Below are 144,179 nucleotides of genomic sequence, written 5' to 3' on the forward strand. Positions count from 1 at the left end.
TAATGACATAGAATTTGTCCTGTGTACAATTGCAGCAGTTTCCATCTGACGGTTCATCTGAGAGAATTGGGCCTAATAAGGAGGGCAGAGGTTCTCAGCTAATGAGCAAGTCAAGGTTCTGATCTATTAGGTTAGATAGAAACTACCCTGTCTTTGAGACTTAAAATAATACCAGGGCTTTGGCCTTGTTTTCAAACATTATTAATCGTCAGTGACTTAATCCTGCAGGACTATTCACCTGAAATCAGTGGAACTATTCACAGGAGTAAAAGATGTACTATTGGGCCATAGAAGTACAGTACATTCCCCATGACATCATAAGTGTTCCTCAACCTCTCAGCCCCTCTTCCTCGACATGCCGGCTCATTGTCATCCAGAGAAGATGAGTTTGTTTAGTCATGCTTAGCCCTTGCATAGTCTGCAAGAAATGTACTAATTGAAGAGTGATTCTTTATAATCTGAATTCTTGACTAGTAGAAAAACAACTTTTATATTTTCTTTCTCAAAAAGTTCTGTTCTTATTAAAGTCATAGCTAAACATGCTTAGATGAATCTTTTTTTTTGCCAAAAATGTCAATATTATAATTTCTGTTTACAGAAAATATTAATGAAAATGTCTGTGAATATTATTATTTTCATGGGAGAGCAAATAAGTTCAGAGAGGAAAAAACTCCAGAAAGTATATTTTGCAGATTTCAGTCACCATGTAAAAAAACAAAAATAGTAAATTAAAACTGCAGAAAAATTTGACCCAGTTAAATAGTGACTAACAGAGTTTGGGCACTGTGCTGCAATGATGTTATCCTGGAGCTGCTTTGGTCACTGCTAGTTTGTGTCATGACTGTGTCATGACTCATTTCATAATGTATATTGGCCATGAGAAAACCATGCTAAAATCTCACAGGCACTTATCTCCACCTGACCTCTGAAATGCAGCCACCAAAACAATAACTGTTGATGTGAGTACCAGACTTTTTGTTACTAGTTTTTTGAATGAGACTTGGTAACTTATTCTTATCATCAGGTACTCTCTTAGAGAGGTGGTTGAGGTTTGGTATACTTTGGATGTTGTAATACTTTGAAGTCATTAGTATTTTAGAAGGAAGAGTGAAAAGAGGAAAATTAACTGAAGCTGCACACATGTAAGTGGTAGTAATTGACAGAGTGCTGATAGGCCCACTGTAATGAAAGACTCCAAAATTACAAGTTGAACTGAGGACACAGACATTGTGGTTAGAAGGGCCTTTACAGACATCTCTTTTGTGAGTCAGGCCTAGGAGGATTGATGTGAGGTATAGTGTTTGGTAGGTCACATGTAACTGCTTGCCCATTATTGAACAATGCCTGAACCTCCATTGATTGCACTATTGTAATGAGCTCTTCAGTTAAGGGGGCACAATGAGATATTAGTTTTGCCACAGGTAGCAGATGTTCCCTGTATGAAATTATAGTAATATGATCTGTAGTTCTTTTAAAAAATGGATGCAAAAAAATACAGCATTTTTTTTTCTCACTAATTCTCATGCATTTGCATATAGTGTACATAGCCCTGTGCAGAAAGTAACCATTCAACTGCATTATCTTCCATTGCCAGCATTGATCTTCAAGGTACGCTCCTTCAAGTGGACATCCTTTGCCCTTAATCTAAGACCTAGTTGTGCTAGAAATGTCTGGCTGCCAGAATGATACAGGCATAGTTTCCTGATACAAGTACAATTTCCATCTCCAGAAAGTGTTTTGTCTGGATGGTTCATGCTGATAGAATAAGGTATACTACAAGGACTATGCCACATTTTGTCAGTGTAACCATCTAATTAAAGTATTTGATAGATAAAAAATGTTGTTACAGAATCAAACTAAAAGTTTTGAGTGTCAGCCTAGTTTAAGAGAGTTAGTTCCTGCTGGCCTGACTTAATATTTACCATTAATAAATACTGTGTCAGACTGGTCTGTTAAAGGTAAAGTGTCACCAACTCCTGTATCCCTTGGATGGCACATGCTGAAGACTAGCCCACCTTACAGATATGTACTCAGGCCAAATAAAGATATCTAATGTAGTGACAAAAGATTGGTTTTATTTTCTGTTGCACAGCTTGAATTCTTCCCCGTTCAGTGTGTGACAAAAAAACCCCTATTTTGTGGCTACTAAGTCCAAGCAGTACAAATTCTGTTTTCACTTAATTTATTAAGCAACTGTGGTTTTACAGTGTAAGACAATATTCCAGATTGTACTAATATAGATAACTTTGTTGCTACTCTATACAAAATACTATGTATTTTTTATCTTGTTGTCTTTACAAAAGTGTAAGAAATTATTTTCAATGCTAGATCATACAGAGCCTTTTTCCAGAACCTGCTGACTGATAGTTCTCTGACATCAACAGCAGCTTTGCTAAGGCAAAGTAAATGTCATAAAATGTTTTGTTCTACTGCAGACACTGGCAAATAATTGGCATCTGTTTTCTGTTGTCTAGCTGCCATTCTGTTTTCTGAAACAGAAGCTTCCATTTCTCATCTAATTCCTTGATGAATTCAGTCTCTTATGGGGTTGAATTGTTAGGAAAAATTGTTAGGAAAAAAATGCAGAACATTCTGGTAAAGGAAACGTAAAAAGCTTCATAGTGATTTCCATGTAATTAATTGTTCAGACTGGTTGGGACTTAAAATAATCCAAATAAAAACTCAAGAATGTTTATCTTGACAACTGGAAAATTCTTCAGCTGAATAATATAATTGCTTCTGGTTTTGTCTGGATATTCTTAATAGATTTCAGTAGAATTCAGTTACTTTTGTCATCAGCTTTACTATTTTAACAAATACAGCATAAGTTCTCTGTGTAGAGTAGGTAGATTTTTCAATTGTGTCCAACTATTGGCTAACAGGATATAAAATATTTATCAATATACATATTCGAGTCCTTATTACTAATGCTTTAAAGCAGATAAAATAGCATTCTAACTTCAGGAATTCTTTTGGCTAAGCATATGATATTAATACTCATTAACATGCTTTCAAATATATTGCCAGAGTGGTAATAAAATCAACACCTTCTAATTTTTGTATTGAAACTAAGCCAAAGTGCATTTGGTCTTGTCACTACATAGTAGTGTGCATGATACTTAAGATATCAACATAAACACTGAATAAAAACATAATTTCTATATTAAGTGAAAACTTGCTGCAATTTTATCATAAACGGGTATTGTTCAACTACATAAGCAAAATGCATGGTAAAGGACTAAGAGTCAGGCAAGAGGGTAAGAGATGAGATCAGCTTTTGTTTTCACACTTAAATGTTTTCATAGTTTCACTGTTAGATACCAAATAACACCCAGAAAGCTAATTCCAGTGCTTATACTTACTGCTTGCCATTTAGATAAAGTCTCAAATACTCATTTAAGTTTATGGGCAATATTTGCCTAGAGTAATGCATAATCAGATACATTTTCTCTGTTATTTCAGATCAGACCAACATACGTACATTAACAGTGGAATCTGCTCACAGCACACTTCATTTCAGTAAAATTCAAATTCTACAGCCTTATAAAATGAGTTGCAAATTTCATCACTGCTGTGAAACGAAGAAGATACAGTTTTAGATAATGTGAATCTGTGTTTATTTATAAGCAGTATCACTAAACATTTTGAAGATAAAAATACATAAATGTAGACAGATATTTGCTTCCAGAGCTCTGAATCTGTAAGATTATATATCTGGGATAAGCTAAAATTTATTGTGAGATCATTGTCTTTTCATGTACAGTACATGTGAGACATATTTCTATCTCAATCCTATCTTGTGGCCTTGTGTGAATTACTTTTTTCTTTTTTTTTTCCTGTCTAGTCCCTAGCAGATTTAAAATCCAAATCACTGCAGATCTTTATCAGATATGTTACTGCAATTTCACAATTGTGGTCCAGGACTTATACAGCAATGACATGTAGGAAAAAAGCACAGTTACTTTCTCAGGCAGAGAGCTTTGATGTCAGCAGGAAAATGTGGAGAAGTTTTGTTTTGTAGAGCCCTTATTAACTACACCATTTATGAGACAAAATGGCAATAATTTCATTTACAGAATTGTGAATCTGTATCATTGAAATAATGAGGTCTCACTGAAGTAATTCTCTCTCTCCCAAACCTTGCTGTTTTGGTTTTGGTCAAGAATAATTGGCTGAGGCTTCATTTTAACTTTACAGTTAGTTACCCAGCATCCTCAGATTTGACCTTTTTCATCAGTCTCAGTTACTGCTCCTAGTTTTACTGTATGCTTACCTCTCTCATTCTGTTTTACTTCCTCCTCCTTTAAAACTTCCATTACAAAATCATTATAGTCTGTGCCAAGTAAATTCTTGGTAAAATACTTTCTATAATGCTTTCAACTCTTCTAATATCAGAACATGGACTGCAGCATTTCAAACTGATTTGATATTTTAATAACTTTCCTATGTTTTGTTATTCTAGTTCAATATTAAGAAGAATAAAGAAAAAGAGCAAAACCTGTGTTATGAAGGAAGAACAAGTGCTTCTATTTTTTATAGAAATTTTTGGTATATTATGCCTTGCTGCTTCTGTTTGACACCTGAAGAAGAGTTGGTCTTCAAAGCTTTTCTGTATTTTTTTTTTTAACTTTACAAGCTGATCTAATAAAAACAATTTTAACGACCTTTTCTTTTAGCCCTCATGGCTGCTGCAACACTATCACTGTGTTAGTGGTATTCACTTTTCTACTGTGATTTATAGCAAGCAGTTTTTGAACTCTTATCAAAATGTAAACATAGTGTTACCATTTTCTCCATCACGGAAACAGCTACATAAAAAAGTTTACCCTGTAGCAGAATCTTATTCTGTGTGAACACTCTGGCCAATTGAAGTTTGCACATTTTTCTATGAAGTGCAAATCATGCAAGGAAATTGTTGGTATCCTATGTCTCGATAACCATTAAGCTGCAGTATACACTTAAAGACATATAGTGGCATAGCATAATTCAGTGAAAAGACAAAAGGTTGAGTAGTTTGGATTTCTCAGTTTATTGTAGCAGAATTGGTTCTAATAAATTTTGGGGTGTTGTCACCTGAATTTTACTTCGTGAACAGTTTTAGGAAAGTTATTGTCATAATACAGAACCTAAAACTTGTTGAATTTTTTATTCTGGAATATTAGTCAGATGTATACTGCAGCTTTTCTGGTATTCACTTTTTCCCACTGAAAATGTTACAGTCCTACATTATCTAAGAAATTAATTAATTCCCCTAAAATTCCTTTTTTGAATTGATTAAATGGAACTGTTATATAGCATGGTACATTGATTTAGAAGGTGCAGTTTATTCATCCACCTTCACTCCTTTCAGGATGGGGTATAAGCCATCTAAATCTCTCATAAGACTTATGGCCATATTTCTTCCTGAGTAGTAGGTTTATCTGTGGTATCTGTGGCATTCATATGAAATAGTACGTTCATTCAGGATCAAGAACTAGAATTTCTATGAGAAGCGTGCAGCTGTGATGAAATGTATCTTTAATGTTTAAATAATTCAAAGCAAAGCATTTTTGGTGATTTGGACAAATTTGGAGAAAAAAAAAAATTCTACACTTTCATTCCCCAAAATTAAACTGAACGGTTTTATTTTTGAGGTTTATTCATTGCATTTTGGTTGTTTTGACTTATTATTATTTTATTATTTGACTCATTATTATTTCCTTCCACCATCTGAAATGACTGATTTCTGTCCCCAGGTAAATTGCTTCCTTTTCTGATGGCTGTCTTTTTCTTGTAGATCAGAGTTCCAATATGGCCATGTTCTTGAAAGGGAAGCACTGAATACACAGCTCATTTATCAAGGCAGAAGTGTTTAACTATGACCTTAAGCACATGCTGCTGCTTGTTAGTTTAACTGAAGCTACACAAACACGATAAAAGGTAACTGACCTTTATTCTGTGCTCTAGGTATCTGTTTGATGATGATCTCACTTTGTCCAGAGGTTTAACAAGTGTTTACTTTTTAACTAACTCTCTGATTACATGATCCTCTTTTCCCCTACTCTCTTCCTTCATCATATGATACAGCTTTTTCTTAAGTCTCTGACATTTCAAGTGAGGGTCACTGTATTTATGCAGTGCCAAGAACTAGGAACAATCTTATGTGCTGAGTGTGCTCTTCCCCATTGTTCTGCAAATTAGTCAACATGAAACTAAATAGTGATAATGTGTTGTTATGATTAAGGTTAATAAGCTACTGATTATCTCCATAGACTAAGTACCAGACACATTATTTAAATGGATTGCTTTGTTGAACTAGTTGATAAAAGATCCAAATTTCCCTTTGTTGTGATAAAAGATGTTATAAGCCTTTAGAGGGATAGGGAAGCATTACACAACAGGAACAGTTTACTCTGTCCAATACATTACAGATTTGTCTTATAGTGATTATAGCACACTATAGCTCCAGAATATATTGTCTGGTAACAAAAAGATGCTGCTCTATGTCTCTGAGACTAAGCCATCTGAAAAAAAAAATCAAACTGTCTTAAGCAACCAAATATTACCTTTTTGGTGCATGCAACAAATTTAACAAATGTTCAATTAACCTTGCTTTCTAAACTTGATAAACATGCAAGGCCACTATTTGTATGTAATCTGGTCTTTACCAGCAGTGATCTAAACATGAATTCAGTAGCTCAAGTCAACTATCTTTCAATAAAACCACTGAAGAGAGGGCAATTTATAAACTTAAAACAAACAAACAAAAACAAACAAAAAACCCCCATATTATTTTAAATTATAATTTTTTGGCCAAATAGTAGTTTTACAACTCATTTCAGATCATCTGCAATTTTGAAAACATTGACCAGAATACCTTATTCTTCTCTAGCTCTGGAAAAGGATAATTTCCTTTGAAATTCACAGTCAAATCTAGATTTCTCCTAATGACAGTGCTTCTTGCTATATTTTTCACTAGTTCCAGGAAAAAAAACAATCACAAGAACTTGGAAACACTTTCTCTGACTTTTTAGCCAAGAGTTCTGAGTGCTACCAACTGGGTCATTACTGACAAGCTTGTATTTTTACGCTTTATCATGCTGGTTGACACATACCCCAAAGAAGAGTAGCTGAACATTGAGTTAAGAAAGGGCACTTGTTCTGCCGAAAAAGCAAGGTGCATTGTGCAAAAGTGCTTTGACAATCAATTATTAAGAATCCAGAGATGACAACTCATATACATGTATGTAAGTCAATAACCTTTGGGCACTTAAGCCCCAGGGATCACAGCAGACAGTGGCAGAAAGGATCAAGGTCAGTGATAATGAAGTCAAAGTAAGTTTAGCCCTAAGAAAGAAAAGTTTGCAGTGGCTTCATTAAACTAGGTAGTGTACCATATAACACCACATGAAAAAAGGTAAGTTAAATTTTCAACTTCCCCTCTTGCATTTGTTTTGAGAAGTACTTCTTGCTTCTGTTCAACTTTTCATTACAAAGCATGTACCTCAATTACTAAATTCTCAAGTTCCAATCATTTCTGTTCAAATCTCTCTTGCTTACTTTATTCTTCCATAACCACATAAGACATAAATATGAAGTCATTCAAAAAAACAGGAAAAAATGGAAGCCTGGTACTTGGTTGTACGTATTTTTTAAGCATACAGGAAAATGCAGGTTGCATACGTATATCACAGGGTGTTTGCATGAGAGAGAAGTAGCAAGATAGTTACTTCTCTTCTTGTGTATTTTTAAAGTGGTGTAAAAATTTTCTTTTTCACGAGTGAATTTGAAATAAAATATTTCACTGTTAGGAGAATGCAAAATTAAAATTTAAGAGCTCGTGCTGAAAATATTCAATTTTGCATGTGTAAGATAGGCACTTCAATAAATAATATGACAATATATGTCTCAGCATGTCTCTCCTACTTAGGTAATTTATTAAATCTATATATATCTACCTATGTAGAATAATTAGCTCAACAACACACTGATCACCGAAATGTTCACTATTACAGTTAGAATGAAGAAATAACCTTTCTAAAATATCAATCCAAAATTCATAGGAGAAAACCAGGGCTACAAAATTCACTTGTTGACAAGAATTCTGGAAATTATATACCAGGTGTACATAAGTTGTGTTTTTATTTGCAGTACTTTAAAAACTGTAGCCCATTACACTTTCACAAGCTAGATTAGGAGTAAAATCAGGTCTTAAAATATGTTAGACAGATATAAGCAAGTGATCTATCTTTTTCATTACGATAATTCTCTCTTTCATTTCCTCTGAAAAAAAGAATTTCATAGAACAAATCTGAAACTTGTTTAAAACCTCAAATGAAAAGGGTAAAGGAGAGAGAGTTCTGGCTCTTTTGTCATTCAGAAAATACAAAGAAACCACATTATTTAAAAAGAGCCAAGAAGTGTGGTGTCACTGCGAGAAGATTAAAGAAGACACTCCGTGTTTATTGTGTGTCCTGTGTTATTATAGCGTTGGAGTATTCTACCATGTGAGACAAGTCATGGGTGTTCTGTATATGTGCAACACACCATGGGCCATTAAATATAAAGGCATGAACTCTAAATCAGAGCCTTCTATAAATTGCTACAGTCTGGGAGAATAATTTGGAGAAGTATCATAACATGCTTGCCATGTTTTTACACTTTTTCTAACTGGCAGCCACTATTAGTCACTGACAAAGTTGGGACGTTGGACTAAATGGTTCCCTTCGAGTTCTTGATTGACTACAGCCTATTTATAGGACTTCTGTTGTCACAGTGCTTAGACAGTACAAATGGGACTTGGAGACACTGAGGCATCAGTTTTGTTTGCATTGGCAGATTCTGAGTGTAGTTGTGGTGGGAATAGAAGGGCCTCCTCCTTTGCCAGCCCTCTTTCTGTAACGAGTGGAAAGAGAATGGAAAAAGACAAGCCTACTGCTTGGGCACACTGGGGATATAAACTTCTCCTAAAGTATTTCAGACCTGCTCCCTGGAACAAAAGGGGAGCAGGGAAAGGATGTCTCTTGGGAGTCATAATTCATGTTCCAGTCTGCTTATTGAATGGGGCAGCTCCTTGAAAGATTCATAGATTTTAAGGTCATTTATGATTGTCTTGCCTGACTTGTGTGACACACGCCATAGAATTTTATCCCTTCAGTGTTGCTTTCCAACTCATTAGGATTATATATTACCTGAAATATATATGTACTTAATGATTCTCCAGTAATAAAAGAAATAAAAAATTAATGGCCATAAACACAGCAACTTGTCTGGTGCTACTAAAGTCCAGGGAGCACAGTATTGCTTGTCAAGTTTGAAGTAATTTCAGAGGAAAAATGAATAATCTCAAAATACTTTGAATGCTCCTGATAGGTTTTCTTTGTGTAAATTGAAGGTGGTGACGGGAAACAAAGCAGTCTGTCCTATTATCTTTGTATTTGGGGGAACAGTATCCATTCCCCCATCTGTGCTGGCAGTGCCCTTTGCTGAGTTACTGCCACAGATGTAAGCAAAGGGGCACAGAGAAGAAGCAGAAGTGGCAGTATTATCATTGTAGAAGATGAATGTAGTGGCACTTCTAATTTATTTAGTATTCAGGATTTCGACTTTAATTAGGATTCTTTTGTCACATCATTCATCAAATGCACTTGAAAGAAATGGAAATTAACACCAAAGTTTCTGTTGCCTCAGGCATGCTTTTAGTACTTCTACTCGTTTTGGTTTATTGTTGTTCAGTTCAGTGAAATAGTTTACTTGTGATAGTTCACTTAGCTGTAACTGAATTTCAAAAGGGGTAGAATGAACACATGCTCTTTAAAAGTGCTGTTTTTGTGAAGCCCCTGTAGCTACTAACACCTCTTTTATCAAAAAACAATTCTTTTTCTCTGGGTTGGTTTTTTTTGGGTTTTTTTTGATTGACTTCTGTGTTGTATAATGTAACATAGTATACCAGAAGTCATTATCAAGCTAGCTAGCAGAGGAAGACTTTGTGACTGCTGGAATGCTAGTAAGTCACAGACTATCTATTACTTATAAATTGCACTTGTGTTTAGATGAAATAATGTAACTTATTTGCTGAAATCATTCCTGTTTAAGTTGAATCTCAATATATCTACAATAATACTGTCTACATGGGGAAAAGTTCCTACATTAATTATTACTCCAACTCCATGACTGGCATTGTAAAATTTACACTGTCCTGGCATAATGGCAGCTGTGTTGATAAATGGTACTCCTTATATCCAGGGCTTCCAGCTCATATAGCAGAGGTCCAGTCAGACATTTGAGCAGAAAGAATGTGAACCAATATTACAGCCTGAGATTACACATCTTATCATCAAGGCTACTAGTGTCAGCACAAAAATCAGTAGCTGGTGTCCAAAACTCATGCTCAGTTTAAAATCAAAAGGTTTATTAAGCAAGTATTTCTGAGACCTCTGCGATTAATGAAGCCTGGTTTGTGGTGCTTGTGGAGATGAATTGCAGAGTCTAAGCAAGTGCAAATTCTGACTTCAGGTTTTCCTGCAGTTTTGGAATTTGAGGGTTTCTTCCTCCTGAATTCTCTGGTGTCCAATGGAATATGTAATTTTATGTAGCTTTTCCATAAGTAGCATCTCTTTCTTTCTTTCTTTCCCTCTTTTTTGTGTTTTCTGGTTGCTGATTTTCAAAAAATCAATAGTGAAGTTCAAAGAAACTTTGCTCTTTCATGCCATCTTCTCATATGTACCTGAAAGTTAAATGGATGAAGTAGAAACATTTTAAAATATCCACTCCCATATAATTTTTCATAGGAATGCTGCTAATACCCAATGGTAATATTTTGAGGTATTTAAAACTTGCATTTACCAAACCTTTTAAATAGGTCTAGGATATCTCTTCAGCTTTTCATCTACTGGAGATAGAAATTACACTTCAAAAAGGCAGACATTCTCTTAGAAAACATTTGATGCTGCAGGTTGGATGTGCACTGAAAAATTGTAAGTATCACAAGCCTACAACACAGCCAGCGCTTTGAAATTGAAGATAGGTTTCTGCTCCACAAAGTGTTTAGCACACTTTTCAAGGGAGCCATAAAATGATAAATAAGAATCATTTGAGAAAACAAGAATTAAGTACAAGCTCATCTACATCCTGGCTGAATCAACTAAACATTTAAACTAACATAAGTGGGAACAAGACCAAACTCCTTACAGGTTTTTGAACACTACCAAAGAAACAAGACACTTTGTACACCATCATTCAAATATGAGAAATTAATGTGTTTCAGGACCCTTTCTTTGCACTGACTGACTTCTGCAGTATATTAATTCTCAAGTATAATACAGTATTTCTAAGAACTCAAAATATACATCTTAAGTATAACGCACATACAAATATTGGAGTCTATACATTTAAGTAAATTCAGCTAGTTATAGATTGTTTCAAATAACTGGTACGCTGAAACACAAGTATATTGGTGAAATTATTATGGAGATCAATTTAATCTTAAGTAAAAACCCTGGCAGCAGAAATTGTGGTGGTGGCTAAAAGATGTCTCTTATAATAGGACATCATGAATGCAGATTTTGTGGGTGCCTAAAGCCAGTTCTAAGTATAAATAAATTTTAGCTCTGAGAATATTATCTATGCCTTGTACTTCGTAGCTGTCAGTCAGTATTTTTGATCATTAGCCATCTGTGATTATTTTAATTTTTGCCAGCAGGAGAAGGAACTCTTTTCCACCAGGGAGCTCTGTTATTACAATATAATTTATATGTAAAGAGCTCATTTCATTAGAGGAAAAAAAAAACACCAAACTTTTTACATAGGGGTTTTTTTTAAATTTAAAAGAAACTTGTAGCATTAAAATATTTATTTCACATTCTTTTTGTATTGATATCCTTGGTGTGGTCCATGTAAAAGCAATTAACATCTTACTGGTAGGTTAACAATAATTCTGTCTTTAGCTCAGTTTTTGTTTAGCATCCAGTATGGAAGATCTAGAAACTGAGTCAATGATGGACCCGAAGTATTTAACTAGAGAAATCACTATTTTTCAGTTCCACTTAAAATTACTGCATTTTAGACCGTAGCTATGTCTTTACCACATGCTAGTTAAAATCCTTACAGCGTCATTTTAGATCTGCCTCCCATCAGTCTGTTGAAAGAATGACTTTGGTTTTACTAGGAAAGACTTGCTGAAACAAAAATGTTGCATCTCCCTGATTTACTAAAATGAAACTGCCCAATGTTATAGTACAAAGCTTTATTTTTAATGGCATTGTAAATGCTGACATTATAAACCAAGTAGGTTAAACTGGTTCGTAAGAATACTGACATAAATTACTTTATAAACTTTACTTAGCTAATTCTAACTTTTTTTAAAAACTATCCCTATTTGTCAATGGTGCCAAGTACCTGTTGCCACTATTTTCAGTCTCAGGTCTTGGAGGTTTTAATATTTGAAAGTATACAGGTGAATGTAAAAATAATATCCACATCAGTATGTCTGTCTACACACAATGCTTGTGTTTAATATCCTCAAAAGGCAATGGAGTTCTGTGTATACTTAGAATAGTTCCTATGCTTTTATATGTGTATTCTGTTTCATGTGCCATAACTATGGTACAGATAATGTCTGTATTTTTAGCTCTTTCACAGATCTGCAAGAATCCAGTTCTAAAAGCAATGAAAATTAACTACTGCAGTTGAATTGCCTTTTCTTGGTATAACTAAACTTTGAGGCTGTAATTACATTAAGTTCTGAAAGTAACTTACATTACATATTTGACTTTTGAATTTGAATCTATTCCACCATGTAACATGTAATGTCAGATGAACATTCATTGTCAATTTAACACATACTTCAGCATTTACAGAGCATTTCTGTTTTACCTTACCTGATCATATGGATTTATGACGTACAGATATGCTGCACAAAATAGCTCTTCCTACATCTTTAATCAGTAGGATGAGGTAAATTTTAGTAAGCACTGTGAGAATTAGTTATAAAAGCTCTCTAATTAAAGGGAAAATACATTGTGAGGACATATAATTTTTTCTCTGTAGTTACATTATAAGGCAAACAGCAAGAAGGAAAAAGATACATTTAAATAGAAAGAAAATTTTAATGTAATAATTAGTTACTTGTACTAGCAATTACAATTGGACTCAATGTTCAAGTCTTGCATTTCCAGGTACCTTGGGTTTGTACATACATACCACCTTACTATTTATTGTGCAAAGTGATTCTTCACAAGGAAATTCCTAAGCAATAGTATTACTGGAAAAGATTTCTTTTCTCCCCCTCCTCACTCTCTTTTTTGATGCCTAGTGAGGGATTTGTTTTTTAGCATTTTCAATGCTGTGCAATACAAGGTTCTCTCTTGTAGTCTAGTAACTTACACTATTAGTGCAACTCAGTAAGAGTACATATGTAAGGCAAAAGACCTGTCTTGAGAATCGGATGACCACACTACAAATAATGGAGTGGTATGTAGGGAGATCAGTTACCTCAGGTTAGGTGATGACCAGTCTCATGAATTGAGAGCTCTGGACTTCCATGTCTGAGTCCATTTTGTTCAGAAGCCAAATCTATTATGTGACTCACAGCAAAGTAAAGAGGAACAGCTGGGACATTCACTTCAGAAGTGCAGGGATGGTCTAATATAAAACACTAACGTAGACACACCTGCAACTCCCCTGAGATCTCTGCTTCTCTGTCATATTCACTGAACTTGGCCAATGAGTATGTTGGTGTAAGGATAGGAATAAGTCATACACACTTACATATCACAGAATCACAGAATCATCTAGGTTGGAAAGGACCTTGAAGATCATCTAGTCCAACCGTTAGTCCAACATCTAGTCCAACATCACAAATACATAACCCACCTTCTTAACAAATAGCCTAAAAAGTGACAGTTAAAAGGTTTAATGAAGATAACGTTCCACAAGAACCTCTGAATGTATGTTAAGTTTTGGATAAAATAACTTTTGAAAATTGTAATAACTTGCAATTTGTATAGTAAATGAAGAAACAGAAAAACTGATCAGTACAGGGTTTTTTTCATTTTTGACAAAACTGCCTTCATAAACTATCCTGGTTCTGCTAAACAAATATATCCTTGGGACAAGCTGAAAGTAATTCACTTTTTACCACTTTATTGCTAAATTTGATTTGATTTGATTGAATCTATATTTATCCTCATGTGGCTCCTGGAGCACTCACGAACTTTCATAATTCCAGTCTATCAGGGCAAATCTGCAAGTAAAAAAACTCACTTTTATCAGCAGGTATTCAACGAATGGCAGGTGGCAAATAAAGCACTTAGTGAATTGTTTTAATTGCGTTTCTCTCCCATCTCCCAGAACTTGAGAAAGTTTTAGAAAGCTGGAGAGGAGCAGGATGGATTTATTTGCTGCTTTCATTTTGTTCCAACACTGCTTGCTTTCAGAAAGACTTGCTGATATAATTTCACTGCCTTTCATGTATGGATGGCATTTAAACTGGTACAACAAAGGGTATATTGTAGTGCAGCAGAGATGTACATCACAACAAATATGAAAGCAAAGAGCTAAATTTGCTGCACCTACTCAAGAATATAAAGAAGCTTTTAACCTGAGTCAGCTGACATGAAGTGCAGAATAAAATCTTTTTCTCCTGGGAATTAAATAGAAATTAAGGTTAACAAGTTTAGCTGTAGTTATGTTTTCTGCCATTGGTTCATTTCATAGAGTTATGTTAATACAGTTCTACAAGAAAATCATTAACTGGAAAGTTCAGTGTTCAGCTCAAAAACTTTTTTGACTTACGCTGTTGTTCTTACTATTTTTCCTTGTTCCATGCAACAAAGAGAACAAAGAAGATAGCACATACTCCATACTAATGAGTATTTGAGGTTGGGCTGAAGATTCTTGAACATTCCTCAGTGAATGAAACTGTTGAAGTTCCCTACACATAATCTTTGTCTATGGCTGCAGCAATTTTAAAAAAACACTTAATTTCAAAATAATCATGTTTAATTTCTTTATTTTCATGGCTTTTGACTGGGATCTCTAGATTTGGTAAATTTAGCCTGTGAAATAGCAACCTTATTTATGTGAACTTGTGAAGGAACCTTTTGGTGTATAGCTATGACAAGAAACTTTATCCTATAGTAATCTCATACTGCTGAAGTATCTCCATAGAGCCATAAAGAGTTAGTGTAATCTGTAGATATGAGCAGGCTGAGGATCAAGGGATGGTAATTATGCACCATTCTTGTTTGATCTTCTTTGCAAAGTGAGGTGAGTGATACCTGCTTGTTCCTAAGAAAACCATGCAAAACCTTATGTGGTAAGATTAATTATGATAAAGGATAATTAAAGGAAAATATATGGATAAAGGGATCAATTAAAAAAAGGTGAAACTAGAACTTGATTTCTCTTTGTTGCTCAGAATTCACATGGAGACAGTGTGTCTGAGACCTGTTTCATTTTTTGAGTTTTAATTGTCCAATATTGCACAGCATGAATTTCTGCAACACGCAGTTGGCTTTAGATGGCATTTGAGAGAGCTTGAAAGGGTAATCAAGTGCTCTCTGCAAAGGATGTCATCCGAAACAAAAAAAAATAAAAATCTGAGAATACTCCTTTTCTAAAGTCAGGATTGAACCAGCATTTCAAGGCCAAGCCAACACTTCAGGGTAGATGCCTCAACTTGGAGGTTTTCCATTACAATTAAGAATGGTCGTAGTTCTATTCTTTTATACTTTTTACTTCCCCCTTTCCCCACCCTGGATTTGCAGCTCTTCTCTATGTCTCTTACTTTATGGAACATGTAGCTATACTATGTTTTCTATCAGGGGAAATAGCACATTTGAGTTTTTCTGAAGTGATGTTAATATTTTATACAATTGTCTGAGATGTAACTGTTACATTTTCTAGCCTTTAGACTTTAGAAAGAAATAAAAACGCTTAGAAAAATGCTTTTGCTACAACTTAGCTTGTCCACCCAATGTTTGTTTGCTTCATATGTGTGTGTTAACTGTCAGGTACCTTGGAAAGACCTGGGCTTCCATAGCCTGCAGAAAGGCCAGAAGAGAGAATTTCCTTGTGAAGATTGATGGAGTCCTCTTGCTCAGGTTCTGGGGGAGGTGTATGATGTGTGAAGAGATGAGGACTAATATGTTTTCCTTTCCATTTTCAATTAAAGGTATAATCTACTGAAGGTGGTGGTGTTCTCCTCCTGTGGTTCAAATGATAACCTCAAATGCTAAGTCAGAAGAGAAGGGTTCAATATTCTGCTGTGCTACAGCCTTCTTGAGCAAGCAATCTGATGTTTCATTTCCCCAACTTTGAAAAAGGCATCTATTCACATATATTTTAGGGATTTTATTTGAGTCAATGTATGTAAATATTAATGTTCTTAAGAGGATTACATATATAAGAATTTCCCAAGATGTCTCTATACTTAATACCTTTAGCTAAAGACTGTACCCTATAGTCAAATCTGAGTTTACAGTTTACTATATTAGGAATTTTGCTTGACTGAGAATGAAAAAATGAGTTATTACTCTGAAACTTAACAAGATACTTTTATTCCTACTTTATGGTAAAGTAGGAAGTTTAGCTCCAAGGCCAGCAGCAACCAAATATATTATTTAAAAAGGAAACAAAATACAGCCTGCTGGGCATTCATTTGCTTAAAGGAGTTCTTTGTATTTACAGTTCTACAAAAAAAAATTTCCTTGTAAGATATTCAGTAAACACTTAAAGCATACAACATTCCTGCTTACTGAAGGGAGGCAGCAGCTTGATTACTCAAAGGAAAACTGAAACAAGAAATAATAAGTTATAATGGAGAAAATTCCTGCTATTGTAGTTCAAGAGGAAAGGCAGTCACCTTCAAAAGATAATTAAGAACTCTGGGGGACTGAAATCACCTTCAAGGGACACTCTGGGACATTTGGTTTCTGAATTTGTGTATCTCAGTTTGGTATCTAAAGTTAGGTAATTATGAGTTTACTCATTTCCCTCTCACCCCTGTTTTTTCTACTATTTCTTGAAAAAGGTATCCAGTGTGATATAATTCCATTAGCTGTGATTCTCTTTGATCCCCAAAATCACCATACTTTTCTTCTCCAAGTTTGTTACTGATAGTTTCACCAATGGATTGCTGTGAAATCATTTCACAGAGATGTACTCTGAAATGCTCAGAATACTCAAGAGCAGGACAATTATATGGCATTGTGGGAAGTTTTTAAAGGATTTAAATTATTTCTTACTTCTGTCTTTTCATTACCATAATGAGAAAAAAAGAAAGAAAAAACCCCCAAACAAACCAAAACAAACACAACTAAAATAACCACTCTGTCCCACATCCACTCTTTCAATGTCTACTCAGCAAACTACAATTCTCCAGAGCTGATTTTCCTAATAAAGTCCTCCCTGACTATGTTGGACAAATGTCATGTCCCCTGGCTCTCTCCGTCTTGTAATGAAAATAGACCTATTGCCAGCTACACCTTGCTGATTGCTTCCTACCTGCTGCTAAGGATAATTTGTGCAGTGTAAATGAAGACTTCAGTAGCTGCTGTAGGAAAAAAAGCTTCAAGGGACTGCTATTCAGCATTCACATAAGACAGCCAATAAAGAAACAGTTCTGATTAGCTGAAAATGTGTAAAGTGTATAAAAGATCTTTTGAGTTTTCACAATCTTAATTATACCAGACATATAAATAAGTGTTTCAACCTGAAAAACTAATCACATACGTTTACATCTTTTCATTTGCTGAATCCCCTACCAAGAATTCATGTGTATTTGTTTTCTTTTTTGTTCTGGCAAATACTTCTTACTGGATTGTTTTTTATTGTTTGAAAGTAAGTAGTAAAGGAAGTTGCCATTGTTACTCTGCAGAATATTGTTTTCATTTGGAATGCCGATGTTCATATTTGTTAACTTCCCCCAAATACACTTTCATATAATCTCTTACCTCTGGAAGAATAGAGACAACAACATATTACATGTGAATTACAGACAAGGCTGGGTTGGAGTGGGAGGTTGAAATAGTGGCAGTTTCAGACAGCAAAGCTATCTCCTGTATACAGCTTCAGATCCCCCCGGTTTGCCCCATCCCTGCTATGCAACAGGTCATACTGCCTTCTGTTTGTCTCATGCTATGAGAACAATATGACACACATGTGGGAGCAAGAGCATTTATCATGTACTTTTCCCCATTCACTGTGTGTAGATAAAGGAAAACATATTATTTCTAGCAACTGAAGGACTGCTGTTTTATTTTACCTCCATTTTCTTGGCACAGCCTGGGATTTAATTGGAAGGTACAGGGAGTAGAGGTGGAAACAGTCACTAAGAAACTAACTACCACTAAAGAAATACATTGTCCTTGTACTGAAGAACCAGCTGACAAATCCTAGATGAGACATTCAGTGCATTTTCTAGACTAGCAATTCAAGTATGTTTGGATAATTACCTAACCTTTTACCTGCAGACTACACACACACATCTTTCATTTCTGTCTTCTGCAAAGAGAAAAGCAAAAGAACTGCATCAATAATCAGTGTATTTTATACTGTGTCACTCAATCCCTTTCTTAGTCTCATGGATTAGGATCCTCTCCACACACACACACATTTTCCTTTTGTCTGTTCTGAGTAATATTTGAAGCATCTGCTAACGCTAGTTTAAAATACTTTCTGCAGTTTGACAGCTAGTTTTTCATCTTGATCCTCTCTAATTATCCTTCCAAATTTGTCTCTTTTCACACTTCTTACCAGCCTCCTCAACAAATTTTTTAGACATTGTAAAATGCTGGTCCTGCTTCCAAGTGATATTGCTCTTTAACATGCCTAGACACTCTCTCTCCTGCGATTGCTTTAGCTCTTTTCACCTCTAAAGACTTAATAATCTATTTCATAATGTTTTTCTGAGGCTCAAAAAAAGACCTGTTTACATATACTACCAAACAAACTGTAAACCTTTTATTCACCTGAGTGCTTGAAAAACAGCAGCAGCTCACCAAAATGAAAACAGATCCACAAGTCGGTCTGAAGTGCCCAAAGCCTTAAAACATACAGCTGCAGTCTGCAGAAAGAGAAATGAAGCAAATGCTCCACGTTATAACCACAGAAGGTTCTGCTGAGCTCCCAGAGGACCTGAAAGGTCCTAAAAGATCTGAAAGGCTGCAGCCTGCTTTGGGAATCAATAGACTTGCTCTCTTTTCAGGCTTCAGCCCACTCAGCCAATAACACTGAAAGACTTGTAAGATAATGAGACTCAGCTCCATCCTTCATCCATACTGCAGTAAGCCAAGCTGTGTTTGCGGGTTTTACCAGTTAACTCTTGACTTTTCAAGATGTCAGAACTCCTCAAAAGTTATGGAAGGATTTTGTTTTATCAGAATAAGGGAACTTTTTACATTTGTTGTTCGGTGTTTATTGTTGTTCATTGTTCGGTGTTTTCAGTTGTTGTTCATTGTTGTTCAGTGTTTTACAGGCTGGAGCGATGGGCTAAGGCCAACTGTAGGAGTTTCAATAAGGCCAAATGCCGGGTGCTGCACTTCAGCCACAACAACCCCCAGCAGCGCTACAGGCTTGGGGAGGAGTGGCTGGAGAGCTGCCAGTCAGAGAGGGACCTGGGGGTGTTGATTGACAGCCGGCTGAACATGAGCCAGCAGTGTGCCCAGGTGGCTTGTATCAGAAATAGCGTGGCCAGCAGGGACAGGGAAGTGATCTTACCCCTGTACTTGACACTGGTGAGGCCACACCTCGATTCCTGTGTTCAGTTTTGGACCCCTCACTACAAAAAGGACATTGAATTACTCAAGCGTGTCCAAAGAAGGGCAACGAAGCTGGTGAAGGGTCTGGAGCACATGTCGTACGAGGAGTGGCTGAGGGAACTGGGGTTGTTTAGTCTGGAGAAGAGGAGGCTGAGGGGAGACCTCATCGCCCTCTACAACTACATGAAAGGAGGTTGCAGAGAGCTGGGGTTGAGTCTCTTTAACCAAGTAATGAATGATAAGACAAGAGGTAATGGCCTCAAGTTGCGCCAGGGAAGGCTTAGACTGGATATTAGGAAGTATTTCTTTACAGAATGCGTTGTTAGGCGTTGGAATGGGCTGCCCAGGGAGGTGGTGGAGTCCCCATCCCTGGAGGTGTTTAAGAGGCGGGTCGACATAGCACTTAGGGATATGGTGTAGTTGGGAACTGTCAGTGTTAGGTTAATGGTTGGACTAGATGATCTTCAAGGTCCTTTCCAACCTAGGTGATTCTGTTCTGTTCTGTTCTGTGTTTGCTGAGTTCTGGAAGGGGAACAAAGAACAGTTTGATTTGTTTCGTGTCTCTTCCCATGAGCAGTACCCAGGAAGGACATAATTTCTGAAGCAGAGCTGTCAGTAGCATCACTCCTTCCCTAAATGGTTTTGAGGTTCTTTTGGGGTTCCCATGGTCCAGAAGGCTTGGCGTGTCATTTCAGTGCACTGGATGTCATTTTTGTTCAGTTGTAATCATAGTTCTCGGAACCTCTGGACCCCACTGGAGAGGGATTGTGCTTCTATTCAAAGCCATCTTCACTGATAACAAGATTGTTGTTTATCTGCTGGTGGTGGAATGAAACCAGCCCAAATGCTTCAGAGCATTAGTTGTTTTTCTTTTGGATTTACAGCAGTTTTTATATATCTTTTGAAGATGATTTTGGGGATACTTCGTTCAAAAGTAATAATAATAATAATGAAATCAAGCCAGTGAATTTTGCATGCATTGAGAGAAAAAGAACAGCAGCTGTCACTGCTGTTAAGAATAATTTATATATTGTCTGATTTATCCTTCTGGGGTTATAAATGTTGATAAGTTAACATCAGGGCAAAGGTAGATCAGGCTGTCAAGTTTCTATTTTCTGCTTCTTGCTCTTCCACAAAGTGCTACAGAGATTGATTGATTTGATTTTAAAGAGTTCAGTTACATCACAGTGACACAGTCTTCAATATGAATTAAAAGAGTAAAATTGTTTGTTTAACTTGTTTTCATGTTGACAGGATCTTTGCACTCCAGGCAATCACTTTGTTTTTCTTACAGCTTTGCTCTTTAGCCAGCCAAATGTGGAATGTCACTCAACCTTGTCATATGTTTTTCTTTGATGTTTCCTATTAGTCCCCACCACACTTTTCAGCAATCTAACAAATGTGGATACCCTTTTGTCAGTCAGTTGTTCTGGTGGATTGCCATTTTAAGCTTCCTCTCCTGATGCTATATTAAGGGAATTTCTTAGTGGACATCAACTTTACTTTGTAAGATATCAGCTAAGCCTTTGAGAGAGAAGTTACCACCAGTATGATCATTTAATTACCATAGACATCCAAAATGAAAATTACATATTTGAACTGTCACACAGAGTTTAATTTCAAATCAGGTCCAAACTTTTTGAGGGAATCAGGAAGTGATAATCCCATGAGGGGTCTCGCTGAGTATGAACTCTTTCTGAAAATGAGATTTAAATGTTTTCAGAATAAAATTTAGATAATCATCCAAAATTCTGAACTTCTTTTACACACTGAACTGTCCTGTTGAACCTTTTCAATCTCATGTCTTTCACAAGCATTTTTAATCTCTGTTTTACTCCATCGTCTATACTCATTTTAGTATGACATTTAAATTCATATGTGCATCAGCTGTTACTTTTATATATACAAAGAACTGAGATGAAATTATTAAAAGGAATGCACAAATAAAAGGATATAATCCAGCATTGAAGGCATCAGAAACCAAAAGTTTTCAGGCAAATTATGTATGATACAGGAAGGCTCTGACATGATGTGATGACCTAGATTAGATTTCTGTAAAAAAGTCAGGGCAAAGTTGTGTGGAACAAAAATTATAGGGTTACTTGGAAAAGGAAATTTTAAGCAAGTGATGCTGGTTTTTTTTCTTGAACTTAATGGCTCATCATGTGAAAAACTTGAAAATGGATTGTGAAGTCATCACAACTAAAAAGACATAAAAAACTGTTGTGTATATATAGGCCCCTATGAAATTATTTAACTCTGTTTAAATCTCAATGCTGTGAGTGAGTTTTAGCAAGTACTTAAGCATTAAAATAGTGTAGACTGATTAGTAGTAGAAATACAGAGTTCATCATTGTCTTTTCTCAAAAATGGGGCCTTAAAAGGTTAGGCTCTTTCAAAGCTACATAGTTGGAAAGAAATTTTCATCCTAGCAAAGTTCTAGTCTTTGCAGCTGCATTTTTGCTGATTCTCAGAAGTCAGAGTTAATTGATAGACAATTTGGCCTGTGGACTTTAAATAACATACTGAAAATCTCTGTTTTGGGGAGAGGCGGGTTTAAAGTTAATTATTCCCCAAAATGACTTTTTCAAACCGACTACTAGAGCCGGCAAAAATATTGCCATTGAATAAGACTTTATTTCTGTGGATTTTTTTTTTTTTTTTTTGGTCTGGTGTCTAAGACACAGAAAGTTAAAGGCCTTTTCCTGAGATAGGATACAGTTATTGGCCATAATGAAATACAAGTCACTGATCAGTTCATCCTTTTTATTTTGGCTACCTGAGATTCTCTAGTTCACTTTTCAAAGACACATTAGAAATCTGGGTTAAGTAGGCACAATTCCTAAATAGGAATAGCTAATTATGAGATTCTGGTTTTGATCCCAGACTTTTTAGGCTCTTCAGCATTTCTGATCTGTAGTTTTATCTTTGAGTGTAAACAGCTTTTTTATCCTTCAGGACTGCAAATCTCTTTTCTCTACTTTAAACCAGACTCCCTCTGAGCTGAAAGGGAGGTTTCATTGAACACCTGAGACCCTCTACTCTGGCCTTCTAGTTAACTAAGTGATCTTTTCATGATTTTTCCCCATAGTGTCAGCATTTATCTCTGACAGCTTGCATTTTGCCTATTTCTTTTGTTTTTCTGACTTTTGTTTTTAATAATTCAATAATATCATGAACCAGATTAGAATCTTTTTTGTTCATGCATTTGCTTCTTATGGTAAATTATTTCCATATTTCTCAGTAACAGCTGCTTCTCGCTTCAAGGCAAGATTCAATTTCTATGGCAAATACCACAGCTTCCTGGAATGTTTTTTGCCATTTTTTTCCACTGAGCTTAAACTAGAAATCCACGTCAGTTGTTAGATATGCCTGAAAATAAATCTCTGTAAATTTTCTTTTAGTTCATCTGAGGTTCCCTCTTTTCCCCCTCAACTGTCTGATGAGAAAGGAATAAATTCTGCAACACACATAGATATATGTTTTCTCTGGGTTGTTAAAACCTTAGTGTCTGAATTTTTGCCATTTATTTGGCCTATGAAGTTATATTGGTGTTTCATTTGCTTTAAAATTAAGTGGAAATTTACAAATAGATGTTTCATGTGGCTCTCTTAAATGAAGGGTAGTGGTTAAACCTACACACGTCAAGATGCTTTAACAGAAGTTAAATATTAATTATCTAGTCTCTAATTTAGTCTGGTGATGACATAGCCCTAAATTTAAAAGATGCACCTATTGAAATATGTATGGATCTACTGAAATATGCTTAGTGTTGTAATATAAAATGGGAACAATTAATTAGATAATTCACATGTCAGAAGTTTAGAGGTAACAGTTAGCTATCCTACTTACCTATCATAATTTTGTTCAAATTACAAGGCATAAATATTAACTCTTGAAGGAATGGTACACTATTATTTTCTAATTTTTTTTTTGGTTTCTGTCTTTATATAGGTTTTTTATTTATATATTACAAAACATATATATTAACTTTTGGCTATTGATTGAATGCATTAAATTACAACTTTTAAAAGTGAGGATTTGTAGTAAAATGATTAGATGGTTGTTTTTACTTCTATTCACAGGGAGGGAAAAACACTCAATCAATAGCTTTACTGATAGCTTCCAAAGAAGTCAACATTATCATTTTCAAAGTCAATAAGCTGTATTTTCTTTGTGCACCCATTTCTCAAAACAGGGGGAAAGTCCAATACTTGTCTGGAGCAGTTTTGATTTCAGTATTTATTAAAAAGTAGCAGTTCTAAATTGAGGCTATGTTCTGAGTGTGTTTACCAACAGAAATCATGTAAACAACTTAAGGACATGAGTTTTACATTTCATATTTGGACATCCCCAAATTTTTTGTAGTTTTGAGCCAGTGTAGATAATATAAGGCCTGACCTGTGAGCTCTCATCTCCCAGTGAGCCTGGGTTTTCCAAATCGGGTCCATGTTTGGTAGAAAAATGCACATTTTGTTTTTCTTGTTTGCATTCATTTGCATCATATTTGCAATTTGTAATTAATTTTGTAGTCTATTTTTTCCTGAAGTACTTCTCAGTTTATTATTATTATTATTATTTAATATAGCCTGTGGAACACTGAACACTGATTAAGTGTTGTATGCTTTCTGTTATCTCTGAAGCATAACCGATGAAGCATTGTGAATTTGGCACTGTGTAATGTAACATTTTGCTTGCTGTGCAGCACTAACAAACAACACATCAGTAGTCATGCCTGTCTCTCATTTAAATGCAACCTCAGAGTCACACTGCATGTTACAAATATCTGGGAGCTGTGTGATTAGTTAACATCTTGTGCATAACCCTTAAAATTATAGCAAATTCTCAGGAGATAATTAGCTTTCTGGATACCTCTGGTGAAATGAACTATGGCTTAGCAATGGTAGCTACTGTGTGTTCTAAGACTCCAAGGAATGGTGGCATAAAAATGTCTTTAAAAAACAGCTTAAGTGTCTTCTACATTAAAAATAAATAAATAAATGAGAGAGAGAAGTCCTTTATTTATTCCTTGTTATCAGGATTGCCTTTGCTTCCTATCTTCTAATTTTATGTTCTTTCCTCTTTTGGCAGTTATTCTGGTGTAAATAAAGGGTGTTCAGCAGGCACCAGCCTCCCTTACTGAAGTCTGTTCACCTCTGCCCCAGAGTTCATGTCTCATATGCTATGTGTGAGTAAATAGACAAAATGCATCACAACTGAATAATCAGGAGAATATGACAGTAATTTTTCCTTAGCAAATGCTTGAGCCTTCAATTCTTTGTATAGATTTATGGAAAGCAATGTTTTCCAAACATTTTCCAAATGTTTTTTGTTTCATGAAATAATTTCCCAGCCATAACCATGTGCAACTTTTTAAAGCTTTTGATCCTGCTTTGAAAAAGCTATTCTAAGCCTTCAATGTTCACAATATTCTCTTCTAGCACTGGAAGTATCTGTATAATAACCTCAAAATTAAAATATTTTGGAAGCTTCTAAATATAAGTTATAGATGCAGCTGTCAGGAAACAGCATTTTGACAAAATAGAACTTTTTAAAGGAAAGTATCAGTTTTGATTAAATTTGCTTGAAAGGTGTTTTCTAATTTAAAACAAATCATTTCAATAGCCTCACAGCATTCTCAACATTTTTTGGAGTACAATGTTGCTGTTTGTTTCAAAATTATTTTTCATTTTCAGGTTCACTGGTAACTATGATATAATCCACACTCAAGAACTGAAGTATTTTTAAACATTTGCATATTATTTGTATTGAACTTTAAATGCTTTTCTCTCCCCAAAAATTGTCTTGTAAGAAACTTTAAATTTTATTTTTAATCTATTTGGTCAAAATTTTTTCTGAAAAGCCAACATTTTCTATGCAATTCCAGATTTAATCAATTATCTTAATTTTTCTGAAACATGAACAGTTGGTCTAGCTGCACTGATTGTGCAAAAATGTAAGCCTGCACATATCTTTAACTGTGTCGATCAAATTGAAAAGCTCCCACCAATTCAGTGGATTTTTGTCCAGTTATCACTTCCAGTGGTCATATTGCCCATCAAACTTTAGTTTTATTAGCCACCATCCCTCAAAAGGAAGAAGGCTTGATTAGATTTCTGAAGGGTGTTAGTGATGAAAAAACAGGCATACAGACAGGTCAAAAGAGCACCAAAAGCTCGAGATATGCCATGGAAGAAGGCCTGAAGACATGGCCTATGAGTGATGAAGGGCTGGGAGAAATGACACATAATCGATTTCTTACACAGAGAGAGAGAGTAATAAACAATACTCCAATGAATAGTCTACTTTTCTGAAACAAGCAAACAGAAGGGAGTTGCTTATTAATATCCAGATGTTTGACTGAGGATCCTACAGGCATTCCAAGGATCAGTCTGTTGTAGCGGTTGTTTTTCCCAAGGAATAGAGCTTTTCAAAGTTTCCCACTCTCTACAAATAACCATAAAGCAGGTTACTGAATTATCTTGAAAAGCAGAAGACTGAGGATTTTGGCCACTATTTTGCCTTTTTACCCACTGGTGACATCTAGTATGGCATGAAGCCAAATATGCCTCCTGATGGCAGAATCCCTGGTTAGACAGCCAGGCTCCTTCCCCAGGGTATAGGGGAAGTCAGACACCTCAGAAAGTGAAATAAAACATAAGATGTGTGAGACTACCTGCAGCTGTAGAATTAATGAATGGACAGGACAAGCCTCCAAATTTTATGAAGCTTCAGGAGGGCACATCTGCTGTGTTCTCCTGAGGCTCAAAATTCTCTCTTGTTTTGAGGTACCTGATATGTGTTCACTTATGCCTGTTAAACTGCAACAAGAGGGTGAAGAGCAGCATTGCCTTGTGCCTATGTAATTCTCAAGTGAATAGTTGTCAATTGAATTGTGAACAGAAGACCTGCCTGAGGACTTCCAAGATCACCTCACCCAGGTCCTAGCTTGGTACTCTAACCACAGTCTTCTTCAGATCACTTTCAAATGCTCCTCATAAACATCAAATGCTTTGCAGAAGACAGTTGAAGATTTGCTGAGCATGAACGAAAGGGAAGCAGAGGAGATTTAACTCTGTAGCTGAGCACTGGCTTGTAAGGGGGAAAATATGGTGTCAAGCCTTTTCCCTCAAGACTGTTTCTGTGTTTTGTAGGAGAGTGAGATAGATAGTCCTGTTAATGGGAACTGAAATTCAGAAGTCTTTTTCTGTCACTGCCACTTCCTTTCTGCATTTCTGTAGCCTACAGAAATTATATATTAATCTGGTTGTTACAAAAAAACCCTACTTTGAATTAAATTGAACCAGCTAGAACATATTAGACTTGTTAAATCATTCCCCATAGCACTTAGAAACTTTTAATTTAAAGAACTATAAATAAATAAATAAATAAACAAACCACAAGCAGTAATACAGGAGGAGACAGAATAGTTTGATGCTCTTCAGGACTGAATGGGAGCTTCCAGCTTAATAGCTTTGCAGTGAAGCAGGTAAATTCTGCATAAATCCCATTTTTAATGCTTAAATATCTACTGGGTCTGAACCTGAGGGTCAGCTATCTCAAGTTTTCTGATTCTTGTCAAAATCACTGTGTTGACCACCTCTACTTTTTAGAAACACAAACATTTACCTCTTCTGCCTTACGTTCTTGTGTGTAAAATAGAAATAAAGGAATGCCTTTTCCTTTCTAGAGAGCTGGAGTTCATTAACTGTGGTAATGGAAAGTACCTAAAATCATTTTACTCATATTCTACTCATATTCTTCACAGATGTCAGTAAACAAGTACTAAGTGCCAAAATAATTCTCTGCTCTCCAAGATGGAGCTGATTTGCTAAGCTGAATGACACACTCTCTAGTCCATTACCCTGTCCTCCATATTTTACATTTTTGTCAATAAAAAATAATGTACAGCTAGAGTGTGAAATATTCTTCTGTATGAAGGGCCAACAAAAGTCCCATGCCTCACCAGCCTTCCAGAAGAGAATGACACCCTAACAGACCAGTCAGTGTTAATGGTAAAAAAATGAGACATTCAGAGCCTATGTGTCAAATATATAGGGCCAAATTCTTGACTCTGACTGACAGTCTTGCCTGGCTGAAAAGGGCACATAGGGCAGAAAGATGCTTTTGGCTGAGGCAGCCAAAGATAAATTCACCTTGGAGAGATGGCAGAGTTGATAAAGTGATTGTTTACTCAGCCTGAAGTACCTTCCACCAAGATATTGAGATACTGTGATTTTCTTCTTTTTTTTTTTTTTTTTTTTTTTTTTTTACCTTCAAGGTATCCTTCTCCATGCAGCATGCTTTCAAATTCTCTTGAATAGAAGTTAAGTCATTCAGTGCCTTGACCATAAAATAGGTTCTAATGTTTCACTATATAAACCAGACACACAACAAGCCTCATTTGTGTTCCCATGGAGTACTCCACAATATATGGTTACTCAGAAATTATTTTTTCAAACAGTTTGTAAGTAAGATGATCACAAAATAGTATAGTTTTTCAGTTGTCCTCTTCATTCCTTAAGGTCAAATTTTTTACCATTTTCAGTGAGAGGGAAGCAGAAAAAGTCTTCCGCTGGGGGTATAGCACTTGTATAGGACATTTCTGGCTGCGACTGGACAAGTAAAGCTCATTCATATAATGCCTTTCATCCTAATTCTTAAGACAAGAGAAAAAAGTAATCAGCAAAAATAGCTTGATACAGATGTTTTACTTTAATACTCAGAGTATCCTAAAGATCCTTCAGGTAGCTGTTACAGTTTATAGTTTAGTTTCCTTGTTGCTTGAACAGCATTTCTGCTTAGAAAATGGAGTTAGCTGGTGATGAAGTTTTGTGAGTTTGCCTGTGTGAAATGCCATACAAGTAGACTTTCTCGGAGATTTTAAAATAGTTGGCCCTTCTTCATCTTAAGTTTATTTTCTGTAGTAGGTGTTAGGCAGAATTTGCATAGGGGTGAGTCAGGTCTCTAATTTATGTTAGATTCACAGACGAGCAATACCACCATGCGTTAAGCTGGAACATGAGGGAGTTTCTTTGGAATAGTTATGACTGCAACAGGGTGTCCTGTCTTGCAGCAAAAACAGTAGTGTCCCATGTAGTCTAACCTGGTCACCAACTGCTCTTCCTGAATAGCACTTCTGCGGTTGCAATGGAGATGTTTTGGCCACTTGTGGAGGAGATGATTCACTGCAAAATGCCATTTGTGGCTAATGATCACCTGCAGTGTTACAGGGTTTTCACAAAGGTAAAGCAAAGAGAAAAGAGCCACTGCTGAATTAAAATCCCCCCCATTTTTGCTCTTAAATCTGTATTTCTATTGTTTGTTTTTTGTTAAATGATCTGACAGTTTAAAAAGTCACAATTAGTTCAAGTTGCTGAAGGAGTTTTTTAACGGAATGCCTTGAGTTTTGTAACTGATCTTCTCCTTGCAGATCTCAGCTGTTTGAGAATTGGGCCTTAAGTTGTCTTTTCACAATGATCTTGTTTTTGTAAATTAATGATCTAAGTGATTTATTATTCAGTTCTCCCACTGCTGCTTTATTTCTGTTGATCTTTGTTTTTCTGCTTAATTTCTATAAAGTACTGTACAGTTTCCCATAAGGTATAATTAAGCAGAATTGCTAAAGTTTTAATTATTGTGTATTATAGATGTTGAAAGCAACATTAGCACTTAGCTTTTAAAAATGCGATAGTATATTTATAAGAGAGCATTTATAAACACATTTACATATAGTTAAGATGAAAAAGGTATTGGAATTGTAGTCATTAGCATTTCTTCAAACATATGGCATACCAGCAGAGGCCATGGGCCATGCCTTCATTAACTGAACACTGTTTCATCAGTATCTCAGCTTCCTGCTGTGCCACCCTGTGGCGTACCCTTCTGTCCCTGAGGTTTCAGTGACAAGGGACAATATGTCCCCAAGGTGAAAATCTGGGAAATAACGCAGATTAGCCCTTAGAGGAGTTCTTATGATTATTTAATCATACTTAGGAAATAAGTACACTGTACCACAAAAGAAAAACATTAAAAATCCTACTAGCCTACTATTTTCCATGTTGCAGGGTATGATGGTCTCTTCAGTGCACCATCAACATAACTACAGTGGAACATGACAGCTTTATGCTGCCTATTATAAGGCCAGCCTGTTTCAAATTTATTCATATAATGGGCAAAGCCTACATTGGTACTAATAGGTATCATGGGTCAATTATCATTTATTGGCCATAATGTTCAGGTGATGGATCAAGATTTAGCTTCCTTTAACCATGGCACATGTAGACATTTAATTTTATTTCCTAATAAAAAATGGAAAAGGAATAAAAGTATTCATATAAATGTCATGGTCATTTGTACATTTCTCAGGTATATAAAGATAGGTTAATATGACAGGCAGATATTTGTCTTAAGTCATTAAGTTCTCTCATACTCTACCTGTTATATTCTTTGCTAAAAAAACATATATTTTGAGAAGCTCTTAGTAGAAATTTAAAAACATATTTTGTTTGACAAGATGACACTTTTGAAAGTAAACTTAGTTTTGTGGGGTTTTTTTCTGGGGGGTTGGTCTTTTTGTTTCTTAAGATGTATCTTTTCAATATCTTCCAGCCTCGCCTTCCTTCTCATTGTGACATAGAGTAGGAAAAAGCATTGAAGTAGGAAATAGTGTTATGGACACTGGTCATCTACTTTCTTGCATTTATATCTATTTTCTTCAAGAAGAATTGGAGCTTTATGGATGTTAGTGAATGCCCTCTGTCTTTGGAATCCAGACAGTAAAGCCTGGATTAAGAGGGGGCAGATATCAACCAGAGTTGACATAGCTAAACTCTATTTAAACATATTTAAACTCTAATTATCAAATAAGCTATTGCAAGAATCCTTTTTCTAATATTAAAACATAAATTATACTATAATCTGTCCTATTCTTCTACTTACAGAGGAAGCTACTCTTCAACATGTGTTTAGGTAGAGGAATAAAATCTATTACAATTTAGCCAAGTGCAGGTGGAGAAAGTGTGGATTTATAAAGGAAGCTTTAATTTATATCATTACAAGCATCTGATACAATTTATATATTTTTATATACTTTCTTACAGATTTTGTCAGACCTAGATGTAATTATGACAGAAGGTTGAGAAACATTTTGGTACGTAGTCAAAGTAAAATGTTTAAATTGGCATCAGTCCATTTTTACCTTCACTGTTTTTATATGGGAGGAATGTGAAAATCTCTCTCTACAGTATCCAACATTAATCAATGGCGCAATGGAAAGCTCTCATTAACTTTAACCCTCCGACCCTGACATTAGTCTACTCATCACAGCAATCATTAACAAAATGAAAAAACAATCAAACAGAGTATCTACATTCTAATAATATTAATGCTTTCACTCTATTACACACAAATGTCAAATGTGACAAAAATCACTGAACTTCAAATATATACATAACAGATTTCAATATATATATAAAGCACCAGTTTTTGTTATTCTCACTCAACAGCAAAATTAAAGATACAGTGCCAAGGGGGCCCATACCATTTGCAATCTGTAGCATTTCCAATGTATTTTCAACAATATTGTAAATATTTATGGAGTTTTATAAAGACTCTATGCTTCCTTCTGTTTGTGATGCATCAACAAGACGCAGTAGGATATCATAGGCAGATATTTACTTCTGGGAATTCCCTTTTGGACTCTTTTTGGTTGAAAACCGCTTCATGACATACAGTACCGCAAATCCCCAGAAATGTACCATGCTATTATTGCCAGCTGAGTTCTTCCAAGTAAAGATGACATCAGCCATCTGTCATGTTATACTAATCCTAGGAAAGAAAGCCAACTGAAGAGAAAATAAATACCTTTCATATCTATTAGCCAAATATTTGTATTAAAAAATTAAATGGTTAAAATCTTGTTAGCAGAGCTAATTATTGTAAGTGAATATTCCTTTCTGAGTAAACTACATACCTAAAATGTACTTGTCTTTTTACCTACCTATAGTAAATTATGTCATGAACATATGTTTGAAATGTTGGTCTCTTGCTACATATTGGTAGATAAGGAAATATGCCTCCAGGTAGTGATTTTCCTCCAGACCTGCTAGCTGAACTCTGCCAGGTACCACATAGCTGCGTGAATGTTCTGTACTGCTCTGCTGAGGTAAATGGAAGTTTCCCAGGATCTAGCAGAGAAGAAATTACATTCTCCATCACAAGCAATGCTGCCAATCAGTAAGGACAGTGTCTAAATTAACAATAATATCATAATAAAATGTTTTAAAAGCCTAAACTGCATCAGGTACCTGCTTCCCCACAGAGTAGGGGATGTGTCAATGAGGAATCCTTTGTGATAATCTGTACAACTAATTTACATGGAGACTAATTCTCTGGGTTTATGCCTTATTTCTTTGCCATGGGCAGTTACTCAATAGCACATACTCAAAGTTTAAACTGTTGTGGTGCTCATGAGATCTCATCATAATATAATTAAGGATAGAACAATAAATCTGAAGAAATAAAAAAATGAACAGCCAGCTAACCCATTCCCTGATAAGAGTGTAGTATGTTACTGTCACAGAAAGTGATCCTAAAGCACATCTATGATTAGTTTAGTGGTAGAGGCATTAATGCTTTTAGCACTGTAAAAGTTCTTTTTGCTCTTTGAGAGTTGTGGAAGAAGCAGCACAGAACTAAGCATTCACACATAGGAGTACAAAAAATGCCTATAATATTTCCCATCTCCCCACATCCTCTTGTCTGTTTTTTTTTTTCCCCATTTTTACCACCTAACATTGCAAGGTTTTCTTTTTAAACCAAAAATGCATTTGGGGATATGAATTCATAAAAACTGGAAAATTAAAACAATGGGAGTTTCAGAACTAAAGACATTTATTTATTGGGCTGTTAACCCTTTAACTTGTTTATAATTTAGAATAATACAGTAGATGTAATGAAATATTTTCTTAGATAATTTATTAATACAGAACTAAGGATCAGTAAAAAAAGGATTTTGTTAAAAGTTCTTCTTTCTGAGCTATTCGATTCGTTGGCTCTTCTAATGGTTCCAGCTGGTTTCTAATACACCTATTTGTAGCCCTTGAAAACTGATTGGGGACGTATGACTGCTTTGTCACTTTCTTTGATTTTTGGCTTGGAAGATTGTTTTGGCATAATTCCTTCAACCAAAGGTTTGTATTTTGTCATCCATATATGTTGCTTGGAATTTATGAAGGATGATTGAGTTTTGCAAAGCTTAGTAACAATATTGCCTTTCAGTATGTCCTACTCACTATAACAAATTACAACATCTTATCCATTCTGGAATCTGATAGTGTATTCAAATAACTGTCATCACTTTCGACACATGCTTGAAAATATACATAGCAAACTATTTATGCTAAACCAGACAGATCTAAACATTTCAGACTGTGCAAACCCATCAACATCAACTCAGAATTAAACCTGGCTGGGATACTTCTGGTGAACAATCTTTCTTCAACTAATATTTGTCAAAATCAATACTTTTAATTGAATGTACGAATACCACTAAGAGATTTGGAGAAGTCTGTTCAGTGCCAAGATAACATTTTTTAATGAATAGTGGGAGAAGAATAAAAACTTGTGTCACAATTATACAGTAGTTTGGTAGCTGATGTCAGATCTCAGAAATCCATGTTCAAATCTGGTTTTCTGATATTGCTAAGATGACCCTAAACACTGCATGTCTAGACTATCTAGAATAACTTTGTTTTATTTTCTTTGTAGAAATAATTTAATATTTCAAAGAAGAGGACGTCGTCTGGGGCTCCCACTGCAGGTGAATGATGGAAACCTTAGTTATCAGTTTGCTTCATTCTCTTTCACCTGTGTTAATGACATCTTTTTATGTGTGTAGCATATTGGTTATCTCCAACAGATAAAACAAAAAGTTGTAAGTGCACTTGTGTTATTAGTAAATAATACAAAGGAAAATTTACAAAGCAGAACTTATTTTAATTTTGGAGCAAAGGTTGAATGTAGCCACCTGAAGGATAGTATAACTTGTAGTTTCTGAGTAAGACAAAGCCTGAAGTTGGGTCAAAGGTAAAAGTTGTGATTGATCTTGTGATGTAATGACTAGAAGAAAACTACACCTTCAGGAATTATTTCTTCACATTGTCTAAAGATATGAATGTCTGAGTATTTGCTTTCAAGTAACAGTAGTTTTGAGATGATGTTGAATATCTGAGAAGTTTACATGTGTGAAAATAAGTAGTTGTTTCAGAGTGTGGTGGTTTTTTGTTTTTCAACTATATGAAATTAAAAAGCTTCCCTGAGACAGATGTAACTTGCAGACTTCTTTTTCGAGTAGTTTGGATGTGTAACTTGCGTAGGAAAGCTTGGGATCTGAGTCAGAACTCCAAGACAGGGAAACACCTGGAGTCAGAATCTGCTGCTATCAAATTCAAATTTTTCCAGGATGCCTTGTTTATTTATTTTTGTGATTTAAAATCAAAAAAACCTTAGGTTTGCCTTGATGCAAAAATGGGAGGTTTTTTTAATTTGTAGCTGCTTATATAAAACTGAGGCAGTTAAAAATTTTACTTTCAAATAGTAAATCAATGCTAAAATTCCAGCTACCCAATCAAATATTTAAACACCTTCTATGTCTCTAAAAGAACTAAGATTTCTACTTTTCAATAGATTCTAGTCCCATGTCTAATACTGACTGTGAGACAGTATTTTTTTCAAGGGGCAATTAACACTATAAAGTTCAATTTCATATGTTCAGCCTGTGTTTCTCTAACATAAGTTGCCTTTATGTTTGCTTCAAATGTGCCTTTAATTTCAGTGCCAGGAAAACAAATGATACTAACTTTAAAAAATGAGTCTCTGCATTTATTGTATTGTTGTAGTAAATGACCCTCTATTTGGGCAGGGTTCCAAAGGCATTTCTCCTGAGTGGACTCCCTGAATGCTGTTATGGAATACCATGGGGCTGAAATTTTGTACCTCCATGTCTCTCCCTCAGTTGAAATTAAGTCTAAAACAATTTCCATTTGCTTCTGCTGCTATAGAAATCCTTACCTTCTCCTAATTTTTAGTAAAAATGATCCAAGAGGATCAAAGTGTGATTTTTTTTGCTCACCTTATTTGGATGAGGGGAGGGAAGCCTAGTTCAAGGTACTCATTAAGATGTCCATTCTGGAGACATCTGATTGAACTAGAATACTTTTTTTTTTTTTTTTTCCTGGTTTGCATTTTGCTTTATTACTTAGCTAAAAAAAAAAAAAAAATCCCATCGAAAAAGTATTGAAAATAATTTCTTAAAAAGTATGACTCAGTTTCACAGTCTGCAGCAAAACAAATATGGCCTTACAGAAGCACTGGGAGATGCTTATTGTCTCATGAAACAGTAACATGATTACACCTACAAAATCCTGAACCAGAAAGAAATTCTGAGAGACTGAAAATGGAAATTATAGTGAGTCATGTCTAGCTGATTCTTCCAAGCAAATATATATTGGCTTCAGGAGGAGCATATAAGCACACATCAGCTGATAACCCAATTTGATTTTTTTCTCCAGGAGCAGGAAATGGGGAGAGAAAAGAAACTTGCTGCACTGCCACCCTCTTCCCCTTTCCTCTTCTGTTCCCAGAGTATGCAGGGGAGAGAGGACAGGGTAACATGGAGGTATATGCAGAGGTGCTGATTATTTTAAGCCAGTGAATTTCTTGCCTTTTTGCAGGTTAAGAAATTACTTAGTAAACAGTAACAGCATGACTGGTTTTTGATTTCTTTATTCTTTCTAAAATATTCAAGTGGAAGAAGGGGAGGAAGGAACTGAAGAGAGTTACTTTGTTCTGAATATTTCCTCAAGATCTTAAAATCAGAAAAGGATCTTCTGATCTTGGGAGGCAAGAGGTGTTTCAGAAACAAAAACAACCCAAAAATTGAATACACAGATTACATATATCCCTTGACACTCAAAAAGACAAAGCAGTCTTTCATGTCCTATGCAGAAAACAAGGGCAAGCTAAAATTCTGTATGTCAGTCATAGTAAAAGAAATTACATTTCTTTTGAAGTGACTACTTCAGCTAACTCCTTTTTTGGAGGATGAATATCAACATGGATTACCACCATTCTATCTCCAAAGACAACTCCATTGAAAAACAAGATGTGATTTTTAAAATAACATTTTTGTGACTTCAGTTTATTTACAGAATCAAGAAATCTAGAATTTCTTAGTCATCACCTGTCACAATAAGAAAATATCTGTCTGCTTTACAACTCTCTAAGAGCTGAAAAAAGGGTTTATTATCTCACATTATAAGACTTCATTATCAATAAACCATTTCTGAACTCAGAAGACCTTTAAGACTGTCTCCTGCAATGTAATGACTCTTTAGTGAATGCAGAAACTGGGAGAGAAGCTGAACTTTTATTAAAGATAAATCACAAGAAATAAGATTTTTGATTCTTTGATTTAAAAAAAAATATGCCATATTTTAAGTAAAAAGTTTCAGATGAAAAGAAATTATATTTTCTTTACATTTTTATTTTAGGTATTTCCATTTATTAATGAGAAAAAGGTAAAAAATGGAATTTCATTGTTCCCTTCCTTCTGGGAGGTTAAATAAAAAGGAAGGAGCAACAGCTTGAAATTTAAGCAGGGGTAAAAGAAAGACTTTTTTTTTTTTTTCCTGAAAGAAAATAATAACAAAATAAAGAAAATACTTGACCAGGCCAGAGACTGAATGAATTAGTTCAGTCATTCCCTGAAAATCAGGATTTGAGGATAGACTCGTTGTTTCTATGTGCTTACTCATGTCTGGAACACCATAAGGCTTGAGCTGATTTTTAAATCGTCATGGTGAGGTCTCTCACAGTAACTTTAGGAGGCTGCAGCCTCAGAATATCTGCCCAATCTTAATGCCCCAGGAAAACCTCAGTCTTCATCTGGTGCAATTACCTCTTACTAAATAGTTCCATATCTGCCTGAAATTATTGTTCAGCTGAAGATAGCTGTTGAAGCTGTTCTCAAAAAAGATAAAATGTGGTATGCTTAGAAAGACTGTCATACTTTGATTATTTTAAAATTTTCTCCCATTAGTTCAGCACAATTATTTATATCCTAGGAGTCTGCCTGGATTCTGTGCTGCTGCTACATGTTCAAATTGGTGTGAGTAGAAATAGCTAATGGTCTTCTGTGGCTGGCTAGAAGGCAATTTCCAGACTGTTCAGATAACCCATTCAGCTAACTTGGGCACTGTGATCTTTACTTTCTGGCTTTCAGTTGGCCTGTTACAGTTTCAGCTATTTCAGGAGAAAAATGCAAAAGTCTAGTTTGTGCAGAGAGCAACAACTATTCGAAGAAGCCTATTGGTATAGGAATTTTAAACCATCATAGATATGACTATTTTCAAAATGGAAGAAAAAGTTTATTTCTGATTTATTTTTTACAGTTCCCTAGAAAGTAACTAAAACTAAGAGTAATGGGGTAAGAAGCATGAACAAGTGGATTTATTTAGAAAAAGAGTTGAGAAAGAGTTGTTGGGTAAATACAGAAAGAAGGAAAAGAAAAGAAGGTTAAATCCACTGAGAGAAAGTAGAAGGAAAGATATACTGCCATCCTAGTGTGATTTTGGCTATTTACTCATGAGGAGGCACTCGTATACTAAAAAGGCTTACTAGACAGATAAATAGCAATGTGCAAATACACACTGCTGCATAAATTTAAGAGGGAAAAGGACATTACTGAAACCTGAATTTCTTTATTGAATAATTTACTTTGTCATCATAAATGTAATGCTATATTGCCTTACAGTGTAACTACTGGAGAGATGTGTTGGTAAAGCCCAGTCCCAAGAGGGATGGCTGAAGAATGATCAAAAGCTTGGATTAATTTTTTTTTTTTTTTTTTGCTTAGGTTGTTTTTATCATTTTTGTTTTGGTTCCTGGAATTTCTTATTAATTTTACAAAGACTGTCATAGACTGTTTTTTGGACTTTCTTCCTGCTCATTTAGTTTAATGGATGAATAAAACTTCTACACAGAAATTATAGTAGTAGGAAAAGTTTGTAAGACCATAACCAGAAGACTGAAAATATCCATTCCTGTAATGGGTCTGTGATAAATTCTGATATTTGTGGGGTATCTAATGCAGAAGTCATCTGATGCTCTTATCTTGTATTGCGAATGTTTCATGTAGGTAATTCTTGACTGCCAAGGCTCTGTTTGATGGTGTCAAACTGTGCACTTATTAACTGAAGCATAGAGAGTTCACTGGAGAAAAGGTGTCTGGGGAAAAATCAGACTCCTTTGAGTTTGGTGAACTTCCAGAACTCAGTGTTACACATGGCTAGTTCTTCCTGCTGTGTTGTTATTCAGCTCACAAAAAAATGAATATTATGCTTACTAATTTTCCTAAGTGGTAAGATTTTAATGGTGACTGTACTCTACTTGGGCCAGTTTAAGGAAAATTAAGGCCACACTCAGTTCCCACACTCCAGAGAAAAAGTCTAAGAATGCAGGACTGTTCTTGGTAACTAACCCATATTTCAGCAAAATGCGATGACTTTTAGTAATATGAGGATAGCACATGCATCATGATGCAAAGATATGATCTCAAAGGATAAAGTTTAAAAAGCTGTAGCTCTGGTCCAAAGTTTTCCCACAATTAGCCCAGTTTAAATTCATCATAATTGAGGTCAGACTAAAGCACATATTATGAACCGGTTTTGGAGTATTTTTTCTCAAATTGGCAGAAATGAAGATTACTGGCTCACAGAAAAACTGGGATTTAAGCCTAAATGTATTTCCTCACCCTAATTTGCATGCCAGTCCCTTTGCTAACATGGATAATTGACTAACTCCACATGATGTCTCTTTTGTATGCCAATGTGAATATGTTATTTTATAGTCAAATACTGGTATATACACATAGAAGAACAAAAATATTATCTCTGAGTTTCAAAAAGGACAACAATTTTCAGGTAGAAATGGCAGTCCACTAAAATTCACCACAACCCAAGTGCAAAGCATCCCACAACAGACTGACTGTACAGGTGATCTGCAGGAAACTGTTAAAGACTTTAAAATTTGTGTGAGTGGAGGATCACATTATGGTTACTCTTGCAGAGATGCCAATTACTGCTTTTTTTGTGTTGGATTGCTTTCCAGACATCTAACATTTCATCATGTATGAAAGTGGACTCTGATCAAACACCTCAAATTTCTGGGCTGTTGGGATGAAAACTGCAAGCAGGGTTATCCTATTTGAAGTGACAGAGAAGATTTAACCAGCATACTTTTCTTGATTGTAAACAAAGCATTATACTAAATATGAGAGGAGTCATTTTCCAAAACCTTTACCCCAAACTTGTATTCATTGGTTTCTCTCAGCTGAAATCATATTAGATACAATAATATTGCACAGTTATGTGTAAAATATGTTTTAATTTTCCCAAATGAAAGAAAAATTGATGAGAATTTCTTTTGATAAATGCAGCATATTTATATTTTGTAAAATAAAACATGCTTCTTTGTATAGAATCATATAACAGCATATATTAAAAAGTGTATTTCTTGAGAACAGAGGAAAAAACCCTGAACATCTGCATATTTTAATAAAGAGATAGAGGTGTTCCTATTTTCTTTCAGCATCTGAGGGAGCTATCTTCATGAAGATCATTCTTCTGTAAGAATTTTTAAAAAAATATCTTTTTACATCTTGCATGCATGAACAAGAGGTTTTAAATATGTAATGCAGCTTTAAGGTAGGGAGTCATATAAGAAGTGGGTTTGTAATTGAGTACTGTAGGACAGTGCAATAACCATTACAGATAACATTTCAAAAGTGCTTTCATTCTAATCTTCAGTTTTCACTCCTAACTTTCTGAAGTCTTTAAGGAGATGTTTTTAGATGTGGTTTCCCTACATCTTTGCTATTTACTTTCTGTTTAGCATTTTGTTTTAATTTTGCTGTTGTGTGTATTTGATTTTAGTATTTTTTGGTTGGGACAGTTAGAGAGGAAAATCACTGTCTTTAGAGATATAAAATAATCATGTAGCATTGTTTTTCTAAGCATGGAAAACTGCTAGTGACAGAAATTGAAATGCATTATGTTGTTGTAAAAAGAAGCACCTTGGAGTGGTCTGATGAGAACTGATGTTGATTTGACAGAGTTCTCAGCTATTCAGAGATGCTTTCCCCATCTGAACAGTGGGTTTGTTTTTTTTTTTTACAAGAGCATTCAGCTTTTTTCATACTTTCTTTGCAATGGAAATTTAATTGCACCTATTTCAGTTGGGATAACACTGGGTTAGCACTGAGCATTTTGGAAAGAACTTCAGTGTAAGAGTAGGTTATAGAGATGCACGCTACACGGGTGTCTGGAGTTATCAGCAGGCAGTGCCTTTTGCCTGCTAATAACGTGCCTTTCCTATGTGTCCCTGCCAGGATTTGTTTTTTTCAGTGAAACAAATATTCAGAGAAGTTGATGTCTGCTCCAAGAACCAGGTGAACCCTTCCAGGGCTGACTTATCATAGGTGAGATTGCTTGAGAGTGTGAGTAAACTGAATGTGTTTATATTTGATATCTATTCCCAAATAGTGCTATAGAGTAAAAATAAGCAGGCCAGGGGCATTGCAATAGAGGTTGTAATTAAGACCAACCCTCTGTATAATTAGACTGTGCAACTGTGTGGGAAAATCTACTATAGAGAGGAGATAGAACTTAAATATAGGGCCAAAAACATAAGCATTTTAGGAAAAGGTCTGAGGAAGAGTCTGCTGCTCTTTTATGTTACTCTGGTTTACTAATAGCATACACTAACTAAATAGCTGGTGAGCCTCCTAATGGTTCTCCCTTTCATGCTGCTGAAACAATTAAACCCTGACAAGAATCTGAGTGCATCTTCAGTGAAACCTTACAAAACTAGTAAGCACACTTTGAGGATTTCTTGTCCACTCCCAGCTAGTTTGATCTCTAGAGACTGAAAAGAATAGCAACTAAAAATCATCTTCCTTTTATTTCCTTGTGTACAAGCAGTTTTAAATAAAGACTGTCAGAACTGAGAACTATTGTATGAAAATTTGGCAAGCTTGTTTGGAACACTTACTATATCCTGTTTCTGAAGAAAATCAAGTCTTTGTGCATATCTGTTGTGAACTTCAACATATTATCAACAGAATGACATCATTTCAAAGCAACAATGTAGTGTCAATTATTTTCAAAAACAAAAAAATAGGCCTTTATTTCAATATACCTTTCTTTGTAAAGTAGCGTCATGCACCATTTGAAATTGTGTTGCAGTTTTAAGTGTGAACTACAATGGTATATCAAATATGTTCTTTGTTTCTCTGTTCCATTTTCACTACAGTTGACCAGATGCTTCAAATAATTATATGTCTGACACAGACAAGAAACACTGATAAACAGGTGATCCTATCTCTTTTTAATTCTAAAGGATTTTCAGGACATTAGTCAATAGATTGAAGCTGAATTTGAAAAAAAAATATTTAAAATCCTGTCCTGTGTAATTTATGAACCAGGACATTTGGTATTAATCTGCCTTTGCAAAATGAACCAATCCCAACTTTTGGGAAGATGTCCACATTAAACAGAGATACTCTATGGACGCCACAGTACATAGTTACAGCCAACTTGGGTTCAAGTCCAAATGTTAAAATGTTCTTTATCCAGCTAAAAGGGAGACTTTTTAATAAATTCTGGAACATTTTCCTGCAATAATCTCCACATGTACTTTTTATAAATGTAAACATTAGCTGTTGCTATGCCCTGATTTTATTTTAACCTGAACTCTATTTACTATACCTAAGGATAATTCACATGGAGCAAAGAGCCCTAATATTTGTATTTTAGAATAAATATTATGAAAATCTCTCTCAGGGGAAGAAAATGTTTAGATAACCTGCCTTTCACACAGAAAGCTGGCTGCTGAACCTTCAAGCCAGCAGTTCTTCCCTGTCTTTCTAACTGAGAGACAGTACTACATATGAAAATTCAGTGCCTCCTGGCCATACTTAAGCAACCCTATTTCTTTGTGAAAGAGGGAGAACGTATGGAAGCTGTAAATAAATTATGATTGCCAAAGATCAGAGGAATTTTTACACAAGACCGAAGCAACTTAAGCTCATTCTTTGACACAAACCTTTAATAATTCAGCACAGTGGTAATTTTGGTATTGCTAGAATTCCTAACAATTGAACTGATCTCCAGGTTGTTAGCAGATGATTAAGAATTAAGTTATTAGTAGCTGACCTCTGCAGAAGTCATACAATTCAATGTTTAATTTAAGCAGTAGGTATGACTTTCTTTCTAAGAAGCCCTGGAAATCTCCATGAAAACACCAAATACTCATTTGATGACAACACACTGTTCAGTTCTTTAATAAATATTTCTTGCTCAAATAGCAAAAGCAATCACTCTGAGCTACTCTTATGCAAGTAATTTGAAGGATGTTTTAAAATATAATGCCTTTATGAAATAGCATGTTGGATATCAGAAAGAAGAATCAGCAAATCTTCTGCTTCCTTCTGCTTCCTTTCCAACAGGAATATCTAGAATAAATGCATACTCACCAAGGAACGCTCATCCCCGTTCAAAACACAAATTTCAATCCTATATTAGTGGGGACTCAGAGTTCTACTTCAAACAAATATAGGTTATGAAACATGGACACTGATTTCTCCTTTGCAGGAAGACTATTTTTCTATACATCAATCTGTCAAGTGTCAGGCATTCTGAGTTGGACCTGCTGGAGAGGATCCTTCTCCCACTCATGCCTGCACCTCACACATTTGCAGGGCAGCACACCAGTGCCCGACCCCCAGTAGTGCCCATGTCAGCACACAGAACACAGCTGACACCTTGTCCATGAAGTAGGAGGGAAGCATGTTGAATTTCACAAAAAAAAGGAACATGTGCTTCCTAATGAGGTACAGAGACCAGGAAGCATCCTTCATCCTACCCTTTCACTCCCTCTTTTAGTGATTTAAATCCACAGCCCTTCCTCTGTGATGGGCCTCACCCATGAGATAAGGTAAACCTCACCACCATTCTCAGGCAATCATCCTGCCACATGTGTGTCCTTGTCTTCAGACCAGAGAAGGGGTGCCTTGCATATCAGAAGCCAGGAACTCTGACAGGTCCATGCATGTGGGGTGAGTAAACAATATGAAATGATCAAGCTTTCACATAGTAACATAACAACAATAATTCAGTGTTATTAAGGCAAAATATTGAACCAGGAAAGTCAGCAAAACTGATCAGTTCCTGTTAACAACCAAATCTTGCTTATTGTAGATAGTGTTCTTTTACTGCGCTTTTTCCTCAGCTGATGTAAACAAATTAGCTCCATTGAAGAGAGTGGAGTACTTAATTCTTACCAGCTGAAGATTTGGCCCCACAGAATAGCATGCTTCCCTTCCAAAATACTTTCTTTTCTTTTTTCTTTTATTCACCTAATCCTAATAATAGTCTGCAATTTTTGAATAAGTAGTGTGTAGGCAAATGCACTTTTAAAAACAAGCAAAATATTCAGATTCAAACTGCTTGGTTTAAAAAAAGAAAAGAGAGAAAGAAAGAGAAAGAAAGAGAGAAAGAGAGAGAGAAAGAAAGCAAGCAAGCAAGCAAGCATAAACAGTAGTGAGGTGGCAAGCCAGTGAACTTCCAGATGTGCATTAGTTTATTTTCAGGCAGGGTCAGTTATCATATTTCTGTTCTGGCATGTGCATTCATCTTCTGAACAGGGTGGAAATTCAACATAATGAGCACCTGATCATCCATTACTAATGAGCCAGATATGCCCTGTTATTTAATTTGTTCTTTCATAATTTCATACACTATATATTGCTTAACACTATACCGGTCAGTTTAATGGAGAAAGCTTGTCTTCATCCTTTTCACTCTCCCTGCTAGTAAATGGATTTAGAAAAAGGAATGTAGTCTATTATTCAAAGATGGTTTCTAAGATGGTTCACAACAGGTTAATGAATGATATCTAATACTCATATTAGACCAATCATATTAATAACAGAGAAGAGCACATGAGGGTCATAGTGCTAATTGCATAGGAGGTCCAGCCAGAAGGCATCTTTATCTTAGAATTCAAGATGCACCAAGTTTGACTAATCACCCACAGTGTGTTTGCAATTAAAATAACACTGTATTAACCCTGCCAATGTGAGGTATCAATATTTTATGTGTGGCTTGACAGTTCTAAGCTGAACATTTGTGGTGCTTGATATCGTGCTCACATAGAAAGCACACAGCTCTTGTTCTGCTTAAGACTGCAACCAAGGATGTTACGGAGGGGAAAATTCAATTATTTTTTTTCCCCAGAAATTTCATTTTCTTCTGTTATTTTTCAGAATGGTGTTACTATCATCAAAAAGAGGTATTTCATAACTTGAGTTGCTTTATACATCACAACAAAAAATCCGGAGTGTTTTAAAAAATGTTAAAATCAATGGAAAGACTGCTCTGACTCCTTTAGCTCCACCCTGAATTGGAAGAAGTTAAGAGTAATGTTTTCCTTTTAGTATGACCCTGACTGATTGTCACACAAAGTTCAAAGTAAACACAAGGAATGCTCCATTAACAACAGCGTCACATATGAGGCAGATCTTCACCTGATTTAAATCGGCATGGGAGTCAGAACATGTGTACTCTGTTAATCATGTGAGCCTCTGGTTTACACATGTAAAACCTATGAAGCAGTTTAACTCTCAGACTGAGCTCCATTTCCCAGATCTTGTTCTCAAAGATAAAAATGTTTGCCCTTCCTTCTTAGCCAGCATCCCCTAGTTCTCCCTGAGACTTTGCCCAGTTCTTCTGTAGATCTGGTTTTCATTTGCACCACTGCTGTTATACTTGTGATAGCTCATCTGTAGCACACACAGCCACCATTGTCCAAAAACCCACTCAACCTTCATCATTTACAACTTAAAAAAATAAAGAACCCCCGTTCCCCTCCCCCAGACTTTGATGAGTGTTGAGGGTTCTCCAGATTCCCAGATCACATGCCCAGAATCATTGCATAACTTTCTAGATTTTCTTTAAAAGAAACATTTATTTGAGAACCAGGTGCTTTTTTGAATTCCACTAAGCATGTTACAAAACAAAGTAAGAACTACAAGACTCTTGAAAATGTCTGTTCACAATGAACCAGCACTAGCTGCTTTGTTAGATCTCAGGTGGTTTATGATACGCTTTTGTGCCAATGGATTTTTTTTTATTTTATTATTCTTGTTGGTATTCTGAACACTTTCAAATGTTTGTCAATTGATGGTCTCTACATAATGGGTACAATCCATATCTGGGTCAGACCTTCCAGTTCAGGTACAATAGCTGAGCTCCCTGGAGCTGTGATTTTTTTCATGTAATAGATCTGTAAAGAAATGAAATGATGCCAAGCAGACTTAAATGCTTTTCCTCAACTTTTGCAAACAGTTGTACTTCTGCTTGGACCTTCTGCAGACAAAATTATATAAAGTTGTTTTAAGTTTTAAAGAACATATTGAGAGACCTGTGAGACATAAAACCAGTAATAGATTCTCTTGTTAGGCCCCTATCTTGTATCTGTCTTCTTCAGAAATGCCTTCCTAAAGCTTCTTGCATTTATAAATGTGAACAAAGTTTTAAAACCACAGATAACACAGCATAATGTAAACTTTTCAGTGAAATAAACAAAGCCAACAAACAAAACTCATATAGATCAGTAGCTGCTAGGTCATGCCGGACAATAAAGGAAGGTCCTAATTAAAATCTGACAGAAACTAATTACTTAATTTTGCATAGACATTTTGAACTTAGTTTTTTAGTGCCCCAAATCCAAAACCTTTCAAAATGAAAACTGGACTATGAATCTTCAGTTTTCAAAGGACTATGGTCATGTTTGGTTGGTTGGTTGTTTTTTTTAGTTCAGACATCTGGAGTTGACCAGGGGATGTCATTCCTTTGACTTCAGGGAAACTTTCAGCAAAGATACCAATTAAATCTTCATGCCTCCACAATACATTTCAGACACAGGAAAAGTCAGGCACTGCTCAACAAGTGGAAAAAATACACTGGCCAGGTTGGGTACCCAGACCTCAAAGTGGCCTGGATGGGCCTGAGTTCTGTGAGGGCAGTGGGGACCTTAGATCATGTCATCCATCTTCAGAAACCCAAGTCAGATCATGACCTCCTCAGTGGGACCTGATTCTCTGTCAGGTTGGTCTTTGGGCGCTTTAGCAAACTAAAAACTCTTGAAATTATTACAGTGTCAGAAGGGCGTTAAAATATTTTCACATAGGAAGTTGTGAATCGCACAAATATATATATATAAATATATTTATATGTAAGTATCTTATATACCCAAACAGTCCAGAGAGGTTCAAAACTCTCCTGTCCATCTGAGGAGAAGCACTTCCACTTAGTGTCAGATGCCTTTTTGTATTAAGTAAAGGAGGGGCAGCAAGCTAGGAATATTTTTGACCTTAAACCTTCTCTTGTCCAACAGTGCTAAACAGCCGAAGTATGAACATCAGAGGTGGATCTGCTCTCCCCAAAAGAGCTGCGGCCATGTTGTGCTTGAAAGCCAAAACAGCAACAAAGGGTATATTAATCTACTAAGGAATATGAGCATTTCAAGAAAAACTTAACAATCAAGGACTTAATGCAATTCATACAAGTAAAGTTGATGTTGTCTTGTGAGGCCTGGGGGGATTTTGTTGCTTTTTTGGCAGGGTAGGGATAGTATTTTATGATACTTGCCCTAGTTTGGTTCCGTTTTTTGCTGAAAAGTGTTTTGCTGAACTGCAAAAGCCAAATGTAAATCCTAAGTTTCTCTACTGTATTTCAAAGGGTCATTGGAGATCCTACAACTGGGATCATTTTTATTTCTATTTCTAGGCATATATTGTTTTTACTGCCAATCAGATTAGTTTCCTAATACAGATTGGCAATATAGACTGCCCATTTGTGCTTTATTGTTTTATTTTCTAATGAATGATTACTAAAGTTTGAAAATCATGACAAGAAAGAGACTGAATCACCAAATTAAGTGTTTAAGCCTCCAAAATTCAATGTGAAGATTCAAGGACTACTATAGTAATATTCAAGATCTAAAGTTAGTTAGTGAAGGAAAACTGAGGGAAAATTTGTTCTCTTTCTGTGTGTATGTGTGCATTTGGCAGCACCTTCAGCCTGTTGCTGGTGGTGAGAGTCTCTTCCCAAAGAATCCCATAGAGTCAGAGCATAGCAGACAGCAAACTGGTAGGTAGTAGGTAGCAAGAAGAATAGGGTAGACAGGAGGAAATGGACATATGCATATGCGACCACAATGGTAGCGTACTCAAAACTTTTTAGAAGAATAAGAGAGGGTTCAGGAAATCTGTCATTACCTTAAATGCATTGAAATAGATACATCAGGAGAGATTCATTTTCTAGTTTATCGGGACATGGAATTATTTCAAATTTCCTCGTTTTTGTTTTTGTTTTTTTGTTTGTTTTCTCTTTTTTAACTTTAATATTGTTAATATTGGAAGAGTCCAGCAGGCAGCGGGTCAGTGAGCAGAGGTGTTGGTAACATTTAATCTATCAACATATACTTCATCTTTAACCACAGTTGTGCACGGAAAAGAGAGCATACGCCAGTCTTGAGCTAAAAAATTCACTGTGTGGCTGTTGATGAGTTGATCGCTCTCTAAAGTGCCCGATGAATTAGGCATAAAGAGATGCATGATGAGGAGGGTTCATTAGCATGAGCTCTCTCTCTCACCGTCACAAATCATGCATCCCCAGACTGCAGGATGACTAAGGGGAGAGGGACGGCAGCCAGCCAAGCCCTTGCCAAATGGGTTGTGAAGGCAAGGAGCAGAGCTGTGCTCCCACTGTGATCTTTTCAGGGTGGCAGATCATAGCATGCTGCAGACCATTCAAGCCCTTTGTTGTTAACCCTGCATGGACCTGAGTAGTGTAAATATACAGAGAAGCTCACAGAAATTGTTTATCATTAAATGTTCACTTGTTTTCCTTCAAAGTATTTTTTGAAAAGTTATTTAAACTTCTGTGGTCTGGAAAAAAAATTCCATATGTGAATGTGGGTATTTCCTGGTTTCTTCTGGCCAAGAAATACTGTAGTACAAGAACAGGCTTTGGAATTGATTCCCCGCTGCAATGCTGAGTGTGTGTGTAGTGGACCCTGCAGGACCTCATCTTGTGTAATCTCCACCAGTGGTCCCTTCTGGAAGTGACTCATGAAAACTGCATCCCCAGAGACCCTGATTATATTTCTTTTCCAAGGATCTTCAGACTGGCTAAACATGATACTGCTTTCTGTTGCTGTAATCCAGTGTCAACCCTCCTGGAAAGAGAATGAGTATTGCTGGGACTCTTGTACACTAGGGTAAACTAGAATTAAGACCTGTGTTTCTTACTTCCCACTTCTGTCTAAAAAATTGAAGTTGCCTATAGGAGCTACTTTGCAATCTTGTTAGCAGTCTATACACTCTATATATACACTGTAGTGTTTTGTTACATAAAAATTTTATTCCTAGTCAGTATTAATAACAATTTCCCAAACTGTCTGGTAAATTATAAGAACATAACCTACATCTAAGCTTTATCTAAGGTATATGAAAGGGAATTTTGGATTTAAAAGTAGACAGAACAGAGGTGCCGAAACAGAAGTCACTTCAAATATACACACTTTCTTCAGGGAAGGAAGACTTGTAACCATTTGTTTTATTAAGAGAACTTCATAAAATTCAGTTGCCTTTTTAGAACTGAACTGTCATTCATTGTAACCAATTTGAAATACTGTATTCTATGCAAACAAGCTTAGGCTGAAGTTCTGTGGGAAAACAGACTGTTCTTTTGCCCCAGTCAGCTTGCAGTTCTGAATAAGAAGTGGGAGGGAGGAAAAATGTTGTTTGGGGTTAAATAAAACATTATTTTTTCATACATCTTTGGGTTTTTTCCTTTTAAAAACAATGTCTTGAAAAATAATATAGAAGGAAACTAAAATTTATGTCAGTTTAAACTGAAAATGAATATGCTTGTTTTGAAAATAGTGAGGAAAACCATTTCAACACCAATTACTTATGAGGAGAGACACGTCTTTTAAGGTAATGATAACCTAGTATTGTGTCTTGCAGAATAAGGTAAAAATCAAAAGGAAAATTTTTCACAATTTTTATTTTTTTAAAAAAGTTTATAAAAGTCAGTCTTAAAAGCTATGACACACAAAAATGTAAATAGGAACTTTGGAGAAATTTTCAGTGTACCTGAGAATTGAGGATAGACACAGAAACAGGTTGGAATTTCTCAGTAGGCATCTATCAGCATTTTAGATCCTTCTGTCTCCTCTCCCCTTTTTCTAAGTGACTTAGAAATCACATTTGCTTGAGTTTCAGCAAATACCATATGTCTGTGTTGAGAACCTTGATTTCTAAGGATTAAATTAAAAGCATTAACGTATCTGTGTCCACATTGTCTTGAAATAACTAGAAAGTTTCAAGTATATCTATTAGATATTATATATGGTTGGTATCTAATTAGTATATGTGACATATACTTAATAACCCCCCTGAAAAACTAATGAGGATGAAGAGACAGGAAATTTTGGTCTCTAAATGTAAGCAGTCACTACAATGTGCACCTTCTGCTTTGCTTTCTTCAAATTTAAAAGTAATTTAAGGTCATAGCGCTCCTGCCTTACGCCACACATTCCTGCCTTTCTGTGCCTCAGACAAACTGACAAATAATCCCACAAAAAACCCCCTTTGTGTTTTGCCTAGTTCCAGCACAAGAAAGATACAATAAATTATGTGACCATGAGGCAGTGGGAAGTCAGGAATAGGCTTTTTGGCAGAAGAACAATCTTAAATTGTCTTACACAGGTTACAAAACCGCACTTAGCTATCAGTGGTTCAATTTTGCCTCTCTCTTTTTAGAGGCTTTGGAAATCTTCCCGAGATTTTAACATAATATACCATCTCAGGTGTTGACTTTGCCCAGAGTTAGACATCTAACTATCTGTTGTGCCTTTGAAAATAGTTCTTTTTTGTTTTAGCATAATCTTAAAACAAACTCAGTAGAAAACTCTGGAATCCAGGGAAGCTTTTTATCATGATGACACAGTTTATATGTACTGTACGAGACTCATGTTTCCAAGAGCGATTAGGATGTTCTGAGTTATATCAATCTGTGTTTACATGTGGATATTTTTATTCGTGGATTTATTTTAGAATTGTACACTACATTGCAAAACATAATTGGCCTTTTTCCACCCAATTTAAATTAATTCAATGAATATATAAACTTAGCAACTGAGGTTTTTCAGTTACCTTTTGGATTTTGACCCCATGGGGAATATTCGTGTAATCTAATGTAGTTGTTTTGAATAACATCCTAGTTAGAGGCATAAAGTAGGCTAAAGTTAGGTGTCTACACTAAACAGAGGGACATAGACATTTCCAGAATATTATTCACACAAAATAAATTAGATGCCTGAAAACAGTTTGGATAAACATTTTCTCATCATTTAACTTTACTGTTCCCTTTGGATGTTCACATTTCTAAGTAAACTTGGAAGAAAATATGGTAAAAATCTTAAGTGTTCTTTATTATGTTCAGAGGGATAGCAGTGTAAGTCTACCTTACATTTCCCTACCTGTGCTTTTATCTAGGGAAGATACTGTATTTAGCAGGATTTCGCTAAAATGTCTTGCTTATATAAATGCTCTGGCACTACCTATAGCCAAATGCAGTGGTAGTTTTAGGGTCAGAATATTGGCTACACCACTACTTGGAAAGAACATGTGGCTGTTGGTAACACAGAGACTGAAAGAGGAAGGGTCCTTCCCAGAGGATTGCTTTCTCCTCTGCCTTTGGGCCACAACAGTGCATCTGATGAACCCATAGGACAGTTCTGTAGGTTGTAAATGTTATCCTGCTCTCTCCCCCAGCTGTATGGAAAATATGTCAAAACCTATACAGGGAGTTCCTAAAACTCTTACCAAGCAGAAGTCTTAGTCTGTTTTGCTATTTATTTGTATTACCACCTTAGGATCACATGGGAAGGCTGTGGATAGAGCAGAACGGACTCTATACTGAATTTTGAACTGAGGGCAAAGTAGCATTACTTTTCAAATCCTCTTTCCTTCAAAGAGTCAAGTAGGTCATTGTGCTGAGCTGTGATTTTTATAAAGGTTTAAGGTACTTGCCTTCAAAGAAACAACATTAAGAGCTACTTGAATGATTAATGCTGTTTCAATGAAATCCTAAAATCCTGTAAATCTGTACTCATATTTTTACTGATTAAATGTATAGTGATTAATTGCCTGGATGAGATTTTTGCATTCCTCTCCAACATACTTGTAGGATGGTAACAGTGAGTCTCTATGGCAGAACAATATTTTAAGATCACTTTTAAGATAACAATGTCATACATGACAACCTAGTAATAGAAAGTTAAACGAGAGGTAGATAATATTTTAATGTAAAATTTTTTAGTCCGATAATCAAAATATTTACCATTCAGCTGAGATGAAGGAAAGAAGAGTAATAATACTTTTCTCTATTTGGACAAACACAGGACTCTGAACCAAGTTTTTGGAAGAGAGTATTTCAAGGTTGTTCTCTCTTAATCTCTTCTATTGAGATAGCTTTACAAAGTATTCCAATATTCCTGGATGCAGGAACTGGAAAACAGGTTTACACTTCTAGAGGACTGCTCAGAGGGCCAACACAGGGTCATTCTACCTCTTTTTCTTTGTTTGAGCTGAAACAAATTATTGGTTCACTAAAACTTATATTGTTTTTAGGTCTGGTCATCAAAATGAAAATTCTGATATTCATGCAGTCCCAGTCATGCTGAAAAATGTTCCATCACACCATAATGATATTAAAACAGTAGAATTCATATGCTGTCTCATTATATGTATGTAAAATACAGGATTCCTCAACTCTTCCAGAAATAAGTAGAAGTGTTACCACAAATTCTTTTTTATGTGTGAAGATTTTACATTAGTCTGTATCTGAAAAATCAGAAAGGGAATAGGAAACTGTGATTACAAGAAGAGAACTCAAATAACATATTAAATCTTGGAAAGAATGTTTCCTTTTTATTGTGTCTAATATTAGTCTGAGAGAAAGGATGGGATACCTTTATTAAACTAAAATAAGGCAGCATTCATCCATAACTCTGAGTTTAATGCAATGATTTCAAAGAGCTGCAAAGACTATCTTAAGTATATTTAAGTATATTAAGTATTTTGGGATATCTTCTAAAGCATGGTGGTTAGTAGTAATGTTTCTGTCTGACTCCATAGTCTTAACAGGAGTAGCTGCCTGTTACAATATCTGATAACTACATGTACTGTCCAAACAGCCTCAGCAGGCACTTCTTCCCAACACAACTCACAACATATTATTATCACAGCATTTTTTCCCAGTATTTTCTCTTTCTGCTCTTACTGAAAAATAAAGTAGGGCAATATTCTACTTCAGTTGTCCAGTACAAAAAAAGCTATTGTATCTACCACTACAGTGGTGATGCAGTAGCCTTGTGAACAGCTGTTGCTAAAGAGACACAGTTGGGAATTTTCTTAAGAATGTTTTTTGCAGAATACACTGGTTTGTTGAAAGTGTAACTTTTTTTTCCAAGATGGTAGGTACCTTTTTTAATAAGGCAAAGATTTCTAATCAGGGAGAAACAGACAGATACACTGACTCAGCTGGTTCATTTAGAATATTTAAATCCATGAGCTGAGTCTGGGGATAGATCAACATTTGATGTGCCTTTATTTCACTAAGTATTGTAGAACCATTTCAACTTGTATCTATAATTCAGAGTTTAATAGATAACACAGGGAGGCCCTCCGCATGCCTACATGTAGAGCAGAGCATGGCACTGCCAGCCTACAAAGTAGCATGGACTAATCAAAATCTGGAAGCCCTATGGTTGTGCTGCTGGACCTACACGGTTTACCTGTGCTGAGGACTGCAGTATGCTGGATTATCAGCACTGCCACTCTCTTTCGTGCCTACACTAGTTTGTGGTAGTGTCACTGCACTGTGCACCACATCAGTCAGGTCAGCTATAGCTGAGGATCTCTTCAGTGGTATAGAAAAAATCCTGCTGTGCACTGTGCCTTCCTGCCTTGATTTTCTTCTCCTACTCCCCACTCTTTTTATTTCTTTCCTTTTTTTATTTGAATTTTTACTATTGTTGTTGTTGTTCTCCTGGTTCAGAGCAAGAAAAGTTAAAGAATCTTGTAAAACTTCCCATGGATGAGAAAAGAGTTTCCCAGCCACTTCTGAACATTACAGTATTTGGAAGAGTAGGGAGAAGGTGGGAAATTGCTAAGGAGTCTGCAATATGTATTTATAACACAGGTATGTTAACCATAGATAGAAGTTTGATTGAAAGCATGGTTTAAGCATGAGAACTGCAGAGTGAAATCCTTAGAGCAGAATATTATCTTCTATATGTTGATGTAAACACATGGTGTCTGTAGACATTGTTGACATTGCATCTGCTGTATACAGTGGTTAGTAAAGACAGAAGATAACAGATGATAACAGGTAACAAGTGGTGTATTCATCTCTACTCCACAGAACTTAAAAACTAACAAAAAGTCTTAAGATCTAAGCTTGAGGCTGATGCTCAGATGTCCTTTGCTTTTGAGGCTATGCCTCCTTTCAGGAGAGTACAGTCCAGCAACATCTTCCTTTGAAGACATACATGCTAGAAATGTTTAAACCCAGCCCCAAGGTAAAAAGGTATAAAACACAATGAAAGTACTAATACACAAAATGTACTGCCAGATCCTCCAAGAATTAAAGAAACTTTACAATGTCCAGTTTTCTCTACCTTTTCTGGCAGAGACAGAGCCTCTGTTTCAAGGCCTTTAAGTTTTAAAGCAAAGAACATTCAAAACAGGTATTTGCTAATTTTGATCAACTTTGACTTGACTGCTGTTTTTAAAGAATTATTGGTTTAGATCTCTGTTAGACAAAACATATACAAGTTAAGTGATTCTCTTAAGGACATACAATATATTCATGACACAGCTGGGAAGGGAATCTGAATCACCTGATTTTCAGAAGTAATATGTAAACAATAAATAAGCTCTTAGCATCTAAATTCTAAGCCAAGACTGCTTCTTGTCTCTGGTTACTTGTAAGAAGTGACACTATATATTGTTAAATGTTCTGTAATTTGACTGCTGGATGTCCTTTTTAGGCAGACCCCCAGTAGTATTATTTCCAGCCTGCAACTGGTTTAAAACCTGAAGACAATTGGCAGGATTATTTTTTTCACTTGCCATGTCCTTCTACCTAATAGCAGAATGGTATTCTACTTACAGGGATCCTAGTAATTAGTTCAGTGTTATTCTGTCATTAGTGTTTGTCTACTTCTCCATACCTTGCTAGAGAGTCAAGTGCCAAGAACATCTCTGGCTCACTGGTTGACTGTTTTTCTTTTGTAAAACCCAGCCTTCTTAGGCCAAGTGAAAACTCTTGGCATAGGCATTCACAGCCTTCAATTTTCCCCCTCCTCAAAAATATGCTCTTTTCTGAACCTTTAAGAGTGTCTTTCAAAGAATCAAGCCCTTTAAAATTAAATGGGGGCAAATGAGACAGGGACCCACCACCAACAGAACAACTGACTTGTTTTCTCTAGCTTTTAGCTAAAAGTTGAGACCTTAGCTTTGTTTTTCCCTTATCAATGCTTTGGCATGAAGCATCCAAAACATAGATTGCTGGACTTGTTCATGGTATTTCAAAGAGTGCAGCATTTGGGCCATACATTAGCAAGCAGGCGAATAATTAATAACAACACACATGGAAGCAAATGGATGTTTTGCTTGTTGAAAGAGAATGAGAAACTCAGACAAAGGCCTGGGCTCTATGTCCTTGCCCTCCACAGCAGCAGAAGAAATAATGTTATGAATAGCATTTAACTTGAATTTGTAGCAAACTGCTGCTTTTATCATAAACAATTGCCAGATGGTATATATTATCTTCCTTTTTTCTCCTTTCACAAAAGCAGCATTAATTGCAGAGCAGCCCAGGGCTCCACTCAGCTCATCAGTGTGATAACACTTCATGACCCTGATTAGCCGTCAGTCTACTCAATTAAAAAGATCATTTAGACATTCACCCAATCATTTGCCTATCGAGCCACCTGGGCCTCAACCAGGGGCTCCATTTTTAACATTCTCCTGCCCTCTCTCATCTCGCCTAGCTTTTTTACATATCTCCAAAAGACGTAATTGAATTAAATAAAGCGTCTCAGGGGCAGCTGCAACATCTGCTGTTTGTGGTATGTCAAGCCTTCAGCATTAAAAACAGTTACATATGCTCCAAATTAGCAGGTCGCAGAGATGAAACAGTCGATGATAGTGTTTTTGTGCCAGCGTGAGAAGCAGCTCACAGCTGTGTGCAATTTACAATTAAAGGCTTTATCAGAGCTCAATTGTACTAGTGAATCAAGTGGTGAGAGGTCAGTTAGTGAATTAGACCAATTAGAGCTTGTACAGTTAAATTATCTGTCTTATTACCTACTGATAAACAGCCTTGTCATATCTTTACTCAGATGATGAAGCTTAGAAGTGCTTTGTGAGGTGATACTGTACTTTTGTGTGTGTAATGGAACTCAGTAGATTAGCAAAGTTAGTCTGATGCAACAAGCCTACAGCAGGCAACTTCTTAAAATGGAGAGGAAAAACCCCAAACACCTGCAATTAGAACCTTTAAGCAAAATTAAGTTAGAACATGAGTTAAGACTGTAAATGTTGGCTGTATTTCAAGATGTATTTTTCTGCTTGGTAAAGTCTAACTTCATAAAGTTAACAGAGGGGAATGCTATGTGTTTGATTTCTGGAGATTTTTTTAATTACTGTCTCTCTCTCTCCCACTCTGAAGGAGGGATGGGAGGCAAAGTACAGAATTTAATAAAGTTGGGTTCTGATTTCATACTGTAAAATAATGCAGTAATAATGGACAAAGAAACTGCTCCTTCTTAGTCTCAGGATTTACACGGTTCCGGAAAACATCACTTAAATCTGGATGCAGGTGACTGAAGATGGGTGAGCTTAACTAAGGTGAGTCACTAAAGCCTTTTCAGAAGTATTATGCATACAAGTGTGTCAGTTTACAGCTGGGTAGTATTAAGGATCTGTTATTGCCATGTCATCCTACTGTATGAATGAGACATGAGCTGCATCAGGTACTGCAATGCTAAATTTTTAGGCACCTGGCCCTAAGAATGAGGAACTTGCTGTCAGGAGCCCTGGGGGATGGTGGGGATTAAGATTAACCATCGTACTGAAAAAATGACCCAAACTTTCACCAAGTTGCATGGCAATTTGAGAGTGCTGCATGGCAAATTCTGCCTTTCTAAGGCAACACTGTCTGAGGACCAGAAGTCTCAGAAAGCTTCCCTTGAAAGGGGCTATCTTTGCTTTTGAAAATTAAGTAAGGCTCATACCTTTCTTTTAAAGTACAGTCAAGCAGTGATAACATAGAGGTGGCATTCTCTTTTTAGAGAGAGTCCTAGAGATTAGATCATCTGCTCAATTCTCTTCTCTGCAGAAGATAATAAATGATGTGTTAGGCCATAAGAATGGACTAAAAACATGCCTGATGGTATAACCCAGCAGTCAGGGAATTTGGCTTAAAGAAGCAGCATGGAGTCCATCCATTCTCAAAGTTGTTTTTCAGTCTTTCACATCATTGTGTCATTGGATAAAAGGCGTAAAAGTTATGCAGCCCTGTAAACCAGTGTCCTGAATCACTGTTCTCTTTATTCTTCACAGTAGCACAGCTTCAGGAGGAAGGGTGGTGAACACCCTTGTAGGCATTTGCCTACATGGTGAATAAGCTGGCTTGTAGGCCATGAGACAGTAGGATAGTTAGGACACTTCAGGGAGAATCAAGGTTAAATCTTGGTGAGCAGAGGAGGATGTTTTACTTCAAGGTCTGTAACTGGAGACTGCTCTAAGTAATTCTTCTATGTTGTATGCAGCTGGGCTGTTTTAAGTATGTTCAGAGGATATTTACCAGACCCAAATTTAAACTGAAATTAAATGCTAGTCAATTACCAAATGGAGATTTGGTGAGCGGAGTGTTCTTTTATTGCACGCTAATATTTTGTTGGTGCAAACATACATTTTTGGAATGGGCTTTTGATCATGTTTAGTACATAGCTTCTATGTATTCAGGCATACAGATTTTGCAGAATGAGGGGGGTAAGTTTCAAACAGATGTCTTGAGATGTCTTATTAAAGATTGTGTTTGAAATAAATGAAGAAGGTTGTGATGCTGGCATTGATGGGGGTCCCAACCAGTTTCTGCCAGCAAATAATGTTGACTCATTTTCCACAAGTTTGGACTTGCATTTAAAGAAACTTTAATCAGCATGTAAATGGCCCTCTTTGAAACAACAAATTTCACATTTTAGTATTTTCCTGAAGTGCATCAACCTCATTGCCAATCTTCAAAAGTTTAAAAAAAGTAGTTGAAAGAAAGAGAAGTTTTTGAACTTGAGAATGAAAAAAGAAAGAAAAATAATGGGTTTGGAGTACAAATGAACACGTTTTTTCAACACTCTTATCCTTCCAAGTAGTAGAGGGTATTTAGTTCCTTCCTCAAGGGAAGGAGAGAAACATGGCCTAAGTATTCTCAAAACTGCTGAGATTTGAATGTACAGTGTATACTTGGTCAGGACCCTGATCTCTCCTACAGTGTACATGCTTCTGGCAATTATCGAAATTCTTCATCCTCTCCTCCTGTTGCAGTCTTCCAACTTCTGAGTGACATTTGCCCTTGATAAGTCCAGAGTGAAAGTCAAGCCCCAGACATCATAATTTTCTATTTTTAAATACTAAGTTGTAAATGCAGTCAGGTACATTAGAATTATTTTTGCCATGAATGTGAGAAAGAATGGCTCACAGTAAACATTGAAACAATGAATTAGAGGGGTTTTTTTAGTCTTCCCTTCATTGTATGACAATTGATAAATTACTTCAGTCCCATTTTTAAAAGTCGTAGGAGTTTCTGTAGCTTTCTAAAAAGTGATTTTGAATTTTAAGTATCTTTTGCCTTCCAACAGAAGTTAAGTCCCTGTGTATATTGCTCATTATTAAGCATAAAGATGACATTACTTACATAACTTAGACTTCATCTAAAATAGGGGAAAAAATAAGAAAGTTGTTTAGAGCTAAGATATTGCAATAACAAGACCATGTTATGTTGACAGACTGATTTCTTGAAAATTCTATTGTAAGTACAAAATCAGTTTATGGAAGATACAAGATCTAAAAAGAGACACACTCAGAGTTATCAGGGAATGATAATTACTATTTATCATCTGTTTGCTGAGAAAACAAAAACAATAAGGCCCTGTGAGCCATGACACACACTTGTGTACCTGAAAGAGTCAACGGAAGTGCTCTCTTTTTCCTGGCTGATTCCATTTAGCCAGCATCTGTCATTGCAGTACAGCCTGTCTGCCTGCCCTGTAATAGACCCATAGGGCTAAAACTGCTCTGAATTGCTCATGAGCTGCAGCTGACTTCACTTGCTGGCCGGGTATCTCTCACCTGCACAACCCAACAACAGTCCTTCTCAAGAGTGCACTACAGAAACTTGTTTGGGACAGTTGAATATTTAAGGACTAGTATATGGTGATGAATACAAATGTTTGAAGAAGTGAAGCACAAATGATGTAGTGACATCTGTCTTGTGGGAACAAATATATCATCCACCCAAGGAGTGGTGCTTATATGCTCACAGTAGACTTAGTTTTTACAAATGCCGTGAGTTTCTTTTTTAAATCTCTGTTTACCCATTTCCCAAACAACACTACCACAGAGAACATATGAATATTATGTAGTAAAAAGTACAATAAAATACAATAAGACACTGAAGCAATTTGGTTCTGATACATGTATTTCTCTGGAATGGTAAACTGGGACTTACAACAATTTGTTTTCAAGTCTGTTTTCACCCATTACACTTTGTTAACAGTATATCTTCATTAAACCTCAGCAATATCCCTTTTTTTTTCCACACACATAGACACACTCTCTCTCCCTCTCCCTCCCTCTCTGCCCCCCCCCCACCCCCAAATCCTTACTTTTTCTCTGGCATAAAATTTTTTCATTTTGTGTAGCAAATCTGAGCTGTCTGAGGTGTTGTGAGAGCAGTCTTTGTTTCCACCACCTATAGGCATTGATTCATGACTATGAATAGCTTTCCTTTTCAAATAGCCATAGTGGTTCCTTCGATTGTCCTTTCTACCCTATCTTCAGAGTTTCCTGCCTTGTTTTAGCTGTTAATATAGAGGCAGATAAATCACAATTTACAATTCAGCTCATTCAGTTAATTTAACAATTTCATTGTTTTATTTAAGACACAGGCCACAATCTCTGTTGTTTCTCTGGCTGCTAAATGAGCACTTTACCTGTCCTTACATAACAGACAGGGGTAAGAACCACAGTTGTCCCAAAGTAATTATTCCCAGTGATAGATCAGAGACCTTAATTTCAGTCTCCAAGACTGTTTCCTGTTTTTTTTTTCTTAAACATCTCAAGGCACTGGAAAATCTCATACCCATTTTTTGTCTATATTATTTGCAAGTATGGCTTCCCTGTCTTTGCACTACTACCTACACATGTTGTTTGTATTTTGTTAGTAACATACAGTTTGTGTCAAGGATTAATAAGTACAGGAATTAGTGAGGGAATTAAGTTGTATAGAAATCCAGAGCAGAATTTGTTGGTAAGCTTCTGGAAATAGTTGGCCAGTGGTCAGTGCCAGAGGTCTATCAGAAGCGGTGAGTTTCCATTGGAATGGTTTGGAGAGGAAACGCAGGAGCTCAAAAAGATACTAGAAGTAGTATTAGATGTATTTTTAAATTAAATATAGGTAAAACAGTATTTCTAAACTGCATCATTGTTACAACAAACCAAGTAGATACCAACAGCTTCCTCCGAAATAGCAGAGGCATTACCTACTTCTGTGGAAGCAGCATAGAGTGTTTCAGTCTTGATAAGGCAGGCAGAAGCATATCAGCTCTGAATTTCCAAACTGTGTTTATGGTTTCTTCTTATCTATTTCTGTTCCTTTACTTATTCCATGAAAAAATACAGAGCAAATCATCCGCCTATACTTAATCAGTCCCACCAAAGCAATCTCTATTAGTTGAAATAGTTTCACAAGGTGTGAAAGTAGGGGAGTTGCTTAAAAATCTTGCAGATTTATTGTCTTTCTGATTTGCAGACATCTAAGTAACTTTCAGTGCGTACACTTCTTTCTTTTTCCCTGGTCATTACTGAATATGGAAGGTGCATCAGAGGGTGATACAGTTTGTTAGAGAAAGTTGTAAGTCCCAGGGTAACTAGATGAAAGCGTAACTACAGAATAGATAATTCAGGGAATAACTTGCCTATAGGTTTGTAAAGTACATTTGGATATACTAAAAAAGTATGGGGTTTACTGCCATTCTTTGACTTAAGACCCTGTCCAGCTATTAAAAATAAAAGAAAAAGACAAATGGAAGAATGAATCAAAAGAGGTCTTTGGACTTACACCATACTTTTTAGATCTAATCCTTCTTAGAATGCTTCAGTTAATCCTATAAAAATCGTAACTATTCAGTGCTATTTACTGTATTTACTCTCACAGTGAAATAGCTTCACATTGTATAATTATTTTTTTTCCTAGTTATTTGCTTGAGAAGGAAATCTCCAACTCTCTTTGTTAATTTAGATAAATGTGGGTTTGGGGTTGGGTTTTTTTTAATAGGCACAACACCAGACCTTCATATTGCTCATGAAAGATTAATTCTTGATCCATTATTATTTTTACTCTGTGTTAATAATGTATTAGAAGTGCTTATTGCATATCTGTGGATGTATAGATGGGTACACTTTGGTTAGACCAGTCAGAAGTGTTGCTGAGATCACCCTCACTCCAATGGATTCTAATGCTTATTGGTTTCATGTTTTAAGAAAAATGAGTCAGTGCATGGAGGAATTTTATTCAAGATGTACTTATTAGATGTGTTGTCTTAGTGAAGATTATACTTTTGGTATTGATCAAACCACTCTTCCCTGGTGTACAAATGATTAATTCCCTATTAACTCCTAAGATAGGACTAACCCAAAGAGTACATTTTAACAAGTGGCACTGCTTCCTCCAAAGTGCACACAAAATCCCTATATTAAAAGTAACTCCCCAAAAGGCTTTTGTGTGCATTTGTTACCTGCCTACCTTGATGTGTTGTTTCTCCTGACATAACACATTTTCGTGATTTTGCTGTATAACTCTGCTTTATTCTTCCTTTAAGCGATACCAGTTATGCGCTCCTTGCATTTTTTATATCCCTTCATATACTGGTATCTTTAGAGCTGGTTTTAAAAGGTAGGTGAAACATTTTAAGTTTAAAAAAATGGTGATTCTGCAAAACTTTGCTGATGTTGGAAGTTTCTGCCTATCTGACCCAGGTTAATTAGTAGCCAGTGGGTACAACAGGTATATAAATACCACAAGTCCTGGCACTGACTAAGTCAAACAAACTTGTGAACATGTGTTTGTGATTCTTGAAACAAAGTGTCTTGACTGATGGCTATTCTCAGTGAGACTCTTTCAGTTGCGCCTGTTGGAGAATTTTATGAAGCCAAGAGGAAAACCTGTTCTCTAGCCAAGTGATTTAACATTTTATGTAATCTTTGAAGGACCCAGGGTGGTCCAAGTACTAGCACTAATGAGAATTTTGTCATGCAGATCTCTAGCAGGAGAATGAGAGGGTCTTAATTCTAAGTAGTTTACTGCTCAGTGATCTTGTCTTGCCGAGGGAGTGACAGAGTGGCAAAACTGCAACCTCCACCTCTGTGCATGTGTCTTTATGTATGTATGGGAAATTTCAGAAAGGTCGTGACTTCATCCTCCTGCAGCATAGGAAAAAATAAACCTGAAAGTATCATCAAATATGAAGACTAATACTTTCAGATGCAGGCATATTTCCCAATTGCTCATCAGTTTGCCACACATTAGCTGCTGTCTGTAAAGCCGTTCCAACAAGATGTGTGTTTAGAAGAAAACAATCACATAAGTAAATCTCTAACACAATATACAACTTGATTAGTGCTATGATTAAAATTCTTTGTGTGCCAGTCTCTGTAAGATTTAGTTTTTAATTACTTAACTTCTCTAAAAAGTATCTCAACTTGACATCATTTCTCTATTATTGGCCACAATCACGTCTTCACAAATTACAGTTATCTGTGAATCTTACAAGCATGCATTTTTGTCTTTTCTTACAGAACATGAATGAAGCTGTGAGTTAGTCTGAACCTATTACCAATTACTGTGACATCTCATGAGATGCTAACACATTAACACATTAAAATCAGGCTGATTACTAAGTCAAGCTCCTTTCTGTGGACATTTTTGTGTGAGGCTTCTAGCTAGGATCCCTAGCTAGGATTATTTGAGGGCATCAAAGAATTAGTGCATCCTGCAGCAAGAATTAAGTAAGCACAAATCAAGATAGATTTACAGTGACATTACAGAGAAGTAAGGGAGTGCCATTTACTTACATTTATGTTTTAAATTTTGCATCATCCCACTTTTTTCTGACAAGCTGCTTACCATATCTTATTGTTTTAAAATGTCAAGACTGAATACTACTGGAAGTTTTAGATAATATACTTCTTGAGTTAATAATGACCCTATCTTATGTGTGGAATATTTCTAGATGTGAATTAAAATTAAGTATGTCCTAATTTTAATGACAAACATTTTGAACAGTGTCAGTTTTCTATATTCAAAACTTTTAACACAAGAAGTTTAGAACTGGTTTCATAATCCATGACAAATAAATTGGGAGACACAATAGTAATGCTTACTCGTTTTGAACTTTGTCTCCTGAATATTGTTCTCTGGTTTTAGCCAAACATTTCCTATAAATAACAAGAATGTGGATTGTTTAAAAATATTTCAAATTAACTTTAAACATTCAGATTATCTTGACTAGACAACACTATTCTGTTTTTTAGTACTCTGAATATAACCTTTAAAAGTCTGCTTCTAGAGAAAAAATTTGCAGTTATGAATTTCAGATAAACTTCCTGAAATGTTCCACATGCTTGCTTAAAATGTTACAGTTTGACAATCATATTTTAACATACTGTGAACATAAAAGATAGAAGATCAATATGAAAAGTCAAAATAATAGTCAAAAAAAGATACATAAAAATTGTGTAAGATTTTTTTATATATATTTCAGTGTTCATCTAATTTATTTGTCTTTTTAATGGTAGAAAATAACCCAAAATATCTTTAAAGTCTGCTTACATTAATTTAATGTAAGCTTAATTAATCTTTACTGAATTTTCTGAAGTGAATATATGATTTTTTTGAACAGGAAACACAAATCTTGATATAAAACTTTTCCATAATGAAGGAGACTCTTCAAGGCAGCAACATGTCCCCTGCTTTATCTGTAAAATAGTTCAAAGAAACCTGGTTTTTGACCAGAACTGATCTGTAAATCAAGCTTGCCCACTGTTCAGCATTGGCAGTAGGAGAAGCCTACAAGCCTGGTCACTAACTGTGGTATGGTCCTCTAACACCCACAATCAACAGATGAGGGACAATAGAGGATGCATCCCCACCTATTCCCTTTAGTATCTGCTTTTGAACCTGGCTGTCCATCTGATTGTTTAATTTCTTCTTGAATGTGTTATTTGGTCCAACTCTGTCTTTGACACCAAGTTACACAATTGTTACCCTTTGTATAAAGAAGTACTTTCTTGTTTTAATCCAAGCTGCTACAAATTTCAGCAGGTAATCCTGGCTCTAGCTAGTTAGGTTGTCTCTCTGTCAACACAGCTGTACCATGGCCTTAATCACTTTATTTGTTCCTTATACTTTTTTTGACTCCACTATGCCCCGCAGATATGGAGAGCAGTACTGCATGCAGTTATATAGCAACAGTATCATGCTTTCTGCCCATTCTCAATTATATTCTTGATGATGCCCAGCACTTTATTGTTTTTCTTTTTGGCAGCTGTTGGACTTTGAGCCAATGATTTTAGACAACTGTCCACAATGGTTTTGGCATCTCTCTACTGAGTGGTAAATCTCTGTTATGAGCTTTTCAAGTACCTAATAGTGAGCAGAGAGCTTAAAGAAGCTAAAATACAGAACATTGTCACAGGGAAAGTCTAATGACTGCAAGACAGATTTCAACAGTTTGTTTGGAGGGGGGTTTACAAAGGAACCCTCTGCACCCTCTGTAAGCAACACTTTTCCTTCTAAGGGTACAATTTAGATGGCTAACATACCAGAGTATATGTATATCTATACATATAAGGCTGTTCCCTGAGGAACCTGCACAAAAATTATTTGACATTTATTCTGATGAAATTTTCAAGATATTAATACAGAAATCTTCTATTTGCTTTCTGCACAGGATGAATGGCACTTGCTGTGGCCACATTATATCATAATACAGCAGCGGGTCACTGATCTGTGTTTTGAAACTGGAGGATCAATTCAATGCAAATATCACAGAATAATTGCTTAACCTATCTTCCCCCTTGTTCAGAGCACTTCAGTGTTAAGTATAAAATGAGCCAGGGTTATAATTTCTGGCAAATCAATAAAACCAAAGGATTTGTGACCAAACCCTTAATTGTCTTAACAAGAGCACGTATGACTCTCAAACTAATGAATCATCAAGTATTATTGGCTTCTTTTCCCCTTAAACCTTTTGAATACTTCAGATTTTTAAATAGAAGAGTAAATGTTATGTGTGTTAACAGCTTTGCAAATTAGCTATGACTTTGTACTTTGAACTGTGACACTTGTTACTGGACTTTGTCCTGTCACTTCCATTCATCTGTGACAAATGTGTCTGGATCAACTGATTCTGCTTTTTTTGGTGGGTTGTTGCTTGGGGGTTTTTTATATCTTCAGTGTGTACAATAGAAGAGATTAAGTCATTACTAATCACATCCACCATATAGATAAGTGTATCTTTCCTAACTAATTTCAGACACTTGACAGTGACAAGTTTATTCAGATTAAGTGTAAAACATATGAGTTGGGGTAAACATACCTGTGTCTGGAACTCCTGTAAGAGCATCTATGTTGTGTGGAAACTGCTCCTTCAAAAAGAGGTATGGCCTTCATGCTCAGAAAATCATATTCACACCCATACAAGTCTTGTAACAGGATTGGCAGTGATCCTTCATCTTACTGCTGAGCTGTAGAAGAGGGCAAAGGAGGAAGAGGAGGAGAAGATCATTTTACAACAATAAGAGAATGCAATTATTCTTTCCAAAGTTAACGATGGAGGTGATGGTTTGTTTCTTCTACATGGCATTTTTATTTGCAGCTTTCATTTCCCTGGGCCCAATTAAAAAATGCAACCATACCTTTATTTTTCTTTAAACAAGTGCTTAAATGTCTTTTAGTAGGATTTTCCATATTTACTAAAACTAAAGTCTTGGGCTATGTGCTTTGATAATTAAGTGCACACTGCCAAACTAGGGCCTCAATGTGTGCTCTTGTCTTTAAGAAGCCTTCTCTTAAACCTACTTTAAAATGTTGATTTTAACTGATTTCCAGTTGGACTGGATCTAGCATAATATCAAAATGTGTGCTAAGGTCTTCAGCAAAGTACTTAAGTCAGTGAGATGTTACACCTCTAGGGACACTACAGAGAAGATAATATGAAATGCTTTATATAGAGAGATGAAAGATTTAGATGTCATTGCACTGATGAACTTAGAAGCAGTGCACAGAATAAAGCATAGCAGTGATATGATTGGCTCATTTAGTTTACCTAGAAGACTAGTTTGCTTTCAAAATAGAACAATAGAACAATCCCATTCTGACTAATAAGCTAGAAAGTAAGCTCATCTCATTATCTTTACTGACATGAATCATGTAATTAATTTCACTGAGGATTTTTGCTCAAGGAAGTATCATTCCTCAATTTATAGTGTAAATTTAGGCAGTAGTAAAACTTCCAGATGAAACTCCAAATGCAATTAACACTATAGGTAGTTTGAAACACTAAAGACATCTAGTTCACATTTTATCAACTGTTGAAATTCAAAGCTCATAAAGGTCTCATCCTGCCATAAACTGTTCATGCTTAATTCTTTTCAGTGTCTACCGGACACATTCACTCCCAGGAAGATGATACATAATTATCTGGTAAGGAATCTGCTCTATTAAAGACTCCACAGTAAGACTTTACCTAAGAACTCATAGTACAGTGGCATGATCCAGATATGGCAAAGATCATTCATTATTGGTCTGATTTTGCAGGACAACAGACAATGTGAGTAACAATGTAAGCTGACACTGTAAATATATCTAGAAATGTTTCTCTAAAAGTCCAGGCCAGCTTCCTATTATTCATTGCAGAATATTGCAGAGTGGGAGCCTGCAAATTTCCAAGGTAGTCGAAGAACTAAGAAATTTTGTGAAGAACTACGCTAAAATACCATTGCTATAATAAGGAAAGACATAACCTCGTAATCATAAATAAACCATGAAGGTCATGGTCAACACACAGATGACAGAATGCAACTGAAGGACCACTTCAGTCAACTCAGCCTCAGGCACTGGAGAAAAATTGTACTTAAGTGTACTGATATGTCAGAAGGCAATAAAGAACCAGAAATACCATCAACTTCAGGATGACATTCTCAGAAACCTGAACTCTAAGACCATTGATCTTATGTGTAAAGGCAGGCAGAAAATTATTGCAGTTGACAGAAACTGTGAATTTGAAAGACAAATCTTAATCCTAAATCAGAAATAATGAAACTAATAGTCTTCATGAGCAACGTACTGTACATACGTATAACATCAATGAATACAAAACACCAGTGCAACAGAGAGTTAAAAGTAAACTGAAAATAATCTGATGGCAGAGGTTAGTAAAAGATTTGGTATGAATTATATACTTTCAATGGCAAAAGTAAAACATTTAAAAGAGAAAATCTTGAACTGCTGAATGACATCCAGATTGTTATGTATCTGGAAGTGTCATTGCTAGTCCCACAAAAACAATCTTTTAAAAGGGGTTAAAAAGCATTTTTAATTTTTCATCTATAATCAGATAAGCTGCAGATATAAACGACATTTTTAATATAAAACTATCTGGGAAGATCTTTAACACATTTTCACCTGGTGAAAACTGACATTTGGTTGTTCCAAGTCAGTTGACTTACAGTGATGTACATTGGCTAAGCATCTGTCACTTTCATTTTACCACTCCCATCTTCAAACTATTTCCACTGAGGATTTCAGGTACAGGAAAACAGAAACAGTTTTTTCAAAAAGTTTTTTCAAAAGTTTCTAATATTTAAATAGCAGTATGTATTTATGTAAGAGTTTTTGTAGAAACATTACATTGCTTATATATTAATCTCAGTATAACCACTGAGGAAAAAAAAAAAAACAACCTAAAACATCACCTGCTGTGACAGTGAGCCTGAATTTTCACTCCCTGATAGCCATTATGTTTGCAGCAGGACAGTGTGTCTTGATATTTCTGTAGCGAAGACCTTTGCAGTTCCTGCATGCAATAACCAGAGTATATATCTCCCAGTCTCTTTCTCTTATGTTTATTGCAATGAGATGTGTGCAACCTTTGATTTGACAACACAAATAAAATAAGCATTTAGGAAACTTTAGAAGCCAGTAAACACAGTTCAGATGTTGTGGTTTTTTTTAAATAACTGCATTTAACTATAACATCATACTTTTCAGAGATTAATGATTAAATGGACTTTAGGTTCTACCTCTTCTCATCTCTACATTTTAATTAATCCAAATAGATAATATTAGTGCATTAATTTTATGCAGTTCATGCAGCCACAATTTCACTATCAGAATTGTATGCCTCAAAAAAAGTAGAGATTCTGTAAAAGGGGAAAAAAGTGAAAAGTATAAGCTTTAATTGCTGCATATTTTGTCTTAGTCATATATGCACAAATATCATTTTTTGTGGGTTTTGTGCTTGTGTTTTCTGAAATATTTTTTAAAGCATCTTTGCTTTGGTAGCTGAATTTAATTTCTTATCTATTGATGTTTTAAGTACATACAGTAGCAAAAATATTCAATCTGAGCTTGCAAAGATAAGTGACTTACTGTTTTACTACTAGAGATTTGATAGAATTGTTAAATGAACTGTTTTAAAATTACTTTAACAAAACAGGGGTGATTTTTTTTTTAAATTTCATTGCTTCAAATGATTAAGTTAAAAAGAATACTCCCCAAATATTGAATGAAAAGTGATTGTAGAAACAAAATGCAAAGGAACTGCAGAAAATTTATACTTGGCATCAAAATCGGTGTCTTCTAGAAGACCAGCAGATTAAAAGCTGTGACCCCCCCAGTACACTTCATCAGGTGTTTCTCATAACAAAGAAGAATACTGCTTGGTATGAGCTGTGCAGAATGATTGCAGAACCATTGTCAAGCCCTGTACTGAAAGCTAATCAACACAGTTCAGTCAACAATCACTAGATGGAAGAAAAGCTGAAAGTCCTGCAATTATGCAATCGTCTTATATATTGAAAGAACTACTGTCCTACACAGAAACAGAAAATTGACAGTGCATTTGCAGTGGACAAAACCAGCTATTCCTCATTTTCCACATTTCCGTTTTTTCTGGTGTAGGTTTCTTATTACATTCACAGTGTCTTGGTGTGCAAGTCTAATTTCACGGGGAAAAAATTCTCAGAAATATTAATGGATTGTTGCTGGAAAGAGAGGGAAGAGGTAAAATAAAATAAATTCAGGTCAACTTGGTGATGCTAAACAAGAAGTGACTGACCTATGAAGCTTCACTCAAGTTGCTTTAGCTATCAATACTGAAAAAATATGAGTATTAGAAAATTTATTCCTGTGTTTGTGTTAGCCTAACAAAATCTGGTCCTTGCCTGGAGTTAAAGGAAACACTTTATTTCTAAGCATCTAAAAATTCTCTAAGCTAAGAGACGCATTGTAGATGCTATGACAGCTAGAAATACAACTGAAAATAAAACACATGTTCATTTCCCAACACCATTTTTTTTCAGAATAGACTCTCTAAACTGAGTTTTTTTAACTTTGCTGTTTAAACACGGTCTGTTTGTTGAAAGTCACTAGAGGACTAATAATCGCCTTGTATGCTTTGGTTGACCAGTTGGCTACAAAACCAGAATACTCCCTATTGTCCATGCCAAAGTAAATGTTTTGAAACTGTATCAGGATCCAGTTCTGGTTGAAACTGAAAGAATGCAGGAGAAACTAATGTGCTGATAGGTCTCTCCTGACTTGCAACTCACATTAAACTTTGCAGGGTCTTAATGAAACTCATTGGATCTGCCCCATCCATAATCCTTTTGCAAATCAAGATCAGAGAGTTCAGTGGCTGCTCTGACAGGAGTGAACAAGAGGCCATTGAAAGTCAGTGCAAGTAACCTCACTGCCTCTTGGCTTTGGCTCAGGCTCATCATGCAGGATCTTTATAAGTCACCAAGCTAAACCCTAACCAGAAAATGAACCTCCAAAACTAAATAGCTCACCGGAGTCAATATTTAATGAAAAAATGCTAACACCCCTTCCCAATCCCCCAGACCTCCCTGTGCCCCCCCCTCACCCCCGCCCCCAAATGTCATTATGTCATCTCAAATATTTGAGAATTGATTCTGGAATGAAATTATTTTTGGTCTGTTGATTCAGAAGGAATTAGGTTTGGTCTGCTTTCATCTGGGTGAAGAAAGAAGTTCTCTGATTTTATTCATCTCCACAGGTAGAACATGAAGATCTAAGGTATTCCAAAGACATATGAGCATATTTTGACTTTTTTTAACAAATTCACATCAGAACAACTAAACAAAAGAGAAATTAATAGAGTCTGATCATATCTTTAAAAACAAGAAATTGTTTGAAGGTTTTTGTAAGGAAATTAGATGACTGTGAGACTCAACTGAAAAGAGAATTGCTCAAGTAATTTGACTATATGAAAAAAGAAAGAATTTATCAGAAAACAGAATGCAAAATGTATATAATGTTGATTTATTGCAAACATTAACTAAAGGACTCAAAATGTTCTCCATAAAATGCACCTAGAAAATACTTTGCAGCATCAATGTTATTTCACTCTTCCTATTACCAAAACTGAAATTAATCTCCTGTCAAAGGTTTTCTCTTATTCCTTACTTTAGTTTTCTCAATATGACAGGACTTGGGTTTGCCAACAGAGGGCAATAGTCAAGCTAGGAAAGACTGCATCCATCATTTTTGCAACTTCTAATGAGTCAGAAGGACACATAGAATCCTCATCTGCTTTTATGGATATTGCTGTGTAATTGCAGTGTAATTATGGCGCACAACAGCTTCAGAAAATTATCTTTGAAGAAAACAGCTGGTTCTCTTTAACAAACAGAGATGAAATCTTGTCAATTTAAAAAAATCCAAAGGAAAAATACTAAAAATATATGCCAATAATAAACAGGCAACAAAAAAAAAAAAAAAAAAAAAGAACATAAAAAATTGAAATGGATAAATCAGAGAAACTGCTATGAAAAATAAGATTAAAGTATAAAACATTAGAAAATTACAATGATGTGAATGTGCTTTCATTATATGTTTTTATATTACAAAGCAGACAGGCTCATTGAAAAGATTTTCATTTTCCTTCTTCCACTTGTGTAGTACGTAAGACCCTGATCCTGACAGCCCTGCTCTCCACTCAGCAGAAGAAATCCCCTTGGTTTCAGTGGAATTTCACAGCCTGATAAGGCCAGCCCCAAGCCCTGTGCTGTAGCTCCAGAGCCGCAGAACTCGCCAAGCCTTGCTCTGCCAGATAAATACCGACAGCTTCTGCTGGGGGAGGCAAGGATGGGGGGCCAGGGTGCCAGTGCCTGGGGCCAGGCTTGAGTGGGTGGCTGAAGGGAGAGGAGAAGCTGTGGGCAGAGCTGGGTATCAGCCCTGCAGCTCTCAGGAAGTGCACAGCAGCCCTGGGGAGAGAGTGTGTTGCAGGGAGTGGAGCTTGCAAGGAGCAGTTTTTAGCAGCCAGTTGGGGAACGGGACCAAACCGCCTCCACCGCAGGCCTGGACGTACACCAACTGACATTAGCTAAGGAAAGTGGATATGGATTTGATGCACTTCTGTAATGTGGAAACAATAAAAAAGAGAAAGGAACTTTGCAAAACAGTTTTTACTGATTACAGCGAGTTTTTCCAAGACTTTTGAAATCTCTATAGATATATAAATAAAATTATTATTATTTAATTAAACTTTACTAAAAATTAGTACTAAATAGCAGTTAAACAATACATCCATAAACATATGTCATATGGCAATGCTCTGTAAGCCCTAGGGCTAGGAGCTTTCAGTACTAAAGATCTTTATTTCCATATGGTAAAGTGGGTGAACTGAGGGGATGGTTTTATCTCCCATAGATTAAGTTGTGCATGTGCTGTATGGCTCTTCTGTTGGTAATAGGTAGACAGATAAGAAGAAAAAATGTACATCATACCAGCTGCAGTATCTGTGTGCCACAGTTGCATGATCAATTTCACAATTCATGAAGTAAATCAGACTACCATGTTACTGTAAAAGCTGGCAGAGGAACTATCTAAGACTCATTTTGGAGTTTTAGAACCAAACTCAAAGTAGTTATTGATCAGGGAGAATTAACTGTATTAAACTTGAAAGCGTGTGGCCAATGTTAGGCAGAGAAACTTTATTTGGCATATGGTATGATCTGCAAAACTTTGAAAAGGGTTACATTTTTGTTTATCAGAATCATATTTTAGTAATTCTTAATTTGCACATATTTAGAAATTTTATGAGCACTTGAAATATACATCAATTCTGTAGACTATGTCTGTATTACATTATGGAAGCATCATTTGTGGGTCCCCGGTTAAGGATGTGCTTTGAATTTACAATAGGGTTATTAAGGTATAATGATACATTTGCAGTCAATTTAACAGAATAACTAATAATAAATTAAACTCACAGCATATGCTATGTGAAAAAATTAACATTTCTGAAAGAACTATTCAATTTTCTTAATGGTGCATGACTTTTTAGCTTCTTGCATTCCATTTCCTTGTTTGTTTAAATTTTGTCAAAACAGTGATTAGGCTGAAGAAATCCTCAAATCAGAGACAGAGTTCACTGTTGCGTATGTGTATTGTTCTCTGTGTCTGATGCAGTGTAAGACTTGCCCAAATATTTGTAAAGGCTAGTCTCTAACAGTTGATCCACTGTGTGGACAACATCATTGCTCCATGGAATGGAAGTTTTCATTTAGTTCAAGAGCTTTGAACAATGTTGGGAGTGGAGTGTCGGAAGTATGGACAGCTAGAAATAGAGATGCAGTGCACTGAGCCAAGGCTCATGTTTGTAGCAGGAGGCCTGAATTCTCCCTGCCATTTTCAAATATGAATTCTGCAAAGGCAAAGTAGCAATATGCTTGAAGATAATGTATATGGGCAACAGATCTGTGAAAAAGTAGACAACTTCAGAAAAATGCGAGGTTACAAGTAGTCTAACCAGTAAACTGCAAAGTATCTTCCACACCATTATCTGTTACAGTCTGGGGAACAAAGAACCTTAAACTATACCTCAGAGAAACATGTGGTTGATGTTACTATTTATCCTGTCTGATAATGAAAGGTTAGGGAAACAGTCATCATTATGGATATTTCTTGTCAAGAGGACAAAAAAGATAAATGAGAAAGATGGCTTCATTAAAAGGCAGCTGGAATGTGCTATTGTCATTGGAGGAAATATTGGCAAATAGTGTAACTGAACAAAACGTTAAACATGCTTGAACCTGTGTTTTAAAATGTTCAAACCACAGTTCCATTTTATAAACTGCAAGCAATACCAGTAATAAATCATGTGTAGAAAATAGCACAAGTTTTCCCATTAATTCTGCTGATTACTGAAAAAAAATGTTTAAGTGTTAAAATTAAATATGGACATTCAGTTCAAGAAATGACAGGTCTGCTTTTGAATCAAAGTGTTCAATTAAAAATAGTGGAGGTTTATTATGCAGATACTTACATTTTTCTTTAACATGATTATGAAAAGCACATTTTTTATATGGTAACACTCAACAACTGGCAGATAGTTTTAGTATTTTCAAAGGAGACATTGCTGCAGGACTTGGTGATTTAAGGATGGACATGAAGTCAGACACTGGGAGGAAGAAAAAAGGAATTTGTTGGTACACCAAGGACAAAGAATTTATTTATCCACAGGAATTACATAGACTGTGGTTAAGCGTGTGATACCACCATAACATTGTAGTGCTGACACAGAGAATGATTGGTTCACATAAACTTCAGTGCTGTTTGTTCCTTGTTTGGCTTTCTAGAAAAATCTCAAATTGGAAACACTGAGGGTGAAAGTATCTGTGCATGCCAGATTCCATTCTGTAGGCAGCATCTCTAAGAGCAAAGGGACTTCAAAGAAAGGAAGAACTAATTTTCCAGATGACAACTTTTTGGCTTGATGTTTTGGTTGTGAAACTTCTTTACAGTTGAAGACAACGGCTAGAAAGGTGTACCTGCATTGATAGTAATGATCAGTCATATTAGTGACATAGCAGTATTTAAATCCACAGCCAACCATTTGCAATTACCATCAACCATTTGAAAATTACTTTAAGAAATATCTTTAAAAGTGATATGTAAATGGATAGATATTTATAATTTGTGAATAGAGCTTTAGTAAAAATAAAGACTAGGTAAACCCTGTGAATCCCAAATCTTTTCATGAAACCTCTGAATTTCAGGTGCTTTGGTGCAGATACCCAGGTTACTGCAGGTGTTCAGAAAGTGATTTTTTAATTTTTTTTTTTCATTCTTTGCTTTAGGGACAGGTTTTCTGTCTCTCAGCTAAGTAAATGGGAAAAGTACCATGTGTCCATTGGATGTGAGGGCTTTTGCAATAGCCAGTGTGGTTTACCTCCTAGCTTTTATCCTCTCATTTTGCTACAAACTTGTTGTGACTTGGTTGCTTTTTATATGGGAACTCAGGAATTTATGAACATTTTTGTGAAATGGTTTTCACCTATGTGTTACCAATTATGACACTGAGAAGCATAATGGAAACATGTCTGTTGGAAGAACATAACTTACATGAGCAGGGTTTTTGGGGGGTTCATACTTCAAGGCCATGTCTCAGACTTATTTTTCATCATGCAAGAAGGCGGAGTTGAGTAGATACAAATCTGTCTCTCAAGTGATGATGGGAATGTCAAGATTTTCAGACTTCTTGTTGGCAGCTCTACTTAAAATAGTCTTTTGAAGCGCTCCTGCTAGTTTAAAAGTTGTAGTAACAATGTAGGTTTTTTAAAGCCTCCTATTTTATTTTTGCTTAGTTGTAGTGAGCTGTCAGTTTTCAAAAATGTTTTCTTCATTCTTGTTTATTTCAGGGTCAGATAGAAGAAGGACTGTGTGCACAGCAACTGAGAAAATGAAGCAAAATATGTACTTTTCTGAAATTCAGACATATATGAGTAGTTGACATAAAACTCATAAAGGTCAGACTATTGAGATTTTCACAACCACATAAGTACCTTAATCTATAGCTTCAAAACAGATACATTTAAGGTCAGACATATCTGTAATCATAAAAGTCTTGTTTCTCAATAGTGTTTTTTTGGGTGAGGTTATTCCATAAATCTTAATGACTATATTATTAGCTTTTTACTCCTCTGAAAAATTATATGGAATTTATTTCTCTATTTGTTAGTCACGCTCTGTATATCACCCTAAGCCTCATTCCAGATCTACCTAACTCTCATATGTAGATAAGCAGCAGCTCCACAAATATAGCTTAACTTCTCAAGGAAAGTCACAGTCTCAACCAATAATTTATTTTGATTGTTGCTGGTAATTTTTGAAGTCAGGCTGGAATGACTTCATCGCCCAGCAAAAAGTTTCATGTTCCTAAGGACTTCCAACCAGTGCTATGGCCTGTCCTGCAAAGAACCAGACAGCTACATGCAAGCATTCTCTACTGCCACCTAAAAATACCATTGTCCAAACTCAAAACATTGCAAGATATTTAAAAATTTACCAGCTAGTGAATCTTCTATTTTAAAATAAGATTTTTTTTTTAAATTGTCCTTTGTTGTGAAAGGGAACACGCTACATATGTGAGTGTTTCCAATGTATTTCCTGCCACCAAGACCTCCATCTTCCATCTAGTCATTTGTAAGTATCCAAAGTTGGCCACGAGCCTGTTTGAGAGAGCTTCTTCACCAACATATGGCTGTGCTCAGAATGATTGCTCTGGCCTTCAGTCTGCTCATTTAAGTCTAATGAGGTCCACAGAGGTGACTGTATGACTCACACAATGAAGTCATTTTTCCAATTAGCATTCTGACAAATGTATTATAAGTAGAGCTGCTTCAATACGTTTCCACAGCTGGAGGAGAGATCAGGTATCACAAAATACTCAGTTACTTTTCTTCTGATCTGGTCAGAGAAATTTCATTCACTCTTGAGTATGACTGTTAACACAGCAGATGGATATTTCATGTCTGAGGAGTGTGACCCATTCCTAAATCAAGCTCTGTATCTGCAAGCCAAAGTGTTCATGTGAGGCACAAAATTAACCTTAGTCTTGAGTAGGTACTCATAATGTTCATTCTAAAAAGCCTTCCTTTTATTAGGAAGTCTTTTATTCATTATTGTGGGATATAATGTTTAGAAATGTAAGCAGCTGACACCTAATGGAAGACTTTTAAGTAACCAATTCAAAAGCTGTTCTTCCTGTGTGCCTATGCCCTTTTGTTTTGGTATTTGTTAACATTTACTCAAACAGCTTTTGTTGCATGAATATGGGAGGAACAAGGGAATCAAAAATCACCTAAAGAATATTCATTATTTTTTGTTACTGGCTAAGCATTATTTGTTATTTTCACATTTTAAAAATATTCTATTTAGAAAGCAGAAACAAACCCACAGGATTTAGCTAACAGTTATGCTCTACAAATTGTTAATAGTCAAAGTGAATTGTTAACAAATCACCCTATGTACTGAAGTTCATTACATAAACTCTTCACAGATCTAATGAAAACAATGAATAAATTCATAGAAACTCAAATTCTTTACCAGGAAATCTGGAACAGAATAAAGCAATATACTGTTTTAGATATTTTATGCATTTTATGCATCATGAATAATTCAGCTATCACTAATTGAAGTCTTCTACTTTAAAAAAAATAATTTGACTTTGATAAAAGATTGAAATTTCTGTGAACAGTTTATTTTTCAAAATTCAACCCTGTGAGGTATACAATCAGCACCACTACCAAGTGAAAACTACAAGGAATTGTGCAGAAACTAGTTAAGAGAGAAAAACAAGTGTCTGAAATTATCCCAAGAAGCAACAAAGAACTTAGGAACCTGTGGCTTCCTTCCTTTACAAATTGTTTGGGTTTCAACAATGTAATGGTGCATTTCTAACTGTATTATTGTTACTATTATTGATGCTGTTGTTATTATTATTATTATTAATAATAATAATAGTCTATATTTAATCTTAAATTTTAGGCTTTGTTGCTGTTATCATGGAAGCAGGTAGGGAACAGGACACATACAACGAGTTTACTCCTATGAAAAGAGACATAATTTAACCACACTTCTTCAACAAAAATGCATTCTATGTGATACCTCTTTCATATTCCAATTAATAGATCATCTTAAACTATGTGGGAATATGAGTATTAGAAGTGCAAATTTAATTTTACACTGTGTACACACCCAAATAGGAAACTCTCAAAGCAATTATTTTCCTGCCACAGTGTTCTGACATAATTGAGTCAAGATTTGTAAAGTGATGTAATATCTACTATTGGACCAACTGCTACAGCTGGAAAAAAATGCCAGGTTTTTAATACACAAGAACTCCTGCAGATTCAAAGTAGATGAAGGAAACTCCAAAGCTAAAAGCACTTACTTCATTTGTTACTTTCAAAATAGCATAAACAGCTATAAATATGATTCAATACAAAGCCCTATGGCAACATTCAATTACTTCTGGACTAGCCAGAATGAGGCAGTGTTGCCTAGACAGAGAACTGGACTAAGGGGACCACAGTGACCAAAGAAAGTATTTCTGAATGTTCTTGCAAGCTTCAGGTAAGTTTTACCTGGTCATTGTTAGGTAGAACAGATAAGTGATCCTGAACGGCAATGAGCTATTGAGTCATTCAGATGCTTGTGTCCTACTGATTTTTCAGTTATACTAACTGCCTTTGGGAACAGAAGTCTTCTCACCCACTGTGAGATCCGTTTCACCTTCCTTTACATATCTACAGAATAAATGTCTCCAGCTAGGACTGTTGCTTCAGATTCCCATTGTGGAAGTGGGATACCTCCCAAGAAACAAGAAGAAACAAGTTCATCTGACCCACCTTTGACAGCAAATTGCTCCAATAGCAGATGACTTGCCTAACAAAGGGACAAGAAATCCTTTCTTTTTAACTCAGTGATCTCTAGATTTATAGATAAGGTGTTATGTTTTTTGTGTTTCATTTTGGTTTTGCAGAACAGGAAACTTTTTTCCTTTTATTTATCCCTTGCAGTAAAATTATTTTCTACTGGTCTCAGTTAACATAGTCTGTTGTGAGCACTACTCACTACAAACATGACACTGTAATCTTCAGAGGTTTATTAGTGAATCCTTCATAAAGACTTAAAATTATTCTGTCCAAATATTATCTTTGTATCTTTTTCTCCTGGTACAGAGCAAAAACAACCTTCCCCCTAAAAAAACCCCATGCATTTAACAGTTCAAATAGTCTGACAGAAAAATCAGACTGGAAAGAGTGGGCTGGAAAAAAGAGAGCAAGGTAGTAGCTATGATTCCTGAGGAGACAAGATATTTGATGATCTCATCATGAAGGTTACTAAATAAATGAAAGTAAATGGCTGGTTGATTCCCTTTAATTCAACATGTGGTGTAGACACTTCCTTCCCATTCCCTCAGTACAGTACATTGGATCACATTAGGCTCGACAATAAGGATTGACTTAGTGGTTTTCAGTTCTGTGTAGTGATTTTGATTCTTTTTCAAAATGATTTACTGTTAGCTGTAATGTGCTTTCTAACTCCTTATTTTGTTGGTGGTGTTTTTGTTAACTTTTCTTTGGAAATCATTACTAGAACTTTATTGATATACATTAACTGTTAATTTCAAAATCTCCCAATTAGTTATTTCTATGTTGGTTTTATTATCAAATCACTGGTCTTTTAGTTCTTTATTTTCTTTTTTAAGTTTTTTTTTTTCTTTTCCATTCTTCCCTGTTGGGTGGAGGAAGGGATGGACGTAGTTGTCAAAGACAATAACAGGCTACCAAAGTTACTATTGCATTAAGGCAGGTATGAATTTTAAAATGTGTTTGACTTGAAGCAGGAATGCAGTACAAATGCAAATATTCCCCAGTGTAAAATAAAGCAAATGAAAGGAAATGAACATAAAGTACTGATTCAATGGTTCATAATCAATGCTAGTAAGGATGTTGGAATGGATGGTTTAGAATTTCTGAAGATGGTTACACAATATTAATCCACTATCTTGAGTTATTTAATATGTCCTTGATAGATGTTAAGACATTGGTGAGGCTTTGCATACATCCTGGAATTAGTGTCATTTAAAGAATTATCAGTTTTTATCGCCTCTCTCGCCAGTCAGTACAGGTTAACTTATTAGACTGTAAGAGAATGATGGAGACTGCAAATTCTTTTTTCAAATTTCTCATAGTCATCCTTTCATGTGACTTTCATCCTTATTGCTTAACAGCTATGATCCTTCTCCAATTCATTAATGGTAGAACTTTTGCTTTTAAAAATTGGTTGACCCAAGTAAGTCTTACAAATGTCTTGAAATATTTTCATGTATCTAGTTTAATTAATATGTTACTTACAGACTTTAACAAAAATCATTAGATATGGGCTCTTTCACCATTACATATTTTAATGGGAAAATCAATCAATTTCTGGTTTATATTATTAATATTGATTTGCTTTCATTTTCCAAAAATACCCATCTGATAGCATAGTGCAGTGTTACTGGTACTTCATCAGGTTTAAAGTCATCTTTTCAAAGAGATTTTGATCTTAGTCAGGACTGTTTCAACCAAAGTGGACTGATAATCAATAGAGAGAAAAAATGTTGCTGTGCTTTTGGGACAGAAGAATCGGAATTTCAATCTATTTTTTAAGTAGCTAAAGCAAGCAACTTCTTCCTAACTTTTTTTTTTTTTTTTTTTTTAATGTATTGTAAAAATGAGGGTGTAGCTAGGCCTCTTAGATTATTTGGTTTAATTTAAGCAGACTGTCTTTTTTTTAATGCGTGTTCACTTCTGGAACACCCACCTTTTTAAGACACCTTCTGCTGTCCCCAATTATGTAGTCCATCGACTTGGTCCTTCTGGAGCTGGTGAAACTGTCTTTGAAGACAGATGTTATTTGTTGTTTGTAAAGACTCCAGAAGACAGGACTTCAAAATCATATAGACAACCAAGCCTGTTCCTTTCAGCGAGGAGTTAACTGACAACACAAGCTCTTTCTGTTGATACAGGCAAGTGCTGACCTTAACAATGTATGATAGCCAGAGATCTGTGAAATGTTCACAGTGAAGCCAAACACCTGTGAGGTTTCATACTTTTCTAAAAGGCCTTCATATTAAAACTGGGGTAAAACTACTCTTGAATGCAAAAGGATTTTGACATTGAATTAGGCTCAGAACTTCATTCTAGTTCAAAACCCATTCAGAGGTTTGTTATCCTATTTAAAAGCTTTTGTAAAAACAATGTGTGAAATATAGTACTTCCTTCACAGGAAACTAGTACCAATCAAAACCAATGTGAATATTTACACAAGTTTTTCATGAACCATCACATTTTTTTCATGGATTTCATAATATAAAATTATCTATTAACTCTGTTGTTATGTTAGGTAACAAACACATTCATTTAGATTCTTCCATTCACTTTAACTTCAAAATATTTTGGTGCAGTCATCCAGCCAATGGCCCACACATCATTTCTGGCCTTGAGGCTGACTGAATTCAGATGGATTTATCTTTCAGAAAGCTGATACCACTATCCTGAGATGGGAAAAAAAGACTGACTGCACCTAAGGGTTGCCAGACATGACTCAGTCCCCAAACCTAGAATCCTGCGCTAAGCAATGTTTAAAATGTTGTTTTACATCCTAGGCCTTCAGTTATTAAAAAAATTACAACAAAAAAGAAAAAAAAAGAGAGGGAGGGAAAGAAGGAAATTGTCACCATGCCTACATTCCTGCTGGGCCAGTTTTGCACTTGCATAATTGTGAGTGTAAGTGGAACTTGCATTTGGATGCATTTTTGTGAATTGCTATGTTACAAAGCCAGTGAAGCTCAAGAAACAATAAAGTATTTGTTATTTTACAGTCATATATGGTTATGGTGTGTGTGCTGAAGTATGGCCAGTAAACCAGCTGTGATATGGAATATGTGAATGTGTTTTGCTTTGACCTTGGTATGTGAGGGTATCACCAAGCATATATTTTCACTCAGACATGTAACTTACCATTGGACCAGAGTGAACACGCACTGGGACAAGTGATTTGTGTATTTTTAACAGAGGGAGGGGGCCTGTACTAGGCATGGGCTCTTTGATGCAGTAAATATCCTGAATTATGGAGTCTGGAGGGAAAGGAGAAGGTGAGAAGGTCAGATTGTGATCGTCTAAGGAGGTAAAAGGAGCAAAACATGTTTCTCCCTTTGTACTCACCTAAGAGTGACCTGTGAACCATTATCATCTGAGCACTATTTTGACCTGTTATAAAGTCATGCATAAGAGAGCAAAATGGAGAAAGCTTTCTTTGTCATCTGTTGTGTAGACTCACAAGGACCAAGGACATTCTGGCCTGATCTAATCACAAATTCTGATTTCCCAAGCAGATTTCAAAAAAGTAATCAGAGCTTATAATAATAAATAAAAGTTTGTGTCTCTTCTGCATTTGATTTACTGAATATTTGAAAAATTATATTAAACTAGAACTTAACCTTCAAAAACTGAATTAATTTTCCTTTTCTCTCCTTTTCATCTATTGATAGTCATACCTCTTGCAACTTATCAAAAATCATCAAAATAGGACTGTTCATGAAAAACTGAATGAGTGAGATTTTTACTCCAGCACACTGTAAAGATTGTATCAAAAGACTGGTAAAATGTATCACCTACTTGGACCTGAAAGCTGTGATTTCAAGTATATGAACTGAAAAGCCCAATGTAGAAAAGCCTATGACTCAGCTGTAAGACATTTCATTACATGAGAGCCTCCATGTGACATTTAAAATGTATAAGTGTCATCATAAACCTCCCACTCTCCTAAGAATAGAGCTATCACTGGACCCTGTTATCTCACAACCCCAAGGTACAATATGATAATGATACTGCTTAACATCAGTGTGTGGAGACAGAAAACACTGGAGATGCCGCAAGCATCTCAACTATAAAGAAAATCAAATTAAAATATTAATTTACTGATTAATATAACATTAGATGACCCATTTCTCCAGCTTGTTAAACAACAAAGACTCGCAAAACTAAATAAGGGCCTAAGAGATAAGTGTTTTAAGAATTCCCATAGAGATGTTTAGCTCCTTTTTAAACATCATTAAAGATGTACTTTGCATATAACAGGCAGTTTTATTTTTTTGCTGCACTGACAAGTCCAGCTTGTGTTTATTAATATACACTTTCAAGAAAGGTTACAAAGTGGGTGTTTTTGTCACAGAGTTTGAACAATCAAATCATGCCGTAGAATGAAAGAAAAGGAGGAGAACAAAATCTTGCAGGTAAATTGTGGGGCAAAGGGTCCAAAGTTTGAAGTTTAACCATGCTACAAAAATTTAACTATTTGTACCCTCTGTGCCTGGAAAATGGAGGTGAGAAAAGTTCCTTTGTTGATCTTTGGTATTTAAAATGCCTGCTGTTTGGGAAAATGGGAAACTGCAATACATGATTTGTACACAGGAAATGACAACCTAATTTAGAGTAGCTTTAAAACTAAAAAATCCATGGTGAAATCCTGGAGAAAATTTTATCCCTGTTAAACCATGGTTATGTCCCATGGCATTAGGATATTACTTGAAATTTTGTGCTATATTTTATTGAAAAGTATCAGTAGTATTTAGCAAGGTTTTTAAAAATTCTGTCTCTCCCTAAGTCAAACCCTCACAGTATTAGAATTATTACTGCACTCCTATGAGCTAATCTATGACTTATTAGGGGAAGAAACTGTGAATCTTCTGTTCCCACGGATACATGCCTCTGTCTTTTCCTTAGTGATCCATAAGATATCAGCCTGTGAGCATGGATGTTTACCTTGTATCTCACATACTATGTATATTTTTAAGTGAGTGCAAAGGGAAGAACTATGAATTCCAAACTGGTCGGAAAAAAACCAACTACTTCTGTAACAGGTTCTTAATATTCCCCTTGCAAAGTTTTGCATTTCTGGCCTTGGCCCCTCATACATGTGATTACATAGGTTGGGAATAAGGCAATTCAGGCTTCCTAAAACCGGCGTGGGGGAGAGTCTGTCCCCTGTACAGACAACATTGCAAGTTCTTATCCCTCTCTTTTTTGTTCTTGTCCCCCAGTCGCTGCCTCCAGGGTACCAGCTATCCTTATCCCTGCTCCCATGGCAACAAGTCTCTGTTCCAGCGGTAATGGCTCTGTCTCTTCATCTCCTCCATCCGCAGCTACATTCTACAACATGGAAGTATCTTGATTTTCTCTCACTACTTTCTTTCCTTTATTTATCAGGCCATCTGTGCTTGTTCCAAAACCTCTACTGTGAATATACTGATTCTGTATGTGGCTCTACTTTAACAAAAAAAAGAGGGAAACCAGGCCTGCTTGCTTTCTTCTCCCAGCATACTCTGAACTATTCTCTTCTATGCTTGGCTGTCTGAAAGAGGAAAGAATTACTATTATTTTAAACATTGTCCTCCCACATTTCCATGGCAGGATCAGCACGAATTGAATCAGAACCACAAACACTTTAAAATGTAAATTAGATTAAGAAAGGTTAGAGTTGTATGTGTTTTAAAAACACTCCAACTGGCACGAGACTCATTTTTGTAGGCAGTTTGTGCACAGAAAAGATGTGAATTTTTGAAACAATTTGCTAACATCAAATAAGAAAAAGATTTTAGAATAACCATTCCCTTTCATTTTTGGTTGGCTCCTGAAAAGCATTTTATAACACAAAATATTCATTTGGGACCATGATTCAATTGTGCAAACAAGTCAGAAACAGCTAACAGTTCCAGAATCAATATGCAGCCATGTAAGAATGCTGAAAGTACATGGACCCAAAATGACCAAAAAAAAAAAAAAGGAGGAGAGAGGTTAACAATTTAATGGTAGGAAAGGGGTAAAGATCCAGTGGGGGAGTTGTAAATCCCAGGGACATGGTAACAGAATCAAATTATAGGTAACAGTAAATTTGTCATTTTTAAAACAATTTGCTGATTTGTGGTTGTTTGGAATAAAACAATGATGTTGCTAATGAATACATCACTATGCATTACAATGACTAACAAGTTATCCACTTTTCTATTATAAAGTGATTTTTGTTTTCTCTAAATCTTTTTCTGTTATTTCTTTTTAAGATCTAAGGGGTTTTATTTATTTTTTGTGTAGTTGAGAACTGTCAATGTTAGGTTAATGGTTGGACTAGGTGATCTTCAAGGTCTTTTCCAACCTAGATGATTCTGTGATTCTGTGGGTTTGGGACCTGAAAGTTCCCTTAGTCTTAATAGGAAATACAGGATATTTAGTAATTGTCAGACTGCAGTGCCATGTTGAGATGGACTTGAGTGGCTTCTTTCTCTTAAAATATAACTAACTGTATCTCATATAGCCCTTAGTTACCTTATTTTTGGGGAAAGTACTGTTTTTTCATCTATGTGAGTTGGGGGCTAACTGGCTGGAAAGCAGCTGGCTCTGCAGAGAAGGACACTGGGACCCTGGTGGACAGCAAGTTGAAAATGGGTCAACAGCATGTAAGGTAAACAAGCATTAGCAAGAGCACAGCCAGCAGATCATGGGAAGTGTTTATTCCCCCTGAGAACTTGTGTGTGTACTCTCATCTGGAGTGCCACGGTCAGTGTTGGGCTCCCCACTACAAGAGAGGTACCAACAAACTGGAGCAAAGCCAGACAAGGGTTACTGAGATAGGCAAGGGCTGGAGCACATGACATGATGAAGGAATGTATTTATTTAGCTAGGCAAAAAGAAGTCTAAAAGACGATTTATTTTCTGTTGTTAAGTACGTAACCGGTGGTTAGACTTAGGCAGTCTCTTCTCAGAGATTCACAATGAAAAGACAAAGGCAATGATAAAATGTTGCAGCATGAGACCTTGAAAGTGGACTTGAGGAAAAAATTCTTCACATTGAGAATGGTTAAGTGCTGAACAGGCTGTCAAGAAAGGCTGTAGACTTTCTACAAGGCTTGGAAAATTTGACTGGACTATGCCCTAATTAACCTGATCTAATTTCCAAGTTAACTTTGATTTGGACAGAAGGTTGGACCAGATAACCTACAGACATCCAGTCCAGCTAAGATTATCCTATGATTCATGAGTCTATGAATACCAGTTCTCCAGCAAGATGAATCTTTGCACTTCTTTCAAGATTCCCAGAATAGGAAATACTAATGAAAAAAATAGTAATATTTGCACATTAAGAGAGACTAGCCCGCAGAAATGGTTGATTCAGACTCTTTTGAGTAAGTCACTTAAACTATTGTAACCTTGGGCAAACAATAGAGCATCTCTGTGCTTCAATTCTCCTTCAGTAAAATAGAATGAATAATATTTCTTCACTTTTTTTCTAATTCACCTTTATGCATTAAGGATTTTTTTATAGACTGAGCCAAATTGGCTAGTGATCAGAGATGTTATGATATTATAGTAATTGTGCCTCTGGTCAATGTAGGTATTGGTTCACAAGCATCATTATAGAATACATGGGGGGAAAGAAGGGGTAAATAAATGGTCCCAGAGACCTTCCTCCTGGATATAGAAACCTGTTTCAGATATGTCTGTGATCCAAATAACTGTTTTAATTATTATGTCCCATAAACACTTTGATAAGGGATATAAGCACAAGGAAACAAATGTCCTTTTCTCTCCCAATCTTCTGAGAATTCCTGAACTGATGACTCAATACCTGGTCTGCCCTAAAAGAAAATGCTGTCTCCTGGTCCTTGCTTCATGGTCCTGCCTGATATTGCAGGTGGAGTGCTCTACTTCTTGGCTGTATATTGAGACACTGTACGTGGTAAGTCAATACTGTGTAAATGTTTTGTGGTTATAAACCCAAAGATATGATTTGTGTTTATAAGCTTTAAATTGCCTTCCTGACAAAATATGCAAAAGCTGAAAGCTTCTGGTCATGTAAAATTTTGATGGATTGTATTTTATTGGAACTTATTATGAATAGCTCTTTGATTTGAACAATGAACCCTTTAAATGCCTTTAGAAATTATAGTGGGAGAAAGGTATTTGTCTCCCTCCATCATCACCATCACAGAGTGACAAAAATCTGTTTTTCGGAACACACACACACAGAAGCATATGCACTCACTCACGTATACACATGATCACACATTCAAATTTACAGAAAATGACAAATATAGTAAGTTGACTTTGGTGTGTGTGAATGTAGAGATTCATTTATGCACATACACCTCAGTATTCTCTTTGTATTTATTTATATCTAAAAATATCGGCATATTTTAAACATTTCTTTTATGCAGGGGTTATTTGGTTTAGCACTCCCAAGTTAAAGAAAGTTTAAAGTCAAGGGAGTATATAGTTAAGAGTATATTATTTCTTTTCAGAAGATCCCTTCAAAAGAGGAAACTTTGTGTTTCATATGCATGTGTATTTGACAGGAAAAGAAGGAAAAAGAGCAGAGTTAAAACTGTGAAAGCTTGGGTTTTTTTCTGGCTAAGAAGCTTTTAGTGGCAATAGTTAAATGTCGAATATGATTACACAAAACTGATGCTTAAAACTGAAAATAAAGTGGAGTATACTTGTGAAGACTGTCTATCAGAAATTTAAAAAGTAGTAGTGCATAATTTATCAGTGTTAATAGCCTTAGGTGCATTTCTGAGGGAATTAACCTAAACAGTCAAACTATTTATTACATCACAATACATAAAATGTACTTTTAATTAATAAATGGATATTCTATTGCCTTTACGGCTACAACAGATCAATCCTCCTTTACCTTCTGTCTACAGTTTGGGTTCCTTTAATGGGTTTTAATGGGTTTTATTCTACGCTTACATAGCAAACCTTATTCATTTGCTTCCTGGAAGACTTTCTGTATTTTGTGGCATAATCTCACAGTGTCTTTGGTACACTTACACCAAAATATCACTATGGAGAAAAATAATAGCTCTGTCTGTTACCCTAAATCATCATTCATTACTCCTGAGATGACATGCTTGGTTCAACTTTGGAAGTAAGGAAGTTACTGTAATGTATTGTAGTCCTTGTTAATAGACTGTCTGTGAAGTCCTTCAGTTAAAACATTTTCTTGGGAAAGAAAGGTGTTTACAATTGCTCTGAATGGTTGATGTAGTATGTTGTTTGCATAATCTGAAGTCAGTTGACTAAGGAGATCTTTTCCACTATCTTACACAGAAGTAAACCAGATGGACGCATTTCTGTACAATAAATGGAATAATTGTGTTGAGAGATAATGAACAAGTATTACGAAATGACAAGTCCAGACCTGATACCTGTAGTGCTGAATATTTTTTTACTTAAAGTTCATTCATCACTCTTTCTGTGACAATATTATAATATCAGACAGTATTTCATTTGCAGGTCTTGACATTCAGAACATGCAGTTAGCTAAAACAACCTTGTAGAAAACGTAGCAAGGGCATAAAGGCATAGGTTTGGGGAACACAGTGAAAATTCTTAGTCGCTCTGAATTCTGAGAAAAAATGCCAAATAGTCTGAGTATGGTCAGAATTTCAAATAGAATACCTGAATTTGTTTATCATCGTACATTAGACAGTTATTAAACTTTAGCAAAAGGGAAGCAAAAAGCACAATAGACTTCAACAATATCACAACATGGAAAACTGGGAAGAATCAGGACCAAAAGTAATAATGAAATGCTTATAAAACCACTACAATTTCTGATTTATTTACCTGTAACATTTTGTCAAGGTATTTATGTAAACTACAGAACAAAACAGTAATTAAATATGTATTCACTGAAACATTTCCCAAACAACGCCCTCATGAGCCATGGTACTTGGTTTGCTCCTTGGGATAGTTTTTCATAGGTAGCACTGCTTAGAGGAATCTTAAGACAGTCTTATGGCATTTTCCAGGAAAGGAAAATGACTCTTTTACATCCCTTATACTGCTATAATGACGTTAAGCACTTATTAGATGCAGCTGAATATCTGTCATGAAGGTTTTTTCCCTTGTTATGGGACTGAGTTCTGCCTCCACAAGAATGAATTAACATTTACTTTAACAGAGAATAAAAAACACCTGCATTATCTGTATATATGTATACAGTCATTTAGATACAGATGTATCCTCTTTGGAAGAGGATCAAACATTAAGAAATTAAGATTAAAAATATGTATTACGTATTTTTAAATCAATATAATTGTTTGAAAATGTGTGGGTGTCTTAACATAAGTTCTCATGAAAATGTAAAGCTGCTATTTTTTTATTACAAAAAAACCCAGCATACTGTAAGACAAATGATAGATATGTGTCTGGTATGATACTGCTATTAACAGAACAGGGATGAATACGTAGAAATGTATAGAGACAGTAGTTCATAAAACAAGAAAATGTAACCTGAAATGCTTACACACACATACACACAAATAAAAATCCTCAAATAACTTTTCCTTTTCTGCCTCTTTTCTTCATCATTTCCATACCTAAAAGCAGATACATATCTCAGGTAATTAGGTCCTGCTGCTCTTTCTTACTTCTCACAACTTCCCTTCCACTCTATTTTAAAGCAAAGTGTTTGTGGCTCTTTACTATTTATGGATACTCAAATCTCCACTTCTTTTGTAGAGCTCACCCGCTGAACCAAAACCGCAAACCAAATTGACACCAGCTGTGATCCATATCCAAAAATTTGTTCCAAGAACCTACAAATATCATTTGAGAATTTAACCCCTCCTTCCCAAACTTAAACTGTTTCTATGGTAAAACCTGTATGTCATCTTAAAAAGATACAGAACCACAGATCAAATAAGGATCTTAATACGTCACAGGCAGCATATAGGAATAGAAGCCTGACTCAGAGAAGGAATTCTTCCAGTTTCTATTTTGCTCTGCTTATCAATCATTCTTATGTTTTCCACACAAAATTATCAATAGAAAAAGGATTTTAGACAAAGTTATTACAAAGTAATGGCTTAGACATCATGGGTTTCATTCCAAATAACAGTATATCAACAATAAGAAATATGGAGACAAGTGCTTTGTTGAATATATTCATCAAAGAAGAGTCTTGTGGTTGGGTTGTTGGGGGTTTTTGTTTCCTGTGACTTCCAAATAATACTAATGAACAAAGTATGGTAAAAGGTTGTGAGTCCAGTAGAGCGAAAGTGTTGTCACCACAAGAAGAGGGTCAAATGTAGCTCTAACTTTTATGATTGCAAATATGTAGTTCCACTGGCAACTGTTGTAAACTTTCACCTTTGAAAGTTTATTTCTCTTTAGAGAAATTTTGTACCTCCCCAGGTAAAATTAACTATAGCTAAAGTTCTGATTGCAAAGAATGCGGAGTCTGAATTTTGCTCATGTTAGACTCTACATATCTAGGGTAGGATTTTTGCAGTAGTCAGATTTTTTCATGATTTTAGATCTATTCATCTGTGTATATATAATCTCTAAACCTTAAGGATCTGTGATGAAATTAAACAATATTTGATGTGATTTCTTCCCAGTTATTTGACTTGCTTTTTGTTACAGACAAAATAAGTAGCCACATAGGTAGGTACCTGTATTAGCTACAGCTAATACTCTATATTTGGAAAAATGCCTTTTTCCTTCATATCATCACAGATACTTCATAAGATACCGTCAAGGTGTTGATGTAAAGCCTATTGTGTGACTTCTTATTATATGTTTTTCTTACTGAGCCATATCCACTCTGAAGACTAAATTACATTATCATCAGACTAACACCATCTACAAAACACTGTAAAAAGGTTAAACTCTCTTAGATGGGGTTTCTGGATATTTATATGGAATTATAAATGTTCCTGTTAGAAGGTTATCCTTGTACCCATAGATTAAGGCCACTGCATGAACACTCTTTTGCAAATCAATATTAATTAAAAATTATTATGATCAGAGAACTAAACAAAGGGCCTGTGCTACTAAAGAAAGGGTATGCCCCAGTGACAGATCACTGTTAAAACCTCTCATGCCATTGGGTGATATTTGCCATATGTCCAATGATTGATAGTAAGATTTAATGAGTTCTTACAAGCAATTAAATAATCAAGGGTTCCTGCTGTTACATGGCATAGCTTGATAGAACAGTGACAAATGAGAGAATATCTGCAACCTAATCAAAGGGACATATTTCCTTGGGAACAAAATAATATTATCCACCAGTGCAATCAAAGGACAAAAGAACACAGAGAGGACGCAACAGAATGAGATAAATTTTGTGCTCTTTTCATTATTCTGGCCATACAGTTTCCATTTATTGGATCCTATTAAATCAGAAAGAAAATTAGGCTGCTTAAATATGTTTCATTTGTCATACACTGTTAGCTAGTGGGTACGTATCCATATCCAGTCACCTTAGGTCTCCTTTCCTCATGAAACACTATCTTGGGTTATGTAAATTTGGTATTTATTTCTACTGTGATTTTTGAAGTCTTGTTATAGTTTTGGTTTTGTTTTTGTTTTCACTTTAATTAAAGGGATACGTTAAAAGTCTTTGCACTACACCAAATTTGTCAAATATTTTTGATTATTGAATTTTTCTGAACATATGTATGTTCTCTTAGAAGTGTTTAAAAATAATAGTTCATAATAAAAATGGAAAGTCCACTGAATTAATTTTGGAATTGCTTAAATTCAGATCATATATACATCTTAATTTGCAAGAGTTATGCAGATTTAAAGCCTGCACCTTAATGAATTTGCAGGCCCCTATAGATTGCACAGTATAAGTGAAGAGTTTTATACTGAACTGTAGACTAGTGTGGCAGCACACTTGATTTTCTTCATTACCTTTTGCAAGCTTTAGAGTGATCTTTAGAAGACATTCAGAGAACTCAGGATTTCACTGACTAGACTGAAAATCACTAACAGACAGATTTATTTCCCCATTTTTCAGTTAAAATTGATTGCAAGTAATGGGTATAGATACATACAGGTAACAGAATATAGATCAGCCTATTCTGACTTTAAAAAAAGTATTTGACCTTTGTGTTTAGAGAGAGGGATTAAATTATCTACCTGGGTCCTGATTAATCAGTCTTTAAAAGCATAAACTCCAAATAGACAAGCTGACCCATTCAAATCAAAATGCAAACTTCTGGCCCAAAAGATATCAATAAAAATGCCTTTGACTTTGATGTAATTTTTCCTTTGGTTACAAGTGAAGACCATGCTTAAGTATTCTTTCAACTTTCAAATAATTTCATGTTAACATTAGCTCCACTGTTGATATGGAGTAGCATAATATGTTTGGGAACAATTTGTTTTTCACTAGAAACCCAAAGTTTTCTTTTTTATTTCTGTCAAACATAGCTGAAATTTTCATCAGAAAATTTAAACATCAGACTAATTTTTTTGTACTATATTTCAGTTAGCTAGCTGAAGTGTAGGATAAAAGTTACCAAAATGCGCTAGACAACCAACAAAACAAGGTGCCCCTGCTAATCAGTATATTCAGATATTTAACATGACCTTTCTAAATACATAATGAAGACTGAGCTCTTTCCTAGTTCTGTCTGTGTTGCTGCCATTTGGGAAGGGAGGTAAGCTCCTCTGGAACAGACTGACTCCAGGACAGGTTGTTCCAATTCCACCGTGCTTTCTCAGAGCCCATTTCTCGGACTAGAACTTAAGAAGCAGCAAACTGATAGGCTGGCACATGTGTAGTCCACAGCAAAAACTCTAGTGGCTTTGGTAACTAACTTTTCATAGAATCATAAAGTCATAGAATGGTTTGGGTTGGAAGGGATCTTTAAAGGTCCTCTAGTCCAACCCCCCCCCTACAATGAGCAGGGACATCATTTCATCTGTTTCTCCCATTTCCAAGAGAATGGGCAAAATTTTCTTACCCACAAGGTGGATTTTCTCTTTACTATTTTTTTTTTTAGCTTTGTCCTAATGAGGGATGAACACAAGTTGTAAAACCTTGACATTTTCACAAAACAGAATACTTGTTTTCCAGCCAGCTCTATTCAACAGTGAGGATGTATCACTGATTCTATTTTTTCCACATGCCAGTACATTTGGTTTGTTTTTCCATACACAAAGTAAAATTTTTCCAGAGTATGTAGCATATTTCAGACATTAGTCATATTGCTGAATGCCTTAATGGAAGACATTCAGATACTATACAAAAAAGTCCATGCAAATAACTATAAAATTAAGCTAAATAAATCAACAAATAAAAATCTTCTAAATTTTTCAGTGATTTGAGTATATTTAGCTACAGATTCTCTTCTCTATATATATGTAGAAGTTTCCTAAGGTAATGTCAATTTTTAATAAAATCTGACTATGATAAGGCCACAGTTGGCAAAATACCATAATTCTTATGTTGGATTTCAGCTGTAGACTATTTTGTTGAAGTCAGCAGTGATGCATTGTGAAAGTGGGATAAAGATGCTTAAATTAAGTCATCTTTTTAGATTAGGAAGACCTATTGGGTTTCTGTAAGTCTTAAAAATATATTAATTTGTCTACCCCAAATTTTTGTTTTGAGTGTTTAGTCAACTTCAAATATGCAGGGTCAAGAACTGCTTAGAATATCACTGCAGTTATTTGGGGACTTGAAGGATCATGCTGCCGCTGGGCCACGCGTGTGCAGCATGACTTTAATGAGCCTATCAAATGATGCATCAGTGTGGTTTTACATGGGTGTCAGTCAAATCACTGATACATGGGTCACATAGGGTCTGAGCTTAATGAGGTCTGAGCTTAATGTGATCTAGTGAAGACCAGCTAAATGAGTTCCATGTGTAGTGGCAAGAGTCAACGGCTCTTACTAAAATAGTAACTATGTTGTTCCAGAAAGCAAAACAACTTCTCAAGAATCAGGGAGAGATACTAAGTTTTTGGCAGCATTAAATTCCTAAGAACTACTCTCAGTCAATAAATTCACAAAAAAGTACACACCTCATTAGATTCCGTTCAGATTGCAAAGCTAGCTATAATGTAAAAACAGGCAGACAGTCTGTCTCAATATTATTACAGGAAGGCTTGGTTAAATTAATAGCTTCTCATTGATTAAAAAATCTTGCATTTTACATGTTCTTAAGTTGGTTCCCACCATTACCTTCCAATAACAGAATATGAGTCTTTGGAGAAATGTGGTTATATTGAACTACTGTATTGAAATACAAAGGTAGGCAAAATAAGTTGTTTACATTAGCCTATCGTTTCCTGCCATAAAGTTCTGTCCACCTGAAAGAAGAAGACAATCCCATCAACGTGTCCTAAATGTCTTCTGTTTGTTATTTTTTCTAACATTCCTGGACTGTTAAAAATACAGTTAGTTTGGAATGGTCACTGAGCATGACTCCACCAAATCATTTTAGTCACAACTGTAAATGAGAAATCTTTGTGTCCGTGTAGCATTTGCCACTGCATAGAACTCAGTTTTTGCCTATTCTTAATTACTGTTCTAAATCCAGCTAACAATAACACAAGTTCTGATCCACTAAAGTGCTTTCCAAATCATCGTAAGGACCAAAGTTATGATTCTGATTGCACAAAGTACTTTGCTAGGGTGAGTTTTTTGGTGACAGTCATATTATGAACACTCCATCAAAAACTGTTCTGAGATTTTCTGCATATACCTATTAAAATGTATTTTATTGGCATGCAATGTTGGAAGACTTTTCTCAGTGCCACAAGATCATCTAAGCTGAATTGAAGCAGTACAAGCCCACAGCACTTTTTACTTAATGTAAGATGTTGTGATTGATTGCCCTTGTTCTTTTGTACTTGTGCAAACTCAGTCTGCACCACAACCATTTTTATGGGTCAAGTGTTCTGCCAGTCAAAAGGAGGGATAAGATCTTCAAGTATGCCAATATGCTAAGACTTGCATTTCAAGAATAATGTTGTTTCTTGGTTTAGTGCAATACATACATCATCTTCTTTCTCAGCAGAAACGCTGAATCAAACAGTATGTTGGATGCATGGCAAACAAATGGAAGCTGCTTCAGATCCTGTGGTGTGACTGGGGTACTGGGGCATGGAAGAGAAGAGACAAGGAGGTTGACTTTATGGGAGCAGGACAGCTGGATGATTTTCCTGTATTTCAGACTTTGGGATATCACTTACAATAGTGCTGTCAAAGAAACACTGATTTTGTACACTTTGGTTTTTAGGCCATTTTAGGGATTGATTATTACACCAATTGAACTGGCTGGCTGCAGGTTTGGTGAGAAGAGATGGTAAGGTAGTAAACTAGTGCAGAACCACAGCTAGCTGCTCCTCAGATTCCTTATCTGCACAGTTCATGTAACTAGTCTTTGAAAATATAAGCCTCAGCACCGTCTAGAGATGGTCTGGGCTTTTGTCAGTGGAGCCTTCTCTATAATAATGTCTAGTAGATTGATTTCTCATCGGAAAAAGATGAGTCCATATGTTAGTTGAGTCCATTTTGTTATCTTGTAACTCAGCTTTTGATACATCATGTAATTTTGTAAAACTCTTTAGGGAAATACTGTCTCCTTATATTGGGTCACTATCCTATTTTCCTCTGTTGACCCCAGTGGTGTGTACACAGTGTGGAAGTGAGGCTTTTCTTTCCTGTGAGGCTAAGCACCTTCTAAGTTAAAGGGGTCAAGTTGCATGTCCACTTCCAGCTACTCACCTTGTTGGCCGTGTTTTTGCTGACTCTTCTTTTTTCCTACCTCTCCTTTTAATTCATCAGAGTCCTGCAGTGCAATGAAAAGATGTTGCTTGTTTCTCAATGAATTCTGTGGAAGTACCAAAGGGAAAGAGTAAGCATCTATATTTGGAATGAACACAAACTATTATTAGACAGAGTTTTTGGAAGTAGTTGTAAATTATCTGCTATCAGGAGCAATAGAAAACCATATGGATGATAAAAAACATAACCAGGGCAAGGTCCTTCCTGTGTCTGTTGACAACTAATATGCACCAGGAGGGCAGTGCCATATGTTTGCATGTACGTTACCACAGGGGGCAGTGACATATGTTCACACGTATGTCACCCCTCTGGCCTGCTGTCATAAGGCTGTTTCCCAAGGGGCATGCTCCCTTGAAAAACAGAAACAAAACCCACAAATGCGAATCTTCTACATTCTTTTTGTCAGCAGATTCTCTAAGACTAGTGCTGCTGCATTGGTGAGCAATCAGAACAGCTGCCTCAAAACAACAAAGGCTTCTATAGCCCTCTCCAATACCCCTTCAAGGTATTGAATGGCAAAGAAGGAAAATACAGCCACTCTGCTGGAACAGTCACACCTGGTAGAACAGTCATACCTGCTGAAATACTAGACCTGCCAAAAGCCTTGAGGATGGTAGACACTTGCTCCTCCCTAAATATTTCATGGACTGTTCTTCTCTTCCCTTCTTTATGGGCTGGACCCAGCTTCACATCATATCATAAGCAGCTTTTTGCAGTGTAAAAAAATAGTTTGAGTATAGAGAGTGTCAAAGTGACAGAGAATCAAAAAGTGTTCTTCATGATACTTTTTATTGCAGTTTTTGTGGGTTAAAGATGAACAGTATTATTAGATTATCTTGACCATTCCCATGTCAGTGCAAAATTATTCCTTGCAATGTAATTTCTAGTGTTTTGTTCATTCCATTTAGTACTAATCCAAGCAGATAGCCTTTCTGGTGTATCTCTTGGGAGACCATTTATCCCTCAATCCACTTATTCCACTATTAGGTAGATTTTTTGAAATTTGCAGTGTATTTTTCTTTGCTTAATTTCCTTCCTCTCTTTAATTATCCCTTTTGGTGCAAATATAGCTTCTCTTCATATATTTGCATTCTCTCAGAGGTCATGGAGTCTGGTGCACAGAGAAGGAATGCAAAATGCAGTGTGAAATTTGCTTCTAGAAAAGGGTACACTGCAGGACAATTTGTGTGGTCTCAGATGACTTGTAACTACAAAACATTTTGAACAGCTTTGTGGATATGCATCTGTTAACTAAATCTTATTTGGTCTAGGTCTCTTACATTATTTAGTCTTGAATTCTAGTAACCATTCCAAGGGCTCTGTGTGAAAGTTTTAATAGGAGCATACAAAGCTGCTTCCCTGTTTTATGAGGGAAATCCCTAAGTGGAGAAAAATGGTGAGAATCTTGCTTACTTAAGAGGGTTTTTCTGGGTTAGCCGAACAAAAATTGCATCCCGTTGCTCTGAACTGTGCACTGTTCAAAGCCAAGTCTAATACATCTGATGGACTTTATTTTCCTCTCCGTGACTTATAGTTAATGAAATTATGTGTGTCTTGCACTTTTGTAAAGATTTGGGTGTTCACTAGTGTATTCTGTGAAAGGGCTATAATTTGGCTTGCCTTTTTCCTTTTCTAGCTATTTATCTACCTTGTCTCTATCTTAGTGTACTGAAAGCAGAATTAGCCTTTCCCTGCACAGCAATTTCACCTCCTCCAGTGTCTGGAAGCTTCCCAGTGCTTTAGGCAGCTGTGTTTATAGCACCAGTACCTCTCAGACAAACTCAGCAGGAAGCTCTGAAAGAGGCAGGTAGCTGAGGCAGATCCAGGACATTGTCAGAGGGTGGTCTCTGGGAAAAGAAAAGCAAGCTGAGTAGGAGTCATGGGGAGGAAAGCGAAACCATGGTGGATTAGGTGAAGAGATTCTTCCTGTCTCAAGAAGTAACTGGGTCTGCTCAAGATGGAAATTTCTGGATTAGAGGATATGGCAGACAGGAGAGTCACAGCACAGAGGCAGGCTTTGCATCTTGAAGAAAGAGTTTGAGACCACTGAGAAGCAATGATGAAACAGTGCTGGTTCAGAGGTGGCAGAAACAATAAGTTCCCAGGGATCAGAGGCTACTGTGCAGTTTGCTGCAAATCAAAAAGCCACCAAGTTGTCTGAAACCAAGCTGCAAAGGACTTTCCATACAGGGACAAAGTAATCAAGGAGAGATTTTGGCAGAGATTTCTTTATAAAGCTTTTATTATTTCTGTCTTTTCTAGTCAGCCTGAGTTTTCCACTACTTAAAATAATATTAACAAAAAAAAAAAAAGAAAAAAAAAAAGAAGAATTCTCCTTTATATTAACAGAAGATCTAGACATTTGAAGCTGAACATGTTTTTGGACTTCTCTAGGGATCTCACCATAAGAGAAAAGTCCTGAGCTCCAACTCAAAGAGTTCTAACTCCAGCACGAATACAATGGCCATACCTCATGAAGAAATAAAATTTCGATCTAGTAATTATTTGGAAATAATTTTTGAATTTATATGCCTTTTTTTAAAAATTTTTTTTGCATTTTGTTCGGTGTTATAGAAGAGTTGAAACTGGTACTTAGCTTTATCTTATCACCATATGGTTATGATCACATCTATCCTAACAAAGTAATATATGTCTTTCACTCTTTCTGCAAAGGAAAAACAATCTAAATTTGGTCCCCAAAATTTTGGTCTTGTCATTAGCTTAAATTAAACAATGTTTTACCCCAGCTAGTTACTATCCTACCTGCCAGGATAGTAACTAGCTATTGGTTCACACTCCTACATTTGTCTGGCTATAGGCCATCAACATCAAACTTAACTCAAAATACTGATAAAGTTCTTGCCTGACTGGGTCATAGGGTTAAAATTCTTCACACAAAATTAGGAAATACTTTCAAAACCAAATAAATTAGACAAAGCTGTCATTACTGCATGGATATTCTACAACAGGAAGAAAAGTCTGAACTTGAATCAATTATTTATTCAAAGCAATTTACTTTATGAAATAAAGTAGGTTGGAAGTAGGGATCAGAAATCAGTAAAAGTAGATGTTGGCTATGGAGATAAACCCAAAGAAAGAAAAGAAGCATACCTTTGTTAATGAAAATGATTGTGAGGGAGTACAAATTGGACAGGAGTAAACAGTTGGGGCAATGAAGGTTTTCAGTGTTGTGGCCAAAGACAGTAATCTAAAGAGACACAAAAAAGTGTTTGCACTTACTAACTTTATTTAAAGATATGTTAAAAAGTCATGAGAAAAAATGAGAAAAAGCCTAAGAAAGCACTGAAGAAGATAGTAGTCATATTAGCAATCATGCAAGATAGTTATGATAGCAGTGTAGATCTGCACACTACTATTTTGAGATATTAACTATGATATATAACTTGAGATATATCTTTGAGATAACTATGTTAGTTTACCTAACATATCTTTCTGCCAGTGGAATATTGTTCCTTGTTTTTTGCTGAATAGAGAATTGGTTATGAATGTCATATTCAAGATTCTCTATGAGATTTTCCCTTTCTTATCCATGATATGGATTTAGATTTTTGTTTGGGTATATACATTTCTAACAAATGGTAAAAGCTGATATTTAAAAGTATTTGTTTTGTGAATGTATGCTATGAACATAATATTGTAATTTATTATTTTTATAACGTAGTCACTGGAATATTATTTCAGGTTCTGCAGTGTTTGCACTTCCTACTTTTGCTCTTGTAGATTTAAACCTACATGGGCAGAAGACAAAAATGTGTCACTCCACTCAAGTTTATAGCTATGTCTTAAAGTTTTGTTATTTATATCAAATTCTGATTTCAGCTTCTTTAATTTCTTTTTTTTTAATCTCAACTCAATCACAATACAAGACAACTGTGGCTTTATAAGTCACAGAGAGAATTAAATCCTATTCATCTCTGCAATTCGCATAGACCACACTTACTGAAAAGGTTAACTCACCTGGGAAAAGCAAGCTAGGTTAGCCCAGTCATTGGCCACCTTAGAAAGACTATTATTGTACTACCACAACTATGTCATCTGGTGTTTGAAGTTCAGTTTCATTTATGAAACTTGGGACCTTTCAGATTATTAGCATTGCTGAGAGAGTGGATTTTCCATGGCACTCTTGCATTGCAATATCCAGACTGAGGCACAACCCAGGAATGCAGCAGTGACAATTGCAGCTAGGTTCACTAGCACAAGCAAGATGATATTTTGTTGCTTATGGGGCAGAAGTGGGAGTCTGAGGCAGGAAAGGAACCAGGGTGGAGGTCTGTGCTGAAGGGAAGCATCCTCAACCCCTGGGCTTGCTTCTCGTCCTGGGGCTGAGAAGAGGCAACAAGAGATGAGGCATACTAGTCTTGGAAGGGCTGCTCCCCTTTCCAGCCAGCTGTGACAGAGATTTATTTTTTCACTTCCCCATGTAACTTATTCATTGGAACTTTATCTTCATTGAATGTCATCCTCCATTTCTGTGACTTACTGTCATGAGGTCCTTCCTCAATTCTTCACACTCTCTTTTGTTGTAGTAATATGTTTGCGTTACCAATGTACACGGTCTTCTCTCCATTCATTGTGCTACCTATGAGTATGTAGAACAGAATGGATCTTAGCACAGATCCTTGTGGAATTCCTGAGGTGACCTCTCTCTAATGTGAAAAGTGACCTTTTATTTCTACAGTTTGTTTCATCTCTTTCCTATTTTTGAAAGCTCAGTGGAGAGTAGGACATTTTCTCTCCTGTATATGTGTATATAGAAAGCAAGTATTCATTTTTATCACCATATCCCAAAGGTTTTGGGATTGTATGGGCCTTGGCAAGAACTCTGCAAACATACTGTCATTTGAAAACAGGTTCTAGAGATAGCACAGAGCACCTGGGCTGGCTCAGATTTCCACAGCATACATACCTGTGCTCTATCTAGATGTTTTATTACTTCTACTGTCACAGCAGCAATAACCCTGTGTAAGCCCTGTATTTTTTCTTCACAAATAAACTGTCTCTTATTCACTTGACAAAAGAAACAAACTGTGTTTTGTTGTGCTTTGCTTCCTGCACATAGGTATCTCATATGATTCTACCTCCATGGAGATCATAGTTCCACATAACATCTGAAAATTCATTTCTCACCTTATTCTTGCTGTTCTCCAGAACAATTGGTTCTCCAGAATCCTGTGTGTTTTCTTAGCATCGTTCATCTGATCTCAGACTCCTTGCAACAAACTGGTATCTTGGTTCTTCTCTAAATGGTAAATTGTGTCCACCTTGATATTTCTCCCAAATTTTCATCCTCCTTTGAATAAACAGGCAGGATCACAGCCCCAGGATATGCCAATGTTCCCTGTTGTTGTTTGTATATTTGTATTTATTTACCTTTTGAAAGAGTTAGTTTGATAGAAGTGGTACCTATTTCTCTGAGGGAGCCTAAGATTCCTTTGTCTGTCTTGCTACTCCTTGGTTAGGTTGCATCAAGGGAGCATGGATCAGTTTTAATGATGGCATTGGCAATTAGTGCTGCTGAGCTAGTTTCAGGTTTTTGACAGAGCTGCTGAGCTTAATAAATTATGGACACAAGGAAATGGGGGCAGTAGAGGGGGAAGGAAGGCCTCAGAATCTGCCTGACCAGCACATGCACTGGTAGTGCAGTGCATCGCATCTCTATTCAATATACGTCCATTTCACTCTGGTTTTGCGGTCAAGTGTGAAGAAGAAACATCATCTGTAATTAATAACAGTTTTTAAAAAATCTATATGAATACATGCCAGCACAAGGAATGAAACAGAACAAAAAAGGGTTGGAAAAGAGAATAAAAGTGCTTCAGAATAATGGTGAAAACTCAGATGACCAGCCTTTGGATAGACAGAAACCTCCAACACAAAGCTTTGGGGGACATATCTGAGCAAAAGGTTTTTTTAAGACCAAGCTGGGATTCACAGAGATAAAAATATATCATCACACAGGTTATTGTAGTGCATGTGGTAAGGTGCAAGTTGTCTCCTCCATCCTTCTGCATATTTCCACAGCCAGGACTGGGAATACTTGAGTATACGTGGTTGAAAAACAAACAAAACCTTGTCCTATGTGTTCACAGGGGCATGTCTTATTTGCAGTTATTTATATTCCAGCTGTATCCAAAGTATGACAGGCACTGTGCAAGTGAGTAGGAATGAGAGGCTTTGGGACAAAGACTGTGGTCTCCATGAGCAAAAATGAAAGTAGAAAAAGACAGTACCCACAACCAAAGCAGTCGAAGTACTGACAACCACCTGTCATTGACTTCATTTCTGCTCATTTTAGAATTGTAAACTATTCCCTATGCTTTCTTAATTTTAGGTGATTATGTTGATATATGTTTGGCCTAAATCTTGGCACATGGCTTTGCATCAATATTTAACTTCCTGCTGTTGTGTTCAATGCAATAAATATTATTTCAATTCTAAATACTACTTATTAATTAATACTAAATACTACTTTCTTAATAATAAAGTCAGTTAATTTTGAGTGGGCACTTATTTAAACATGGATTTTTCTGGAAGAGGGTCAGTAAAATATGGCCTTATAGAACAGTTCAGCAGAGACTTGAGAAAAGTGATATATGAGTCAAGAGGATATATATCTAACTAGCTGACTTTAGAGATCTATATGTGTCCTTTTCCATTCTTTGTGCCTGCTTCTCTTTTCTAAGTTTACTGTACTAACGAAGCCAGGGTGCAAGCTCAACTCAGGCACTATATTTATCATATTGCTTAATGATTAGCACACTCACTGACGCGATACTGGCAGGGTATGTCTTGCAGAGTGAGTTCCCATCTGAGGACTCTGCCCTCAGCAGCCAGGCTGAAAACAGCCTCCCTGCTCCAGAGAGCAAGAAACGAAGCTAACATCAGTCGTTCCATGCCACATGGCTTTCTCCCAATGTACTTACTGGTACAGATGTAACCTTTATAGTCTCTATCCCTGGGATATCTTACAGACTAAAACTGTTTACCTTTTCTGTAGTCCTCCAGGGAAGGGGGGAAATGCATTATCCCCACTCTAGCAGCTGGGAGGGAAGCACAGAACTGTCAAGTGGTAGAAAAAAACCCGTCTCTGCAGACATAGTGGTGAAGCTCCAAAAAGTGGGATTTTCATAAAGCTATGCCAAAAAAATGTTTTCTGCCTCTATTATTGGTGTTGGCTAGTAAACCAGAATTTGGTTTCACAAAAAAAGTTGGGTTTGGAAGTTTAGATAAAATGAAAATCAAATAGAGCTCTTTCATGTACATGAAGAGTAGCATTCATACCCAGCTTCTGAATCCACTGTAGCCCACGATCATAATACAGACATATTATATTGAAACCCAGATTCCAATTCTTTCTCTTCTTCAGACCAAAAATTCAATTGTTGCTCTCCCAGTTGCCAAGTGGGCCTCTGAGTGGGCCACAAGGATGGTGGATAGAAGGGTGTAAATCTGCTGCTAATCAGTCCCCATTATCCAAGCTTTTATGCTAACATTACAATTTATATGAAAAATTGACAGTTCCTGATTAAAAAAAAAGATTGTTGTAAAGATCTTGCTCCATTTTCTGCACTACAGCAAGACTGATTTAAATTTTATGATTTTTACTGAATTCAATGGTGTGCTAAATCAGCTCACCCTTTATCAAAACTTGAGTAAGCCAGCAAAGTACTTGATTGGGCTTGAAAAGTGGTTTTTTTTCAGACTCAGGGTGTCTAAGAAAAGTGAGCTGCTTTGAGTGTCTAATTTAATGAACTGTTGTCTAAAATGCATCCCAAGATGTTGCAGTCATATGACTTCTATTCACTTCAGTATTTTAAGATACACACATATTAGACTGCCACAACGCAGGACGAATATTGCTCCCTTCACAAGGATGACATCATCTCAGTGTATGGGCTTCAGGGATTTTTTGCATGACTTCACTAGTAACACATTATTTGAGGTCACATTATATCAGCTAGCTCAACAAGAATGCCAGTGACTTTCACATTGTTCAAGCTCCCTGTAAAGATAATAATTACCAAAATTATATTGTCTTTTATGTACTTAACAAGCAGTACTTTTGAAAAAAAAAAAAAAAAAATCTGGCATGAGAAAACACAAATGCTAGCAGAAGTAGCTGTAAGTCTTCCATGCTTTCAAACACAGCTTCTGGCATTTTAAAACCAAAGTGAGAAAAACTGGAATGAGGAAGAGATGTTTCAATGTATGTTATCTTGCTCGCACTTTCCCTGTAAATGTCCTGTTGTCATTACTCTGGGCATAGCTTCACCCACAGGTGGTAGCAATACATACTTGCAAAGCGCTAATACTGTTATCCATCTGTCTAACCTTGTCAAAGCCTATTAGACAGTTTAGTTGCCAGTGGCCCATTTTGCTTGCCATAACTCTGATCCTTTTCTACCAGGAACAAATGTCCACAAGGAAACCAGAGATTTCCAGTATTAAGGGAAAAATATCTAAGGAGCCAGTATATGAGTTTACTGTCAAGTGAATATTTGCATTTTTAACATCTTTTCTGTGAAAACATATGTCATCACCTTACTCTTTTATTCTGCTTAGGTCTTCGTTTTGCACACACGTCAGCACTTCATGCTGTCTAACAGCTGACTAAATGCTTTCAGCTCATGCCCACTGTGTAAGCTAAGTTAGTGGGCACTTTCCAGATGATTCTAAAAGATATGTGCTGGGTTACTATCTAACCTAATATACGTTTTGGAGTAGGGTTTTTAAAACCACTTTGAAGAAGCTTTCCAGATAGGTATGAGACAATGGAAATTCTTTAACTCTAAAGCAATCATTTTTTTTTCTTTATTAGGAAATATTTCATCTTGCTTTAATAAAAGATTAAATATAGTTATTATTTTTAACGTACTGTTCTAATTTTAGAAGGTGGTAATTTAGACTGTTACAATCTGGGGAACAGACAGAGTCTTCCCTGACAGAGTTCTAAACAATTATACCTTCATATGCAGGTTTCCCATTTCCCTCTATCCCATTGAGCACATATTAGTAATTCCTAGCATAAACTATTGAAATTATTCAGCCAGTTCACAGACTGTTGTTTTTAAAATGAAAAATGCTATGATCTTTTAATGTCTTCACTGTTATAATATGTACTAAATTAGCAGAACCCTGATGCTCTGATCATTTACACCACAATGTGCTATTTAAAACTGGAAGCCCAGCAGGAGATTTTATTTTTATTAATTTAGTATAATTTTAAACATTACAAAAATAGCTGTCTTACAGCTTCCCTGTTGAGCCCTAGATTGTTGCCACAGCCTCTGTAATACTTTATCAGGAGAGTAACATCACTATAAATACTGCATAGTTGATTTTGGTTTCAACACAGAATACAAAAGCATGTGAAAGGCTGAAGAAGAGATAAAAAAGAAACAGCGGTGGTTCTGTTTTACATTTTGTCTTTTTGTTTGTTTGCTTTTAAATCTTCTTTCCTTACGGGTTTTTCTCTGACTGGAGTTGTGAATTTGTAGTTAAAGCTTAAAGGTTGAGGTTCCATGTCATAGTTAACTTCAGACGTGTCACACAATGCTGCTGTAGGAACATGAGCTTCACTCTATCTCCCTTGCCTATTGCCCTGCCATTCCTGTGGACTAAACACAACTGTAATGTTCTTGTTCAAGTGTAATGTGCAGTGTAAGAGCAACCTCACATGAATTGCAGCTTTGCAGTTTTAAGTACAGAACTGGTTCATATCTGCTCACCTTTGTGTATTTAGTGAGCCTACACCTGCCTGAAAAAAAAAGGCAATAGACATCATATCCAATCTCTTACCTGAACTAAGGATGGTGACAGAGTCAGATGGACATAATCGCTTTTGGCCCTTTTATTACACTTTTCACTTTTTGGAATGAGCTGTGTTGAACAGAAACTCTTGCCAGGAGTGTCGCTTTCCAATGGAACCTGTGACCCTTCAACAATGGAGGGGTCTTCGCAGTAAAGCAATATTTGCTATGCAAAAGATATGGTTTTGGGTACCACAATCCACTAATCATAATGAAAATCTGGGATGGACTGCTGGGGGGAAGAACAGACTATGGTTGGAATTTATTTAAAATAAAATTATGTGAGTTACTAAATTTAAGCTCACTGTGAAACTCTTCCATGCCTGCATTATTTATACTTATTGACTGATAAATATTACACTTTATATTAAAGAAAGTTATAGAATGATTTAATTTATTAATATTTTATTGGCTACCTGTATTATGGACAGTGGTGGTGCTTTCCAGTTACAATTCTTAAAATAAAATCTGAAAAGTGAACAAAACTAAATTCCAAATGATTAGGATTTACTATGTACCTATATAAGGAGAAGCATATTTCACTGTCTAGCATCTGATTCTCTTGTAAAACCCCTGTAGCTTTCATCAAAAATTACTGATTTGGAAGGTCCATGGTGCAAATGTGATTGACATATATGAGACCTTTTTGTATTTGAGAGGGGACCTTACATTCAACACATCTTGATACCTGGTTGTTAAATGTCATATAGATATTGATTGAGTGACATGTGGGCAATTCAGCACTGTCTCATACAGGGGCTGCATGTTGGCCTGTCTGGGGCATAGAAGGCAGGCAACCTTCCTCCTTGATGACCCATCAATTAACCCTAATTAAATCAATAGTATTTTTCTTTGAAGCACATCAATACTGACTAAAACTCCTGCACCACCCCTCAGTTCATAAGTGTGAGGTAGCCAAATGCCTGTTAGTTGGCTAAGATTTGGTTCATCACCAAAATGTTTGTTGCTAGAAAGTGTTGCTGTATCCCTGGTGCTGTGATGTTTACACCTATGTAGCTGTGTACAGGAAATATCAATTCATTTGCAACTCTCTTTCCATAACTGCCAGGAGAACATGAGTGAGGTAAGTCATTCCAAGGATACTGGAAGAAATGAGGCATGAAATAAAAGCTTTCCTGTGCTCTCTGCTGATCCTCAGGAATGTAAGGCAACTCACTGTATTAAAGAGAAGCATGCAGGGATTAAGTAAGGCACTAGGACAGTGAGGAGTCCTCTGTGTGAGATACTCTCCTGAGACAATGACATCAATGTCCTCGGAGCTATCACTTTGAGTCCATGATGATGAGATCTGCAAGATGTGTCATGTGCTATTTTTCTTCTTGGCAATGTCAGAGAACTTAAAATTTTATAAGATTTAAGAAAGTTTGTTTCTTATTCTTTTTTTTTTAAATAAAATATTTCATGAAGTGGGTGTATGTACTGACAGTGTTACAAATAATTAAGTATTAGGCAATTCTCTGTTCTTAATATTATTAGTCATACTAACTAAATTAATCAAGAAGATCAACCTGATCAGTGTTCCAGCTCTTTCATAAACAAAAGCTGAAGGATTCTGAATGGCTTGTACTGAACAGTGTCCTGTAGAAACAAAGTGGGATTTTGCTATTTATCACTGGAATCCTCTTTTAATCTGATGGAAGAATCTCATGCATTTTTCACTCTTGTCAAAAGCAGTTGTGCTGTTGTTTCAGTAGGCTTGCATGACAAGGTGACTTAGAAAAGTAGTGCCACACATTGCTAGTGGAAGAGATTTGGGGTTTGAAGGATTTGGAGGTCTAGCTCTGAGGATGTTTGTCTTTCCAAAGACCAGCTATTTAAAAAATAGACATTCTTGGTGTGGAGAGTCATGTACCTTGATATGAAAAAAGCATATATAAATTTAATATTTTTCCCATTTCTTGAAATGTGGCTTTCTATACCAGAACAGATCTGGACAGCAGGCTATGATCTCTGCTAAGAATACTACATGAGTCTATACAGTTTCAGAAGACTACAGTTTTTTAAAAAATGAAATTAAATGTGTTGTCTGTGACAAACACTAGACTGCAACTCTCAAAACTAGTTGTTAACAATTCGCTATATTATCATAGTGTTCATATAAGATAGCTTTAAAGAATCATGCTGTTGTCTGTCACAAATTGTATTTTCAATAATCAATACATAAATTACATATTAGATTAAAGGTACATAGACTTTGATCAATTTACATTCATTAGAACTTCAGTTTGCTTAAGCCCACAGACATTGTAAAAATATTCTAGATATACTAAAAACTGGTTGAACCTTTTTCATTGTTTCTTAGTAAAGCACATACAGCTTTTTATTAAATTATTTTCCAAATGTTATTTTGTAAAGAAATTTAATAAAATTTACTACTCTGCAATCCATTGAGCACTTCCTAATTTAATTTTCATATTCTGCATTTCCTGGGATTTACAATTAAAATTGTGATGAGCCAGACATTCAAACTCTTACATGTGTGAGATTTTATTATTTTTTTTAGCTGAACAAGATCAAAAGGATTTTGGTTTTATAAAATATTTTTTAAACAAAAAAGTGCAAGCAAATGAGGTCTTTTGTACATAAATTTTGAAGTTTTTACTAAATTTGACAAGCACTTTCTTTTCTTTTTCTTACTTTTGTATCCACTCAACTGTTTGGCAAAGTTGACTGTTTATGCCAATGCCAGATACAGTTAATAGAAAATAATAGTTCTGACATTTTATACTCTCCAACATTGATCAAATAGAATTAAAAAAATCCTATTCTCCAGAACAGACACTGTCATTAAAATTCTTGCAGATTTATTTACATAAAACTCAGCATGTGTGTAACCAAGAATGAGCCATTGTGTTTGAGAGTTAGTTCATTTTACTAGTATTTTATTATGCAGAGTTCTTGGAGATCACTACAGATAAATATATTTATTTCTTTTATAGTAATAATATTTTATCTTTATTTTGCTTTTAAGATGCCTCGAGCTTTACAGCATATTACAAAGTTTGCATTCATTATTTTATCAATTTTCTAAAAGAATAGGTTATTGTTGTGCCACTAACCCAGAAAAAGAAGCACTCCAAACAAACCTTAAGTGTACTGGGTCACCTGTACATTCTTATAATCATGTTAGATGCAATAATTTTTCCTATCCTGAGCTTGGTAAGGATTTTTAACTAGATCCTGAGCTGAGTCCTTGTGCTCTAAAAGCAGCAAATGCAAAAATACTTGAGTTTACTCAGTGGTTCAGCCAAAATCTATCCTTCAGGCCTCCCAGCAGCAGCTTTCCATTGATGTCCAAGCTTCCACCGTTTTCATATATAGACGCCTCTTCTCAAAATTTTGTAGTATTGTAAATTGAGATTACACTGCATGGTTAGAAAGCAGCTTCTCTTTAGGCTTTTATCAAAGCCAATAACATGCCTAATTTATAGGAGAACACATTTGAGGACTGAGAACTTTCTATAACATCCAGCACGTGGCACAAAAGACAGGCAGGTTTTGTCACTGTCACCAGGAAAGCATCACAAATAATTGCCTCCAGAAGCTGTAAAAGCACAAAGGGTAGTGCAGTGCCAGAGAAGGCGTAAGCTTAGGGGGCTTTGTAGTTTGGATGCTATTATGAAATAACATTTGTTACAAAAGAAATTGTATTAATTTTCAGAGCTGTAGGTCTGTCTAGTCTTCTCACTAGGCATTTAAGGTCAATCACTGCCTTTTTATCAGCAGTGTGTTGTTTCCCCTTGTATTTAACAGGGAAGGAGCAAAAGACAAGTCCCAGCCATCTGAGGATGAGGACAAGGGATGTCTTGGCACAAGGGGATACAGCTGGTCTTTTCTGATGCAGGACCCAGCTCATGCCAGGCTGGATCTGGCTGTATAATGGGCAATGGTATCAGAATTAATAACATACATGTGCACATAATGTTGTACCCACTGTACTGTTTCTAGACTTTGCAGCCCTCTTTCAAAATCTGTTGTCATAGGCAAGCTTGCTAAATTAAAAAAAAACCCTTAGGCAATGAAGGTATACACTAATTAAGGCCTAATAAAACAAGTTACAATTTCAGCTACATTTCTTAGCAATATTATTGACAGAAGACTGTGGTTGCTTCTAATGGTGTTTCTGGTTAAGAAATATCTTTGAATGGATCCTAAAGTCTGCCTAGACTCTAGAATTTGATTTCAATATAAAGGGTTCACAAGCAGTTTGCAAGGAAGAAAGTACATCATACTTCTGCTAGATTTCATTACTGAGTAGCCTTTTGATCTGCAAAAAGATTTCACCTGCAGGATTTTCCAACAGATATGTTTATAACACCTACCAAGGACATGACTTTATATGATGGAGAAGTAGACGAGCCAGGGGAGAAAAATGGTCACTAACAAATACTTCATATTACAAGAAAAAGAAACTTTTTGTCCATCTCTATTCGCTGTCTTGGCTACAAGAGCTTAAAAGGAGGATAGAGGACAGCTGCACCTAATACTCTCCCAAGCTTTTGGGACCCTGCATATGACTCTTCCAAAAAAAATCTAAATAACAACAGCACTGTCTGTTAGAGAAGGTATGGTTGTCTGTATCTCTCTCAACTTTCCACAAACCTGCTCATATAGATTCTCAAGGAGTTATACTGGTATGCAATTAAAATGAAATACTAATTGGTATTAAAAAAAAAAAAGACTGTGCCTGCAGACTATAACTCAGTTCTAATATATTTCACAATATATTTATTCAGTGAAGGAAAGCATTCCTCTAGCCAGCAAAGTAAATTTTCTGATCTCTAAATGGACATTTTATCCTCTTCTGGTCTGATCTTGTGGTGACATCATGAATTTCACAGACAGCTTTGTTAATCAGCAGAGTACTCCAGAATAGATCTTAGCTAAAAGTAAAGTTACTATTTCTCTTTAAATATCCATGTTCCAAGCTCCCGAAACATCCCTTTGGCTTTAACATTCCTACAGGATCATTATATTTATGGTGTACAGGAAGCTAAGGTAGGTTAATTAGTTCAGATAATACCACAGTTAGTAGAGACTGCAACTTCTGTGGACTATATCAGAGTTTTTAAAATGTTATATATATCTTATTCTTTTTTCCATCTCAATGTTCCTGTGACTTTGTTGTCACTTTCCTCAAGTTTTAGCTGAAATTTCTGATGGTGTTATGGCAAATTAAGAGAAACTATATTCTAGGTGCCAGTAAACTACAAAATAGCAAATGTTCTGAAATATGTGTTTCCATTGACTGTTGACTTTAACATTTTGTTTGTTTGTTTGTTTCTGTGATTTACTGGTGAATGCTGGCATTTATTCTGGTCTTCTGTTATTAGCTTGAGATGAGAATTGACATTAAGCAATTCTAAGAGAAACTTTTCAACTTAAAAGGAGGGAAAAAATGTTCTTATCTGAGAACATCATGATAAAATGGTTACACATGCTCACATAAAATGAAGGTTGATGTATTTCTGCCACTGAAAATTTCAGTACTTCTGTAATTGTCACAGAGGGCAAGAAGTAAATCTTGTCAATTGTCTATAGAGCAAAAGTAATCTCAAATATTTTGGAAGCCTTCAGTGACATCTGTGTCACACACAAAGTAATGTGTGACGTGTCTTAAAGTATACAGATAGGCTTGTCTTCAAAAGTAAGAAAAAAATGAGAAGCAAATAGAAGTTTGGGAATTACTTTTTAGTCAAACTAGGAATCTATTCTCAGTTAAAATCTAGACATCCATGGATGAAATCATAGAAGCACTTCAGAAGCTTATGCTTCATCTTCTATTACTTTTTATTTCTTTATTTTCCCTATTTTGGATGGAAATTAAGGAAATATCCAACTTTTTCTCTGAAAAAAATTATAATAATTTTCAAAACTTCATATCTAGCTTTATCTGTTTACATATTAAACAATATTCTTCTTCTCTTGTCAACATTACTGGGTTTATTTCTACCAATACATCATAACTATGTACTAAAAAGCATAAACTGTACATTGAAGTCTATGCATTATGTAGACACTAGCAATATTTATTCTGCAGGGTTGTTTTTTGTTGTTTCTTTTTCTTTTCTGTGAGATTGCAATAAAGAATGAACAATTTACTTTACAATCTAATTTTGAGGGAAATGAGAAGTGATGAAATGTCATGAAAAGAAAAAAATCCTGAAATAAAGCAGAACTATTTCACAGCACACATAAAATAACTCTTTCTCTGTGGCTCGTAAACAACACTAATGTCCATTGTCTATTATTCACTTATTTGCAAATAACTGACATTATGCCTGTGCTTAAAGTCAAGCATGTCACTATTGCAGCAGTGTGAGCACCTGTTGCTCCTTTGCCCATAATTCCTATGCTATAAAGCCTTGTCAAAGGGATCCCGATTCTTTTGTCTGACTCACATCAGCAAAATGCTGCCACAAGTTGGGGGAGCAGTTTGCTGGGCAGAAACATCAAGGGCCACCCAATTCACACTGAAAGCAAGGGTACAACTGTCAAAAGAGAAAGGGCTAGCGCTGGCTCATGTGCCCTGCCCTGTTATCTTTTCCTGCAGCACAGCTAGTGTCTTTCCAGGCAGTGGGGTTGAAAGGGCAGTCAGGGTTCAAGTGTGCTCAAAGGATAATGCAAATATGCCAGTGCAGGGAAAACTTTGCTGAAGCTGATGCTTCTCCAGGCAGATTGCTCAGCCCTGTCAAGAGTCAGCCCAGGAATAAGAAACAAAACTCTATAACAAGATCTCTCTGCATCACATCAAGACAGAAATCTGTAACACTTTCAATTGCAGTCACACCATTATAAAAAAAAGCATCAGACAACAATATCCAAGTCTTCATGAACACAGTTTTCAATGTCTATATCACACCATTGCAACTGCAGATAACATATATAACAAAAAGGGAAAACATGGGGTTTTATACATTCAGGTTGTAGGTACATACTGAGTAATATTCTAGTTACATGGATTTCCAAAGTGTCAAAGTTAGCCTCAGAAATCATAAACCACAGTAATGGGAAAGGGAAGGAAACACTTACTGGGCTTTTGAAACAGGGTTTGTTAGAAAACTTTTTGCTTTTGAAACTCTCCTAAATACATTTGTATTAGCTCTCTCCATTTTCACCTTCTTTGGTATCTAAAAATGTACATGTGGTTTATTTCACAGATAATTATTCCAAAGTTCTGTTCTTTTAAAATCAGTAGTAATAATTTTATTTACTTTATTAAAGCAATGATATTACCCTCGAAAAGATAATGATTCTACATTTCCCCAACTCAACTTGTGGAAAGAATTTCTAAGATGTTTCTTTTTCCCCAATAACTATTTTAGCCATGGTTTCATAATAAGTATACTTTCATAACTGCAAGAAAACATAAAACTGTCTTTAATACAGAATTCTTTTTCTGTCCACTGGAAACTGTGGCACTGCCACACAAGGTATCCAAAACATGTAGTCTCTGTGTTTTGGGGTGAGTTTTTTGCATATCTCTTCTATTTTTTTAAAACAAAAAAAATAGAGAGCTATGTATGAGATGAGTTGTAAGTACTTGTGTCTTTTGACATTTTTTATTTATTTTATATTTATTGAGTCAATGATCAAAACTTTTCTGCTAAAAGAAAAGTATCTGTGGAAACCAGAAAATGTGGCCCTTTTTTTGTGTCATGACTTGACTTTGTAATTGCCTTTTAAGAACTATATGTAATGCAAGACCCACCTTTACTTTGTGATATTTATTTTGTGGAGTATAATTTTATAAGGTATTTTGTTCTAAAGCAAATTCCTGTCAACAAGACTTTTGTGTAAAAATAGTAATAACAACCCATTGTGTCTCAGTCAAATTGATTTTTCTGATGAGAACCTTGAAGAAAGTTGTTATTATTTTTTAATCCATCAGACAGTCACTACATGAGAATAAACCATTCAATGCTATGGTTTTAGTTTATTTTATGTCTCTTTTTCATGGCACTACAGTTTGTTCATTCTCCACCAAAGAACAATCAGTCGATCAAAATTTATTAGCTAGTGTTGACCTATCTGGATCTAGTTAAAAACTGTGGTCTCCTATGTTGGCTATTTAGTGAAATTTTCTATGTAGCTGACCAGAAATACTGTTATGTTTGAGAATTTGCATCTAATTTAGTGTTCCCCTAAATTTAAGGGCTTAAGAATAAGTTTTGGGCTTCCTGTCTTGCTATTAAAGGAGAATGAAGGTCCTGTTTAATTTATTAAAGAAGATGGACTCGCTTTATTGTTAGAGCAGTAGTATTTTATGTAAAAGCCAAGGAAGGATGTTCATTTATAAGGCAACTTTTCCCAGAATTTAAATTGGTGGTAACAGATAATGGACAGTTAAAGTGTGGTGTTAGTCACCACTTAACATCATGAGCTATGGCTGAAGTAGGTGAACACCTCTGAGTGCACTGTTAAATGATCATTGGAATAGATGATGGAAGAAACACATAGTCTGATTGGACTCTACAGATATCAAGTTATGTCTAAGTTTTACATTTAGTTTAAAATAATATGGCAATCCTACAAGTGAATGATTAACAAATAATTTGATTTGGCTCCATGTTTTACAAATGAAAAACAGGAAAAACTGAAAAATATTTGACCTATCCGTCAGCGAATTAAATAGTCTTTGTATTTTTTTTGACTTCTATTGGCTGATTTAGGATGATTTAAAATCTGCTCTGTTTTCAGACTAAGCGTAGTTTTGTCCTTAGAAATAACTAAGAACATGTAATTAGTTCTTCACAAGGAGACTAAATAGACAAACTATATTAATAGTATGTAGTAGATATGTTTACTGTCTTGTAATTAGGGATCCCTAGCTGAAAACACTATTAAACATTGTCACTAATTGAAACATTCTGTCTGTGAGTCTGATAAGGGCTATATCTGGCTCTCCCACCCATCAGATGGTACTGGAAATGCTTACCAGAAGATGCAGTATTTAGCTGTCTAGATATTTTGTTCAACAGTTCAATGAAGCCCTTAAAATGTGATTAAATGTATCAAAACCACCATGATTAGCTGTGTTCCTCCAGCCTCTTTAATTAATCAACTAACATTAAGAGTGGAGAATGAGATAGTATAGGGCAGCATGTCTTGCACTTATTTGCAACTATTATTATCCAAATCAACAGTGTGAAAGTCATTATGCTTTGTCAAATTTGTTACCAGAACTTCCTGGTCAGCCTTTGCATTAGAGACCAGTGAAATCAGTGGGAGAGTCCTTAAAGCTGCACGTTTTCCAAAACCACTATTGAAATTTCCCATGGAGCATAGTTTCCTCCATTTTTTCTAATAAGCAGAGCTATCATGTCTTATTGACTCAATACAAATATTTCTGAAGTAGAATAGTATTTACTGAAATGGCCCTTATTTCTAGAAATAAATTATTTAATCTGGTCTTAATCTGATGTATGACACTAGGTGACTCTGTAGTTTAGTGGTGTATCTTATAAAAACTGCCTTTATGCTCTCACAGTGCTGTTTTTTCTTTCTTAAAAAAGGGGGGAAAAAGGCCATCATGCAAGAGAAATCCTGAAAAATATTTCTGGAAGTAATTACAACTTTGGATGTTGTTCTTCACACATAAACAGGAGAATTCTCAGCTCATAATGACCCTTATATCAGATGATAGATACCTCAAGCCAAGACTGAGTTCTGTCCTCAAAGAATAATTGTATTAAAATTATCTATTGAAATTAAGAAAGAATAGGAAAGATAAAAAAGCAATTTGTTTTTATTCTAAAACAGCCCCTAAAATGAAATGGACACACTGATTACTTCTCAAAAACATTTGCTAAAAGCAGAATACCTTGCAGTTTTGCCTTTTTGCCTGCCATAGGTCCCTATAGATCTCCAGTTGGATCTCTGTGTTCCCAAAGCTTGCATCTTTCTTTTATTATTAAGGATCTATAGCGCAATTAAACTTCATCAATATTTGCAGTAAAGGACCCTGGGAGAATCTCCCATTGAACAGTCTTGCATTTCTAACTTCTTTCTGTTCTTTGTATCCATTTTTCACTCATAAGCACACATAGAGCTCCTTCTTCTAACATATCAGCTGTTAAATCTGACATCATCATTGTCATTACCTAAAAAAATGTAAATATAAAAGTATAAAGTTCATCTGCATGCAAATTAACCAGATTACTATATGAAGCCTGATTTTGTTGACACTATTCAAAAGAAAAATCTCTTTTCTTTTAGGTAGATAAATGCACATACTGTAAATGTGTAATACTGTACAATGCAATGTTAAGTATAAAAGGAAGAACTAATGACTAACTTTATAGTTACGTGGTAGTGAAGATACACTTTCTCCTGCAATATAAGCAAAATGAAGCTATTCACATCCCACAGTAGGTGCATATTCTGATGTACACCCACATTTCCCTTAAGTGGCCTAATGTGATCACTTCGCACATTAGCAGTGACCAGCAGACACCTTTTGGTGTCACGTAATAATGGAGGAAGAAGCAGGAAGGAGGCTCGAGCAACTCCTCCATCCCTGCTCCCGTCAGAGTTTCTCACAGAGGAGTTCAGCTTTCATGAAGGCTCAAGTCGATGCCTTGAACCAGCACAGCAAGGTCCATCCTGGCAGTCTGCAATTTGGTCATTCCTGTAATCTGTGCAATGCCCAGGGACAGCACCTGCATGATCTGAACATATGGAAAAATATCACAATAAATAAACATGAAGCCTTAATAAAAACGTGAACTGAGTTCCAAAAAGTTTGGATGCTTGGTTTATGTTATTAAGTTTTTGTCCCTAATTATATTTCTTATAATATCTCTTTAGTATGAGGCATCACAGGAAGTTTGACAAGATATTTGTTTACTCAAGACTTCAGCAAAGTCAGAAGTTTAAAAATTTTATGGTTCCTATCCTAACCAAATGAGCCTTTCAAACTTCATTCTTGAAGACTAGCTAAACAAAAGCTAGGGAGAGGAAGAAAAATGATCAAAAGTAAGCAGAATGCCTAAAAAATTTTTCTTACTTCTTAAAGCCAGCAGGACCAATCATATTCACACAGTGAGGCCTCAGTTCCAAGTCAGAGATACTTTTTAAAGACAAGATTCAATGTTAGAGGATGAAACACACCATACTCAACTCACTCTTGACCCAGCTGCAGTTGTGAATAAAGTTACTGATAGAGGATCCACAGCCTGTTTTCCAGCTTGTAATTTGTTGGTGAATATCCTAGAACACTTGCAAAGCTGTTGATTCTTTGGGGTGTTTTCACTCTATTATAAGTATTTTTGCTAACAGCATGACTCTCACTCTATCTGTAGCCTGCAAAACCTCCGGACTCAGACACATCTCATGGCAACAGGGTCCAAGGTAACTATGCATTAAGAATATAACAACCCTTCCTAATTATTTCTAAAAGTGTTCCATTGTAACTGAATCCTAGCTAGTTTTTGTGATAAGAGAGATTAAATACCAGCATCAAAGTTACAATCTGAATACAATGAATTGTTTTATATACTTCTCCTGTGGCTGCCCTTATATATATATCCCCTTTTAGTAAATTGTATCAGTAAACCCCTAACTGATGTGAAAATTGCTAGCTCTTTACAAAACTACTGTACTTTGTAAGTATGAACAGCTATGAATTTGTGAAGAAAGTAATATATAGATAATATGGCAGCCTAACTCCAAAATCCACTGGCACTAAATGGTTTTATAGCAGTGACAAGACACTAGATGGTAGATTGAAAGAGTATATATTGCTCTGCTCTCCCTCAGTTGTCAGTTAATTTTAAGAAATGGTTAGTGAAGGTTCATAAACCAGAAGAAAAATAACTTTGGAAAAGAAAGAAAAAAGTTTTTGCTCTGTTTTGTTTTATATGTATGGTGGAATTACTAAAACTTTTTAAATGTCCTGAAATAACCATGAAAGAACATGTCAGAGTTCTTCTGGCAATAGTTCAGAAATGTGAAAGTATTGTCATCTTGACATTCACCTCTGATAAACATTCTATGGACATTAAATCAAAATCAGTATAAAAGTGTTCCATGTGACAGGATAGCCTTTGTCAAGTGGGCTGACCTGTAATGAAAAAAAGTCAATCCTCTTCCCCCTTTTTTTTTAACTGAAAAAAAAATATAGCAGCAATAATATGGGTAAAAGGCTCAATAAAATCTGTCAGAATTGATTTCTGGTGACACATAATGTCTGGCAATCTAAAGCGTTATTTTGCCAACTGTTTAATCTGCACTACAAGTAAAAGTGTTCCATATGCATAACTTCCCATTTCAGTGATGATCCTGTTTAAAGATTTGTTCCAGCAGCATTTATTTAATGACCTTTATAAAGAATTTTCTCATTCTTCTGTGGGTTATATTTAAACTGGGGAATAATAAAAATAAAGTGTACAATGGGAGAAAAAAATCTCCATTCCCCATTACTTTTTTTTCAAAAATATAATTACTTCTTAGGCAGCATTGATGAGGAAGCCTGGGAATACATGCATTCCAATGTTAGAAATAATAATAAACCAATGATCGTTACTTACATCCTTATAATGTCAAATCATATGTTTTTTCCCAGATAATACCTGTGAAGAAATCTCACACACACTGCAATATCCACAGCTATGGATCCCTTACTTTATTGATTTAAATATCCTTTTGCTTCTCCCTCCTCAACAGGAAGTATGAAGTCATTGCTATAGCTCAAACACATGTCTTGATAGAGCACTATTCAAACCAGATATACACCATACTTTATATCATATTTTGAATTATTTATCTGTCATGGGAAATAACAGAAGAGGAAGGAGTTAGCTGGGTGCTTGAAATGAATGTGGCAAAAGCATTAACGTGCAGGTCCAGATGCACAAAATCAGATGTCGAGTCCTGGTACAAAGAGTCACAGTCAGCAATGGCAGTAGAGCTCTTGGTAATACCAGCAGAGTAAAGAGGCTCATAAATCTGGAGAAAGGCTATCACATCCTATAAACTAGGTATAGGTGAAACAGAGTACTAATTTCCAATGGGCTGGGGAGGACAGCTGCCTGAAATGTGTTTAAAACTGATATGTGCATGCAACCCTGCCATTCAAAAACTTCCATATATAGTACTGAGGAGAAGGTTAATCAAGAGTGCTGTATGGCTTAAGGAAATGCATAGGGTGGCTGACTGATTTGATTCATATGGCCCTGTGACAAAATTCTTTCCTGGAGATCCATAATGTCTGGATTCTTAATTATCTCGTCTTCTGTGTGTGTGTGTGTGTGTGTGTGTATTAAAAAAAATGGCCAATAAAATGTCAGCTGAGAAACACACTGTTCATTCCTTTCAGGTTTATTTTAAACCTATTGCACTTAGGCTCCAGCTAAATCAATTTTTCATGAATATCTACCCTAGTAGATTACACCTCAAGCCAGTTCAGATCTCCAGAGATTTTTTTTAAAAAAAAGGGATTTATCAAGTAACAAGTAACACCTCAGGAAAAAGAAACAGGGTTTTTAATTGCTTTGTGCGCTCCATAATTGAAGGCAGGCACCTTCTTGAGGCACTCACTGCCAGGAGGAGTGTGACTCCACTTGGCCCTGCCTAATTAATCCTGTGATACAAACCTTCTGGCTTCAATTTTCACATTTCTGTCTCTTTTTAGAGGTGATAATAAAACTAAAAATTTATGTTGGTTACTGTATGACTATAACGGTGCCAGCAGAACACAAATAAAACCATATGGGTGAAAGAGACCTTGTCTCCCCATCCCTGGCTTCTCTGTTTCATGAGGTGTACAGGGACACACTTTGTGCTAACAAGAAAAGGTAGAGAAAGATTCAGTAGCAGGAAGGAAGTGCAGGTCAACTGATTCTTGTGATAGTTTGCTCTGCTCAGATGACTCACTGAAGCATATGTCTTATTTGTTTATTGACGAGATCTCAAAATAGAAGTACACACTCTGGAAGCTCAACTGAGCTGGCTACAAATCACAAAACTGCACAACAGCTCTTAATGAAAGACAAATTGTGCAGCTTAGCTTTTAAAAAGCAGTCAAGGCTGTTTGTGCAGATGCCTTCAATCTTAATAGCTTACATACTGTGACCTGTGCACACTCCCTACCAGTGCCTACTGAAAATTATAGACCATCTTTATTTTCCATGGAATGTAAGGATCCCACTATTATTATTATTACTAACATTATGAGGCAAGGATTTAATTCTTGGGCACCGAGAAATTGTTTGTACATTCACACAGACAGACATGTGGCAGTTATAATACAGCAGGAAAATTCTGCTTTCCGTAAAATTGTGTCTATTTTCATTGCATGATATAGAAAGTGGACCTAGACCTTACTATATTAAGGTGGGAGGGTTTTATCTTGTCAAGTGAACTAGAGGAATATTATTCCAATAGAGCTGTTGCTCTTATTTGGAAGTTATTGATAATGAGTACATTGCTGGGCATACTCGATTCATCCTACTCTTAAGACCCAACAATACAGTACTTTCAAATTCCTTTATGCAGTTGAGCACAGTAGGATTGTACCATGGACTTAATCATTTTTATCAAGAAGTGTACTGGAAGAAGAGGAGAAAAACAAAATCATCTTAATTTTGCTGCTATGTTGTTCTCGTTTCCTCACCATAACACAGTAGTAAGATGAGACCAGCGTGGCATCTTGCTTAAGACAGGACTCTTTTACCTCCTCCTTCATTCCATCCTTGCTACAACTCTGATCATGGCTTATTATTTTTTTAGGTAAGTTAAATCCAGTGTGCCACCTTTCCTTACAGGAGAGATATTGGTGACACATGTTTGTAAAATGTCACTTCTCTAGGGATATTATTTTAAAGTAATATGTTTTAGGGTAACAAAATGCCCCAACTTTGTGATGGTGTGTAAACTGTCTGCCACACAAGAGCTGGAAGGATCAGTGGGACTGGAAAAATAGGGTAATTTTGCTGCCAAACTCTAACAAATTGCCACTGAGCATCTACAAACTAGGTTTTTTTCAGCTTCACACTTGAATGCATTCGGACAAAAATTCTCTATGGATGACAAAAACCATAGCCTTTTGCAATTCCTCAGAAACTTTCAAGTGCCTTTTCCAAGACAAGGTGATGTCAAATTTTCTCTGAATGCTTTTAAGAATTTGTCCTTGTCTCTGTAAACCCTGTTTTTGGAAATGGCATTACTATTACAGCTGAAATTTTCACCCACAAGCCTGAGCATGGAAAGCTCAATCCAAACACTTGTAAGCAAATGTAAGAAGAAACCTGTAGCACCAAGCACAAAGCATATGAGACACAGCTGTCTAATATGAGACTATACAAGAAAGACTAGATCAGAAGTAGAAAGAGAGGCGATTACCCCATATTCAGCGGCTATGACTGGGCAGATCTTTCAAGGGAACAACTATTCCACCAGTATGTTTTAGAGAAGAGATAGGGTTTGTTTTGTCAAATGTTTCAGGAGTGGAGATGAAGAGATGGGTAGACTGTGAGTTTCAGTGGGAGGGGAGGAATCCTGTATCTGTATGAATATGCAAAAAAAGGGGTGAATAAAATGAAAAACATTCTTATCACTTTAATAGAGGATGTTCTAGAGAAAAAGCTTATATATATTAACTCATGTGTCTCCTACTTTAAGAGAATACAGATGATTTAACCTCTTTTTCAATAACAACTCTGAAGCCAATATACTGTGTTCTATCAAATTTTCATGGCTTTTGTACATAACTGGTTGATGATCTCTATGTAGCACACAGACCAGGTCTGTGCCTTTAGCTTCCTTTTCCTTTTTCTTTTTTTTAACAAAGTATCAGAAGTGTTTCTTTTTAACTGACAGTAATTCTATGTAAAAATGTATGTGCCATCTGATTGGCAGATTAGTCCCTGTGAATGGGGCTGCCCTGCAGTGCTCCTTCCTCTGCATCCTGCTGAGGGAGATACATTGAGTTTATTAAGCTACAGGCACTGCCTATGTTATCTCATGGTGAGAACCACCTCCCTTTTCACTCCTGTCTTCTTACCCCCATCCCCAGGCCTCCTTCAGCTCTGGCATTTATTGCTAGAAACAGAGCTGTCATGATAGGTTATGCAAGATCTTCAGGTGTCTCCTGGGATTAAAGGAAAAAAATAATTCTTGGACTCAGACTATTTAAGCAGCTCCAAAAAAATGCCAGTTTTGTTTCTAATTACAGCAGCACGTGCAGGAAGTAGGGGACAGTTGCCCCTTTGTTCAATTCTTGAGGTGGCAGGATTAGGCCAATACACAGTTTCTGAATGGAGACTGATGCTCAGTCTCCAAGGCTGTCTTTCACAGCCTTCTCAAGAATAATGTACATTCTTTGTAGGCAGTGTCCCACAAATAATTGCACAGAGAAGTGGGCTAAGCCTGGTTTTCTTGTTCACTGTACTGTCTGGTCTCCAACACTTTGTCTAAACTGCTCTTTTAATGGAAAACTCGGGGATTTTTTTAAGCCAAAAATTACATAGTTCAATCTGCATCTACCATGAGGAATTATACTATTTCTAAACAAAATGTGTGTGTTTTCAATTTTTTTATATTTTTCCAAACAATTCCATTTCCAGGGTCTCTATTTACATAGGCATGTGGGATTTTATATGTCCCTGGTCAACAGCAGATTTGTTACCACAAATCCATGAGATAAATTTTCGGTCTTCAAAAAGCATCTCAGCTAAGTCCTCTCTTAGCTCTCAGTAAGTTCTGCTGTGGGTAGACCCTGAAGCATCACAATAAGGGTTAAACAGAAGAAAGCAGTGGCTTCCCAGCCCAGCAGCCCAGATAAATCAGAAAAATGTGTCAATTAATCTAGGGTGGAAGGGAATCAGATCCTCTTGAAAAAAATGCCTATTGATACAAGTCTTGCCAGCTGAAGACTAACAATTTCTCCAGTAATGTTGGTGTGAATGGGTGAAAGGAAGATGTAAAAGAATTATAAAAAACATTCAGTATTGCCTTTTAGTCCTGGATTTTCACAGAATCATCAAGGTTGGAAAAGACCTTGAAGATCATCTAGTCCAACCAGTAACTTAACACTGACCGTTCTCAACTACACCATATCCCTAAGCACTATGTCAACCTGACTCTTAAACACCTCCAGGGATGGGGACTCCACCACCTCCCTGGGCAGCCCATTCTAACGCCTAACAACCCGTTCTGTAAAGAAATACTTCTTAATATCCAGTCTAAACCTTCCCTGGCACAACTTGAGGCCATTACCTCTTGTCCTATCACTTGTTACTTGGTTAAAGAGGCTCAACCCCAGCTCTCTGCAACCTCCTTTCACGTAGTTGTAGAGGGCAATGAGGTCTCCCCTCAGCCTCCTCTTCTCCACACTAAACACCCCCAGTTCCCTCAGCCGCTCCTCGTACGACATGTGCTCCAGACCCTTCACCAGCTTCATTGCCCTTCTTTGGACACACTCGAGTAATTCAATGTCCTTTTTGTAGTGAGGGGCCCAAAACTGAACACAGGAATCGAGGTGTGGCCTCACCAGTGTCAAGTACAGGGGTAAGATCACTTCCCTGTCCCTGCTGGCCACGCTATTTCTGATGCAAACCAGGATACCATTGGCCTTCTTGGCCACCTGGGCACACTGCTGGCTCATGTTCAGCCGGCTGTCAATCAACACCCCCAGGTCCCTCTCTGACTGGCAGCTCTCCAGCCACTCCTCCCCAAGCCTGTAGCGCTGCTGGGGGTTGTTGTGGCCCAAGTGCAACACCCGGCATTTGGCCTTATTGAAACTCCTACAGTTGGCCTTAGCCCATCACTCCAGCCTGTCCAGGTCTCTCTGCAGAGCCTCCCTACCCTCGAGCAGATCAACACTCCCACCCAACTTGGTGTCATCTGCAGACTTACTGAGGGTGCACTCAATCCCCTCGTCTAGATCATCAATAAAGATGTCAAACAGGAGTGGCCCCAAAACCGAGCCCTGGGGTACACCACTCGTGACAGGCCGCCAACCAGATTTAACTCCATTCACCACAACTCTTTGGGCCCGGCCATCCAGCCAGTTTTTTACCCAGCGAAGCGTGCGATCATCCAAGCCTCAAGCAGCCAGTTTTGCCAGGAGAATGCTGTGGGAAGCGGTGTCAAAGGCCTTACTAAAGTCAAGGTAAACAACATCCACAGCCTTTCCTTCATCCAATAAGCAGGTCGCCCTGTCATAGAAGGAGATCAGGTTTGTCAAGCAGGACCTACCTTTCATAAACCCATGCTGACTGGGCCTGATCATCTGGTTGTCCCGCATGTGTTGTATGATGGTACTCAGGATGAGCTGCTCCATCAGCTTCCAGGGCACCAAAGTCAAGCTGACAGGCCTGTAATTCCCAGATCATCCTTCCAAACCTTCTTATATACGGGCATCACATTGGCCAATTTCCAATCTGTCTGGACCTCCCCAGTCAGCCAGGACTGCTGGTAAATGATGGAAAGCGGCTTTTTGAATCCATCCTTTTTGCACTTGGATTATATGATATATCTGAACTATTTCTATACCACTCTTTGAATGACTAGACTCTATGTAACATCGTATTTCAAGCTAGGTCTGATATGCCATTCCAGTTACGCTTGTTTAATATTCTCTCAAAGTCTTTCCTTTTATGCCATTTAGTAAAATGTCTAACCTGGGAGGGGAGGGCAGGGGGAAGAACGGGGTTGTCCTGAAGTAAAAATGAGAAGTACAAAACAACACCTAGCCTACAATTGACTTTTTCCATGTGGGTATTTAAAATTTTCATTAACATTGTTTTTCTTTTCTATTAATCTAATTTAAATAACTGAACTGTTTTAGAGGCTGTGATATATACACACTTAAATGTCTCTCAAAAGTGTCATTGTTTCAGTAAACAGTTAAGGAAGTTATATTATGTCATATTAATAAAATCTAATGTAGATACCATTCCAAAGAAAAACTACACTCATATAAACTTAAAATTCAGGACACATATAGTAAGTTATAACAAAATGTCTTACAGAAATAATGTAAATAGCCTAGGATCAAATGTAATGAATCTGGGAAATCAGAACAGAGGTTAAACTTCAATGTAATCTCATTACATTAAAATATGAAATCATACTGATTATCTCAGCCCTGTTAATGTTGCTATGCAGTGATACACATGCAGTAAATATGATTATAATGAAACCATTTACGGTTTTTGTTCTCCTACAGGATTAAGCAAAAAAAGAAAGAGCTATTCTCTTTGCACTGCTCCATCCCTGCCCCCAAATAAAATGCTTTCAAAGTTTATACAGTTCTGGGCAGGTTGAACATATGTAGATTATAAAGTGTTGCAGGGATCCACAGATGTTTTACAAATTATAGTCCCAAATTGTGACCCAGTTTGCATGGCTATACAGGATAGGAGGGAGAATAAAGGAATAAAAAGCTCCTTTATTACTAATACCCAGGGGAGCTGTAAGGGGCGAATAAAAAGAATAACCACAATAGGGAATCTTGCACTGCGTGACCTAGTTGCACCAGCGTGTAAGAACTCAGGCACTGAAAGGGAAAACCAGGAGACTCATTGTATCTTTGAGCCACAATTTGCCTCTCCGTTTACTTTAAGGCAATGCAAAAATATGCTTGGTTTTGTTCAGGGCTCAAGAGCAGTCAAAACCCTGCAGCAATTATTTCTGTGAAAAGTGTTTGATTTCTATGAGTAGCATTTGTATTTCTTTGAAAGACTAAGTTAATACCGGTGTGTTATCCTTCATAATTAAGTACAATGGTTTTGGTGGTGTCATGTCTTCAACAATTAAGCCCAATATATAAACTTCATTCTTTTCCATGTAGTAGTCAGAAGAGATTGGATCCACTTCCTGCCATGTTTTTCTCTTTTATTGCAAACAGTTCCAGTTTCGGCAGAGGTTTAGCTTTGCAGATGAACAAATTACTTCCATCACGTTGAAATGCAGCTAACTCAAGCTAAAATGCAGACTTGTGAGCACACTATATATCAGATTATGTACAGAGCAAGCTATAGAATAAATTACCAAAAAAAATTACTAGTTTTTATTGGCTACGTAAAGGAGGAATAGTATTCTCGAGATGTATAATACAACCCTTCTTTTAAGCAGAACACTTAGCTAAAGTTAGGTGCCTAAGAGTTGTGGTATACACAGTCAAAAATGGTGATAAAGTGATTTTGCAAAAAAAAAAGGTACTTTTTTTTCCCCTAACCATAACAGGAATCAGACCCAGATCATTTAGATGATGATACTTAATCCTTAATCTTTTTCTTTTACTTTTTCTCATGTCCATGTTCTCTGTGTTCTACCAACAATATTTTCCTTCTCTCAGGGAGGGGGGACAGTGGTCTGTATCTGTTGTGCTCTTTTCCACCTCACTTAAATATGCAGAGATTTAATCATGCAATACCCACTGAAAACTATCTGTAACTACAGTTCAAATTCTTCAGTGATGTTAGGAGCATTTATTTTTTTTTTTTTTTGATTGTGAAAGGTCTCTTGGTTTGGCTGGAAGTTTCCTTTGTTTCAGCTGTCTGGTTCCTCTAAGGACCACAGTGGCCTCTTATAAGTTTCTGGATGTTACTGGTGCTGAGACCCACCAATTTCCATTATATTTAACTCAACATCTAACAATATACAGAATGTTTAAAAAGTTATCCTGAGATAAAGCACAAGTTCTTATTAATTTTACATCATTCTGCACCCACTGTATTGTTTCATGTAATCATGAATGTCATCATTTCTTAGCACTAATGCTTTTCATTTGGACTGCCACTAACAACAGCTTTTAAATTTCCACTGGATTCAGTGGAATTTTACATGCTTCAGTGTTTGTGGAAACAGCACCCTACACTGTAACCCATTTGGTGTTCAAGCAGGCTTTCTCATATGATGTTCTTGTATTGTGAGTATTGTAATGGTTGCTCCAATCCTGTTGGGACTTCTAAATGAACTGTAAGGCATACTATAATAATAGATAATAATGTAGTGACTATCATAAAATCACAGCATTCCTCAGGCGAAACACTAAGTCAGTCAAAGCAGAAAATATCTGACCCGCATCCAAACTTTAGCTGTGTTTCTGAATTTCTGGTTAGAAGACATAATATATTAATGCCCTGCAACTTGCACAGGGCTCACTTTAAAATTTATATTAAGTAGATTGTTACATTATGGTAATGTACTAAATTACCTAAAGCAAAGTAATACAATGATTAACCGACCATAAACATTGGTTTATGGTCAGTTTATAAAGTATTACAAAGATTAACATTATGCATTTTCATAACAGAAGAAAATTGCAGGATGAAATATCTTTGGATTGACTTGGTGCTATTAAGAATAATAAAATAGTGGTATAACTCACAACAGTCTCAAGTTACAGCTTGCAAGTAAACTTTGTTTTAAATCATCTTTGAAAACGGCAGAGATATTCATCGTTTTAAAAAATGCCCAAAGCTTTCCAAGCATAGAATAATGGTTTCCAGTATATGTTTTCTAATATATAATGTATTACCTTTTTTTCCCCCACTCTTCTTTATTCAACATATCATGTCAGATTCTGACCTGGCATAGCTGTTCTGATATCAGAAGCATTTTACCACCTCATCCAAGACAAATTTGGGTCTCTTTTTATCAGATTATAATACTTGTCTTAAAAAACTAGACACAATCAAAGTTCAATGCTTTATGAGTTAGACTAATTTAATCATGCATGGGTAAAAACGCTGTTCACCTGTTGTTCAAGGGTTTCATCTGTCTGTGAGTTTAACCCTAGGCAAACTAGATTTTTTAGGGGGCAGAGACCAAAGGTGCATGAAAGTGAGGGAACATGGGGTGGGGAATGAGGCATGGGACAGGGCAACAGGGAAGGTTCTTGACCATTGAGAAAGCAGGACCATTCCAGGCCTATCTCAAATGCATGTATATTAATATATGCTGCTCAGGGAGCAGTAATGTCTGTATGTAGTCACTGATTTACAATGTCATAGGAATTACAGAGATGTGGGGGAACACCTTAAAGCTGCAATAGCTTAATAGAGACTCCTTAGGAAAGACAGGGAAATGAGAAGCAGCAGAATACGGAAAAGGCTAAGGAGCTCGGTGCTTTCTTTACCTTAGCCTTTGGTGTCAAGGTCTGCTCTCAGACTCCACACAGCAACATGCTTATAGCAAAGCCAGCAGCAAAGAAGTACTATCCAAAGCAGAGAATGTACAAGTTAGGGCTTACTTAAATGTGCAGACATATGCAGGAGTTTAAGATCAGAAAGGACACGTAAGGGTACTCAGAAAGATGGTAGTTGTCTGGTATCTTTGAAAAGTTGTGGCAAGGCCCACAGAAAAGGTCCCTGATTACTGAAAAAACATTCTTCCCATGATTAAAAGAAAATAAGAAGGATGATCTGAGGAACTACAGGCTGACCAGTCTCATTTCAATCCCAAGCAAAATTAGGGAGCAAGTGTTTCTGGAATCTGTGAAGGAGAAGATGATTTGGAGAACTCAGCACAAATTTATCAAGGAATGGATCAATATGAACCTCCTCAAAATTCTACAAAGATAAATGCCAAGTCCTGCATCTGATATACAACAATACAGTCTGGGGGCCAACTGGCTAGAAAGGCCAGTTTGCAAAAGCAGACCTGGGTGTTCTGGTAGACAACACGTTGAACACAAGTCAGATGAGCTCCTTGCAGTGAGGAAGGCTCGCTGCAAATTGGGCTGCACTAACCCAAGCATGGCTGAGCAGTTTGAGGCCCAGCCCTTATGAAGTCATGTCCATAGACCAGTTTTGGGCTTTCTAATGCAAAAGAGATACTCACAAACTGGAGAAAGTCCAGAGGACAGTAACCATGATTTAGAGGGGGCTGCAAGGAAAAGCTGAGGATGTTTGAAGCATCCCTCAAGGGGAGTTATAGAAAATGCAGAGACAGATACTTTGCATGGATGCACAGTGAAAGGAAAGAAGCAACAGTCACAATTTGCAGAAGGAAAGCTGCAATTGGACTTAAGGAGAAAAAAATGCACAATGAGAATGATCAAGCCCTGGAACAGGTTGTCTGAGAACTGTGGGAAACTGTCCTTGGAGATTTTTCAAAACTTGGTTGGACAAGTCCCTGGGCGACAAGATCCAGTTTGAGATTAACCCTGATCCAAGCAGAAGGCGGGACCAGATGGCCTCCAAAATCTCCCTATAACCTAAATTTTTATATGATCCTATGATTCTCCTTCTGTGTTCCCTCAGCCTTAAAAAATGCAGTTGGCTAACACTGCATTAAGATTCCAATATTCTAAAGGTTAAAACCAGAAGTAATATTCATATTACTTCAATATAATAAACCTTAACTTTTAGAGAACCTTTCAAAACTCAGAAAATTAACGTTAAAGCCTCCTTTCTTCCTTTTCATCTCTGAACAACAGGTTTCTGAAATGCTGAAGTGAACTCAGCTCACTTTCAGGTTTTTCTGTGTAATTATGAGGTCTAGAAATATACTTCATTTCTGAATAAAAGTTAAGTACTACAGGATCAGGGACTTTCAGAAAAGAATCAGTTATCACAATACACATGATAAATTTTCAAGAACTAGTAAATGAAATTTCTTATCTTTTTCTTGCTTGTAAAGTTTAGAGACTACAAAATTTTACAGTTTGTGTGATATTTAATTGTCATCACCATTATCATTCCTGCTTTTAATATATTATGGCTTTTAATTAACTTTGTAATACATATATTTGTTAACTTCTATAGAAGTTCCACTTATTTGTTATTAATAAGTTATTCTAAACTCTATATACACATCAAAAACATTAATAATACGACTTGGTTTAGGTTGGAATGCATTTTCCTGAATTTCTTGAGTAGAAGAGCTGCTTTTATTTGTGAAGAGGAAATAGACTATGCTCCATTATAAAACCAAGGAATTAAGACAATAGCATTGTTTCCATCTATATTGTGAATAGAGGGACTTCCTCGGGCATTGATTTTACAAAAGTATTATCCAAATGAAAGAAAGACTTGGCGCATAGATATATGAAAAAAATGGAATAAGGAAATACCAAACAGCACAACAGAAGCAATGACACTATAGTCTTGAGAAAATAAGAGTATAGAAGCTTTTGGCTTTTGGGACTGACTTGAAACAAATTCTCAGTAAGGATCAAAAATATTTTCTTTCCACTTGGTTCTTCTTATGCACAGGGAATCAGGATTATATACAGACTAAACAAGGTTGCATCACGTTTACCTAACTCCTAACAAAAGAGGCAACATTACAAGCCATAATTTTGATGTAACCTTTTGTCAATATTACACACATTTATAAGTCCAGTAGTAGAAAGTTGTAAAGTAGTCACAATTTTAGATACACATAACTTGTGTAACAGCCCCTAGTTATTTGTGGCATTTGAATTTATGAAAGCACCTACTGATCAGTTCTTAACCTGTAGCCTTAGGGTAATGTTTGCCCATTCAGTTGAACTTTTTTTGTTTTCTGTTTGGTTTTGAACCCAGTAAGAAATCATTCTAAAAAACTCCTTGATTTCAAAGTTTAAAGAAATGAACTGTAGGGTTCCCGAAAGGTGCCTGGTGGGGTACACACACATCTCTGAGCAATGTAGTGAGCAGAGTCAAACTATCTGATTCAGAAAATATGGGGCCCCCACAAGTATGCAGTGTAGTAGTTTTTTCAAGTAGAGTTAACCTCGCTTAAGTCTGCCCTCTAAAGTTTGTAACCCACCAGAGAGGTGGCATGCAGACGGTGATTCATCTCATACTAAGTGAAGTATCTAATATCTCTCTTTAAGGTTACTCCTTTGGGTAGCTCATTCCTGCTGTAAATCCCCCTCCTAGTGCTGTCAAGTGATGTGATGAACAGGCCAGTCAACTGACTCAGACTGAAACAGGTTGACTTTAATCCAGATCAGTTCCCTGATGTAACCCACAGTTAAATTCAGCAACATGAAAGAGAGGATGTCAAAACACTGAAAACAAGAAGCCAGAGTGTGGTAGAAGGGCTGCCTCTCTTAATGATACAAGCTTGGGTGGCTTCAATCCTTTATAAAATTTTTGCCTAAAATAGTTTAGGAAAATCTCCCTCTGTTTTCCTCCATGACTATCTATACAAATATCTATACAGTTAGCTTATATTGATGCTTAAGGGCTACAGTGCTAAAATTGGGTGGCAAGAATCAAAAGACCCTTTGAGTACTGGAAAATTTCTCATTGACTGATACGTTGAGAGAGAGAACTGATGTTTTTGTCTGCCCCATAAACATGGATAAACATGGTAACTGAGAGACATCTTGAAGTTGCTGCATTTATTACTACAGTTGATTCCTAAACATCAAAATATTATACTATATTTATATACACATTTGAAAATAGCACATGTGTTATTTATTCATTAGGGAATAACATATGAACAGCATCACCTGGTGACAACTGTAAAAAAAAAAAAATCCAACATGCAGCCTTCTCCTGTCAGAATAGTCTTGGCTGGCAACATCCCTCTCTCTTTCCACTCACACTGACACTTTCAGGAAGGAATGGAAGATGTGCTCGGCCATTGGGGCATTTCAAATATTCTTACCCAAACTTTGCTATCCAGCAATGGTTTGCCCAGAGGCACTTGGAAATGCTTATTCATTAATACAAGTAATAACATTCTCCAGCTCTTCTCAAGAGCTCACTACTTTCCAGACCATTCCCATCAAATGCTCTACCTTGATACATAATCATTAAAATAACTGTCAGGATTGTTTATGATGCCCTAATTTGACCCATTTCATATTTCATTCCTGATTACTAAATTATAGGGTAAATTTGTCCCTAAAAGACTTAAGGCAAAAGCTGCACACAGTACCCAGAAACAGGACAGCTGTAAGTAAAGACCAGAATCCACAGAGAATATAAGGTAAGATGACTGGTTTTAAGGTGTAAGAACAATTACATGGATGACAGCTGGCATCAGCACAGTGGACATACTTGGGCACAAGCACCAAAAGCAGAAAGAAGTGGGATTACTAAAACCAAGGATTTAGCAACCGGTATCCCAGTTTAAAGTTGGCACAAGAGAAAGTAAGAAGGAATATTCTAAAGGAAGGTTCTGTCTGAGAGAGAATAAAAAATACATCAAGGAGAGACTTCTATCTATAAGTGCCTCTGTCCTAATACAAGAAAGTAGATCTTGCCATTGGTGAGTGCAGACTATGAGCAGGTTTGGATGGGTGTGGGAGGGAGTTATTTGCTTTCAAATTAAAAGTTATAAAGTTTATGCTGACTATTTTCCCCACCTCTGACTGCCTCATCTATAGGCATGAGTGGGTGTCTGAAGGGCTGCACTCACTATATTTCATTTCAGTTGAGTGGGACATATTTCCACGGCACAAAAATGTTAGGCACAGATATCTCACTGGCACCAGAGAAATAAATCCAGAAATAGCAGAATTTTCAGGATCTGGAAGTGATGCAAACTGAAATTATTCTAACAATTGATAAGATGTATATCTGAGGTTCCTGAGTACAGTGGAGTTACTGTGAAGTTTTAAATTTCAGCGTCCTGGATCTTTCATAAGAAGGCTAAAATCTTTCCCATGCATTATCTAAAAGACTTAAATATAACCAGAAAGGGATTTTATTGCAAAAATAGATGTCATCACAAGTTTTCGAGGACTATTACCTGTTTAAATTGGTCTTTAAAAGGAAAAAGATTGAACCAAGATTTTTGCCAGAATAATAGAATGGTATCTGGTTTATGCGTGTCCTACCTACAAAACATGGTAATGTGTTGTCTCTTGTTTTGCTGCCATGAACGTGGACTGGTGGTTTCTCTTTGCAGATCTCTAGTTTTAAAACAAGTTCATCATTTATTCATTTAGATTAGTTTAGAAAATAGCCTTGTGTAGTTACAGCATACACCATTAAGCATTGGGGAGCCTTGATAAAGCTGAAAAAAATATTTTAAGCTTTCTTTCTGGCTTAAACTTCAAAGGTGTCACGCCACTGGCTCTGAAAATTTTCTGGCAACAGGTTGGCACATGCGTAGAGGTTCATTCTCTGGGGCACACCAGAGAAGCTTATTAGTTAGCCCCAACAAGACTTATTATTTTTATCTACTAAAATTATACACTTTCTTAGGCAGGTTATTACTTCTGCAAGCACTGCTGTACTGAATTCTGAATTGCCACCATACAGAATATTGCCACAACAAAAGTGGGAGCATAACCAGCAAATACTTTATGCTTTGCTCAGTGGCATTTCATGTTGACTTGTTAAGGTGTGAGTTTCACATATTTTCTCAGTGACTAGGAAAAAAATCTTCTCTACCTAACACTTATTTTGCAGAAGGTACTTAAAAACAGATATATTACAGCCACTTTTTGGGTAGCATGAAGGATAGCTACAAAGACGACAGAGCCAAACTCTTCTGTCAGATGACCAAACAAGGAGAAATGGCCACTGAGTGCCACTTCAGAGGTTAGGCTGTGCAAAAAATTTTAAACTAATGGCACAAGAACTCTTTGGTTTTCACTGTCTGTTGCTCAAAGGAGCAGATTATGACCCGTATTTAGAAAAATACTGCCTCATTCCCTCCAAATGCACTAAAGTCTTAAATTCTGAATAATGATGTTTTATCCACTGAAATGAAGAAAGGTCAATACTAAGAATGTTTATACTTATCTTACTTAAGAGTTTCACAGGTATTGCCTGCGGTTTAGATTAATAAATGCTATTTTATATTTTATGTGTTATGTTAGGAAAAATGTCAGCAAGTAGAATATGGCACAATCAGACATGGTATAAGCAGACACTAGACTGAGGACACTGGAGTGCCTGGGTGAGTATTGCCTGGAAAGCTTTCATTTACATAATAACATTTACAGAGAATTTGTGTGTGGAACTGTAGGTACCCACAGGCTTCCTAGTAACACCAGGTTAATGTCTCATTGTAAATTTCCTTCTTCTTTTTTTTTTTTTTTTTTTCCCAGGATTAGCTCAGTTATGGTTTTGCCTAGCCAAGTCTTAGACTCCAGTCTCCTCTGCTTTCCTGAAAAAGGAAAAGGACCCTGATCAGGGTTGGAGCTATGCTAATATACTAAATTTCAATGAAATTTAAGGGCAGGACGAGATCACAGGCAGATACACAGAGACAAGGTGACTGCATATCTCATCTTTCCTTAACATCATATCCTTGGAAATTGATTTGACTCCATATCAACATGGTTACAAAATAAAACTGTCATTCTTGACCCCAAAAAGGGACTGTTATACTGAATGTTCTAGATAAATATAACTAAATACACAGGCTGTATCTTACTTATCTCAGATAAGGGGAGGCAGGGCATATAACAAGAAATGTTCGCAAAAGTCAGCTGAGTCTAATGAAGCTGGCATATGGCTGGCATAAAACAATGCACTAACACTATTCCTCCTCTGTGCAATCAATGCAAAGGAGTACCACCAACACACAGGGGTAACCATGACTCATTTCTTTCTCTCTTAACCTCTTCTCTACACATACATATCTCCTTGGTCATTTTGTTCTTGCTCTGCACTCAAAATCCCTCACTGCTGAATGCAGTGTAGTTGGGTACTGTGTTTGTATCAAGGGCTGGCATTTTCTCATGGTTGTCAGGGCAGTCTGGGATTCCATGATTTTCATACCTTTCTGACAAATAGCCATGACTTGTGACATTCTGGAGTCCTACATGAGAGCCAGTGGACTGGGTGCATGGAGTGAACCTAATTGCACAAAGTGGAACAAATGTAGTTAAGAGCTGTAAAGTTGAGCTAGGCACTGTTTGGGAGGTTAATAGAGAGCAGGAGCTCAGACTGACAAAGGAGCCCAGTAGACTTGAGCTGAAGGGCTGCACATGATTGCACACAGTGGAACAAATTTCATTACAAGCCTCACGATCAACATTTTTAAAAGCTTAGGGAAATGGGTCAAGTTCACAAGGATAATTTGGTTGCTACAAAAACACATTGATGACGTTTGACACTTTTTATGCCATCAGAGTATTTTTATGCCATTAAAGTCCCAGCTTTGCTATGACATAATTGTCCAGGTTCACTCAAGTGTTTACCAAAGCATCTAATTAGACAGACTAATGACTGACTCTATTCTGGCAGTTTCAACATTCAAAAATTGCTTTCTGGGGCCAGCAGATATAGTAGAGGGGAAAAAAAGCCTTTCTTTTGGATGTAATGAAGGAATTAGTAATGGTTTTGAAAGACAAGCCTGCAATCAAACATTCCCCATTGGTTTTGAGATGAAAAAAGGGGAAGATGAAACTCAAATATGAGATATAGGTATATATATGTGTGTGTGCACATGCATGTATACATATCTATATCTTTGTATAAATGGATGCTTCTTTGCTGATTATTTTCCTTTTCCATTGGTTTCTACTGAGATATAAAAGGCTAGGCCAAGTGAAGCTGAAGTCTTTTGATTCAGATTTCAAAGTTTTCTTTTCTCCTCTTAATAAATATATTTTTGTCATTTAAGTGCAACTACCCTGTGACTTCACTCTTTCAGAGGCTGACTAATCAAGAAAATGCCCTGGTTTATGGAACATGAAGGAGCTCAGAATATCTTATCTTACACATCTCAGTTGGTTTGGCACTACTGACAGTGATTAAAAAAAATCATAATTGATAAAATAGATACAGGTCAAAACCCCAAATAATTATACTAATGCAGGCTATTTCTTTTCCATTTAAAAACCTTTCTCCAAGCTTTGGTCTGAGGTAAATGACACTTAAAGCATATGGACTTGGTGGTATTGAAGGATGACAGGCAGGGAAGGTTTTCCCTGAATATGCCATAGACTTATAGTAAACAGAATTAGTATATTCCTCTGAAATTATTTATCTAATCATTTCTCATGTCACTTCAATTTTCTTAAGTATGGTAATATGTTATTGTTTATGCAACTTTTCAATAAAATAAAACAATAAAATGTCTCATCTGCTTAAACACACATATGCAGAGATTTGGTGAAAATACTTCCAGCAGTTGCTAAGAGTGGAACTTTGAAACTTACATGTGTGTAATATGCTACCACTTCTAGTAGGCACAGAAATTTAATTACCCCATTTTACAGATGCAGAGCTGAGGTACCAACCTCAGGTTGGCAACTGGTTACTATCATGACTAACTGTATTAAAATCAATGACATTAGTTGTGTATGAAAGTGCTCACCAAACTGAATAAAAGATTTCACAATCTGACCCTAGGAGACAAAGTGGTTTGCCCAAGGTCTATAGCCTGGGACTCAGGAAACCACTTAAGCATGTCCTTAATTTGTAGCACATATTTAAGTGGTTTTGTGCAGCAGAAATAAATAGAGAATCATTAATAGAGTTTAAGTCTATCTCCCAAGTGCTAGGTAATTTCCTTAATCCTAAGGCCACCCTGTCTACATGTGATAAATGTTGACGGAATTGAGTATGTCTTATGTCTACATATTTGTTGATCTTTGTTTTGTTTCATTTTACAAAGCTAACTGCAAGGGGATGAATCCTAAATGCATCTCACTTTTTATGGAAGGATATCATGGCTGAAGTACAAAAAGAAAGAAGACACAAGGTAGGACACAGAAAGCCCTAAAACTGAGAAGATGAAAAGGTTGTTCTTATCCCAGCAGCATAATTCATAACCAGGCCTGTCATCTTTGTTAATACTGTTATGTGTGGTTCCTACAAGAAACTAGTAATGCAGCAGGTATCATCAATTTCTTGAAATGTATTCATAAACCACATCTGTAATTCAGTATATTTTTTTGTAGCTCCAGCAATAACATTTGTCAGAATTGTTCTTCTATAGGCAAAGCAGTCTTCGAGCATGAAATATGTTGTTTCAGGAAAAACAGTCGAGAAGAGTTTCAGAACATACACAGCCTGTTTGATGTATGTGAACCAAGAATGGGACATCTTCTCTTCTGCAAACACTTGGCTCCATATTGATCAACCCACATTTTCACTTATATATAGACCAATCTATAAGTATAGTCTATAACCCAGTTCCCCAGGAGTATAACTGGTATGGGATGAGGAGCTTTGTGAGAGGTAAAGAAGGAGGCATGCTGTGTCAGTGATAACACCTGAAGGATCAAGCACTGTTGTGAACACCGAATCTATGCATCCAATGGCCAGATTCTGTTTTAGAGATTCTTGGGGTACATAAATGTTTGATCTAATAGCATTTTAAAATTTGTTTTCTTATAATGCCATGTTTGCCTAATCTTATGCTAAAAGATTTTAGGACTTATGAAGAAGCATTCACTTGTTATTCAAGGTGAATGATACTTTGATCAACATATCCTGGAGACTAAGAAACACAGTAGAGGTTGTCCCCAGCGAGCTGGTTGCTGCTCTTTGAAGGTGTATTGGAGAAAAACTACAGACTAAAAAGCAGCTACTGGAATATAAAGGTTATGTCGCAAGCCCTTAGCTCTGGGAAAGTTAGCCCTCACCAGCAAATCTACTATACTGTACAGGTCAGAGTCCTTGTTGAACTGAGGTGCTAGCAAAGCAACCCTTGGGGGCCTGGCAAAACTGTCACATGTCTCATAGTAAAAAAAGGATCTGGGATATATAATAATAGCAAAAAAAAAAAAAAAAAACCAAAAAGAAAACCAAACCAAAAAAAAACCCACCCAAAAAACCCCACAACTTCATGTACTTTATTCTCCAATTCATTAAGCTCCTTCTCATTGCTTTATACTTGTATCAGAGACAGTGCACTTAAGCCTGAGTTTTTCCAATAGAAAGTGTGGCTGGGACATTGGAGAGTTTTAGTGGTTAAGAGAACTTCCAAGAGCTTCACAGAGACTATAGTGGGTCTTTTGCATGCACCTTAAGCAAGTGATGACTAACAAATGCTACCGCCACCACACTGTATTCACAGAACTGGGGATGGAAATTTTGCTCCAAGAGGAGAGGTACAAGAGAAAGAACTCACACTGGAGTCAGCTCAGCTGTACTCTTCCTTCTAGTAACGTAAATATACAGGAATTTATCTTAGTGACATAAAGAGTAACAGACCAGGGACCAACCATGCAGGATTGTTCTGTGACTGGAATTGCTTCAGAAAGTTACAATTCACTCCCTGGACCGCTGCGTCTGCGATGCATAGCCAGGATCCAGAGTCATGGTATCTTATTTCTTAACAAAAGACAGGGATGGCTCCCACAGACAGTGAAATTGTTTGCTGTTATCCTGTCCTCTTTATATTATCCAAGTAAGAAGCTACTTCAATAATGGGCTCCATCCATCTATCCCTTTCCAGTAGAATTTGTGAATAACTTAATCACCCAGTCTGCACACTACATGTAAAACCTTCCTTATGGTGTAGTCTACTACAAACAACAAATTATCATAACACTTCTCCAAAAAACAGATATTCATGCCCAGAAGACATTCTTTCATCCATTCTTTGGGGACAGAGACACTTGGATAATGTATATGTCTTGTGTGCACTTCTCTCCCTAAATGTAGCAGCTGGAATGAAACCGTCTTTGTAGGTAAAGTTGATGTTTTAATTTTTTTACCCTGAAGGACAATATATAATGTAACTTTTCAATTTTCATTAACTGTGGCACAGGTTGCTATAGGCTAAGCTCTCAGCTATGAATAAAAGTAAAGCAATGAAACTCTGCAGAGGAACGTTTCAGTTAAATGCTATCCTTGGTGTTTTGTGGCAATGCTAAGCTTGGATGGGCTACAGTAATTATGTCTCTCTCCAGCTGTTCTAATAGTAAATTCACCAGGAAGATGTCCTTTTTTCCCCCTGTTCTCAATCTCATGTCCTGAGGTAGCTAGAATGCTGGTGTATGTTATTTGAAAATGTAGAAGGATCAGAATTAATAGATTTAAGAGAAATGGGATGATACTCAGAAAGAAAAGCTAAAGCTGAATATATGGGATGGGAAAGGAATAATTCCAAACGATAGAATTAGAATAACCTCTGGAGACATTGTTACTTTGGTGAGTTAACATTGGTAGCTCAAATACTAGAAAACATACTGAATATATTAGGCAAGACAGACTGTCTTTTCTGCCCCAGACTTGAATATTGGTGCCTGTGTTGAATTGGTTTCTGAGCCTGTCCCTGAATAATGTACTAGTCACAGGCTTGGCTACATCACCTTTCAAAATTAAGTAGGTAACACTGTCTTCCGTCAAAGTCTTATTAAAAGCTAGCATAAACTTTCTAATTACTGGAAAGCTGATATGAAATATTACCAAATCAGAAAAAATCTTAATACATATGATTATGATGTCATCTAATAACTACTGTGCTTGCTCTTTGGGTCCGTTGATTATACAATAAGGAGCTTTATTAAGAAGCATAGTGTGCTTAGGAAAATGAAGACCATGGTTTCCATCCAGCCTCCTGAACACTAATTTTATGTATATCAGACAAATTTCATAGGCTCAGATCTTTCTGTCTTTAGGCAAGTTTTCAAGATAACAATTGTTGTCACATATTTTGCTGATGCAATATTTCATAGTTTTTGTTTGCAAACCAGTTCTCAAAAATGTAGCTAGATCTTAGGGAACATCAGTGTTTGTGTCTTGTAGGAACACAGAGAAACAAGGTTTGTTTCCCTATTTCTGTTTCCTCCTTAATAAACAAAACTGGGAGAAGGGGAAGTCCCTCTTAAAACACAAAAGAATTTTCAGAACAGACCTTCAGTATAGAGAAATTAGTTCTTATAATCAGAGAACTGATGTTTAGGCAATATTGTATACTATAACCTCTCTTTACTGTTTATGTTAACAAAACACATGTATGATATAGCAAGTATAACTTTGCTTTTTCTTTGTCAAGCTATTGCACTGTGTCTTACATGGAAAGTAAAAAGGAAATTATGCAGTTCATACTCATCCAATCTGGCCCAAATAATCATAACATATTCAACACAGAGATTTATAGAGGATCTGCCTTTCCTATGATGTAACTAACATGAATTTATTTTTTCTTTATTCCTTTGGATTTTTAAGTATTTTCTTCCCTAATGCTTTGAGACATCTCTGTGCTGACAGGGAAACTAACCTGTAAGCTTCGATCAGTGATCAAAATGATAACATAAATTGAACATATCTTTAAAGCATAAACAATAGATATATTTAATGCTAAAATATATCTACAAACTTACCATCACATACATAAGCCTTTTCCTAGGCTTCAGAGATTTCAAATATAATGTTCAATGGTGATATACCCTGATCAAGACAGAAGGCACCATTTTCTCCCTTTTCAGCCCAATGTCAGTCTAAACTGTGTATACTTGCTGACTTGCTATTGCAGGGCTACATTTGGAGTGAGTTGTACTCCCAATTATTGTTCTTATTATCACAATCTGCCTCGAAGTGCTCAGACTCACACATCACCTTGTCCATGAGAATGCTCAGTGCTAGTCCTGCCAGTCCACAGCAAAGGTAAGGTGAGATAACTATAGTTTAAATCTTTTCCAGATAATCTTCTCCTGCTCATGCCTGAAAGAAAGGTCCTGTTGAGCCCTTAGTGTTACAGCAGTCCAAAGCCCTTTGCCTCCTCTGGGTTATGAGTCTTCACTGGAAGGGCTGGAATTGCCATTCATGTCTGCTGAAGGGTACCCAGCTAGCACTGATTTACTTCAAGGCTTTCAAAAAGCATGTTAAAATTTGCCTGCTGAATGTTCAGCTTCTTTTCTTGTTGAAAAGCAGAAGCTGTAATCATAAATAATAGTACCTTAGTGGCCTTACTAACAGTTGCATAGAACACTTAATAATAAAATAATATTTCAAACTATAAATACTAAATCAAGATGCAAACAGATTGTCTTATACCTCAATATAAATTGCAGATACAATACCACCTAAAATTCAAGCTGAGATTTAAGATGATTCCCAGATACTTAAATTCCAAGACATAATTTAATAAGGGTTTAGCTAAAGTACTAATGTTTAATTGCTCCTTACAAGAGCTCTTTCAACAGAAGACTTGATTATGCCTAAACCAGGCCAGAATGATATTAAAATCATGCTGCAGAGCAATATAAATTTGACCTATCACTGATGCAGTTCCATAAAGAATGGCACCATCTTCACGGTTAGCCATTTATTTATATTTTGTGCAAACTGGATAGCTATTGAAAAAGTCTGCAAGGAAATAAGCTCTCAGAAAAAGCAGCTGATATACTGAAAGCCTCTGAATTTGTTTAATCAATGTATTTCTTTTGTAATTAGATAACATGAAACTGAGAAACCTTAAATATCTGTTAAAACATAGTCTCTTTTAACAAAACTATAACATTCAGTTATATTTTGGTATATTCAAGCTGGGGCAAGACAGTAATCACAGTAAGCAAAAAGCAGGACCTCAGGGGATCTCAGGAGGTCATGGAGGACCTTCCACTCCCTTGGAGGGGGAAGCACTCTACCTTCATCATTCCCAAAGGGTGAGCATTAACCCACTACCACTGCATCCCCAGGAAACCTGTGTGCACTTACTGGACACTTAGAAAAACCTGTTTAAACTAAGTCTTTCTTGTTGAAATTTAAACCTACCTCTTGTCTAGTCCTCCCTAAGGATAAATTATTTTCTTCTCTGAATGAATTTGAAAATTTTTGTCATGGTCCCCTTCTCCCCAGACTTCTGTAGACTGAAGAACTCCATTTTTTAACTCTTTCATTCCCAACTTCTAACTGGCTTGTCTGGACTTATTTGGACTCCCTCTCATTTGAATCCTATTGTCTGAAACTGTACATGGGTAAAGCTGAAGCTCTGTCAGTTTCAGCCATGGTGGAGAGTTCACTTTGCATGTTTTGTGTATCACGGACAATTCAACATACAGTTTAGTGTATTATTTTCCTTTTTTCAACAGAATGATACTGTTGACTAATGCCAAGTTTATTGTTCCCAGACCTTTTTCTGAACTACTGCTGAACAAGTTCCTCATCCTCTGTTTGCACAGTTGATTATTTTTGCCCAAGGGCAATACTTGGCAGTTGTTTCTGATTAATTTCTTATGTTTTGCTTTTTCAAGTTGCTTCTCTGTTTGCCAAGATCATTTTGGTTTCTAACCCTGTACTTCAGTACACTTACTGCTACACATCGTGGTATCATGAGCAAAGGTCAAAAGTAAGCCCTGCTCCTTTATCCAGGCCATTAATGAAAACACTGAACACATTCATAACCAAGACAGACCTTTGAGGAACCAATTTGTTACATATCTTCATAACCTTTGATGACTACTCTCTTGGTGTATTTTATCACTCAGTTTTACAACTATTCTCTAGTAATTAAATCAAGATTATGATCTCTTGTTTAAATAATATACAAGACAGTGTCAAAAAACCTTACCAAAGTTATCTACTGCTATTCTCTCTTTGTGTAGTCCATTACAACAATGGAGAATATAGGAATTCTAAAAAAAATATTTGAAGATCTTACGAAATATCACAAGTCAAATATTTATAATATGCAACTGTCTCTTTTTCTCCATCCCCCATTTTCCTGTCTATTTTACAAGGCAATTTCACTTTTTTTTTTTTTTAATTTTTTTTTTTAAATATTGCTGCTGCCTTAAAGCTATAAAATTTCTTCTATAGCACAACAGGTCAGGAAGAGGCCTAAGTAGGGTGTGGTTTTCCCTGGTCCATGAGAGCAGATTTCACAGAATGACTGAACTCAGTGGCTAGGGAAATACACAAGTGATATAAGCAGGAGATACCAAGTGTATTTAAGATTGTTCTCTAATACTATGCTGCATAGAGCCCTTTTGGATTTTCCAGGGCTAAAGGACCTTGCTGATATACAGGACATCACAAATGGTCCATAAGAAAACTAATTTATTCAGGTGTCAATCCACTTCCTAAGCCTGCTCCCATTGGCCTTTCCAGTCATGAGCAATTAGGATCCTTAGGCTTTCTGGTCATAAAATGAGGACCTTTTCACACCATGACCCCCACTTTGTCTTGAAAGTGAATAACTGGGACAGGTTATGAAACCGGAGGCTATTATGTGTTTATGCACACAACCGGCTACATGTCTGCCAGAGGATGGATGAAGGAATCTATCACCCAGTCAAGCGATGAGATGGAGACTACAAAGTACAGCTTGCAAAGACTTCTAGATACAAAGCATCTTTCATTCCCCTCCTCTCATGGAAAAGAGATTGTTTTCCCAGGTGTGGAAGGCAATGAAGAGGACAGGATAAGAGCGGCCCCATGAGGATCCACATGCTTTAGAAAGGGACAAAACTCAAGGACGCTAATAGAATACCCTTAGGAAGTTTCCCTTTCAGGCAGTGGATAAGACTTGTTTTTTTCTACTAGTTGACTAGTATTTTTCAGAGGCTCATTCAGCTTTTCTTCTGCCTTGTATCTTAGTGAGCTCATAGTTTGAGAGAGAAGTTCCCTTACAGACAAGAGGCTAGACTCAGTTATTTTCACCATTAGACCGGAGACAAAGTCATGCTTTTGAACTGGCTTCCAAATCCTAATCCAAACATCAAGGTATTTCCTCAGGTATATCAAGGTATATCCCATTACTAACCCTTTGGAATCAAGGTAAGAACCTGAAATCTTAATCAACATCCACACACTATGCAAAGGGCCCAAATGACACAAGTAATCATTCCATAGTGGAATTCTGCCTAAGGAGAAGTTTGGGGCTCCACAAAGAAGAGCTCTACACAAGGTTTCACAGGTGTGGTAGGTAAAAAAAATTGAATATAAGATTTTGAAATTACTATTTAACTCTGCTGTGTAATGCTACAGTAAAAAAAGAAAAAAAAATGGGATGGGCAATATCTCCCAGCTTGGGAAGTTGTTTAATAACTTTCCAGTTTATTATAAATATTAAGAAAATTATCAAATAAAATGGACTTTTTCCTTAGACGGGTATCACTTGGAGGAATACCTGCAGACAAGCAGACTGTGACTTCTGACCTGAATCCAGCAGCAAATCAGCAAGTCCATAAAGATGAACCTGGACACACCCAGTCTGAAAACAAGATCAAAGTCAGGGCTGGAGAGTTAGCTTCTTAATTAAGGTAATTTAAGTAAAAATAATGAAGACGGAAGTCACATTTCTGTAAAAGCAATTTGGCAGAAGGGCTAGACCTCCACTTTATAGTACTTCAGTTGAAAAAGGAAGATGCTATTAGTTGCTTTCTTTGTTAAGTGTTTGAATTAAAACGTTGGTGCCACTCGTTTACTATTTGCCAGTAGCGCTGAGTGAGTAATTCTCTGCCTGTAATTTCTTTGACTAAATTAGCCTCTTTTTCTTCTCATGGAATATCCATCAGCAGATCATGGTTTTCTCATTTAAATGTCCTCAACAAATATATCTGAATTTTTACCTTGCAAACTGATTGCAAATATTTTAAATTCAAGCTGCATCTCTTATTTAGGATTGGTAAATCAGGTCACACTGTTTCATCTCTCTGACTGAACAAGTGTGAGAAACACTACTTCCCGTGCACACAGTTGTGTGTTCCCCCTGAAAATCAGTCTTCCATAAATGTTCATGTGAAACAAAATTCGCATTATTGCTTTTTAGAAACCTTTCTGCTAAAAGTAAAACCCAAATGATTGTTTTTTCAAGTAAATATGAATGGGATCTGTGTGACTATGGGCAAAGAGAATTTGTTTAAGAGATTTAATTATTACTTGTGAACATTTTTTGTAATATTCATGTCACTTTTGTTTATAGACAAAGAATGAATTAGATTAAAACTGCCTTCAATCCATATAACACCTTACAACAGACAGAAAAGGAACAAAATAACAAAAAGTTAAAAAAAAAATATGTCCAGTATTCAAAGGGGGGGATGCTGAATCATATAGCAAATTTGGCAAAAGCAGAAAAACAGAAAAATTCAATCCTTCTTTTGTGCACCATTTATCAAAAACTGCACTTTAACAAGCCAGGAATAAGCTCCAATCTACAGGTTTTGTTTTCTTTCCACAGAGCAACAGGATTCTGGTTAGGGGGTTTCCTTGTGGACCATAATTGCTATGCTGTTTGCAAATGTTGATATAATTTGGAAGTGTAAAATTATTCTCACATGATGGTTCCATGGTTTCAGCTAGTCCACAGTTGAATGGAGAACAAGCAAAAAGAATAAAAGAATATTCCCAAATGTGGTCGTTTACTTTTACAGGGGCTTAATTATTATAAACATAAGCATGCATTTTCTCTCTTAGTATTTTGATAATTTGGAAAAACAAATAGATATTCTGTGAGAGCAATGAGGAGGAAAAGAGTGATTATATCAGATAGTGAATAGCATCATGGAAAAGCTCATAAATAAATAAAATAAGCACGAACACACACAAGGCAGTTGTCCTACTTCCAAGCTTCTTACATGTCTCCTCTTTACAAGCCCTCTCTTCCCCTCCTGACCTAGGTCAGCTCCTTCTCTTACCTTTAAATCAGACATTGCTTAGCCATCTGACAGACCAGCCTAACCAAGACTGTAAGTAAGTGCAGGCTAACTCGTGCCTCAGTGGCTTGCCCCGTGTTTTGGGCTCTGTCCCGCAATTGCCCAGGTTATATGCTGTTTCCTGCAGACCTCTTCCCCCACAGCCCCCGAGGGGCTGTGGCACACACACCCATGTCCTCAGAGCCAGAGGCATGGTCCTGCCTATGGACCAGCAACTGCCAAGTGGTTCGGTTAATCCATGAGTCTGTGTATACTGAGCATCCTTACATCTCTCCCTTATAGCCACAGGGAGAGATAGCCACTCCAGTAATTGTGCTAGGCACATAAAATCCATATAGGATATGTACGTTTCGAGATGAGTCATAAGGAACATTCAATTTGCTCTACCAAAATGCTGACCTGACACAGACTCCCAAGGTAAAATAGTATGCACCAAGGGTATGCATTTCAGAATTTTTCACACTGAATTCCATGGGGCCAAAAAATACTCCAGTAAAGAATTATAGTTTTTAATTATTTTTTAGGGACAAAATCTGCCCCATCCCTCAGACACCAGCAATCTCTGACTTGCTGATGCCATTCAGGCTCTGTGCAGCTTAAGCCACCCATCTAGGCACAGATCATTGCATGACCTTTATCTTTAGATATTTTTATTAAAATCTTTGCTACTTAGCTGTTAGCACCTACTATATTTCAAAACTGTCCCATTCTGAATTCCCAGTTCCAGAAGCATCAACACAGATATTGAACAAAACCCAACAGCAAATCAGTTATCTAAATTTAAGTACTTAAATGAGTGCATTCCCAGAGGGGCTTGGAAGTGCATATAGATTAATAACTTTAAAAATAAATAAAGAGGGGTTTTGCAAGTTATCTTAATAGCGCAGCTTTGTTTCTAAAAAAA

This window comes from Strix aluco, chromosome 1 (assembly GCF_031877795.1).
Source record: "Strix aluco isolate bStrAlu1 chromosome 1, bStrAlu1.hap1, whole genome shotgun sequence".
In the NCBI taxonomy this organism is placed as follows: domain Eukaryota; kingdom Metazoa; phylum Chordata; class Aves; order Strigiformes; family Strigidae; genus Strix; species Strix aluco.